The 144,179-nt window shown below is 35.8% G+C and overlaps 1 protein-coding gene and 1 long non-coding RNA gene across 3 annotated transcripts; both read left to right on the forward strand.

The window, feature by feature from the left end:
• Positions 1–23,147: 23,147 nt before the first annotated feature.
• Positions 23,148–120,721, forward strand: LOC138711932 (cuticlin-1). Of its 2 annotated transcripts, none has more exons than XM_069843232.1 (5): positions 23,148–23,379; positions 53,631–53,884; positions 110,063–110,202; positions 111,701–111,852; positions 118,491–120,558. In XM_069843232.1, exons 1-5 carry the CDS (start codon positions 23,307–23,309, stop codon positions 118,649–118,651), a joined length of 780 nt encoding a protein of 259 aa, XP_069699333.1. In that variant the 5' UTR covers positions 23,148–23,306; the 3' UTR covers positions 118,652–120,558. The 2 variants fall into 2 exon arrangements, with proteins under 2 accessions (XP_069699333.1, XP_069699334.1); XM_069843233.1 differs by lacking the exon at positions 118,491–120,558 and adding an exon at positions 120,571–120,721 and having other exon boundaries at positions 23,172–23,379.
• On the forward strand, positions 88,042–92,234 carry LOC138711933 (uncharacterized). The gene is made up of 3 exons (XR_011335531.1): positions 88,042–88,588; positions 89,045–89,174; positions 90,312–92,234. It is a non-coding gene; the product is annotated as an uncharacterized lncRNA (long non-coding RNA).
• Positions 120,722–144,179: the final 23,458 nt, after the last annotated feature.

Genomic DNA, 144,179 nt, shown 5'->3' on the forward strand with positions numbered 1-144,179 from the left:
TGTACATACGAGCAGGCCTAGTCCCAGATTCCTGAAAGTTCCGAGCCCTGCACGCTATGCAGCTTTCCACACGCAATGGTGAGCCAGTCGACACAGTGGCACAATTAACGGACACTTAGAACGAAGTGTCAGATATGAGTGTTACGCACAAGGCACATTCGTTACTACCTCTCCCTCAATTCTAAATATCAGCAATAAATTTGTTGAAATAAGATTAAAATTGGAGGATAAAGGATTCAGTAATACACTATGGTCCGTCCCGGAATCTGTAGAGTAGGAAGACGAAATGAGATCTCCGCGGAAGTGGTATGTGGGAGGGCTAGGAACAATGACCGCTCTGGAAAGAGGTATTGGTTGAACGAAGCTACCAATCGCTTGCAGGAGGTGATCATTTCTATCTGAACTGTCTACCATGAGCATCTTACCCCTTAGCGTCCTCGAATTGATGCTGCCCGCATTACACTCCAACACAGATCGACTCCGCCCCCATATGCGCCAAGTCATTCTAAAGATGCCTGGGACGGACCATAGCTGCATACTCGTATATAAAATAGCTTAAAATTAGAATTGGATAATATCCCGAATCAAAAGTGAAGTCCATGACAAACATTACATAGCACACTACTGAAGAAGTTAATAAATTAAATACCAGAGTTTCACTTTATAATATATTGATATAAACTACGAGTGCGCGCGGCGGCGTCGCGGTTAATGCGTTATGGTGCAAGCCTGAAGGTCGCGAGTGCGATTCCCGATGGGGTCATGGATTTTCTCCAGTGATCTAATCTTTCCGCCAGTGCTATGACCCTAGGGTTTACTGAGCCTCTAATAAAAATGAGTAGGTGGTCTTTAAGGTGTACTACCCGTTGAAGCCATGTCTCTACACTGCACGCACTACTATGGATTCAACCACAGCTAGTAGCTCTGGCAATGTACGATCCGTCACAGCTCTGAGCTCTGCTCTGACTATCTCTCTTGGCCTCTCCTCTGAAATCGAAAGCGTGCTCCGACGTCATAACTCGGTCAGTTGGAAATGGCTGGTCTATATATTACGTTATACAATATTTGAAGACTTTTGGTTTTAATAATGATTAGAATTAAATATAATCTCCTTTAAAAAAGCATGACTTGGTGTTAACACGATTTCCTCTAACACTCTGAATAACCGACAACTACTCCAAACTGTAGAGTTTCGTCAGCCCTGTAACCTAAATACAAAACTATTTTAGAGACACTAAAATATGCTAGTTATAGAAGTGTCCTAGAGATTACAGGATAAAATGTGTACATAGTGGGTTATTTGTATTCTTCACTCTGATTAAAATTATACAAGCATGAAGTACCATAAATTTTTATTCAGGTTATTAACAAAACAAAACAATGTAAAGTTCATGTATACATTTCAGCTATTTCATGGAAAAATATCTTCCAAAAGGTAAATTTAAATACAAATATTTGGTAAGTCATGATGTTTCTATGACAACAGAAGAATTTTATCTACGATACTGCGTAAAGTTGCCTAAAGTGAGTCTTTAAAACACTAGTGACTAAAAAAAAAGTAAGTAATTACTTTAGACACTTATTTATCTTACGCACTGCCAAAGAAATTGCAATATTCAATGTACAAATTCTATTCAATACGAAATTAATGCATACCTTGATCTTTCGTGATGTAAATATTACACGCAACAAAAATACTTAACAAATTTAGCATTAATATTTACATTTTAGCCCGTAATATTCTGAGATTACATATGTAGTAGTCATTGCTTGCGATTCCAATCCATGGTTACTTCTTTATGGTTCTGACTTCAGAAATATAATTATGGAACGCGTTCAGAATGCTATGTTAAAGTCAGTAACTTATTAACAAACATTTCTGAAAAGAACTAGGCACTTTCACAATGGGAAAGTAAAAAAAAAAAAAAATAAAATAACGTGAGAAAGTAAACGTTACAGTAACGGCAAGCAGTTGAGTCACCATTTACAGTGGAAATTTGACGTTACCACAAGACCAGAGCGGGGTCTATTCTAAACGCTCTGACAAGACCATAAAATATATCCGTAAACAAATTACTGCAAAGACAGAAGAATCACATGATCGAATATTTTATGTTCGTATAAAAGAATTTCAATGTGAGATATAGTAGAACATACTGCTGACCACTACAAATTAGTATTTAGTCTAGATAGCCTATGGTCATGGATGGGCAACTCGTACTCACAAAGTGCTAAAAAACTTTGAAAGAGAGAAAGACAGACGGAGCCAGCCGCAGCAGTTACAAGTTGTTTGTAGTTTCGCTGCGAAAGCAGTTCACTACCGCGGTGCGCTCTGGCGGCTCATGCAGGTGGTCATGATATCTACTCCATGATTTGAATTCCAGAATGACACTGGTACAATAATTATAGGCCTAGTAATTTTAGACAGACTGTACCTAAACACACATAACAAAATTATATTATTTTCTAACTTTGTAAATTAGTTTAGTACTGGAAACAAACTTGAATACACCTTTTTAAGAGACAACAAACATAGCTGCAACACTTGTTTATTATTATACTTACTTACTTACAAATAGCTTTTAAGGAACCCGAAGGTTCATTGCCGCCCTCACATAAGCCCGCCAGCGGTCCCTATTCTGTGCAAGATTAATCCAGTCTCTATCATCATACCCCACCTCCCTCAAATCCATTTTAATATTATCCTCCCATCTACGTCTTGGCCTCGATAAAGGTCTTTTTCCCTCCGGTCTCCGAACTAACACTCTATATGCATTTCTGGATTCGCCCATACGTGCTACATGCCCTGCCCATCTCAAGCGTCTGGATTTTAAGTTCCTAATTATGTCAGGTGAAGAATACAATGCGTGCAGTTCTGTGTTGTGTAACTTTCTCCATTCTCCTGTAACTTCATCCCGCTTAGCCCCAAATATTTTCCTAAGCACCTTATTCTCAAACACCCTTAACCTATGTTCCTCTCTCAGAGTGAGAGTCCAAGTTTCACAACCATATAGAAGAACCGGTAATATAACTGTTTTATAAATTCTAACTTTCAGATTTTTGGACAGCAGACTGGATGATAAGAGCTTCTCAACCGAATAATAACACGCATTTCCCATATTTATTCTGCGTTTAATTTCCTTCCGAGTGTCATTTATATTTGTTACTGTTGCTACCAGGTATTTAATTTTTCCACCTGTTCAAAGGATAAATTTCCAATTTTTATATTTCAATTTCGTACAATATTCTCGTCACGAGACAATCGTATACTTAGTCCTTTCGTGATTTACTTCCAAACCGATCGCTTTACTTGCTTCAAGTAAAATTCCCATATTTTCCCTAATCGTTTGTGTATTTTCTCCTAACATATTCACGTCATCCGCATAGACAAGAAGCTGATGTAACCCATTCAATTCCAAACCCTGCCTGTTATCCTGAACTTTCCTAATGGCATATTCTAGCGCGAAGTTAAAAAGTAAAGGTGATAGTGCATCTCCCTGCTTTAGCCCGCAGTGAATTGGAAAAGCCTCAGATAGAAACTGACCTATACGGACTCTGCTGTATGTTTCACTGAGACACATTTTAATTAATCGAACTAGTTTCTTGGGAATACCAAATTCAATAAGAATATCATATAATACTTCCCTCTTAACCGAGTCATAAGCCTTTTTGAAATCTATGAATAACTGATGTACTGTACCCTTATACTCCCATTTTTTCTCCATTATCTGTCGAATACAAAAAATCTGATCAATAGTCGATCTATTACGCCCAAAACTGCACTGATGATCCTCAATAATTTCATCTACGTACGGAGCTAATCTTCTCAAAAGAATATTGGACAAAATTTTGTACGAAGTCAACAAAAGATATATTCCTCGAAAGTTACCACAGTTGGTTTTGTCCCCCTTTTTAAAAATAGGTACAATTATGGACTCCTTCCATTGTTCTGGTACAATTTCCTTTTCCCAGATAGCAAGTACAAGTTTATAAATTTCGCTATATAATGCACTTCCACCCTCTTGTATTAATTCTGCTGGAATTTGATCGATACCTGGAGACTTGTACTTTTTCAGATTTTCTATCGCAATTTCGACTTCTGAAAGCGTGGGTTCGACTATAAATGGCTCAGCAGTTTGTATTTCAATTTCGTCCCGATCATTTCTATTTGGCCTATGTACATTTAGTAGTTGCGCAAAATAGTTTTCCATCTGTTTAGGATTGATGGAGAGTCTGCAAGCAAGTCACTATTCTCATCCTTGATCACGTTTACCCTTGGCTGATATCCGTTCTTAAAGTCCTTTATACCCTTATATAAATCTCGAATGTTTTTATTCTTACTATTTGTTTCTACCTCATTCAGTTTTTCCTTTAAGTAATCTCTCTTTTTATTCCTAAGTGTACGACTTGCTTCCCGTCTTTCATTGAAATAATTATCTCTCTTCTCCTCAACTGGATCCTGTAAGAATTTCAATTTTGCCTGTTTCCTTCTTTCTACTACCATGCAACAATCTTCATCAAACCACGGTTTCTTTTTCTTAGTTTCATAATAACCTATGCTCTGCTCAGCTGCAATTTTGATACTATCTCTGATATTTTCCCACATGCTATTAACATCTAATTCTTTCTCAACTTCGTCGGAACTTTCTAAAGTGGCAAACCTATTCGAAATTTCGACCTGATAATTTTGCTTAGCTTCCTCGTCCTTTAATTTCAAAATATTGAATTTAGTAATATTAACTTGTTGCTCTACTCGCTTGGCTACTGATAATTTTTCTCTTAATTCTCCAATCACCAAATAATGGTCAGAATTACAGTCTGAACCCCTGAAAGTTCGAATATCTACTATACTAGTATGTATCCGTTTATCTATCAAGATGTGATCTATTTGGTTGTGTGTCAATCCATCTGGAGAAGTCCAAGTATATTTATGTATATCCTTATGGGGGAATGTTGTACTTTTGACAATTAAATTTTTCGATGTGGCAAAGTTGACTAATCTAACTCCATTGTCACTACTAATTGCGTGTAGGCTCTCTTTTCCAATAGTTGGTCTAAAAATATCCTCCCGTCCTACTTTAGCGTTGAAATCCCGCAATAAAATTTTCAATATTTATTATTATACTATTTGTTAATATTCATTATTGTTACATGTCTTATTTGAAACATAGAACGCGAGAATTTACAAGTTTTTATACATTAAAAAGTATTCCTCTGTTCTCAGAAATGTAATAGTCTATATTCGCAAACAAACACAAATTGAAGGACGTATTTTTCACATGTCAGGGCAGATGAAATAAACTTACTTCTAAGCTTTTTCTGTACATTGAGAGCTTTTACACTTCTTTCTTGTATTAAACTCTGACTCAAGTACGGAAGCAAAGAGTATATTTGGAAATTCTGACTTAGACATCATTACGAACAGTTAGATTCCTGATTTCGCTGGAATCTGAGTGGCGTGCTGTTCTGTAGATTTATCAATTCAAGCTATAAACTTTCAGGATCTTCTATCGACTGTAAGCCAAAAGAATTTAAAAAAAAATCTCTATTCCTTGTCAATTACCACTGTTTCTCCAAACTTACCAGTCAACTCTGCTGTAGGTCTTGAAGTAGGGTCTTATATTTGATAAGAAGATTTTCTTATCACTCATCAAGATAGTTTATAATGAAAGAAAGTGAAGTTGTCTATGTTACTACCACATTTCAAATGTATCCATAAATGCTCTAAGTTAGTCGATCATAATTATGTCGTGCTATTCTGTAACTCGCACGCACAACGCGCTAACGATATTTGATATCAGTCTCACATTGCTGATATTCCATTTTTACCTTTAGCTATTCTAAAGCAGATCTAGACAATATTTCTTTACTAAAACCTTCACTGTGTTTATTTGTAATATAAAATGTAATGAGTAAGAAAGTTATTAGAACATAATACAAACTTTACCTCCTTTCTTAATAAAAATATTTCTCTTTCGACTCATCACTAAAGGGAAATGATCTGGGGATTATATTGTTTTTCACTTAAAACGAGCCGCCACTTACTGCAGACGCGAGCAAACTTGTTTACAGACATTACAGTACAGAGTCCGTTCTACCTACAACGAGGTTGTGTTTACACTTCGAGAGCACGAGTTGCCACCCATGCCTATGGTTAATATTATAGGTTAGCTATAATGTTGTCAATATGATAAATTAAATGAACAAAATTTATAGCCTTGCTCTTCATGTTAATGGCGATTATCTTACTTACCTATTTTCTTTTATTGTATCATCTTTAAACCAATGATGTGTTTTGTCATACAGACAACGATATGACTGGAGAAGGATTAAACTTTCGTCGAACGATGCCATTTTGTTTTGTTTCTTCCAGAGTTCTCCGTGCTCAACAGCGCTCTTTTTTACGCGCAGTTCAATACTGTTTTTGTTTCATCGCTGATGTTGCCGAAAACAAAACGCCTGGAGTTTGCAAGCTTCTGTGTTCACATTGTCGTTCACTTCTAAAACGAAAATCATTGTGAATGCTTACATTAAATAACCTGACTGTAAAATGTGGCGTTCACGTTACTTTTTATTGTGAATGTCCCTTTTGTGGATTATGGCTGGTTTAGCCAGCGTATAGATAATTATACAGTATGGACACTTCGCGTCGGTACCTTTGATGTAGCAGAACTGATTTCAATGACCTTCAAACCAGTTTGAGCGTGAGTTTCAGCTTTCTCCCAGGAGTTGGCACTGACATCACACCATCTAGCAGTCGACACAGCGGAAACATAACACATACAGTTAAAACAGCTAGGTACATTATGTACTCAAATAAAATAAATTTGACCGATGAAATAATAAATTCATCATCAACTATAATGTCTAGACTCTAGAGTTCCTTTATAATAAGAGTTGAAACGTTGACCCCAACAACAATTAAAATATGTAATAATTTGATAGCGCTGAAAATGGAAAAAAACAAAACTCCTATGAGAAGTAAAACCATATACCTATATTATATTGTGTATACTGTATATGAAGTGATATATATATATATATATATATATATATATATATATATATATATATATATATATATATATATATATATATATATTCCTTACATGATATGACAAAGTACACTGACTGACAAAAAAAATCACGCACCAAGAAGGAGTTGTCGTTTTGCTGTAAACCTCGGCATACAGTTACATCTCAGGGAGATTGTCAAATGATTAGCATAGTAACGTAATTTGTTGAATGGTGTTGCCACCAGAGGTCGTGAACCTGCTGTCATTCGTGGCCTATAAAAGGGCTTGCACAGGCTACTCGAACGTATTGGACTGTTGTTTCCGGTTGCATAAAAGTCGTCGATCATTCGACATGCCTCTACGATGCAATCGAAGAGACTTTACCCAGTTAACGGAGTTTGAGAGGGAGCGCATTATTGGAATGCGCGAGGCTGGATGGTCGTATCGGCGAATCGCCAGCCACCTACGCCGTTCTGACCACACTGTTAGGACGTGTTGGGATCAGTGGATGCTTGAGGGCACGCACACACGGCGACTGGGCTCAGGACGCCCTCGACTGACCGCCAGGAGAGAAGATAGTCGAATCCTCCGGCAAGCCCGAACAAATCCAACTGTTTCATCGCCCACCATCCTGAGACAGGTAACACCATTATTACAGGCCCCTGTGTCTGGCCGAACCATTTCCAGGCACTATGCTGAAGGAAATTTGGTCTCACGGCGCCCATTACGTGTCCTGCCATTGACACCCATCCACCGTCGCCTCTGTTTGCAGTGGTGTCGTGAGCGACAAATCTGGACTGCTGAAGACTGGAACCGGATTGTCTTTAGTGACGAATCCAGGTTCTCTTTGAGCTCTGACGACGGTCGTGTTCGTGTTTGGAGACCTCGTGGTGCACGCCTCAATCCTACATTTTCTGTGGCGCGACACACCGCAGCCACTGCTAGCGTGCTGGTCTGGGGAGTCATCACGTATGACAGTCGGTCACCCCTAGTAATGATACGAGGGTCAATAACAGCGCAGCGATATGTGCAGGACATCCTTCAGCCACGTGTGTTGCCACTCATGGCAGGATTTCCAAGAGGTCTTTTCCAGCAGGATAATGCTCGGCCGCACACAGCAAGGATGTCACGGGAATGCCTCCGCAACGTTGTCACACTTCCATGGCCTGCACGATCGCCAGAGTTGCCACCAATCGAACATATCTGGGATCACCTGGGACGCCAACTTCAGCGACCTAGGTGTTCACAAGATATAGAGAACCAGTTGTGGCAAATATGGACAGATATGCCACAGGATACCATACGAAATCTGTATGCCTCCATACTCGCCCGTATTACAGCTTGCATCCAAACTAGAGGTGGACAAACAGGGTAGGTACTAGAGCCTCAATTCAGGTGGTCAGTTTTCAGCAATACAATTATTATTTTGCTCTAATATTGTAATCATTTACATACATCAATGTTACGATAATCCACATCAGGTTTCATGCAATTCCCACAACTCCTTCTTGGTGCGTGATTTTTTTTGTCAGTCAGTGTATATCAAGAACAGGGAAATAAATAAAAAAGTACGAAAGGGGCAGATAAGGCATTTTTTCAGCTCTACATACGTGCTTTTTAAGGTGAACGTTTTAATTTAATTTAAGTCATATAAATTTTAATAAATTTGACTGAAATATTATAAGTATACTGAGATAAACTGTAAGAAATGAGAACTTATTTGACGTTTATTCCTAGATACACAAAAAGTAAACATGCTTGTTCATATTCGAGTTCAGTAGAAATCAATAAGCTTAACATATACATCTACACTTGTAAAGTTCCAAATGAGATATTAGTCACTGTTAATCCTACTAATGATACGAAATTATTACAAAAAAAATGGAATCACCTAGAAAACTTACTTTTGGACTCTAGCGTGAATCAGACGTTTCATCTTTGGATACAACAACAAGGCTTGCTTCTTTTGCTTCTTCCAGTACATCTTTGTACCAACTTCTTGCATCTTCATTCAAGAAGGGAAATATATCTCTAATAATATTTCTTTCTTTAGCTGGATTAAGGAAAACACGTTTCATCAAAAGAGGGGTTAGATTTCTCACTTCATTCTTTCTTCCAAAATGTAAACTCACTGAACACATTAGAATAATTTTTATAAGTTGTTACTTTTCCTGAAGGCTCACAAAACATTTGACGGTATTTCTGGATTTGAAACACAGGTTGCTTACTTTTTTATTTTTTTTTTCAAAAAATAAATACTCAGTACTTCAGACCAGTTTTTCAAAACGAAGCTGTTCCATAAATGATTGTGGCATGACTGGGCGATATAACTTCAAGATACTTTTTAGCAGTTTCAACATCTCACATTTTCTTAATCTTCACGCTATATAGTTCAAAATTTCTGTCACATTGTGAGTAGCTATGTCCTCTTACTGGAAATATGTACAAAATTTTCACGTTATATACTTTGGAAAATCATGAGATAGCTAAATGAAAGAAATTTAAAATTTGTATTTTGTTCCCATTCACCATCAGAGACTATCACAATATTATTGAAGGGATGAGATTTCATTAAATTTCCTAGGTGCACAAATGAAATAACAGAATCAGTGCTCTTTTTTCCTTCTGTTTCCAAAAATGTATATATGTAGCTGTTAGAATCTCTAGTATACAGATGTACATTAAAGACATAAAAGCATATAAGTCTTGCTGCTTTCCATGGCTTTATACTTGCACGATCACAACAACTCAATAAAGCCTTGGTTTTTCTGAACCGAGCATGCGACTGTGCGAGGTGCGAGGCACGAGCTATAGTGAGTGGTTTCTGTAACTGCGAGATACGAGGTCTGCGCACCTCGCAGCCATATAAATCACTATCTCTCATGTAGTCCGGATTTGTGTGAGGCGGGCCTCGCACCTCGTACGTCGCATGCGTCGGTTCAGAAAAACCAAGGCTTAAGCCAAGCAATATACAAATACAACCTGCGCCAACTGGTCACCTGAGAGGGCGTGGAGCGTCACATTGTTCTGTTGTCTAGTTAACTAGGATTGTAACAATTTTTCGTCAACTTGTAAAAGAACATCTGCAGATGAAGAAAATGTAAACGCCCTAAAAAGGCGTATGGCGCTGTACGCCATTGTTAGGGTGACGTCCTCAATTATTATAGCACATATCGTAGATTGCTTAAGAGCCCGGATACTTAATAGAATCCACTTCATTCTGCACATCGACCATAACCCTTTCCCATGGAGCTACATCTCAGCAAACATTTCCGCAATGTCTAAACTTGCAGACAATATCAGACGTTGTTTCTGGGAGCTGAATTTCTTTGAGTTTGTATGAGAAATTAGCGTGCATATAACCAACGCCATTTTTCACATTCTAGTTGTGCACAACAGGTTTAACAGCTTCTATGCAAACACCACTCTCCGAGTCCAAGTCGTTGAGCACATTCTTGATGATTTCAGTGTTTCTTTTTTCATAATATTAAAGTGCTTCTAACTATATCCACATTTACTGACAGGGGGCACATCGGGATATCTGCCCCGCGAATTCAGGAAAGCCACTTTCGGAAAAGAAATCAACTAGTCTACCTTATAATAGGATAGCTAACTCTCGCTATTTCAGCGGTACGATGCAATGCAGGAGTGATACATGAACCGTTTTCCCTACCTTGATCATATACGAAGCTGCATTGTTAACAAACAGAAATCCATTATTATGGTTCACAACATTTGGCCACAAAACATCAATCACTTCATTAAAAAGTTATGTTACGTAAAGATTAATTTTTGGTCCTACAGAATATATCTGTTATGGTAACGATTATTATTAGAGGAGAAAAACTTTCTCCGGCGCCGAAGATTGAACCCATAATCATTGTTACCATAACATATTTTGTAGAACCAAAAATTAATCTTTACGTAGATTCTTCGTAGATTACAGTGGAATCCCGGCCATCAAGTCACTCAGTTGAGTGCGCTCCTTTTATACTGACAGTTGACTTAATATAATGTCAACATATATGTCGAACTTTGAGTCAGGCCACAAAGGGAAAAAACACTAGAGGAGAGGGATTCCATCCTGTGCTGTGGACTGAACTTCGGCGTAACTCAGTGGTTAGAGTACTTGGTACGTAGAACCAAGGACCCCGGTTCGATCCCCGGCGCCGGAGAAAATTTTTCTCCTATTATGGCTTTATGATTGCACTTTCCAGAACTTCGTGGTCAATAAACTGTAGTTAGACACATCTCCACTTAATGACGATCAAAGCTCTCAATTTTACCTGATCTCTCGTCTACTGAACTCCAAACTGGACTGTCGCATTTGATATTATCTCCTTTTCCCCACATTTCTTCCTCATAGATAGTAGTAGCAGTATTAGCAGTAGCAGTAGCAGCAATGGTTTATTTAACGACACTTTCAACTGTGGATATTATTTGACCAACGAAATTCAAGTTGGGCAAAAATGGGAAACAAATTTTATGTGGCAATCTACTTGTATAAAAGATAGTGTTCTTTGGCGTGCAGTATACATACGAAACAAACTATTTCCTTCCGGAGGAATCCATACTAATCATTTTGTCTTCCTTCAAAACGTATTGCCTATGGCATACTGATATCTAAAGATAATGTAAAATATATCAAATCCCCTCAGAAATATGGTACCTCAAATAAGCAGAATTCATTCATTTATAGTTTTTTGCCCAAGGGCAGGTCTTTTATTGCAAATCTAACATTCTTCAATCTTTCCTATTTTCTGCCTTCCTATTAGTCTCCGCATACGATCCATATATCTTAATGTCATCTATCATCTGAAATCTTCTGCCCTGAACTTTTCTCCCGTTCACCATTCCTTACAGTGCATCCTTCAATAGGCAGGTCCTTCTCAATCAGCGACCCAGCCAATTCCTTTTCTCTTCCTTATCAGTTTCAGCATTATTCTTACTTCACCAGTCACTCTTTCTAGCACAGCTTCATTTCTTATTCTGTCTGTCCATTTCACACGCTCCATTTTTCTCCATATTCACATTTCAAATGCTTCTAGTCGTTTCCCTTCACTTAGTCGTAATGTCCACGCTTCTATCCCATACAATGCCACACTCCACACAAAGCACTTCACTAATCTCTTCCGTAGTTCTTTTTTCAGAAATAAGTATATGCTATATAAATGTCACATATTTTGATTCTAAACCTTGTTTTACAATTATACTAAGAAATCTTTGGCGAATACAAGGATTTCACTTACTTCATATAGACCAATACCGCTCAAAAATGTTTCATATAAACCAATCACAAATGATTTATTTTAAGTAAAGAAACTTACTTATCGCTGTATAATTATTGCCCTGATATTATCATCTCTTAGAGATGAAGATACGTAAGAATCTGAATTTTGAATATTCTTTATTTAAGTGAAGTTCAATTTATAGATGATGTTTTAGTTAGAGTGTCTGTTTATTCTACTCTTAATATAAAAGATCATACAAAAGTCGTTTCTAAGTTTAAAGCGTTATAAATATTATTATATTTGAGGTAGACAAAACAGCGCTATATTGAGCAAAGAATGGAGTTTAGCTTCTACAAAGCATTGGGAATGTGTCCGTCGTTCTCTCCTTCAACAAACACCATTCCCTCTGAGACGCCATGCACATAGAATATTCATAATTTCTTGCAAAATAGAACCACTTAGTTCCTATTCGACTGTTGGATGTACCCCAAAAACTCATTATTTACAACCAAAGTCGACCGGACTGAGGTCTGGAGATCGTGGAGGCCATATTATTGCAAAGTATGTGCCGATGTCACAATCGGGTCCGCAGTCATCGCATTTTAGTGCTTTGACAAATGAGCTACCAAGGCGGAAGACATCATTAGACAGAAGATTCCTCAATACGTTTTTGTCCTTCCCTCAGTCATTAACACCGACTTTCGGCAGATGCATCTTCTGCAGTGGAGCAAACGTGCTAATATGTTTGGAATTCAGGAGATTACAAATAATATTTCGTGGAAAATCGGAGTTCGCAGGATTCCGCGATGGGACCCGTTAGCAGGAATTGAGCATCATAATCTTATGAATGTCCAGGATCCTGACACGAAAAGGCGACTGGAGGCCCGGGGCACGCCATTTGCATATACAGAGATTACGTATGTGAATTCCAAGTGACAGCAACTAAGTCTTACATGAGTAAGTAAACAAAATTTCAAATGACCAATTATTGGAATGTTCTCATTTACATCTATCTAGAAAATGTACTACATTTCCTTCTACACGGTACTTCGAGTTGAATTTTATATGCAGTGATCAACGTTTCTCGCCATCACTGAAAGAGTATTTTATTCCTCTCCCTCTTGCGTGGAACAGAGAGCTTCTGTAAACTTTCGCCATCGGTCTCTGCAGTTTCCGCTCATTCCTGTAATTTCTCACAAAGGTTCATACAATAGGTCTATTATTATCCTTCAGGTCTTTCTTGATCTCTTCAACCTCGATCCTTGTGAATTTCATTTTGGAGCTATTTTCTTTCTTGTCCCATCTGCTTATGTCCAATGTAGTGTCACCATTTTTCCTAAATCTGCTCTGTGCTGTTTCATTCTTTGAGTCGTTATAGTTTCTCATTTCATGTGTGTTCTCACGCTTCATAATCGAGATCTGTCAAAGGCGACGGTTTACAAATAATTACCTGTAATCGTGGGCTATTAAAAATGGCTGGTTACCCTGCATGTCTCATAGATGAAGAGAAGAAGAGATTGTTGTGGTATAACCGAAATTTTGCTGATTTCTACAACAAATATGTTAATTATATTCAAAGTCAAACAGCAGAAAATAATGACTATATTTAGTATATTAATTCTTGAGTGCATTTATTTTCAAGACAGACGGATATCATACGACCATTGACACAAAATAATGTTTCTATCTGCAGTGTTAAATATCATATAAATTTTAATTTTCACAATGGGTTCGATGACCTAAAAATGTCTATAAAAATATCTACAAAATGACCTTAATAATCAATAAAACGATTTTAAAAATTGCATAAAAATTTTTGTCTTCAATTTAGGGTAGGCCTATGGCAGTACAGCACAGTTCTTATTTCTGTAACGTTAGAACCGAAATTAAAAACTAGTATTAATTTAAACTCGCGAATATGTATGTTCTAGGAAAGTGTATTTATAAAAAATATTACCTTATTCAGAATTATTGCAGTAGGTAACCACCAGCATGCGCAGGTTCTCGAAAGTTAGGGGGAGTCTGTTGTCGGAAAGCACATTTTTGTACTGTAAGGAACTCCTTTCCACATCCGCTGATACAACTGGAGCATACTTGAAATGCGCTAAATCACTGGTAGTGAGATTTCTTCAATCCAGGAAGTATCAAATGCTTCACAAAAGTCTCTGTAAAAATCTGACGATTTCTTCTCCTTCATGGACACACTTTGTTGCAGTAAAAGTTGCGTGAATTTTTTCTTGCTTGCGAGTTGCACTGCCCATATGTGCTTCTCGCAACCCACATGTTGTTGAACAATAAATTTTCTTTCGGCTGATACCTTTGTTTCGCACACCGTCCATAGAGAAAACAACTCCAAATTCAGATACAATCTGTCTTAAATGACAAGATTTAGATGGCTTTATTTTAAGCATGGCTGAATGAAACTGTGAAAACTGAACACCAAACAATCCTCTCTGAAAATCTGTAACTAACTAAATCTGTGACAGTGAAAATAACGAATAAAACGCTTGCCGCGACAGGAAGTAGCTAAAATAACTACTTTCAACATTTTATACAATATATATATATATATATATATATATATATATATATATATATATATATTACAGGCGGATTGGAAATAGGATAGTTGCAGCGACAACAGTATAGCTAAGACACAGACTCTCAACATGTACATTGTCGAGTCACTGATCAAAGTTTCATTTATTTCATTAGATTAAAAAATGAAGAGTTCACTGCAAGAATGATGGATGTCATTTGGAATACATTTTGCAGGAGAAGCAATTGAAAGTTTGAAATGTTTAGCGCTCAAAGCTTAACTGAGATTTTCCGATCATTACTGGACAATGACTATCAGTGTCAATGCCATATAACTCTCTATGTACATTCTATATGCCTTAAGCTATGCATTGACAGTCTTGGTTCATTTTCGACAAGAAAGTGACGTCCATTATTCTTGCAGTGGACTCTTCAAATGATAAATAATTTAATAATTTAAATTAATTTAGTACAGCTATGGGGACTATAAGCAAAATAGGGAGGGAACGTTCCTACCCACCCCACAGTCGTTTGATTGACAGGCGAGGGGTAAAGCAGCTGTTTTGCTAAGGCAAGTGCAGTGGTGGATTCGACACACCTTGCGCATCAGTAATATATCCGCTCTTATTTCTTGTTTCAAAATCTTTACAGTATTTTGTTTATAGGAAGTACACGTATCATACAATAATAAATTATAACGGCTACCTACTGTCATTAGGCAAATTATATATTTTTCAATTGTATAATTACTCCTTTATCATGTGCACAAAAAATTCTTGAACTGCCTTGTGATCGACACAATAAAGTATTTCTTTTTTAAAAACAATAAAGAAAAAAGCAAAGCTCCATTGTCATTTAACTGCACAATATATTAAAAGATACAATTCTCAATATAATAAATTGTTTCTTTTTAAAACTAATAAAGTAACTAAGCTCCATTGTCATTTAACTGAAAAATATATTAAACGTAATATAATGATCAACAAAATCAATTGTTTCTTTTTATAAATACTAAAGAAAGTAAAACATATTAAACAAAATACATGAGATATGAATGAAACGAAATACTACTGTAGGCCTATACTGCTGGTTTTCATTTTTTGTTGTTGATTGCCCTCGAAATTTCTTGTTATTAACTAAAAAGGATATATTTGGCTCTAAAATAGGATAACTCAATCGTAATACTGAAATTAAATGCATGTCTGTGATCCTAGACCTGGAGATACTTTTGGTCATATTCATTTTGAAAAGAAAAACAGCTCACAACAGTAAGTTGAGCCAAACATAGATACCATACGCATTGCAAATGTGCGCAGATTAGGGAATTGCTCATCTGGTAGGTAATCCATTTTTTCCTAAACACTTTAGTGGCGTGTTCTTTTGCATCTCTATAGTGGTTCTGATGCTTGGATAACATCAAATACAAATGGATTATTGAACAGACATATCTCCATGTCCATTGCAGTTCTTCTGAAAATCTTTCTTGGAAAGAGAACGCATCAAGTAGGCCTAATATGCACTCAAAGTTTTAAATAACTTCAGTTCCAGATACTACTTAATAAAATAACAAGTATCTAAATCCTGAAAATACCATAAACATATCTTGTTTTGTATCTTTTCACAAATATTACGAAAATAGCTTTTAAAATTGTAAATAAATACTTGTAAGTTCACCGAAGTCAGCTTTAGCCTACGCTTCCGATTAAAGTGGCGTTTAATATTGAAGCGTTTTATATGCGCAATTTTAAACCTACATATTAAGCAACAGACTTTCTTCTTTTGTAAGTAACAGAAAATTCTTTCTGCCGCTCTTCTTGAAACTGACGTCCCGAGATCGAAGCCATACCCACCACTGAATGAAGCGTGTCTAGAGAAGCACCAGGCGGAGGAGAGAGTCGGTGGAGTGGGGTAAGGCGGCTTTGAGTGCAGTGGCCCTTCGGAGCCATTTTTCCCCATGGTTGATTTAGTATTTTGAAAAAAAAAATAAAGAAAGAAAAAGAAAGAGAAGAACAGAAAAAGAAGTAAAATGTGAAAATAATGACCAAAAGAACGACTTAAAACTTGAAAAAATGACCTAAAACTTCAAAAGTAGAAAATATGACGAAAAAATACACAATAGAAAAAATATTTTTATAACCAGAGGTTTGTGTTCAGGATTTTAATACTTGAGAGCATTACATATTGCATGAGGAAAAGAAAAGATGACATGTAATCAAAATCCGGGCTCTGTTATGATCAACTCACGCTTACATTCTTCGCTTCCAATTTGTTTACATTTCGGATGTGAATTTTTTTTCTCGCCCTCGAGATTTCATCAAAAAGGCTCAAAAAAAAGTTTCCATGTATTTCTTTAATTCTTGAGAAAAAGTAAAACTGGCTTTCTTCAATTAACTACGTTAAAATGGTAAACTTCAGAAAAAAGTTATTTATGAGTCAAGTTCGTAAAGATTTTCTTTTTTTTGGCATGAGTGTGAAGTTTGTGAAACGAGGCGAAGCCAAGTTTCACAAACACATGAAGGCAAAAAAGATAATTTACGATTGTGTATCATAGAATGTTTCTTTCTACGATAATACAAATTTATATTAATTACTATTTCAAGTTGGAGAGATTATAAGATTATGACGTTATGGCAGTTCAAATTCAGAACCATTAACAAATAAGTATCCACGGACTAACAGCCTGTTTTATTCATGATCACGATTTCATGGCTGTCTAAACCGGACATACTCAAAAAAGCAGTGAAGGCGATTCGTAACCTCTCCGGTTGAAATTCAACAATTAACAAAACTGACAATAACTCTGATACTCCTAAAGCTCTGTCATTAAAGGCCCTGTCAAACAGAACGCGGACTGTCCGCGCGGACTTGGCGGACCGTCCGCCGCGAACTCTGTATTACGTTAGAATGCATCATCCTAGTCAAACAGCGCGCGGCCCAACGCCGCGGTCTAGTCTGGTTCGCTGCGGACTGATAGGGAGTTGTGTTTTTCCACAGAGTTCGCGGCGGACATCTCGTAGAAAATGGCTGATGAAACGGAAAAATTAATTGAATTTGTGCGGGAATATGCTCATTTATATGATACGCGGTATCCAGACTCCACCTCCGTCGTCTCATTTTTTTCAACCAATTCATCGTGGTCAGATAATCCTAATTATATAGCCTACATAATCCTTCCAATGAAATTAATTATACTGACCTGGAGGTAGCTACCACACCTCCGATGTCATTAGGTTTTTTTGCCACTATTGTTTCTTCTGCAAAAGATTTGTACGAAAACGTACTGCAGCTCGTAAATAAACCGCAAGAGGGAAATAACAGTACTTCTCAATAGTAATTTTGTCTACGAAATAATACTGTTTTCTGAGTCGTGTTCTCTTTTCTATATCAATACTTATTATTCAGTTGATTAGTATTAAATACAGTTTAAAATACAAACGAAAATCTTTTATTTACCTCAAGCAGATCGCTAGTCTTTCCTTCGTTTCAATCGGTCTCCTACAGTTTGTTGTCATTTTCAATATTTTTGGTTCTATAAGGCTATGTAATTCCTCAAACTGTTGTTTAAACATTCGAAAATAGTCGTAAAAACGGTCTTCAAATGAATTCAGTTCATTACACAGTCTGTGAAATTCGCCTAGTTCCCTCTTTTTTTCATTTATTTCATGCACCCACTTCCGCCTAGTTCCCTCTTTTTTTCATTTATTTCATGCACCCACTTCCTTTTCCTTTTCCGCTTTGATGAAACGGCTCAAAGCGAACTCTTCTTCATCTGAGGAGCTGCTGGACATGTTAATTAATATAGGAGAAAAACGAATGTAAAAGTACAATTTCAAAGAAATTTAGAAACAAATCGAGAAAATACGATGAGTACTGCACTTGGCAACAATTGTTTCCACACTGGTTCGTCCTGCACTCTCCGCGTTCTGTTTGACTTCCTCAGTCCGTGGCGGACTGCGATCCTCCCATCCGCGCGGACAGTCCGCGTTCTGTTTGACCAGCCCTTAAACGTATGCAATTAGCTCATGCAGAAATATTTCATTTGAAGCTTATCAATCTTATCAATTACCGTACGTTTAATCACAAATTGTAGACCTATAACGCATGTTTCCCATTTAAATCCGCAAAACTTTTATTTCACTCATTATTACTGCAAACTCGATATTTCACTTAGGCGTTTTCCTCTTCACCTTGCATTTTCATTCTTGTTGTAATTATTCCATGTCACCGGCTTCTATTTCAAGAGTAACCACAACACAGAAAAGAAGCACTCAATAGTCGTTGTAGTTTAGTGTTACGATGTTCACCAATGGCTCTGAGAGTGATTGATTTCGAACCCTTCCAAGGGCGATGGAGTTTTATAGTCAATGGAAATCCTTAAAACATGACTTCATCGGAAGGGAAGAGAAGCAGCGAAGCCCATGTCTTCGATTTTACACTACGTAAAAGAACTCGTTCCTGAATGAGAGGACGTTGACAAAATTTACCAAATATTCATCGCCCAACCTAAAATTTAACCCTGAGAAAGAACAATAGATCCAAAAATGAGTCTCTAAGTGAAGGTGGAATTTATCTTGTTCTCCAGCTGAAGTCTTTCCGTCGAAGAACAACAGAACTATAAGCATGATTAATAAGGCTGTAAAATGAGCGTATCACAAATTCTCTCCTAGTAAACATAAACTGAATCCTTCTTGAATTATTCAAGACGACAAAGTAAATTATAAATGACTTACAGACGAATATTGCATTGCCCAAGCTTCGAATCTAACGGTTTTCGTGCTTCTAGGTATGTTGTCATGGATATATTATCTTAATTGTTCCACATTACACGTTTCTGCAGTGGAAGCATGACGGCGCCAATCTCGAAACATTCAATTAACAAGAACAAATGCGCAGCGGATAAAAATAAACCTGTCCAGAAATACTGGACCATCGGTTCACTGACCGCACCACCACGGCAATAACCGCCCAAGTCGAGGTTCCGACTTCGATACCCGTCGCCCTAAAAGACATCTCTCTGCTGATTTAACTTCCTTGGAACTACATGCAAGATTAAGTTTCAAATGCCAAGAAAATAAGCGAATTTTGTTATTGTATTGCCAATTCGAACTATAATAAAATTCTGTTTTTAATATCCCATTTAAATCTTTAGAGGGCATTCATGATTAATAAAGAAGTTTAACAACGATGGAATAACAATAACAAGATAAACTGAAATATTCTAAGTTCTCCACACTCTCTCTTTTAACCACAAATTTCTCAGGACCTGCCAGAGTTCGAATACCAGTCTACTTGTAAGAAGACGCCAGCAAAACCTTCTATTGTTTGTCAACTCCCCGACAAATGGCCATTAAAAAACTTCCCGGATTTTCCTTGGCTGACAATATAAATAATGACTTTTCTGAGGTTAGGGGTACCCTTAAGTAGGAATTTATCAGTCCTGTTAATATTAATAGTAATAATAATAATAATAATAATAATAATAATAATAATAATAATGAGTTATTTAACCTGGCACAGTTAAGGCCATACGGCCTTCCCTAACACTCAACCAGGAGTAAAATTGCGTTACAAAAAACACTACAAATTTACAAAGTACACTACAATTTTACACACAAAACTGAATAAGATAATAATAATAAAATGTAAATAACAAGTAAGTAGAAATCAGACATAATATATAACATACAGAAAAAGGAGAAAGCATAATAAAATGTGAACAGCAGGTCAAAATACATGAGACATACAAAGTATAAAAAATAAGACAATTATTGATAATAATAATAATAATAATAATAATAATAATAATAATAATAATGATAAAAAATAAGAATAGTAATAATAATACTAATAGTAGTAATAAAATAGTGCAGTACAAAGTATACAATGAATACAATATTTTTAAGTACACACAGTAAGGAAAATTATGATTACATATATAGCTCAACTTATCACATTATAGATATACCATTATCGGAAAATATGAAAACAAAAATATAAAATAAGTTAAATATCACTAGAACAGAAAAAAAAATGAATACGTGGTAACATGCAATACAACACTTATCATAATAGTAAGTTAGTTTGGCAACTCATCATAAGATAATTTTCTAACTTGGATTTGAAAGATTTCAATGTTCGGCAGCCCTTCACTTCAGGCGGCAGAGAGTTCCAGTGACGAGAGGTAGCAACAGTGAAAGATGAGGAATACAGAGATGATGTATGAAGTGATATTTCTAGCGTGTTATCGCGTTGTGATCGAGTATTAATATTATGATAGCGAGAGAGAGTATGAAAACGAGCGAATAAATAATAGGGGGATGAAGTGTGCATAATTCGATATAAGAGAGAAAGTGAGTGCAGATTTCTCCTCTCATGTAACCTAAGCCATGATAACTTTTCGAAAGAAGGTGAGATATGATCATAGTATCGAACATTACAAATGAAGCGGACGCACGCGTTATGAACACGCTGTAGTTTCTGAGCGGAATCAATCCTGAGATCACTGAACAAAACGTCGCAATAATCGAAGTGAGGTAAGATGGTAATACAGAGTAATAGCCAGCAGTGATTAATTTTGAGCTGGTGTTCAAATGGTTTCTTTTCCATCTAGTGGTATCGGTCAGAGAATTGGTTTAAATCTACAATACGGGCTCTCAGCTTTATCTTTCTTGCTAAAGACGAAAGTAAACATGGGACAAGATATACCTCTGCTGACCTAACTCCTTTCATAAAATTAATTTTCATATGGTAAGAAAATCAGGCTAAATTAAGTTTTTCTTTCCTCTGTTGTTCCTTTAAATTCTTTATAGTTGTTATACTATTCTTATAGAAGTTGGTATTCCCAAGAAACTAGTTCGATTAATTAAAACGTGTCTCTCAGTGAAACGTACAGAATAGTCCGTATAGGCCAGTTTCTGTCGGATGCTTTTCCAATTCACTGCGGGCTAAAGCAAGGAGAGGCACTATCACCTTTACTTTTTAACTTCGCTCTAGAATATGTCATTAGGAAAATTCAGGATAACAGAGAGGATTTGGAATTGAATGGATTACATCAGCTTTTTCTTTATGTGGATGGCGTGAATATGTTAGGAGAAAATCCACAAACGATTAGGGAAAACACGGAAATTTTACTTGAAGTAAAGAGATAGGATTGGAAGTAAATCCCGAAAATACAAAGTATATGATTATGTCTCGTGACCAGAATATTGTACGAAATAGAAATATAAAAATTGGAAATTTATCGTTTGAAAAGATGGAAAAATTCAAATATCTAGGAGCAACTCTAAGATATATAAATGATACTCGGAAGGAAATTAAACGTAGAATAAATATGGAAAATTCTTGTTATTATTCGGATGAGAAGCTTTTATCATCAAGTTTTGCTCTCAAACAAGCTGAAAGTTAGAATTTATAAAACAATGATATTACCGGTTGTTCTGCATGGTTGTGAAACTTGCACTCCCACTTTGAGAGAGGAACAGAGATTAAGAGTGTTTGAGAATAAGGTTCTTAGGAAAATATTTGGGACTAAGATGGATGAAGTTACAGGAGAATGGAGAAAGTTACATAACGCAGAACTGCACGCATTTTATTCTTCACCTGACATGATTGGGAACATTAAATCCAGACATTGAGATGGGTAGGGCATGTAGCAAAATTTCCTGAAGTTGTGAACACTGAATATAAATTGTAAACTGCACTACAAATTTTTTTCCTTAACCTAATAATGTTTCTTCTGGTTTTAAAAGATAATTTGATGAGTACAGGAGAAAAACCATGATGTTACGTTTTACTGTTTTTACAGGAGAGAAAGTTAAAAGTTTCAAGACCCAATATATCCTATTATTTTTGGGGTTATTATTCTACAAATTTCTTTGGACTAATGAATTTGTTATTCTATACCGTTAAACTGCACAAATCTACACTACCTGAGCTATTACATGACATCTAAAACAGGAAGTCGATAATTTTGGATTTATCATGTTTTTCCCCTATGCTCTTCATTTGTATGCATACATTTAAAAAATAGACATGAAAGTATTATTCTTTGGAAATCACTTTCAACATATTCCTTTTGTTTCATAACCCACAGTGAATATCCCTCTTCATGTGGATTGTAATTTCTCTTGCCTTTTCTCGGAACACATTTGTTAAATTAAATAGTGTATTAAACGATGACTAGCAAAGTTCGTAAAATTAATTATTTATGTACCTGAGGTTCAAAGAAGGTTGACTAGTTATTCACACCGCAAACAGATCACCGAACGTAAGCTCCCGCGTTCCCATGTTTACGACACTGGAATGTCATTTCTTGGCAAAGTTTATAGTGGAGTTGGTCGGTTGATGCACACAAAACCACCTGAAGATGCTGCAGTGTTTTGGTTGTTGTTACACATGTTGACCACGAGAGGCGCCAACGTCGATAACAACATTATTAGCTCACGCGCGCAGGTGAAAGTTTTTTATTTGGAATATTTGTACTGGAGCTGGAAAAGAAGTAGGAGCTCTTCAGTGCTGGAAGATGAGTCGTGGAGTTCGCATTCCGATCGTCAGCTGTTGCGTGCTGTTCGTCCTCCTAACGATCTCTTCCGCAGGTAGGTGACATTTGCTAGCTCTTTCTTATTCAGGGTCACTCGCATGTATGTTGCCACGAAGCGCAGTGTCAATGCAAGAACAGCCAACAAACACAACCGTTCTTTAACATCTCTTGTTTCTAATTTCACCACGTGACAATGTGTAAAACAGGCGTTAATTCTCGAAGCTACGATGTTATATCAATTTTTAACACTGAAAATCAATTTCAAACTATAGTTTCTTCCCACACTCAAAATATCAATAAAGAAAGAAGTTTAAAAACACCAACTTAAATACATTAACTATAACTTGAATCGTTTGATAGGTTAAATTTCAGTCAAACAATTAAATATTACATCTCAATTATTTTTTTTATTTCGAATATGTGACTATTAAATTTAATATTAGTCTACGGCTATACTTCAAATTAAATTTTATGAATAATTATTATGTCAGTTAATAAAAACTTTATATTGTAGATCCTGTACTGTAATTGACAAAGTATTAATTCCAACAGAACACAGTTTTATTCTCAGGAAAATGCAGAGATTAATTTCTCTTCCGTAGCAAATTGCTGTGCGTTCCTTGGTTTGAATCTGTTCTGTGTTTCATAGGATGTCGTTTTATCACACCACCAGAGTCCTCCCACTACAATTAATCATTACAAGTTTTTTGGCATACAGCATACGAGGAAACTGCATAGATGTCTTGGAGATAACCCCTTCCATTTCATTAAGAAATTTTCAAAGTTTAGGCAGATTGTGCTTAGTTTCTTTTTTTCAATATTGTTAACTATTAATAAAAATTTGATGATTTTCTCTGTTACTCATGCCTGTATGTATGTTCTGATGACTTATAAAAATGTAAAGAGGTAAGATTTCTCGTTGATATCAATTTCTTCTTCTTTTAAGCATTTATGTCAATTATAACATATTCGGTTTTAAAGTATATTGTTATAAAGTTATCGCATGCATGTATATTATTATTATTATTATTATTATTATTATTATTATTATTATTATTATTATTGGTAATGTCTCTTAATTACTGTGGCTTTTGACATGGTATTTTGAATTTCTGACACCATGACAACTTTTCCTATCCTACATTGTGATTTAATATTCGTAAGTACTACATAATTATCCTCTGATTGAGGTTCCGGCTGATATGTACACTGACGTTCAAAAGACATCTGACCTACGATTTTATGATTGTATAAGCGAACTTTCTAACCACGGGATAAGTCAGAACCAAAGATATAACAAATTGACAAACTTTGAAATAGTTCCCCTAGACCTCAATATGTTGCCTCATTATTGGGACTGTTAAAAACGTGTCGGGGGGAAATGATCATTTAGATTAAACCTAAATTATTCTCATAATTGGCAATATCAGTAGCGTCGCCCTCGGTAGCGTAGTTGGTATAGCGCTGACCTTCTATGCTTGAGGTTGCAAGTTCGATCCCAGCCGAGGTCGATGCCATTTAAGTGTGTTTAAATGCGACAGGCTCATGTCAGTAGATTTACTGGCATGTAGAGGCACTCCTGCGGGACAACGTTCCGGCACACCGGCGACGCTGATATAACCTCTGCAGTTGCAAGCGTCGTTAATAAACAATAATTTGAATTTGACAGTATCAGCGATTTCAAGCTAAATCCAATGTTGTTTTACAATTAGCAGAGGTGGATAAAATATTGAATTCTATAGTGCGGATATGTTTATGTATGATTGGCAACACTGACAATTATCTTCGCCATCTATTCACAGAAGTAATAACTAAAGAAGTCACACTTGCACCAACAAATTATCGATTAGCAAGGTCAGGTATCTTTGAACGTCAGTGTGCATATACTGTACAGTATTATCAGGCAGTATATCTCACTTGACGATATGTGTTAGAGGAAGAACAATATTGTTTGTATGTATCTGAAGTCTGACTAGTGTAATATGTAGCTAGTCGGCGATATATGCAATTAAGGGGGAAAGGAACTGGCAATCCTACTCCATTATCTGCTACATAATTCACAAATCAATTACAAAATCGTATTACGAAAACAACAATAGCAACAAACGTTTATGAAAACAAGCCTGTAGTATTTCTGACATAGTTCTAAAAAAAGAGTCTAAAATATTTTAATATGATATTTTTATATTAAAGGGTAAACTTTTTTAAAAATGTTAAAATGTAGGTGATATTTACAAACGACATTCAAAATAAGCTCATTATAGCAAATTCACTCTAGAGAAAAAATGTTTTCACTGCCGTACAGAAAATAATTTTTCGGAAAGGCAATTTCAGAAAAAATATTGGTTTTCATGCCTATGTGGTACTAATAATAATACAACATACATTCAGGGTGGGGGTGAATTTTCTTTCCCTGTTTGGGAAAAAACATAGGAATGCAGAAGTTGAGGAAAAAATCCAGAAAGGAAAGTTCTCCGGCTTCTCCCTTCCCCCTTCAATTCGAACACTGCGTATGACTTTGCCTATTGCAGTTGACTGCTGTTTAATGACAATAAAATATTCATTAATTCATAGTTTTCTCTCCTATGGCAGATTTAATGACAATAAAATATTCATTAATTAATAGTTTTTTTGCCCTAGAGCAAGTCCACTGCTGCAAACCCAACATTGTTCTAACTTACCGCTTTTCCGCCTTCTTCTTAGTCTCCGAACATGATGTATATTATATCTTAATATTACCTCTCATTTTATATTTTCTTTGCCTCTAACTTTTTTCCCGTTCGCCATTTCTTCCAGTGCATCTTTCAGTAGACAGATTCTTCTTCTCCTGATCAGTTTCAGTATTATTCTTTCTTCACCCACTCTTTCGAGCACGACTTCATTTTTTATTCTGTCTGTTCATTTCACACACTTCATTCTTCTCTATATCCACATTTCAAATGCTTCCACTAGCTTCTCTTCACTTCGTTCCAATGTCCATGTTTCTGCTCCATACAATGCCACACGCCAAATTAGTCTCTTCATATATATATATATATATATATATATATATATATATAATTGATATCATCATCATCATCATTGGCATTACGGTCCTTGTAGTTTAGCCTTAGCCTCCCTCAGAACATCCGACCAATCACTCCTGTCTAATGCTCGTGTTCTCCATCTTCTAATTCCAACTTTTGTTAGGTCAGCCTGAACATCATCCAGCCATCTCAATTTAGGTCGTCCGACTTTCCTTCTTCCTAATATAATTGATATATACACATTAAATAATAGGCTAACAAGAGTTTTCAGCATCAAACAATCTCAAACTATTCCTAGCCTAGCTAGGTATAAGACCGGAGACTAAAAAACAATCATTGTTCTCGATTCTAAAATTATTTCTTGTAATTTCTCTGTGATAATTTAATTCAGATTATATTACATCCTTTCGGTCCGAAGAATGCGATTTACTTTTGTAATTACGAGCAATCCCAAACATAAAATGTATTTAAATTCCTAATTTTTTGTCCTGATCATGCTGACATATTCTACTATTCTTTATGGTATGTAACCTAGATTTATTATTATTATTATTATTATTATTATTATTATTATTATTATTATTATCTTCACAGCTATCATCATTATCATTATCATTAAAACAAACTTTAAAACAGTTGTGTACAATACATCGATGTTTAATAATCTGAAAGTGTAAGCCTATAGTTATTTACGCAGCGAAGTCCTCGTCGCTAAGAATAGGACGTGGAAGATGTTCACATACTGTGACTTCACGGCACGCCCCATAAACTTCAAAGCACAACGCACGAACAAGTAGGAGAAGAAGTAAACATGAGTTTGGTTAGCGTAACGGTCTAACTCTTACATGGCTCCAAATAGAAACATAGTTACCTTCGCAATTTTATTATACATACTGTACGTGCATACGGTACCTATCAAGTATTATTGTAACGTTTCCTTTTATGCTGTTTTCTTGGCCCATGGATAGAGAAGTAAATAAGGCTACCTCTATAAATAATTTATATTTATGATCTACATTGGTAAATTCTACGATTAAATATGATAATTCGAAACATCCTAAGCATTTTTTTAATTGAAATGCCTGTTCAACATTCTGTTTCAATTTCTTTTTTATTAGACCTGTACTGTAAATTTTGACAATAATAGAAATACTAATATGGTGTAAGTCCGACACTTTCATTATTTATTGTAGTACGAAAGCTATACACCTCTGCCTTGGCTCCGTGGATAGCAAATGCTCTCCCCATCCAAGCGATCCGTTGTTCGATTCCCGGCGTAGGCAATGGAAGAGATTTATCTTCCAACAATTGGACTGAATGTTTGTTTATTATCCTGTTTTGTCTTATCGGTGGCCACTTGCCGTGCTGACCACACTAACATAGAGGCCCGCAATGTGTGACTGTCAAGTGATGGTCCAAAGATATTACCCGTTTCTACAATGCATTGGACTTTAAGTCGGTATAGAAGGAGTAGATTAAACATGACAAAGAAATAAATAATTGAAGAAGGAATAGCACATTTCATTTTAGGATTTTATTAAGCAATGGAGAGTTCACACTGTACTTAAAAAATTAACGACATTATTTCAAACAACAGATACTAAGAGAAAATGAGTTTCCAGGCGCAAATACAAACCGCAACGCAAATATTAGCTGTGATCCAGTTTGCTTCCTTATGAGAAACAAAGCAAATGGAAACTGCATAATTAAAAATTACAATGCGTCGTTGCAAAACACTGCACCAAAACTTTTTAAACAGATTATTTAACAACGCTGCATCAACAGTAAGGTTATCTAGCTTCGATGTAATTGGTGATAAAGAAATTATATTTTGGCGAGTTTAACTCGAGAATTCGCCACGGATTACCTTATATTCGCCTTACACATGGGGAAATTCTCGAAAAAAACACAGCCAGCTGCTAACCTAACCGTGATTCCAACCCACTTCAACTCATTAACCTGAACTCGCCGGTGGCGTTCAAGACGTTTGAGAAGATACTCGAATAAGTCATGTAGCTACTTTCTGTTATGTCAGATGTCATTAAGAATAAAACGGTTCGGACGTCACTGTCAGCGTTGTATTTTACAACAGGCAGTAAGTAAAAGGCATCAAGATGCCTTGATTCGAGTTAACTACTTAACATAAAAAGCATGCACATTTAATAAATAATAATATAGAATTTTTCTCTGTCATTCGTAGCGGTCATCGGAGACTCGATTGTATTTTCGATTAGTCTAGTGCCATCGTTTTATATAATTTCAATTTACTTTTCTTTCATATTTCAGAGTTGTGTAATTATATTGGCGTCTTTAATTTCATACTCTACATTAATTTCTTGCTTCTGTAATAATTGACATAATTTAAAATAAGGCAGGTAACTGATTTTTTCAATCAAAATGATATTAGTTTCCATCGTATGAACAGCAAACTCCCATTACTTCATTTTTGTAAATAGGCCTATTTTAAAACTGCATGCTTGAATTATAATATTTTTGCATTGTGTACTCGTTGTTTTACATAATAATATGACTAACTACTTGTTCATTATTTATTTATAATAATAATAATAATAATAATAATAATAATAATAATAATAATAATATCATCATCATCATCAATGGCGTTCCAGCCCTTTAAGCGTCAAGACCGACAAGCCATCTGCTGGCATCACGTCCACATGCCGAAGCAGAGGTAGACGATCATGCAACTAGAATGGAGGTATCGTGTGGTTAGCACGATGATCCCGCAGCCATTTTAACTGGCTTTTTTAACCAGATTTCGCTACCTATCAAAGCTCCCCAAATGCATCGTGATGCTGTGTGTCCACCGTTCCCATACACTGGCCGAAATTTCGTGAGAAAATGTCTTCCCCCATGTGGACCCGAACCAGCGAACATTCCGTACCACGAGTACTAGGCAGGATGCCTTAGACCACGACGCCACGGCGCAGGACTTTGTTCATTATTAACCCATTGAATTATTGGACCATTTCTTATCTCAGAAACCTGAAGGAAGTTAAGTTCAAAACCTCCATTTTTGAGATATGGTGTGATGAATATATTTTGAAACTAAAAATGTGTTGCTATTTCCATAGTTGCTTCGTACAGGATTTTTTTTTTCCAATTTTTAACCACAAAATTACATTTTTCTTACGCACTTATCACGACAATTGTTACAAATCATGCCACTCTTGTAAATTCTTTAAGACTGTATATTAGGATGCAAAATGAACTGTAAAGAATGTAGTTGCTAGAAGTCATGAGATTTGCAACAATTGTTGCAATAAGTGCGTAAGAATAATGTAACTTTTCAGTTAAAAATAAAAATTTCTTTACGAATCAACTAAGAAACTGACAACACATTTTTAGCTTCAATAGTGGAATACTAGCCAATTAAAGAAATGATACTTCTGAATAGTTCAATCTGTATTTGTAATATTCTTTTACCCTTAAAAATAAAAAAATAAATAAAAAAAGGTATTTTACAAACAACTTCAAATTAGTGTAACTCTGAAAATATTGAGAACAGGACCCATGTTTATATGATATTTTTTTTCCTCGGAATATCTTCAGAAATAAGCTCTGTAAATGGCGGTAAATCCTCGTGAATCAACCATAATCTGAAAATCCATGTTTTGATGCTTACTTTTTTTTTGCTTTCTAACGCAAAATTTGTTTCAATAACTTATACGTCGCTTAATTTAATTACTTACATATTGCTTTATTTACTTCTTATTTAGTTACAACCAATATCTCAACGTGATCCAGTCTTCAATATTTCTATAGAAAATTCAGTTTCATTATCTTACAAATACCTAAAGTTTCTAAACTGTAACTCCTTCTACGTTACACAAAACTATTTGTTATCGTCGATCTGATTTACACTACCATGAGCGTCTCTGCTTGATTTACATGGATTTCCGACCAGTAGTTTTGTCTATAAGATGCTTCGTAACTTTCTATAGCGCTTGTAAATTAAATCAAGGAAAGGTACATACACGATGACAAATGCCACGGCCACTTTCTTACTTTCATTCTGCAATACAGCGCAACATTTAATGCCACGTAGAGAACCCCTCACGTAACACCGTCCATTCATAGTCTGTAAGATGATAAAGTGGCAATAGAGGCAAAGAAGAAATTAATATAGAAGAAGATATCGAGGAACTGTGAGAAAGCTTGTCCACCACAAATCCAAAATGATCCTCTAAGAATCGAAATACAATCGCCATGACAAGAAGTTGGCAACTGCGGCCTTAAACTGTAATAACAGGTTTCTTAAAACTTTGTTAACGATGATAGCTACTGTTAAGAATTAATTATTGTAATAATTACCAAATTAAATATTTCATAGTACTTAAAGATTCCGTCCGTATATTAATGCAGCACATTCTAATGCATTAGTATTATACTACCACGAGGTTACAAATAAAAAAGGAGACGCTTAAGTATGTTTTTTATCTCCTCGTTATGTCAAGAATAAAAAAATACTGTAGCCTAATAATGCAAAAGTTTCTTTCTAGATTTTTACGAAAATATGTGTTTTGCGCATCATCCTCACACTGAAATAGTGGGTTTTGTTTCTCTCGCGACTGTCTATGTACAGTACTAGAAAAATGTAATGGCCCGACTTTTGGAGGTCGTTCTATAGAGCGAATCACATGATAACGTTCGTGAGGAGAACGATATGTCGGTCGGAAGCGAGGCCTTTCGTCTCATATCACTATCTCAGATGGCTGGACTATCTGACCGTCATGTGGAAGGGAGTGGGTTCGAGCCTCCTGTTGTGAGTTTTTTTATTCTCTGAATAATATTAAAATGGAGTGTTAAATAGTTTTGGAACCGATGTTTCAGTTTGTTTGAAAAAAGTAGAATAATAATAATAATAATAATAATAATAATAATAATAATAATAATAATAATAATAATAATTACTGCCCAACTCCTATGGTTTATTATTAGGCTTGACCTGGCCTAAAAGCAAAAAATAAAATATTGTCTTCCTCAAGCAAAATAAAGATAAATATAATTAGCCTACGCAAAAAAGACACAAATATTTGAACCTAATACTTTGTGCACAAGCCATCGGCTTCTATCGTAGCCATGATTCTTCTGGGCATCGAGTTAGTTAGTGGAGTTTAAAAAGGGCTCGTCAGCTACTGTGGCTATTTGCGCCCTTTGCGCCCTTTCGGGGCATCGAATCTACGAGCTGTTGGAATAGTCCTGATCCTGGGAAAAGTCCTCCCAGGCGTCAAGTACTTGACTCCAGAGCTCGTTTATAGCTAGAGTTTAAATAATTCGCGCCCACTTTTTTCAATTCCTGCCATATATTTTCTATAACATTCAAACTGGTGACCTGGGAGGCAAACGCATCACTTCAAACTCGGGCCTTCTCCAAAACAGTGTTTAAAGGTTTTGCGAAGCGTGAACCGGAGAGTTATCCTGCTGAATCTCAATGGTCTTTGGTATAGGCCTGACGTTCTCGGGCGGAAGGGAGCAATACGTTTTTGATAAACTGCGGCGAACGCGGCCATAGACAAGTTCTGAAGACACCTGCCCCATCACGAGAGATCCAGCCCCAGCATGACATGCTAATGCGCCTCGACCTTCGACGTTGCATAGTGGTCCATAACCCAAATCTAGCTGGACAAAGTAACTTCTCTCCTATCGAACAGATTTTTATAACAGATAACATTATCTTTATATTGATAAACTCTCATTACATTTCGATAAGATAAATTACGCCTTCCTAGAGGATGGATTTGGACAAAATTAACTAGCATAGAAGTACTTTCTGGACCACTGTGCGTCGGTCCATACGTCGAGCGTCAAAGCCGTAGACCGCCTAGCTTTGTGACCAGACTAGATGATTTCGATTGAAGTAATTTATCTCAGGACTCTATAAAATTTCATTTTTACATCATTCATAGAATAAAAAAAAACTCGTAGACATAAGGCTCGAACCAACTATCTTCCGCATGACACGCAGATATCTCAGCCGTCTGACCTAGTGACACGAGACGGAAGACTTCCTTCTGCGCGGCATGTCAATATCCTCACGCAGGTCCGAATTTCGATTTCACTCCACGATTCATAAATCTACCCATCATTTACAGCAAATCCATTATCCTCGCTTTTTTTCAAGTACATTTCAGAACAGGTTAATACAACACTCGAAATAGAATGAATTTCAATAACTCTGTTAGTGTTCGCTTCTGTAGGTATCTGTGCTACCAGCCTCTGACCATGCGCAGTGTCTTCTATCTAGGACTTCGAATATTCAAGCGGTCATTACTTTTTTCTGGTACTGTACAGCACAAAGGACATAACATGAAGACTGGACATAAAAAACGCTTTAAGTGCCGAAGAGAGAAATCGTAGAAAACAGAGCTTTCTTGTGCAACTAATAATGTAATATACATTTTGCATATATGGGTGAAGCTACGGTAGGCTCTAAATAAAATTACAATGGGACATATCATTTTTCTCAGTGAATGGAGCCAGGGTCAGAGACTCTCTTTTTTTAAACTAATTTTCAAAGATATCGGCACTTACAGCCTTGTTTATGTCCAGTCTTCATATGAAATCTTGAGAATCAAACTCCTGTAGTATGTTTATTGAAAAATCATTAAAACTATTCAGTTACGATATGATACTGTAGAGTTTAATATTATAACCGGCAAGTTTTGCTTTTCAGAACTTCCGCACAAAAAGTGTGGCATTAAACTGGTCTAATATATGTTCACAGTTGCCTCGAGTCTGTCTGAAAAGCCACTATTAAGTTCTTTTTTTTTTTTTTTTTTTTCACTTTCTATCCTACATATTATTACATGACGTAAAGGAATAAGTTACTAAATTATTTTTTATACTTAAGATGAATTAAAATTTGTTTAATCTTACAGTATTTTTATGTTGTAATATAATGTTCCAAAATATTCCTCTCTGTCCATCTGAAAGAAACTTTTCAAAAATAATAACTATCAAGCATCGAAAAACACTGTTACAATTTGCAATAAAATATTTCCAACTGCATACAGTGTTCTCAGCATAAATTTACAACACATTTTATATCCATAAAACATCACTTGTAAGTTGGATACAATTCCTTGAACTCAGAATCACCATGATACTTTTTAAATCTTTCCAATTCTTCGAAAAAAACTGAGTGGTTGTGATATTCAGTGGTCAGTCAGTGGTCGTCAGCACTCGCTGAAATGAGTAAAGGTTATTCGGTGCAACATCATATGCCCCGTCGTGCAGCAGGCAGAGAGGGAGAGAGCATATCCACCAGCAGCTACGGATGCACCATAGTGCAGTCTCTTATCCGTGGGTAAGAGACTCTAGCCGGAGGGTGCTCTGTGCTGATGACCTCTGTGTTAAACCATCTACTTCGTCTCATAAAAACTCAAGTGAAATCTTCATTATTCCTCCAACTTTGCGAGATATTTTATAATCGTCAATTTTGCTTGCCAGCTAAGATCCATCAATGTCTCCATCCTTCTCATAACTCTCAATTGTGGCGTTCTCTGGAATAACAACTTAACGTACGTCCCGTTGCTTTTTCATTTACAGCATAATTATATTGAAACTTTAACATATCTCCCTCCAGAGTCGGCCTGGGTGGCACAGTCGGTAGAGCGCTGGCCTTCTGTACTCGAGGTTGCGGGTTCGATCCCGGCTCAGGTCGCTGGCATTAAGGGTCCTTAAATGCGAGACTCATGTCAGTAGATTTACTGGCATATAAAAGAACTTCTGCGGGACAAAATTCCGTAACATCGACGAAACTATTACAACATCGACAATTGCGAACGTCGTTAAATAAAACATAATTTGCAATTTTATTTTTTTCTCCATCCAGAAAAAATAATATTATTTCTGTCCAACAAACACAGCCTTCTCTAGAAATATTTAATGTCGTTCTGCGCAATGTTGTTAAACGACATCTAAAATAGTTTCTGCTCTGTATTTAAAATTAAAGATTTTGCAATTAAATTCTTGTTCAATTCTAGACATGCTAGAAGTTTACGAGTCATCAATTATAATTTTCGAAAAGTAAAGTATTCAATAACCATACAAATATTTAACATATTTTCATTTTTGTTCACCGCAGTGGCTCTGAGGTAACATACGCGTTGCCTATCCAAGCGGTATGTGATTCTATTCCAGGTGTAGGCAACAGAAGAAACTTATTTTCCATCTACGCGACTGCACGGTTGTCAGTTGTCTTGATTGCCTTGTGATGTCTCTGCGGTGGCCTGCGTTGTGCCAATCCCACATCCATGGAAGTGTTGATTCAGACACCCTCCCTCAGTGCTGTGAAATGAAGTTTAATAAAATCACCAAACAGTAATTCAAAAGTTGCTAGATTCATTGTTATCGAGAGATAAAGTTTTATTTTTAACGCTGGAGAGTGCTAAGGAAAAGTCGCTATATCCCTATTTAACACCAAAGAACTACAGCAGGAAAACTGTTACAAGTCTTCAGATTTAGCGACTTCGTCGCTAAATTGGCAACACTGTCCTCTCCTATACCGCAGTGGTGTATACTCCTGTGCTGCAGGGAATAAAACGGATAAAGAAATAAGATATTTTTATTCATGAAGTAAAATCAAAATCTGTAAAGTCTTCTTGCCAACTATTTTTCCCCCACCAATTCTTCAACAAAAATCGCTTGATTTGGAGAGAAAAGCTAAAACACTAAGGGCCGTATTCATAGACATTTTTAGCGAGGGTTTCCGGTGGATGATCAGCGTTTTTCGTATTCATAAACCAGTGTTAGCGATAGGATATGATTTGAATTCTGTGCAAGTAACCAGAGGATAGCCGGGGCTAGCTTAGTACGCCCGTAGCGCGTGCTGCGAAATGTCTATGAATAGCACCCTAAATCAATAATTCCGTCATTCTTCCTTCTGAAGCAACTAAACTGGCCTAAAAATAAATGAACTACATTCAGACATATATTTATTCTTGTTATATAACTTAAACTCTTCGATACATTCAGACATGATTATTATGCCTTCAGACACAGCATCCTGACATTGAACCCTTGAAGAAAAAATCGAACTCGGAACCATATAGACCTACACTACAGACATAAATAAATTGTATTCAGACTGCATAAATTAATTCCTTAATAAGACGAATTCAAACATCGAACCCGAAAAGCAAATCTTCAGCCAAATTTCATTTTGGTATCGAACCCGGATAGCAAGCCTCGTTGAGTGCACACAGTAGGACAACGCCGCCGTGACCCACATCTCCTGGTGAAAGTGCTGGCAGCAGCTACACGTATTGTACATTCACGGTAGACCAACACAAGCAGCCGGAAGACAACGCATCTCCAGGAACACGATAGCCACATTTCACAACTGTTTTTCGTTGTCTGTTGGAGAGTCATAAATTTATTTAAATGGCCTAATAATTAAAACTAAACAGATCTTGATCTATGAAGTGAACTCCAAATTTGTATCATTTATATATAAAATATTACATCCAGAACAATCAATTTTCAAATTCTACCAAATACTGCAGAACTATCTCCCCTCCACATAACATTCTTCGGCTCTAAACACGCACAATGAAAGGTTGATGATTTATATTCAGGACCGCAGGATAAAGTTAATTAAATTAGTACTCCAAAAATTACAAAGTTGCGCCTATGAACATCTATTATCTGATACGAGAGCATATGACAGCGTATTCCAAAATAAGGCATGAATATGTTATACTTTACATCTTCACTTATCTATTCTAAACATCGGGGTCCACCACTATGGAGTAACGCTTAGCATGCCTGATCATAAACTAGCGGGCCCGGGTTTCAATCCTGGTTGAGACAGGTTACCTGGTTGAGGTTTTTTCCGGAGTTTTCTCGCAACCCATTAAGACCAAATGCTGGTTGACTTTCGGCGCTGGATCCCGGACTCATTTCGCTGGCAGTATCACCTTCATCTGATTCAGATGCTAGTTAACCATAACAATAGATACAGAGTCGTAAATAATCAATTAAAAAACATCGTTAATGAAAGTCGACCTGATTGGCGAGTTGGTATAGAACTGGCCTTTTATGCCCATGGTTGCGGGTTCGATCCCGGGCCAGGTCGATGGCATTTAAGTGTGCTTAAATGCGACAGGCTCATGTCAGTATATTTACTGGCATGTAAAAGAACTCCTGCGGGACAAAATTCCGGCACATCCGGCGACGCTGATATAATCTCTGCAGTTGCGAGCGTCGTTAAATAAAACATAGCATTTAACAACATTCGTTAATGAATCCTTGTACACTACTATACGCGTATACTACTGGCTAATGGAGGAGATGCCTAACGCATTGTGCACGGTGCCTGATCAGAATTTCAGTAACGTGCAAGTGCAGAATATGTTCTTGCCTCATTTTACATCTCTTTGTCCCTCTAACCGTATCGTATCGACAAAGTGCTGAAAGTGGACTAAGTCTATATATGTAGGCCTATACAATATATATGAAGTACTGGTATCCATTTATATATACGTACATAACTACATAGATTTTTTTTTAAATCGTACTAAACAGTCTAAACAGTATTGTCCAGTTCCCTAGCTCTACATCCCAGAATCAAAGAAGACATCATGTAGTATATAGAAGATATAAAAGTAATGGCGGTGACAGAGTCCATCTACTCGCGACTTTTATATATTAGGATATTAGGTATTCATGAAATAATAATAAATCACTTTACTTTTAATTCATCAAAAATATCAGAACCAAAATTCTTTCAGTGACCCTATGCTTTTACTATGCTAGGAAGAGTCAGTCCGTACTATGGCTGCGTGGTCTAGACCATCAGTCTGTCCTACAGACGGTCCGTTTGAAAATCCATAGTGACGTTTGTGGCCGACAAGTTCGCAGTTCGATTTTTCTCGTGATCTCCCGTTTCCTCAAGTAATCCATCAACATCATTCCGTCCAATATCCATTCCATCACTATTTCGTAACATTCCCTGATCGTCATTTGACTACGTGCGTAGTGGAATGATACAGAGACGAGAGGAGTTGCCTGTTTCAGAACCTGGGTACTCGGCGGACCTTAGCGTATTCAGCTGGTGAGAATGTACTTCCTGGAACTAAGGACGTTATGTTTCGTCCCGAAATATATCCTTTCTTGGGTAGGTAAAAATACCTTTTAAATCTGTATATTTCAAATTGTAAACTTTCCCAGAAGAATTTTTTTTTTTTCCTTTTAGAGAAGTAAAAATGAATAAAACCCCTAAATATGTAAATTTATGTAATACCAAGCCATAATATGTAATGTGGGGTAAATATGTAAAAATTTGTAGTATCAAATTTTAATATATTAATGGTAATTACAAGATTCGCAAAGATTTATTTATATACGGTTAGGTTGAAAGGAATATAAAATGTAATTACATAAAAATCCTGTTCCTAATGATGATCCAGTATAATAATAAGCCTGGAACATTCCCGCCGATTTTCCAGTACTACTGTGATGCACTGTTCATTCATTTACACACAGAACGAAACTTTTTGTTATTTCTTTGTAATGAACAAAAAATGGTCGGCAGTTAAACATTGTGTAAGTTGGCCATTCAATGACTTGTCCCACAGCATCTTAAATAAGCCATTATTATTCCTTCTTCCCAGCATAAACAGGCCTTTCTACCGATATGCCTATATCACCCTGTGTAACAATATTGTTCCGCAATTCAACGAACGCACTATATCGTGTGATGAAGCGCTTTTTCACTTTCTCCTTGTTGAGTCACAATAGCTCAACGTCATCACGTGACTCATTTCCGAGTTCCAACTACAATGAACGAATGTCAATCTCCATATCGTGAGTTCATGGACAGGAAGCCCAGACTAAAGAATTGAGCTGCTCAAACCAGCTTGCTTTGCATGTCTAATATCTTGATATCCCACTCTGAAAAGCTATTTCCTTAGAAGAGTACAAAGAATTGTATCCATTCTACGGACTCTGGACGTGCATAGTTCTTGTCAGCTTTCAGAAATATTACTTACTGATCCAGTGTTTACTATTGTAGTCGTTATCTGAAAGGAAAGATGAGTCGCAAGCGAAGAGTTTGCAATCGCAGTTCGTATCTGTACCTCACAAAGCTGTGTTGCCACATCTTGCTTATTTTATCTTGCAAATTTAATTAAGCATAAGAGCAATGAAACGTTCACAAATAGTTATTTTGTTTGTCCTCTCTGCAGTTTTAACCTAGCAAACAGTCTACAGCTTGAACCTTTTTTTGTAACGTGGCAACAACTACTCGTATATTCTTGTCTCGCGTTTAGTGTTTTATAGGGTAACCATATTCCCTATTAAAAAAACCGGGCACTTCCCGTAAAAATTTGCTACAATGCAAAGTGCGCCAAGCAATACACTATAAAGAATGTTTTGTGTTAATAAATGTAGGCTACTTTATATTCTTTTAACTTTTTAAAGCTTTAATTCCCGAATAAGAAGAATGAGAAGGGAGATGGGAACGAAAGTATCTGAAAAGGTACAGATACGGAAATAAAATTCGGAGCTCTCTTATTGTATAATTTTCTCTTACAAATACTGTGCATATGTAGTAAACAAGAGACCCTGTACATATGCTACTTGTGGACAACCTTGCGAAATTGTTGCGTACATACAGGTGAACACCCATCAAGACACGCCCCAAATTTTAATTACGTATCTGTATATGCGTACTTCACTCAACTGTCCGAAGATAGGTCTGAATCCCACAAGTGACAACAACAAGACATTACTCATGAGGCAACAAGGCCAGGAGATAATGGGATAGGATGGCTAGTTCCTTTCCCCCTCCATTGCATACATCACTGACTAGTTACATATTACACTAATCTTACATCAGATGTATACAAACAATTTTTCTTCCTCTGACACATATCGTCAGTTGAGATGTACTGCCTAATAATAGATACGAAATTAAAATTTGGAGCGAGTCTTGATGGAAGTCAATCTGTATGCAACAATTTCGCAGAACTGCCCACATGTAGCATATATACAGGGGCTCGTTTACTGCATATGCGCAGTGTGTTTTAAGCGAAACATATAATAAGGGAGCTCCAAATTTTATTTCCGTATCTGCACGTACCTATCAGCCAGAACCTCAATCAGAAGTGGATTTAGATCTGTAGGAAAGAAATTATGTGAGCTTCAAGCAATGTGTCTCTCTATCCAAACTTAGGCTGTGTTTCTTAGAGGACGTTGATAAGCTCATTAAAAGTGCTGTAAAAGAAATAATTGACTTAACATGAGATAGTCCAGACAGCATGCATTACTGCTCAAGAAGAGTTCGTGGATTGGAAATAATGAGAGTTTCGTGGGAAGATTTCCTTCAACATATTAACATTTGTAATCGATTAGACTCCATTGGTGACCCATTGTTGAAGCGAACAAGAAACTTCAAACAGGAAATCAATGGCAGTTTGAGAAGTCTTAGCTTCACTCCTGATGACCAACCTAACGTACGAATTCTTCGGAAAAAGTTGTGGAACCTGCAGTTTGAGATATGGAAAAACTTGCCACGACGTGGTAGAGGGGTGCCACAATTTTCCGAATGGTCAAAATCGAACTCCAGAATTTTTACCTAAAAAAGCCTTTCATCTTCCCAATGAACGAATGTCATAAAATGAATTGCAATTTTATCCTAGTCAGCAGCGTCCCAGGTACGGGCCAAGATCCCCTTTGCCGTCAACGAGAATGAAACTCTCCCTCATGTTCTTGGTTTCTGTCCCAAAGGAGGACTATTAATAAATAACAGACACCACATGGTGAGAAGTAACATTGCCAAATGGCTTAGAAAATTTTAAAATTTTGAAATTTATAAAGAATTGCCGTGTATCTTAGATGAAGGTACCAAAAAACGCGCCGACATCATTACAATCGACAGGAAGATGAACATTGACTTTGTTTTAGACACAACAGTACGTTTTGAAAAAAGTGAAGCACAAAGCAAAGAAGTAGATCGTGAAAAGAAGAGCCATTAGGAACCCTACTTCAAATACATACAGGTAGGGCCGTAAGTCATGTTTTCCCTGTAATATTTTAATATTTCAACATTTTTAATATTTTACAATGAATCAATTGCAATTTTGCTGTGGCAGAAGCATTCAAGAATATAACAGAAGATTTTCTTTGCTAAACCTCTCGACGAACATGGCGTCGTATTCAGTTATGTCATGATAACGACGGTGCACACACATGTATTCTGGATAAATAAGGTATGTGTATGTATACGAGTCGTTAGTTGTTAGTTAGTTGTGAAATAAAAAAATTGGGGGGGGAGGGTAACGTGACTTACGGTCCATTCTGTACACGAAAAGTAAGGCATACCTGAAAAACGCTGGGAGATGATTAGGTTATTATTTGGACCAAGTGAAACTATTTCCAATTTTAGTACACATTTCTTCCATAGATTTCGCATTCACACATCATATCTCCAGAATATATCTACACAAATTTTAAATTCCTCTTTGTTGATTGTAAATCACCATTTGTACAGTTTGAATGATGAATAAATACATAATTTGGTTATAGAGATGGCTCCTAAACCAAGGGAAAAAGAAAAGAAAAACTTAACTAGGCCTATGTAGATTTTTTTTTTATATATATACAACGAAATTAATTACGAGGCTGTATAGGGCAGCTATCCCTTTCCAGATTCTACTCTCTGCGACGATCGTAATACAGAGTAGTTTTCCGGATTTATGAATATTAATTTACCAAATTTCCTATATTAGATATTAGATCTACTGGAAAATACAAATTACTTATTTAAAAATAATACAAGAGCATTAAAATGGAAGTATTAGAGAAATTTTGATGCACTTTTTACTTACGATAAACGAAATAGCGAAAACAGAGGCTACTACATAACTTAAAATACTCGTAAGCAATCTAAGACTAACAAAGATCTATAACACAGACATTCGCCAAAAAAAAATGGAAGAGGCGCCATAATTTCACCTTCTTATGATGATAAAGATAACGACAGTTTAATGAGTCTAGTGATGCTGATGATAATGGTAATAGTAATGGTGATTCTTAGCAATACTGAGTGTTGGTGATATACGAAATGTGATAATGGTGATGGCAAAAGCGATGGAAATAAATATGAAAATTGTAATAATACCTCTGATTAAGGTTCTAGCTGATATGTACATCTATTATCAGGCAGTACATCTCACAACGATATGTGTCAGAGTCAGAGGAAGAACAATAAGTTTGTATGTATCTGAAGTCTGATTAGTGTAATATGTAACTAGGCAGCTATGTATGCAATGAAGAGGGAAAGGAACTAGACATCCTACCCCATTTACCTTGCATTCACATTACAGTTGGGGAAAACCTCGGAAAAAAACCAACCAGGTTATCAGCCCAAACGGGGATCGAACCCACGCCCGAACGCAACTTCAGACTGGCAGGCTTAGTTGCCTCATTAATGATGCCTTAATGCCTCACTTATGGGGTTCAAACCTGTCTTCGGACAGTCGACTAAACAACAACAGTAACAATGGTACCATGCTAGCGGTGATGAATATGATAGCGTTATGCAATGGTGGTAATGTTGTTTGTTACAATGATGAACTTTATGTTTTTGACAGTGGCGTTGATAACAACCGTGACCATGATGTTAGGCCTATTCTTGATGGTGAAGGAACTGTAATTCACGGTTATGGTAATGATGATGATAATGATAATGATGATGATGACGGCCGGCGTGATATTGGTTATTATTATTATTATTATTATTATTATTATTATCGTCATAATCATCATCAACATAATTATTATTACGACTCTGTGAACAGTAGGACCGTTTTTTTCAAAAGAGGATCGAGATCCAGTAATATTTGACAACTTGAAGGTGCTACAAAAATGAAATGAAACAGTAAAACCAGTATACGCTGCCAATAGTTCGCTACCCTGCAGAGGAGGAGCTGCGTGTGACCGGGCCGTGAATCGGAGTGGCCACCTTTTGGAGCCCTCGCGGACCGCATTCCTGCACTACTGGAAGATGACCCGCTAGTGTCTTGAGGACATGTCCGGGATTCGATTCCCAGCCCAATATCTTCGCTCAGCCACCGCTAACTTTTTTTTTTTCTCCGAAGGTTCAGACTTCGATAATCGACAGCATCAGTTTTGACATTTTCTTTGCTGTTCCCTAGTTTTCAGAAATATTTGAGAACTGTGCATCCTGTTGTCCCGTTTGCAAGATTCCTAATTTGTGTTCAATCTGTCTCTCTGATTGTCCACATCACTGTACAGCATGTTGCATGTTATGTTCCGGAACGATACAGACGTGAAATGTTGAAAAACTATGTCTTCGTTCAGCGCGCTTGGCATAACTGAATCCAAATTTTGTATTTTTATATAATATATTAGCTATTTAAATGAAGCATATAGCGTTGTTGAAGTATTTGAAAACGGTGGTGTATATAGACCTGTCTTGCAGTGAAATTTGTTCCTGTGGCCAGGAACGCTCGTGCCGAGTCTGGCTTCTGCATTTCGTATGTTTTCGCGGGTTTTGAGGTTGCACTTGAAACGCTGTAACTGAGGTACAATTCCTCTGGCCTCGTAGCCTGGTCAGCTTTCACTCCTCCCATCTATGGACCGGTCTCAAGGATGGGATGGGGTGAGAATAGCAGTGGTGACTCACCTTCCTAGACCATAAATAACCTAAAAATTCCCGCTAATTAGCAGGTGGAGGCCCACACTCTTCTCTCCCTTCAAGTCTTCGTTTATGATATGCGAGGGTGCTGTACAGACCCAGAAACAAAATTTGGGCCGCCTGAATTTTGTTTGTAGGTCTGTGCAATTGTACTTTCTAGTACAGTAGTAAGTGTAGCCCAGTGCTGTTACGGTATGTGTTTCGGAAAAACAGACACAGATGCCAGCAATAATGATATAATTAATTAATTAATTGACAGAATATCCTTTTCGGGAAGAAATGTTATTGAAGAAAGAAAGTTTTTAATAATTGATACCGAGATACCTACGCCATCACTGTCAATTTTTCAGACAGATAATCTTAAAACGCGAGTTTCCAATGCATCCCGGTATGGGCAGCATAAGTAGTTAAGTGGTAATGTGGTTCAAAATACACTTTTCTGTTGGCCGTGCTTGTTGCTGTCTAAAAAAACAGTGTCTCTACTGAGACTTCAGCGATCTGAAAAATATTTGTAGGAGAATTTCAACCCATACTTCTTCAGCTGAGCGTTAATGTGCATTGCTTTACCACATTGAAACAATCACTGAAACAAACTCAGCATAGCAACTTATTTAGTTAGTGACATCATTATTTTCATTACTAATGATAATTATTATATTGATAATAATATAATAATAATAATAATAATAATAATAATAATAATAATAATAATAATAATAATAGCCTAATAATCAGGGCCGGGGGTATTTACTGACATCGCGAAAATCATGACATAATAGATATGCAATAGATTTTTATTAATCTCTATGAATTAAGTGATTATGATTAATAATATGCGGATGAAACAATCACGAAAAATCGCGAAATAGAGTTCTAATAGCGAAATATAAACATATTCGCAAATTATTACTACTGCGTCGTTTTATAGCGAATTTCATATTCTGAATTTTTTTTTTTCACTTGAATTTTTTATATATCCAAATAGGCTACATTACATGGTATTCCAGGTGTTCTGATTACATTAGTGAACTCAAAAGACGGAGAATTCAACATTTTTAATTTAGTTGGTTATTTAACGACGCTGTATCAAGTGCTAGGTTATTTAGCGTCGATGAGATTGGTGTTAGCGAGATGATATTTGGCGAGATGAGGCCGAGGATTCGCCATAAATTACCTTGCATTCACATTACGGTTGGGAAAAACCTCGGAAAAAAACCAACCAGGTTATCAGCCCAAACGGGGATCGAACCCACGCCCGAACGCAACTTCAGACCGGCAGGCATGCGCCTTGACCGACTGAGCCACGCCGGTGGCTAGAATACATTAAGACGACTTACTTAGAGATGGCTTTTTAAGGAATCCGGAGGTTCATTGTCGTTCCCACATAAGCCCGTCATCCTGAGCAAGATTAATCCAGTCCTTAGAATCTTATTCCTTTGCTGTGGTCGCGCCAAAGGATCAGTCCCATTCCGAGGCCTATGTTGGGATTTCGTAACAAGCAATTTTTTTTACAGTGATGATTGTTAGGCCTTCGCCCAACCCCCAAGCTGGAGGACAAACCATTACCGACTACTTATTCAATATATTCACAGCTACCCTCCATATCTGGAAGCCGTTCCCACACAAAAATGACACCCATCTTAGTATATCGTACTTTCATATTTTATTGTGCACAGTTTGTTAATTCAGACTGTTTCATTGTAAGAAATGCAGCAAGTCCCAGCGAACGATCCCGGTGTTTCGGCCGTGCAGCGGCAGATCCTCCGACTTACCGACACTGTTTGTTGCATCCACAAACTTAAGGCGCTTCGCCAGATTAAAACTTATCGACATACTAAGTTATATTAATAGCATTCGGTACTCACAGCTGCTGGAAATGTTTCCCATCTTATGTGATGCGTAATTCACATTATTCACAGAATCTTTTTCACTAAACCTATTCACTTTTAGAATTTTTTTTCTGCACGGAACTAGGCAACCAGGAAATTTAGGTTTAAAATTTTTCCTTTTGTTCCCACACTATTTCTCTTTCCACGGGGTAACTTAGGGTCTTTTGGACAGTGGCCCCACTGTCCAAAAGACCCTAAGTTACCCTATGTACTTTTCAAAATTGGACATCCCTGGTTTATGAGTATAACTTACCAGTAAAAATACCGATTAGACTATTCTCACGAATTCGTCTCCTCTTAGTCGCATGGCCGGTGAATCCCCGAATGCTTAGAGTATTTCATCACTTTTACTGGTATTCATTATCCTTCAGGCATAAGCTCTTTTTGTGTATACATGCCAAGAGAGCGGAAATGAAGGAAAGAGAGATACAAGGCTGCATGGTTGGTGAATCCCCGTCCCCAAAAATTAGCTGTGTCAGCCTGTATACTGTTCGGTAATAAACGCACACAGTGATTTAGCTAAGGACATGTGCAGTTTATTACGTTGTGTTGTGTTATGTATGTTTTCATTCAGTGAATGAACGTATGCAATTTTAAAACGTACATACGGGAAAAGAAATCATATGGCAGAACAAAGGAAAACTTCAGATGTAAACTCTCTGGCCACTGAGTTTCGTGTAAAAAAAATAATATTAAATTTAGTGAATAAATTTAATGAAACAGGTTCTGTGAATTATGTACCACACAAGATGGGCAACACTTCCAGCAGTTACTGTGAGGAGTGTTATTAATATAACACAGTACTTAAGTTTTAATGCGGCGAAGCGTCTTGAGTTCGAGGATGCAAGCAGCGGTGGTAGCAGAAGAGGGAGGGGGGGAACCTGTCGTCAGAAACACTGGAATAGTTCGCTGAAACTCACAGTGTAAGAAAAAACAACTGTGAAACTAGAAAAATTCATTCCGTGATTTTTATAAAATATATGTTTTCCCATCCTTGAAAATTAAAATAAATGGGTATTCCGTATGGGTATGTATTATACTGGAATTTCTCTTGGAATACTGGGCGGATTTTATTCATATTCTCTAACTATCAATGGGAATTATGCACATGACAGTTAATGATTGTAATAAAAGAATGTCTTCATTTTTAGTCCACAACAACAATAACGATTCATTTCAAGTTTCGTCAAACGACTTTCTTCAAGATTTTTGAATGAAATAAAATTATAAAGAAGCAGGTTAAGTCATGCCTATTACTGACAGAAAAGCGTTTTGCCATTATACACAGAATTACTTTTACTTTCTGTTGAAATATTCGTCTTAAGTATTCCCTTCTCTGGCCAAAACAGGTAGCAGATATCTTCAGCAGAGAATGTCTTATTCTCAAAAGATTACCAGTTCCTAACTTTTATAACACCTGTTAATGCGCTAATGAACCACGGCAGAGTAGCAGCGCCACAGTGCAAGGAGCAAGGGGGTTTAACTCTATTGATGGAAGATTATATTCTCATAGAATTTCCTTGCCGCATTGGGTCGGAGTGTGGTAGATGTAAACGTTGTCAATCTGATATTTTTAAACAGTTACGAATAGGTTTATTCACAGTATTTGTCAGTTTTATAACTTACAAAATGGCTTTTAAGGAACCCAGGGGTTCATTGCCGCCCTCACATAAGCCCGTCATCCATCGCTATCCTCAGCAAGATTAATCCAGTCCCTACCATCATATCTCACTTCCCTCAAATCTATTTTAATGTTATCTTTCGATCTATGTCTCGGCCTCTCCAAAGATATTTCCCCCCCCCCAGATCTTCCAACTAACACTCTATATGCATTTCATGATTCACCCATACGTGCTACATGCCCTGTCCATCTCAAACGTCTGAATTTAATATTCCTAATTATGTTAGATGAAGAATACAGTGCGTGCAGTTCTAGCTACGCTATAAAAATTGTTCAAGTCATTTATTATTATATGCACGATATTAGAGAACGTTTTGAACAGTATGAATCCAGAGCAAAGGAAAAGAATCACAAAGTCATAGATGATTTCCTGGTGCTTCGAGATGTAAAAATGGATATGTGATAAAATACTGACGAGGTTGCAGGAAATAGGAAAGTAAAAACGTATATAAATATAATAGGATATGAATTGATAGAATACCGGATTGAGGATTGTGAAGAAATATTAGAAAAATTTAGGCTTCTCAAAAAAATAAAATAGCTTTAAAATAACTATCCCATTCTAAATTTTGCTAATAATTATTTTTTTCGTTCAAACTATAGACTACTTCGAAACTTGTTTAGAATTATTCAAAGAGATCATTAAGACATAACTGTCGTTGAAGAGGAACTCAATAGCATTGAAAAATAGTTTTAATGTAAAGAGAGCATCTGTTTAACATTTCCTGCTGTTGACAAAATCATTTTCCTTTCGATTACGGTTCGAAGTGCTCTCTTTTCAAACTAAAATTCACAAAATGTTGATTCGGGAGCAGCTTAATATAATACTTTATACGAATCTACTGACACAAAGAGTTCATCTCAGATTAAAACATGCCTTTCCCCTCCAAACCCATTGGTGATATAACCACGGCACACGAAAAGGCACAGGACAGGTCTTTCCTCCTTTACTGTAACTTCAGTATGCTGGGGCCCATTAACTGCTAGAATGGTCCCGATATCTTACTCTTTCCTTAGTCCGAATTTTTTCGAATAATGTCAGCGAAGTGAAATGCCCCTTTCCAGGGATGTATTTTAGGCCTGGCGGCGCCAAGGTACTATTTTTCGAGATTTTTTTATTGTCGTCAAATATTTGCAGTTATAAAAAGTCATATTTCGTTTATATTTAAATAATTTCATAGTGAAGTCACAGTTTAGTATATACAGTTGCGAAGTTCAATACTTACTAAATATGCAAACATAGACAGTTGAAATATGCATCCATAGATAGTTGCTAGCCACCAGGATCGCTACTATCGCCTCATCACAGACTCTTTCCCTAGCAGACGATAAAATGTATTATACTTTTGATATCGTGTTTTTGAAAAATTAACACCTTCCTTCCACTATTGAAATACAAAATGCATAAGATTTATATATTATTTTCATAAAGTATATATTATATTTTATAAACTCACCTTCCTGGATCTTTCGGAAGGATAACTCTGACCTCTTTTTCTTAGAATTTATAGTGCAACAAACGTCTCCTTGTCCCATATTATTACTCAAATTATTGTATTTTAGCCATTTACAGTTATTACAACCGATAACGAAACATTTCACAGTTTACACAAATTTTCACAACAATGCGAAATACGGCACAGTCAATGCCTTTTCGATCTAGACCAGGCCGTAATATATGTTCGGGTTTTCTATTTCAGTGTATGGAGCTCAGTGAATTATTATATTATAACTTTATTGCGTATCATAACTATGTTTTATTTAGTGTAATGTGTCAATAAGTTCCCTTTACTTCTTGTTGCATAATATGTTGTAGAAATAATTACAAAACTGTGTTATTTTAATGTGAAGAGAATTTTACATGTTAACATAATTTTTTCGCATCAACATTTTAAGTTTAGAATGGAAGTTATTTTGAGGTTTAATAAAAATGAATTTATATTGTGATTTTAATATAGCACATCCACCTTCCTTGATAAAGACAGAAAAATTATCATACCACTCTTATGAAATTAGTGTATGTAAGATTGTTACTTCGTCTCTTAGGTAGTAGATAAATACAATAATTCAATACTCAATTGTAGTATTAAAATACAGACAAATTGAATGTGCGGAGTATCATACATGACATTATGCTTAATTATAATGTATAACTGCGAATTTAGGAATATAAGATATAGTAAACATAACCTATATTTCCATATGAATGGCAGGGCATTGGAGACCACTAAAATAGACAGAAGGGGGCAACTGAGACAGTAACATAACCTATAATTTCAGCATATCTAAATATTCGTGCGGTGCAACTGAAAATTATTGAATCGTGCATAAATAAATGTACAATAATTTCGCAATATTTAATCGAAATAAAGGCAGGTAGGTCTATTACACATACGAACAACGTAATTTTCACACCAAAAATAATATTACACCTTAACTCGCAAGGAATTAAGTCTGAAGTGTCTCCTAATCATTGTTTTAAATTTTATTAATGCAATTACACTACATTTTAGAGAAATATATGTTACTTTTTATGCATTCCAATTAATTTATATGGTTGAAACGCCGCCCTTCGTGATCGGGTTAAGCGAGTCACATGGTCTGCATTACGGCCTGTATTAGATCACGATGGCAGTGACACAGTCTATTGTTCCTAGTACACACAGCGCTCCAAGCGGCTAGCAACTATCGCGAGAAATGCAAAAAATCACCCCGAGCTTTGCGACTGTATATACTAGACTGTGGTGAAGTCTACTCTAGGCTACATATCTAACAACCTCTTTGTTTTGCTACCAGGAAGTCGCTCCAGTTTTCTTTTCTATATGTAACCAACCGGTTCTGTTCAAATAGAACGGCCTTGTGCTTCGAATTTTCAGAGCCAGGGTAGGCCTACTTTTCTTTTTAGAAATACACCATTGTCTCTTTCCTGTCTGGTATTTACACTACTTCTTACATTTTACTATTACCTAAATAAACCACAACTGCCTCGAGAACGTGGCACACGTCCCAGGTGTCCTTGAAAAAAATTTACTCAAGACAAAACTGACCTTGCAATTGCTCCCCCCTACCTTCCTGCCCCCCTGATCTTGTTCGCAATGAGGCCAGGGCCCGCACTCCGCCCAGTGGCGCCACGAGTCGCGGAAGCGCCGGCCCGCGTAACGGAATGTGGCGCCAGCGCTGGAATGCGGACGGCTCACGAACCCGGCCCACTGAAACGGAAGGACTGGTGTTATTAATACATCGTGGGATGAAACCATACCAACAATATAAACCAGTATTCCCTTTGCTAGTGTGCTATCGTAAATTACGACTGTAAAAAGTGGTTCAGATGATGTATAATATAATAATTTAACGAAAAACGAAAATAAAAGCTATGAAATTCTCTCCAGAACTAAAATAATAGATTATTAATCGCCACGAACACCACCACCACTGCCACTATCACCATCATCACCACCACCACCACCACCACCAAACGTCTTCCGGCCTCACTCTGCAACCCAAGTTTATTTAGGCATCGTTGTCCTGGCGGCTTAGCCGATTTCAGCACGAACTTAATTTTTTGCGTCTATGTCCAAATTCTGTTTCTACAGAGAACGCCTTGTGCTTTTCTATATTGCAGAAAGTTTAACAACTTGTAAGTTCTACAATTTGTATGAGTAATGAAATATGTTAAATAAATTAAGTAAGCCTACTTAGGTTATTTTAGTACCCTCATCAAGTCGTATCTAAACAACAAAATGCAAAGCCACCGGCGTGGCTCAGTCGGTTAAGGTGCTTGCCTGCCGGTCTGAAGTTGCGTTCGGGCGCGGGTTCGATCCCCACTTGGGCTGATTACCTGGTTGGGTTTTTTCCGAGGTTTTCCACAACCGTAATGTGAATGCAAGGTAATCTATGGCGAATCCTCAGCCTCATCTCGCTATCACCAATCTCATCGACGCTATATAATCTAGTAGTTGATACAGCGTCGGTAAATAATCAACTAAAATAAAAAAAAAAACAAAATGCATAGGCCTTATTCCATGCAAATTAATTTCACATAATTATGCAAATGTTTTTTTTATTACCATGACAATAGCAAACACTTTACACATATTTGTCAGTTCACGACTGCATATTATAAGATTTATTTACATTCCACGTATATTTTCCTATTTCAATATAAAATATGCATATTCCGGACATATTCCGGCGTATATTTTCCTTTTGTAAAACTAAAAAGTGACACATTCAGCAACTCCGAAGCTTAACGAATAAGGAATAAAATTATCTGAAACAATAACAAAAATGGAAGCACTGCAAGAGTCCTAGTCCTTAATTCACACATGAAATTGGAAGAAAAAAAAAGTTACGTCGTGAAGCAACAGAATTAGTAGTTGACACAACAAGAAATAATAGGACTATGGAGTTTATTCCATACACCTTTGTCTTCTTGTGATGTGGAAAGGTCTTCCTCAATGTACAAAAATCTGTTTTCTGATAGGCGTAGGAGGTTCACTATGGAAAATCGTGAAGATGACATTCGTTTCTGCAACTGTCAGCTTTAATGTGGGTGAAAGATTAAAATTGTATACCTAAGTAATATTGGTCAAAATCAAGTTAGTTGTTTAAGTGTGTTTTACATAACATTCAACAAAAATTGTACATGCATTATGGTTTTAATAACTGTTAGGCCTATATTTCTACTCCATTTAAAACTAAAAACATTTAGGACTGAAATCTTTCGAAGTTTACATATTTTAAGAGTTTACAGAGCATATTTGTATGCATTTTTCAAGCTTCATAAATGCATATAAATTCGGGCTTTAGTTATCAGTAACCCAATGGAACAATCTAGCGTCACAACCGCATGTATTGCATACAGTATACTGCGCTAAACTGCGGTTATTCAATACGAAACACATTCTACAGTACAGTACAACACATCATTGTAGAAAAATTTCGAAATCATGGAACTTGGAATAACATGGCAAAAAACAAGCAAAAATGGCTAAATGCACGTGACGAAAGATTCATAGTTAATCAACTTGTCAAAAATCCAAGAATAAGTGTTCCACACAGTCGAATCATGATTGACAAGTCTTCAAACACGAAAATCAGTAATCAAACTATCCGGCGTGTATTGCGGAAAAATGGTTACCAAGGTAGAATACACGAAAGAGGCCGTACATTAGTGAGACAAATCAAGCTCGAAGATTAGACTTCGATAAAGGACATGTTGGTAAGGATGAGAAATTTTGGAACAGGGTGATTTGGTCAGATGAGACGGAGATAAATCTTTATGGTCCCGATGGCATTCATAGGATATGGAGAAACCCAAACACAGATAACGACAGAAACAACATATTATCTACAGTGAAACATGGGGCATACGCATACTATTGTGGGCATGTAATGTCTGTAAATGGTGTGGGGAATATTGAGTTCAAAGATGGGATTATGGATGAGTATGTGTACAATAACATTTTAAGGTCAAATGTTAGGTTTCATTTCATTTCATTGTGAAACAAAAGTTAATAATGTATATTTAAACTTTTTTTTTTTTTTCAAATTTAATTTTGTTTTCGACATCGCAATGACTTCACATTGCTCAAAATGTCCCAGATTCAGTGGATAGAAGACGAAAAAGTAAACAAACCCTAGCTTGTTCCCCAATACTCCGCTATCAGTCAATCTGTATCGCTCCGAATGGGACCTCAACTTCGAAGTCTAGTAATGATGTTACGAACGGATATGTATTATTTGTTACTCACGAGAAGAATGCAGAATTAAAAGGCTGGGGGGGGGGGGAGTACGTTAGTGTTAATTGATGCTTACGTTATGTGACCCAATATCAATATTATTCGTTAACAAAATATGTGGACCAGCGGTTCTCGATCTATGGTACGCGTACCATTGGTGGTACGTGAGCCACTGCTGTGTGGTACTTAAAGTGTGAAATAAAAATATAAATTATCATGAAATATAAAAATATGTAGCTATTTTCTGTATATTTTATGGAACACTCCATTAAATAAATTCAAAGAGTAACAGTTTCTCAATTGAACACGCCTAAATAAAGCAATCAGTTATTGGTATTCGAGCATAGAAACGTTAATTATGACCCTAGGATCAACACATAGCATTTTCGCATAATAAATTCGGTTATTGGTACAGTTAATAACCTAAATTAAAAACAGTGGTACGTCATTGAAAGAGGTTGAGAACCGCTAATGTATTCATGAATTGCTAGTTGAAAAGTTACTAATTATAATTCTTAAGTACTACATTATTATTAATAGTTACCTTATTCAAATAATTAGTAATCTTTAATTTCCATATGCATATTGTAACTATTTACTATGTTTTCATGGAGTATTCAGATCTTACGGTATTGAACTCTTCATAAAACGGGGATTCAATTCGATCTGAGTCTCAAGGACGATACACCTAAAAAGTGGGATCAGATCGTATTCAGTTTGAATTGAGTTCCATGAAAACGGGTATCGTATTCAATTCGATCTCAATACGCTAAGCGCGTGATCGATCGTCATTTGTTTGATATGTCAGCTGTTTTACCGACAGTGAGGGAAACATGTATGTTGAAAAAGAGTGTTGTAAAACATAATATTTCGTGTTTTCCTAAAAGTCAATATTGTCATTATTCATTAACAGCCAGAATATTAAGTTTTCAAGCGCCACATTTGGAAAACGCAACATTGTTTATAGCTAATGCCTACAGAGTGACCAACACGCTAATATGTCGATGACATGTTAACCAACATAATTACTTTCGAAACTTCAGCTTCCGTACTCAGATCGTTTTCAATACGTATCGAAAATTGCATGAAAACGGGGATCGTATTCAGATCGAATTGAATACTCCGTGGCGTAGTAAATATTTGCAGCACCTTGCTACATAAATGCTTATCTGAGTGATGCTTATCATAATCAACACACAGTCTTGAAGATCACATTCCTCTCGTCTCCTCCTGAGTAACCAGCAGAAGTTACGTATTAATAATGTGCTGTTTGATAACGCAGGAGGTGGCGAGGTATGGAGGCAGGAGGTGGGGTCGCAGATGGAGATCGGGGTGTCGCAGGCCGGGTACCGACGTGTACAGCTACGCTGTGGCGCGGACTACATGCAGGTGGACGTCGAGACGGATGATGACTTCGATGGCGTGATCTACACGCGCGGCAGTTATCACAACCGCGAGGCGCCTTGCTTCCTGGACCCACGCGGAGGCCGCAGCTTCTCTCTCAAGTTCCCGCTCTCCCAGTGCCACACCAAGCTGGTAAGATATACAACTGTAGGCCTATTAGAGTTCAAGTCCTTACCAGTGCCGGATTTAGGCCTAGGCGGCAATTTCCAGTAGAGATGGGAAAAGTTGTTATTTTCTCGTAACAGTTCCAACTGTCCCAGTTCCATGAAAATACTAGGTTCTAAATAACAGTTCCAAAATAACAGTACCACCATATATTATATAGCCTACGCCGAAGTTCGCTCCACAGCACCGGATCGAATCCCTCCTCCAGTGTTTTTCCCTTTGTGGCCTGACTCCATGTTGTTACCATAACATATAAATTCTGTTGGATCAGAAATTAATTTTTACATTATATATATATATATATATATATATATATATATATATATATATATTAATGTGGAAACTGTACCAAAATAAAACACACCAGGAATGAACGAAACTCCTCCAGAGTCAAGTCCCTAAATTCAGTTCTGTCATTCTGTGAAGCGTGTGACACAATTTATTTTTGTTAAAACCCTTTAGTCAAAGTAGTTTATGCAAACATTTGGGTAAAAAGGGCAAAAGTATAAGTCGAGGGCCATGAGAAAGTCCAGAAGTCATACTGACAGTATTGACACCACGAAACCAGTTACGTTATATTTATGCTCGACGCCATACTATTATAACGTCTTTGCTCGACGCCAGTTCAGGATTAAAAGTTGGTATTGATTTTGTCCCTGAAAATTGTTAAAAGTAGCCAGATCTAGTGACAAAGTCGCTAAATTGATAACACCGCAGCAACGGTTGTCATAATGTAGTTCCATACACGGCCGACTTGATGCTAGCTTCGCTTCACCTTTGAAAGCGAAGGGAGCATCAAGTGGCCGTGTTCCATAACATCGAGTATATTGTAACATGTAACAGCAAGTATTTTGTATAACAGGTACAGTACTACTAGTATGTAATGTAACAGTAATGGTTTGGAACAGGCCGTTACGTTATTTTATAGTCATGACTCATAATGTAGTTCCATAACATCGAGTATTTTTTGTAACAGAAAGTTATTTTTTGTAAGAGCAAGTATTTTTTGTAACATGAGTATTTAATGTAACAGTGGAAGAGCCACGTACTACTAGTACGTAATGTAACAGTGGTATTTAGGAACAGGTACGGACGCTAAATGATCACATACCTCCCTGTATGCCATGTGATGCAGTACGACGTCATAATGAGTCGAGATGTGAATTCCTGGAAATGAAATCTTTTCTAATGCTAAATTGAATTCGTAGATCAGGTTTGTTCGAAGCAGGAAATGTAATGTAATTTTAAATTATTTGTAAATTGGTCACGAAATCGAAATGGATCCCAGTGGTAAATAAAACCTAACCTATTCTTCCTCTTCTACTTAGCTGGTCACAGTAGTGTTCAATTTCTCCAAAAATGCGTAAATAAAAGCTATAATAATTTCGGCCGTGCTAAAATTCATATTAATAATATACCGTCATGAAGAAAGGAATCTCATTGTAATGAAATATGAAAATTTACCGTTGTACTTTTTTTTAAAACAAAAGAACTTCAATAATACAGTCATGTTTCAACAGAATTTAGTTTAATTTCAAGAATTGGTAATGAAACTAAAACTGTAAAATATTTGGAATTAAAACATAACCTATATATTTTCATCTCCCTTGATAAAATTCACAATGTAGTTACTATAATACGGCATTATGTTATTTGATAGAATCCTATACTTAATTAACATCAGTTCCAAGATAATGTGTACATTTTTTAAAGACTATCTTCGTATCTCTACTATTTATCCTTTACTTTAGTTTCCAACATTTTTTTCAGTACGACGAAAGGATTCCCAATTCTGCTTTCAAACAGTGACACCAACTTATATGGGCTCGTGGAATCCGAGCCCACCCAATAATTTATCGTGTTGTGAGATTTATTTAACTTACGGCTCGTCAAATGTTTGAGCCCACCCACTGTTTTCCAAAAGTTGGCGTCACTGCTTTCAATAGTACCAAACATGTTCCGTTCTGTGGAACAGGCGTTGTCATAGTGTAGTTCCAAAGTGAAACGAGTATTTGTAACCGTAAGTATTTCGTACTAGCTCAGAGCAACACTGTTATTTTGGAACATAGTGTTCCAAAGTGCTGTTACTTTTTGGAACAGTTCCAAACAAGGAACGGTTCCAAAATAACTTACGTTATTTTTTCCCCATCTCTAATTTCCAGGGAGGTGGCATTTCTCTCTCTCTCTCTCCCTTTTTTATTTCCTTTTTTTCCATTTTCATTTTACGGTGAAATTTGTTTTTAAAACACTTGTTGGTAAATCTTTTCTGTTGAAAATCGAAAGTCGCATTGTCGCGGTCGCGGCGAGAGTGAAAGGAAAGTGTGCAGCTGCATAATTATATTGTAATACCGGTATCACGTTATTATACTATGAAACTGCTTAAATTTAACTGCTTGTATAAACAAGAATGCATTGTTGAAAATCATATTGGATGTGTGTTTGTTGTTTATCGCTTTGAATAGTAACCATAACTGTTACATTTCCAATATACTGGATGGCGCAGATAAAAGTAGCCCGCCTCCCGTTTGAATGCGAATGCGATATTTTGAATGTTTGAAATTCCATTATCGTAGTCTATCACATCGTATCATAATGAAATGAGTAAACAGCTAGAATAATTGATAATTTTATGCATAATCGATTGTTGGCATTCTTCCTGTCAGTATTTCATTAGTCATCAGTCAAATTACACGTGTCTGTTGCATTCTGCAAAATGACTTACACGATACAAGAAAAAGTGGAAATTGTGGAAACGTATGTGAGAACAGGTTCGATTAAGGAAACCCGCGAAATTTTCAGGAAAAGTTTCCGGAAAGAGGACAACCGACAAAGAAAGCAATACAGAGATTGGTTAAAAAAGTGGCACGCTACGGGATTTGTGCAAGTGTATGTGAACATGATTAGATGTGCACAGCTGTATTTGATAGGGAGTCACTTTCAACATCTTCTATGAAAGGTGAGTCCTTTTCAGCACTTTGCTTCTGTATTTACTCTATACTTACACGGGCTACTTTTATCTCCGCCACCCTGTATATCGTCAACAATACTATTTAATCACTTTCTAGCATTTGCACTATATAATTTAGATAATGAAAGGTTTGTTCCTCAAAGAGTTGGAGATTATTTTTCAATTTACTTTATACTTCCTATCGAAGTAAGAAATACTCGTAATAATTTTACCACCAACAAAACCGATGCTTAAAAATAAACCACAGCCTGGCTTTCACAAATCAATTTTGTTTCAACAATTAATAAGTTTGAATACGCTTCTTTTCATCGAATCTGATGCGCTTCGTCAGATCGACTTTGATGACATCAACATTACTTCCTCTGTGAAGGAAGTGCGAAGGAAATCTTTACAATTCACAAGTAAGATCTATGAATTTTGATTCCAGTAATTTATTGTTTTCTGAATTGTAACATTTCATTTAAAACTAATATAAACTAAACATGACCTGTATAATAGCTGCTCATAAATTGTTTGTGGGAGTTGGGGTGGCGGCAAATTTTAGCACTGCCTAGGGGCGGTACTATACCTAAATCCGGCCCTGGTCCTTACTATAATATTTACATTCTTTCCAGTTATGACAGTGAAATTTCGATTTTAAAGAAAAGAAATCGACATAAACTTAAAAGCGCCTGTTGACATGGTGTTAATTAATAATATACCGCGAAAAAATATTATCGGCTGTCTTATCGTTGTTAAACACTCCTGGGGTTATATGCGTTATTTTTACTAAAATCGATTCATTTTGAATTGTACTCATGTACTGTAGATTACTCTTTAACACTAACCTACGAAAAATGACTTCGTCATAATACACTGGACAGCTGATTTAAAGACGATTCAAGGGCTTTGAAACATATTCTTGAAGCAGATGAGAAGGTGAAACAATTTTAATTTATTATTTTACATCTATGCCCTCTCGCCTATCTCATCCTAATTGAGTCACCATAGAGCCAACTGGCTGGTCTCTATATTGAGACGATTCGACAGACTCAAGTCATTATTCAATTGACCCCTTACCTAAGAGCCAATTGGCTAGTCTTTTATATTGAGACAACTCATCCTGCCTTAGGTATTTCCGTGGTTTTCCTAAGGCGCTAAGACAATTGTCGGGATGAGCCCTAAAGAGAAATGGGCCACGCACCTATATGCCCTTCCCTATAAAGTTCCCCAATTTCTGATAAAACGACATAAATACCCAGGTTCAGCATCTATAAAATATCTATAAAAATATCCGTTACATGGGCGAGGTTACTCGAATAGTCGCATTGCGAAAGGACAGAGAACCTTTCAATTTGCAGATTAGAATTAGCGGCGTCTCTTCCGACTGCCTTCACTTGCCTTGTCATCGAACAGCAAACGAACGAGTCTTCTCGACTCCACCTGCACTGTGAAATGATAAAGTTCCTTTTAATGTGCAGACTTACATCTTCCGCCATTTCTTCTTCGTCCTGTCCTGTGATCAGTTTGATCACATTCTCTTCCCCTGGCGTATGTGGTACCTAAGAGGTTAGGTCCATTTTCGGCTTTCCCCCTCCAGAATTTTCTAGAGCTCCTTCAGTGGAGTAGAGTCGGGTCGATTCGTGAACGAATCATTCATTCGAAGGACTAATAATAAAGAATCGTAAGAATCGATTCGTGGTATCAACGAATCGTGTTCAAAAGAATCGTAACGAATCGTCGTTCAAAAGAATAGTAAGAATCGGCATGATATCGTAACCCACGATTCTATTTACTTGCTTGATGAATGATGTAACCTGTCAGCGGACATTTCCGAACCGTGTCGATTGCTCCCGAGAGAGAATGAAATCAAAATACAGTACTGCATTTGTTACGTGTGAAAAATAATGAATACGGATCTGAAATTTGCATGGGTAAATAGAGATGTAATGATAATAAGGTTCAGTTGATAAATTATAATTAAGAAACACTATCTTTGATAATTTTGTAGACTAATGGAGGTCATGATGAATGGTTCCGGCCAATGAGCAAGAGACAATCCAATTTCTCGCCTCTTATGCCATCTATGCCAGAGATGTAGAAGGTTTTTGTCCCACCCTTGATTTGCAAAGGAAAGTGTCCTGCGACTGTGAGTCGTTCGTTGATAATTCAAAAGAATAGTTGGAATCGCAGACTGAGTAGAGTTATATACCAGATCTCGGCTCCGCCCGGAGTGCCCGGTTTTATGAATCCATCTCCGGCCGACAAGAAACCTTTGTCCGGGGAAATTGCGTTTGAAATGTTAATAATTAGCAATGCTGTAGTAAAAATTCACTGTCCATCAAATAACTTTAAAAGTGAGCATCTATGTCACACTTATAATGACGCAAGCATATAACTTTAGAAGTGAGCGTCTGTGGTAATGTTGAAGTTTCAGCGTGCTTCTCTTTTCGCTAGACACTAGTCTCTCACACTACTCCAACAATCACCAACAATGAAAGATGACGTAAATATAAAATTAAGTTAAAACAAATAATTTTGATATGATGATAATATATTTCAAAAATATGACTTCAATCAACCATTTTCAATTACCTTTTGTCATTAATAAAATTTTGTAGCAGTATTGTAACGAAACCTGAATGCGTAACAATGGAACAATTTCAAATTTAAAACTCAATATTCACTTCCTTGATCCTTCACAAGTCTGTTCTTACGGCTTTATAGTGCAGTGCAGTCTGTTATGCGAAGTGCGGAATTTTGTGCGAGGAATTTGCTCAACAGGACTATTTTCAAATTTTTCGTCATATTCCAGTTCGATGGTTGTCCCTTCAATTAGCTATTGAACGCCTTGTTAAAATGTGGTACGCTTGAAAATGTATTATTTGGCAAAAGGTGATTGGAAATTTGTATGTTCCCAAGAAGATAAAGTAAATGAACATTATTGTACACTTCCAATTTTCTTTAAGGCGATTAAAATATTAGAATATGAAAATACTCTTTCAACCGAAGTGCATAAAATCATGTCCGGAGTAAATACTCAAATAGAAAGTCGTAAAAAGGACTCATTTTTCGGTTTTGAAGTGAATATATCGCTTGAAAATCTCACAGAGTCAGAAAAGCAAACTGTAATGAAAGAGTTAACCACTGTGTATGACAGATTGTTACAGAATCTAGCCAAGTGGTACGATTTTAGTGATAACATATGTTCTTGATCAATCTGTTCTCATTTAATGACTTAGTTCGCGTAGCAAAGAAATTTCAAATTGCTTTCGAGTTCGATGGAAATAACCTCTACAATGAATGGTCAATTTTAAAGGTAGTGATAACAACATTGATGCAAGACAAAGATAAAAATCAATATTGCAAACTTTGGATATCTTTTTTTAGAAAATCTACGGCCCCTAATATGTTAATAATAATGCAACATGTTCTAGCAATTCCATTAAATAACGCGCATGTGGAAAGAGTGTTTAGTGTCATGAATAGTTTGTGGACAGACGACAGGAACAGAATGTTAACAGAACTAGTGAAAGTGGAAATTTGTGTTTAAATTAAATTGAGTTTAAGCTGTCAGAAATTCTACAAAATTACCTCGGGAAACAAGACTTCTGGAATCTGCAAGGAGCTCCAAGAAATGCAAATTTTAAGATAGGCCTACGTCTACCTTAATAGAGCAAAGATTTAATTATTGCTGAATTTTTAACAGTTTTACAACTCTTTTATGTGAGGCTCTGAAAAAATGAACTAATATGCATTTAAGAAAGTATATTTTTTTGTGCCATGCCTAAAAATTTCACCATGATTGGATTGTATTTGACGGAGAAATAAATTTCCAAAGTCTGCAAATTTGGCATTAAAATTAAGGAACTTGTTAAAAACGTTTTTTTTTTTTCGGGATTTCAAATATTAATTTATCCGTCCAACCAAATCCGACATTGTTGAATTTTTAACCGATTCTTTAACTTGCAATACGAAATTAAATAGGCTATCATAAATTGTAAAAGGAATAATAATAATAATAATAATAATAATAATAATAATAATAATAATAACAATGCGCCCAATAATAGTAATAGTAACAATTAATTTTATAGACTTCGTAAATCTCCGGGTTTGGCGATAGTTCAACCTGACAACCCTAAGACTGGGAAGAATCGTGAACGAATCGATTTGTAATGTATGATTGAATCGTTGGAATCGACTTCTGAAAAAGAATCGTGTTACCCAACTCTACAATGGAGCAGCGTAATCCGGAGTGAGACAAGTGGCCAACAGGCTTGGTACTCATATAGTTATTATTATTATTATTATTATATTATTATTATTATTATTATTATGTACCGAAGTACATATGATATTTCCGTGCAGAAATCCCGGTGCCGGAGAGAATTTTTCTCTGTTCCACTCATCTTTCATCATTGGTACTCACTTATTCAGTTTCAGCCCCGAATCCTTTGCGAGGACGCGTTTTACGTACCTTTTAAATTTATCCTCCCACTTTTCATTTCTCCTCTTTCAATTCAATGAAACAGTTGGAACACTGATCTGAGTGAACGTTTCGAAACAGTGTGTCGACACACTGAGATGTTCTGTGATTCGAAACACTTGGACTTGAATGCTTCGATACAGTAACTGTTTCAGTTTCACCAAGGTTTGACTCTGTATACCGACTGTACTCTGCTGTGTCGAGCATCGAGTGTATATAAGAGAAGAGAACCAATGAAACAGTTAATGTTTCGAAACATTGGTTTGGTTGAAAGCGAAAGCGCTTCAGAGCTGCATTCTATCCCATGCGTCCTGTCTCAAACTGCTTCGCGAAGGGAAGTTTGCAGACATACTTTCAAATCAAGCCGAGTAGTTATATCCGAAGAAATAATAATAATAATAATAATGATAATAATAATTTACCTATAAAATTAATAATAATAATAATAACAATAATTGTTGTATGTATTGAAATAACTTTTACAATCTGAATACTATTTATTGCATGATTTTTTAAGGTTTTTCTATATCAACAATGTTATTTAATTTTATGTTATTTGTTCATGTTGAATATAAAAGAAATAACGAACATTTGACTGTAGAAGATGCAATTTTAACATTATACGTGCATGTTTGATAGTATTTATTTTTATTGTTTTTTTATATATATACAATTTAACGTCCATTTGTCCTATGTTAATGTAGCCTATGTTTTTCTCGTGGTTCTGAAGGCTTAGGCCTAATGTAAATATCGGTCATCGCGTGTGGATTTGTATAGGCTACTTATGAGCAAATACATATCGTACATACATTAATTATAAACTTATTTAGCGGTTAATAATCATCACATTTATTCTGTACTAGCAAATTAAACTCATGACTACATTTGGAATCTGATAGCTACTTCGAAATGACGTGACATAGGTATATTTTTAAAGTAGACGTGATTACTAATAAAAAAATAAATGTTGCTACTTCAGTTCAAAACATCAAGTACTGTACCGCAAGGTTGTCATGTGTCGTATCTAGTGTAATTTCTAGTGATGGGTCGTTCGCGAACGAACTGACTCTTTTGAACGACTCTCTTCTTCGAGCTAGTAACGAGCTAGCTCGCTCGTTGAGAGCTGGTCGTTCGCGAGGCACTTCCGGCTCCTTCAGCTCGCGGCCCTCAGACAGAGAAGGTGAGATCGCGCCATACGCCAGTAGCGGACGGATGTGGAACTAATATTACGCGGCTTTATGTCAGCTGGTGTGTGTGTGTGTGTGTGTGTGTTTTTTTTACAGTATATATTTCAACATGCCCCATTACATAGGTAATATTACATGTTTTGACATTTCTAGATAATTACATTTTTAAGATTGCAAATTTGCCAGTTGCGTAATCAATAAATATGTGTGATAAGATATGCGATGAGAATAAATTATAGTTAAGTACCATTCCAAATTCTGAATTCTTGCACCTTCCTACTTACAAACTTTCAAATTACATTAGCATTATTAATTGAAGATTATAAGACCCTGTGTTTCCCTAGTTACAATTTTAAATTACATCAGCAGCAAGAATTTAAGTATATATCACTCCTACATTTTTCTAGTTACAGATTTCAATTCAATAAGCAATAAACACACAAAAGGATAAAGATAATATACCAGTAAGTTACATAGATAGATCAAGAGACATTAAGGACATGGACATAGTTCCACAGTAACAGTTTTACAAATTACACATACAATTAGAATATGTCTTAAAATATATTTACAAATTACCAAACCCCACATAAGAATAGAAACACTCTAAATTATATTTAAAAATTATCAAGACTTCACTTTCACTATCCTAGATTTCAATTCAATAAGCAATAAACCCACAAAAGGATAAAGATAATATACCAGTAAGTTACACAGATAGATCAAAAGACTTTAAAGACATGGACATAGTTCCACAGTATTCATTTTAGATTTCAATTCAATAAGCAATAAACCCACAAAAGGATAAAGATAATATACCAGTAAGTTACACAGATAGATCAAAAGACATTAAAGACATGGGCATAGTTCCACAGGATCAGTTTTATAAGTTACACATACAATTAGAGTATAATCATCTTAAAATATATTTACAAATTACCAAACCCCACATAAGAATAGAAACACACTAAATTATATTTAAAAATTATCAAGACTTCACTTTCACTATCCTAGATTTCAATTCAATAAGCAATAAACACACAAAAGGATAAAGATAATATACCAGTAAGTTACGCAGATAGATCAAAAGACATTAAGGACATGGACATAGTTCCACAGTATCAGTTTTACAAATTACACATTACACATGCAATTAGAATATAATCATCTTAAAATATATTTACAAATTACCAAACCCCACATAAGAATAGAAACACACTAAATTAAAATTAAATATTATCAAGACTTCGCTTTCACTATCCTATTTACAAGTTTTGCAGTTTCACTGTCAAGTTTGATGTTTCACAGAATTGTGAAGTCTATATCGCGGACGAAGGTCGAAAATATTTGGAGGTAGTTGGAGGCCAGTGCTTCGCACGTTGTTGGCCACTTGCCTCCTGCTTCTTGGATTTTTCTTAACATATCGTTCCTTTGTCTGGTCACTATGTTACAATCAAATATTACGTGATTTACTGTTTGTTCCTGCTGTCCACATGGGCATATGGGAGACTCTATTATTCTAAATCTGTGGAGATATGCCCTCAGCTTTCCGTGTCCTGTTGTCATTGCTGTGAATTCTGGGGAAATGGGCACCTTTCGGCTCAACCTCCTCTTGACTGAGGGAAAAAAGGCTTTGCTTATCCTTCCTTTCGTCGAATTGGACCATTGTTGCTGCCACATGTCGAGCCCCCTCTCCTTCTCTCGTGTCAGAATAACTTCTCTTGGTGTTTTGTTGTAGACGACTTCCCTATCCTCTAACGCCGCTGCTTTCGCCAATCTGTCTGCTAGTTCGTTGCCCAATATACCGGAATGTCCTTTGACCCAACCGAAGTGTATTATCCACTTGGATTGTGTTAATTCTATAATTTTTGTTTTTATTCTCTCAATTATTCTGTTCCGTTTGGATTTGTTACTCAGTAGGTCTAATGTTATCTTGCTATCAGAGTATATGGCGACAAGCTTCTCTTCGTCTGATCGGTCTTGGATTCCTTGGAGCGTTTCTAGTACCTTTAAGACTGCAATTTGTTCAGCTTGGTTGTTTGTACAGTTTTTGTGTAATTTGTATTTTAGTTGTTGTGTTGGGTTCCCGTTCTCGAATATAATTCCGGCTGCTCCTACATTTTCTCCGGTCTTGCTACCATCGGTATACACTTCGGTTGGATATAGGGCTCTGTGTGTGTGTGTGTGTGCGCGCGCGCGCGCGTGCGTGCGTGCGTGTGTATGTAGAAAAATATACGTATAACATTTTATAACGTTCATGTTGCAGACTTTGTTTTTTTCATTTATTTTGTTTAACATAATACGATTGTCCCTGTCATTCTTCTGATTCCTAATGTCATTAGATTAGACTATTATTGACAGTTTCGATATGTTACGCAACCAGCTCTTGAACGAAGTCGTTCGCGAGCTATCTAGCCGCTCGTGAACGAACGCGTTGGCAACCAGCTCGCGAATGAAGGAGCTGTCAACCAGCTCGTGAACGAACTGACTCTTTTGAACGTCTCTCTCTTAGGAGCGCGACTGACGAGCTAGCTCGCGCCTAAGAGCCGGTTGGACCCATCACTAGTAGAGATGGAAGGAAAAATCACTAGTAGCGATTTTTCACCGGTGATTAAAATATCACTTTCACTCCAGTGAGTGAACTGTTCATTAACCAGTGAAATAGTGATCAAGCGGTGATTTACTCACTGCACCATAAGCAACTGTAACATATCACTATTTCCTATATAGTGATTTCAACATACAGCTCAATGTCTTACTTGCAGTCTTCTGCCACTTGTTAAGTAATTTTTGAACTGCTTGATATTACATGGATTTTTTTTTCTTTTTTTAAGATTGTAATGATTTCCATAACTTTGTATGGCACATTTTTAAGAACTAAGTTATTAATTTTATCCGGCCCAGGAGACTTTGAAGATTTTAAAGTTTTCATAATTTTTTTAACTTCTGTAGGGGTTATAAAAATTGTGTAAGAGTGGCTTTTATGAAGAATTACCAATTTATGACTCCTGTGAGATTAATATATTCATAAACAGCGGTTTTACTTTGCAGCCGCAAACACTTTCAACACAAAAATCGTTCGATAGTTAGCTAAAGTGTAGCCTAGATCATATATAAAACAGATCAGCCAAGCTTATATTAAATTTAGACGCAACTGGAAAATAACGGACGCTATGCGTCGCTAGTGTCGAGAAATGAGCTTGCAATAACCAACACTAGATGGCAGAGTACCTGAAAAGTTGTTGTTGTTTTCTAATGCCAGGCGTTTGACAATAAAGTCATTTGACCTCTTGCACTCCAATATTTTTCAAAGATATTATCATGACCAGCCAATGAAGCACAGATTTTGAGGTGTTCCGAATCCATTTCTTCGTTTGAGTTGCACAATGTGCAGTTAGGGGACTGATATATTCCAATTCTATGCAGGTGTTTGGCCAACCAATCATGGCCTGTTGCCAATCTAAATGCAGCTACAGACGATTTTCGTGGTAAATCGGGAATTAACTGTGGATTTTGATGCAGAGAGTTCCATTTTTTCCCTTGGGATTGTGTTATCAAATTTTGTTTGTTGAAGTCTAAGTATGTAGATTTAATAAATCTCTTCATAGAGTAATACGTAGATTTAGTAACAGGTCTGTAAGTAGCAGTGCTGCCCTTCTTTGCTAAAGCATCCGCATTCTCGTTTCCCAGGATTCCACAATGGGATGGTATCCATTGGAATACAATTCTTTTATTGAGTGATATTAATTGAGAGAGCATTTTAGTTATTTCTGCTGTTTGAGATGAAGGTGTGTGTTTAGAGACGATTGATAGAATAGCTGCTTTGGAATCTGACAATACAACTGCATTCCTAAATTTATTGATGTGGCATAGAAGATTCCTGAGACATTCACTTATTGCAATGATTTCACCATCAAAACTTGTTGTTCCATATCCAAGAGATCTATAAAGGGAGAAGAGACAGCACGTAACACCTGCACCGGCACCTTGTTCTCTGGAGATCAAGGATCCGTCGGTGTATAAATGAAGCCAGTTTTGTGGAGGGTACCTAATATTAATTGTCTCTAAAGATAATTGTTTCAGTATTTCAGTGTTTATTTCTGATTTCAGTATTTCTTCTGTTAAATTTAGATTATATTCTATATTTAATAGAGTTAAAGGGTTTAGTTTAATTTGTAAGTTTTCTTTTAAATTCGGGATATTGATTTTCTGTTTTAATTCTTGAACAATGGATATGAAACTTCTTTGAATTTTCAATCTACAGGGAGGACTGTATGAATGCCAATTGTTTCCTGGTAATCTGATAAGTTTTTCATATTGAATCAGTGCTTTTTCTTTTATTGTCATTTTGATACTGTTAATATTAGTGAGGAATCTCATAGAATCTATTGGAGTTGTTTTGATTCCACCAGTAATGAGTCTGAGAGCTTGGTTTTGAACATATTCTATGTCGTTTATGAAAGGTGAAGTATTTAATATTTCTCCACAGTATGTCAGCACTGGCTGTATAAACATTTTGTATGTAGTGTTCAGAGTAATCCTAGAGCATCCCCATTTCTTTCCTGCTAGTCTTTTTAGAAGGGAGAATCTTTTACGAGCTTTTTCAGAAATGTATTTCAAATGATTGCTCCATGTTAACTTACTATCGAAAATAACTCCAAGATATTTGGATTCATAAGTCCTAGGAAGGTGTTGGCCAATGTAATGTATATTGAATTCTCTTTCTTTTTTACCGAGTGAAAATGTTTGGTAGTTACTTTTGCTTAAATTGAGTGTCATCTAATTTGATGTATTCCATTCATGTAGTTGATTTAGAGCTTTAAGAGCAGAATTTTTAATTTTTTCTCTATGTCTGTAAGATCCGGAAGTCCACAAAACTATATCATCTGCAAATAGTGCTGTTTTCATGTTTGGTTCCTCTAATAGGGAGGGTAAGTCATTTATATAAATATTGAATAAAATAGTGCTGAGGACAGCACCTTGAGGTAGACCTCGATATGTTTGTAACTAGAAAGTGAATTATTGAATTTAGTGGCAATGAATCTTTGACTAAGGAATTCTGATATCCATCTGAACATATTGCTGGAGATACCTAATTTCTGGAGTTTTAGTAATAACTTATTTCTCCAAACAGAGTCATATGCTAACTGAAAGTCAATAAATATTGCCAAGGTATCTTCTTTCTTGTTAAAACTGTCTTTTATTTCTTGGTCGAGGCGTATGACTTGTTCATTCGTAGAGTGTAGTTGTCGAAAGCCGGCTTGTCTTGGTGATAAAAGATTTTGGGATTCTAAATACCAAGTTAATCTGTTGGAGATCATGGACCTGAAAAGTACATAGAGTAATACGACTGTGGGATGACTTTTTTACGTCATGCCACCTCCAAATTTCTTTTTCATTGTAATGTGAGGTTATGTTATTTTGATGTGTCGCTAAATTGTAGCATACAGAAGCTTGTTTTACCCAAATTCATCAACACGCATAGATGACATTTTGGTACATGGCTGATATAATGTTGTTTGCGTTCAATATATAATCTGTCATCATTTGATGTACGATATCTAATTGTTTTTAATTTTCAGTATACAATACCTCACTAGTAACAATTATCACAAAATACTAAAAAGAGCAGATTTGTCTGCGTTTGTTGAATGCACATCATGATGCTCACGAAAAGGCACTAATTTATTTCTGTGCACAAGATTACAATTTTTGAATATGAAGGAAAAGCAGGTATCCCTTTTCTGAAATTTATCCGAAAGGGGAAGAATTACAACTCCCTCCCCCCAGACATGTTTCCTCTTTGCTAGGCCTACATGTTTTCATTTTACAGGTGTATTATATGATGCGATATGGAAGCAGATAAATAATAACTCTACGTTTCTCGTCCACATTAAATTCAACGTAGGCCTGATATATTGCGTCATGTAGGCTACACAGCTGGCAGTGTTCTTTTTACGAATAAGCGGTCGTACTAATCATTTTCTTTTCATCTGAACTATTGCTAGAACATGCGTTTGTGTTTTTATTTGCTCTGTATGTTGTTAAATAACTACTGAACATCGTCTTTGGTTAACAAATTGTTCTAGTATTCGTTTCATATCAGTCTTACGGTATTGAATTATGTCCATAACGTGGGCGAGATATTATCAGGCTGGAAAATTCGGTCTGAATGCATTTTTTTTTACACAATTTTCTAATTTTCAGCAGATTTACGATACCCTGTGCGGTTTCTCTGCCAATGCAGACTTAATTGCAATATACGGTAATTCTGTTATTTTTCCTGACACTTTCATATCCGTTCTCATAAACGTACTGATTTAGAATCTTTACCCTACTGTAGGTATTTTGCTCTCTACAAATCATCGTTAGTCAAATGAAATAGTCTATAATAGTTGTTTGTAACGAATTAGTAGACAACCTCAATCCCTCCTGACCGACTCCCTTACGAATTTCTTTCTCACTTTAATCAAATTTCATTTATACTGGTCCTTAAATTACTTAAACTAGTGCTGAGGTAGTTACGGTGATTTCTGAAGTGAAAATCGTTCAATTTATAAGGATGAAATCAAAAATAATTTTTGTAGCCTTTCCTTGTTCTTAATTGGAAATTTGAGTAACTTCATATTATGACAATATTTCTTCCTTCTTCTCCAGTTAACATAATCGCAGATGGACATTTGTAAATGAAGTTTGTTACACAGAAACCTTTGAGACAAAATTGACACTTGAAGTTCTTTATATAGTTGGTCTATAAGAGTTAAACTAGCGCTGAGGTAGTTTCCTTCATACTCAGCTTCTTCACCTTGCATACATGAGCCAGTAACAGGTTAGATTTGGTCAGTGCTGTCATGGTAATTTTTTTCTTGGCCATGCACCCCACCCCTTGTTTTCTCCCTTGAAATATATTTTACTCTCCTCTCTCTATCATATTAGAAGAAGTAAAATTGTTTTGCATTACAATTTAATTGTACAAGTTTGATTTAAAGAATACACCATGTAGCACCACCATTGATGCACACTTGTCTCGATGAATCTTCGAGTGTATATTTGCAGCACTTCTTGTTTTTCAACCATTATTTTATATAATTCTGGATTCCAGTGCTCAAGAGGTGGATAATTTTTGTTTATGAACATCAAACAAAATACCGGTAGGTACAGTAGGAACAGCAAGAGATGATCTAAATCTGTATAGATCTCCACGTATAAAACTTAGGCACCCATATGCCGTATGGCTCCTTACAGACAAAATTTTCATTTCCCAATACGATTAATTAAAAAAAATTGTAGGTTCCATACGATATATGGCCCCGTGTAGCCTCCATGACAGCATTGGGGTCAGTTAGCTTAGGCACTTATACACCTTGCATCCTAGATCATATATACTATATGATCTAGGCTTGCATATACAATCAACTGCATCTCCACAAAAAAATTCCTTATAAATTGAACGGTTTTCACTTCAGAAATCACAAGAACCACTTCAGTGCTACCTTCACCCAGGTAAGTAGTTAGCAGTTAATCATTTCAAAGCTCTTGTTATATTATGAAATAACATCACACAATGCTGCCAAAATAAATGTTCCCAGTGTTAAAATTACAGAGTGTAAATTTCGCTCAGGACAGTTTTGCTCTGGAAAATTAAAGGAAACAAACAGTATATCAAACCAGCAGCTGAGATACAAAGCACCTGAAATTCGAAAGTGGTTAAAAATTTTTATATTTAGTTCTTTCTTATTTACCAGCAACAGAAGTACCGGTATCAGATTTTTTGCAGAGCTAATATCAAAGGCCCCTCCTATTAGAGAATGTTTTGAATATTATTGTATTCTGGAAAACTACATTGGCACATCAACCTCCCCTCCCCCCGCCTGAATTCTGGGCTGAAGCACGAAAATTTCGAAATGAACAAACTACAGATGTGGCAGAATGTTACCACAATGGTCTTCAAAAGAATTTTGTAAGAATTATCCAAATATCTTCATGGTCATTATATGTATTGAAGTAAAACATATACTACATGTGAAGTACCTACTAAAATGAGAGAAATAGAAATGGGAAGCACAATAAAAAAAAGTGGAATGGACAAACACTAAGAAACTATTCATCTTGAATCAGTATGAACAATAGGACACTTTTTTTTTTTGGTGCCAGTGGTATAGAATATGAAATTAAGTTGCATCAATAAGTTTTTCGAGTTTAGCATTACTTTAAGTATTTATTGTCCCCCTGTTGGAAAGATGGAATTACTTTGTTTGAAGCTTGATGAAATTTTATTGCACCTTAACTCAAATTTGTAAGGTACAATAAAATTCAAAATAATAACTGCAGGCCATTTCAAAATAAATCTGTTGGATGTACCTAAATTATTTTTTAATTTATTAGGACCATAAAGGTATTGTTACAAGCGATAGATTGAATCATTTTTATCTTAATAATTTAATGTAGGATGATTATTTCGGGAATTGTTATGCTCTAAATTGTGAGGATATTTTAATACTTTTTTAAAATATAAATTTGGAATATGTTTCCAGTTAGTAAAGAGTAATTCAGAGAGACAGAAGTCTCAAGCATATTTATTGACACATGCCAGAATTATTAAATATGAAAAAAAGAATTCTTGCACTAACATACTGTTTATAAAGTAACCATATCTTAAGAAATACAATATATGTACTGGATTGTATATAAAGGCATAGGAGTGAATATAAATCTGTTTTAAGGAATTCCTATTTAACATTCCTGCTATAGGAACATTACAAAATAAATACAACGCAGCATGGAAGCTAATTCAACTCTTTATCGAGTATTGTTGATGAGATGTGTTATGAAGATAGACCGAATCATTCAATATAAATGTATAAATAGGACGAATAATAGATTAATTTCAATGTATGTAGTATCTAAACTGAAAGCGGTAACTAGTCTATGAATGATGTCTTAACAAGTATAAATAAAATGGACTCTTGACAAGAGACACACATTTGGCTTCAGTAATAACTAGGACTTCAAGGAATTTATGGTAGCTCACCTGTCAGGCAAAACTCTGAATAGTCAGCATTGTCGAACTATAGAAGCGCGATTAAAAAGTATTTTTTTCCCACCCATTACATATGATTGCTTTTTTCAAGTCCCGGTAATAACATTATTAAATTAATTATCCTACTTATTTGGGTGGTGCCTTTCTTTGTTTCTGACATAATTTATGAGAATTTCTCTTTTACACTTCAATAGAGAAATACAACTTTCAGTGGGCAATGAACGTGTAACTCTAATGGAACTCTAACAACCACAGCATTAATGTTTTCTTCTTTTCTTTCATGCCCTTTAGTTTTTGTTGCAGATAACATCATACTATTGGATAATTATACTTGCACCTTTCTAATAAAATTGGCATATATTTCACTGGTCTCAGAAGTAAAATTAAATGTATAATAGCTTCTCGGTGCAAAATATTTACTGAAAATTATTGCAGGATTTGAATAGAAATGCCACTTCACAGGCAAGGTTATTCGTGGATGGCTGTATAATATATAGAAAAAAATATGTGAGAAATCTCATATCACCACCTTGCAAAACTAGCTTGACGTTATTGAAAACTGGACTACAACAAATAAAATTAAAATCGATGTGAGCAAAAGTAAATCAATATGTATCCTTCTGTAAAACACAAAATTAAATTCGTCTCATATACCAATTAAATGGATCACCAGTGCCACAAGTAAACACTTTGGTACTGTATATATTTTAGTAACAAACTGGTTGAAATAAGTCACTAATATTACAAGGATAGCCTGGAAAGCACTAACTTACATTTCTTTATGCGTATTCTTAAGAAAGCTAACCGAAAGTCAAAATAATTAATGTACATAACCCATGTTCGGTCCACTGCTGTGGAGTAATGGTAGGCACATCTGACCGTGAAATGAGTGGGCCGGGGTTCAAATCCTGATTGGGGCAAGTTACCTGGTTGAGGTTTTTTCCAAGGTTTTCCCCAATTGTAAGGCGAATGTCATGTAATCTATGGCAAATCCTCAACCTCATCTCGCCAAATATCATTTCACTATCACCAATCCCATCGAGGCTAAATAACCTAGTAGTTGATACAACATCGTTAAATAATCAATTTAAAAAAAAGACGTCAGATAAGCAGAGGAAGTTACAAAAGCTTGTGGTGGCGAATTTAAAGTTTCCGTGATGTTCAAGAAAGGAAAGTACTACAAATGGGAGGAAAAGTGGTGTATTCATCACATGATATTACACAGGAGATATCACCACATATGATTGTAAATAACCAAGGACATTTTAAATCTGAATGTGTATTTTAGTGTAATCAGTGTTGCTTTGTATAATAAGAACTGTAGGCACTGTGTATAAATCTCGATATGCATCTGAAAAAAAATAGTAATCCACTTGGCAGAAATGTTCGTGTGTCACAATATAATTCGTAATATTTTATTTGTTAATGGCACTGTTATTTTCATTAAAGTATGTCAGCAGTTACATGTACTACACAAGTGTCTTAATTCTTTGGAAAACAACTATTTATGTCATTTGGCACAATAATATGAACATTTTCATTTTGGTAATAAATTAAGTGGCAAGAAAATGTTCGTCACACCCGAGCCCCTACAGCCCAGGCTGCGCAGAAGTTTAGAGTCGGGACAAATTGAAGCTTGCGCCCGCCGTCATGTTTGGGGAGAGCGCCGGCTAGCAGACATCCGCATATGCAATGTTTATGGTTTAAAATAATATGTTTTTTATATTTTATAAACCAATCGGAGTAACTAAATGAAACAAAATCCTGTTGAGATTTAAAGCGACTACGTTGTGGACATAATTCAAGTTACCGTTAGTATGACGTGAAACGAAAGATGACGGAAACAATTTGATAATTATCAAAGACGTTGTAGTTACTTGACATCATTTTAGAGCGAATAAAAAATTCAAATGCATATTGTAAGCCAGTTCAGGTGAAAATAAAGTTATGTATTAGTAGTCTATTACCTGTTATTCGTAAAACACTGCCAGCTATGTATTGTACATTACATAAAACAATATATATCCTACTATGTACATATGTTTCCTTTGATGTAGAGGAGAAACGAACAATTTGATCTTTCATATTTTATAGTATAATACATCTGTAAAATAAAAACATGTACACTAATGTTCTAGTTTTAAGATATAAATACCATTCATTAGCTTATTATCATAGTAATATAAAATAAACTTTACATGCAGGAATTACTCCGCCAAATATAAGTACTTGAACACTTATAGGCTATATGAATTTTAGGCCTAGTGTACGGAATAAGAGCTTACCTATTGATTCTTAATTAATAAGATGGACTTCCTTAAATTTCTTAGAAATTTATGTAAATTCATGTTAGAACTTTTAGGTATATGGTGACATCTGATCTTTATGTATATATGGTCATTAACACGTCTAAAAATATTAATATCTCTGCTTCCATACCTGTAAAAAAAATATGTAAACCTATTGTTTTATTTTGAAAATATTGGCGTAAGTACCATTCATTAGCAGTAGTAGGACTATAAAATATACTTTACAGGCATTAATTACTCTGTCAAACAAATTGTGAATTAGTAATTAGTAGCACTAAGTTATAAGTTTAAACAAGTTTATTAGCGATATTTTGAAAACCTAATATTCAGAACAACGCTTTTTTGTGTTAGATATTCGTCTTCGTCTGTAGCTATTATCTCGGTACATGTCCAACTAGGCTAAGCAAGCAAGAAATAAATTGTACGGTAATTATATTACTGTACTTGTGCAGAGAAATTCTAAATCTTTTCTTGTACGTGTATGTACAATTAAACGCTGCACACGAATTCACCATAGTGAACGGCACACTCAAATTTACTACTTAGGCGTAGAACTTATTAAACAATAACAAACCTACACGTTAGCAACGTGTATCTCTAACTTGTAGGAACACATTCACACTTCGAAGATATTACGCATTTTTAAAATACACTAATTGTTAGAAACGACTATTAATGTACTCCATCACTGACTAAAAAACTGAACTTCCTATTAACTTTAACTTTAATGCACTATAAAAAAATAACACAAATTAACACACTATTAAAAGTAAACACAAATGAACACGTGAATCTCCATATGTTGATAAAGTGCTTCCAGATCCTTCCTTGTACGTATACGTACAATTAAACGTTGTACATGAATTCACCATAAAGAATGGCACTAGTCACCCAATTAAATTCAATTAATAACATCTACACATTAGGAACGTGCATCTCTAAGTTGTAGGAACACATTCACACTTCAAAGATATTACGCATTTTTAAAGTACACTAATTTTATTATTAGAAATGACTATTAATGCACTCCATCACTGGCTAAAAACTAAACTTGCTGTTAACTTTAACTTTAATGCACTATTAAAAGTAGACAACACAAATCAACACTATTGAAAGTAAACAACACAAATGAACACGTGAATCTCCATGTGTTGATGCTTGATTAAGTGCTTCTACTCCCAACCTGCGCGAGAGGTTTCAGATTTGTACACGACATCAGCGCCAATTGTGTGTCTAGATATATAACTACAACGTCTTTGGTCACACCATATAATATTTCATATTTTTTACATGATTAATTATTCCTTTTCATTAAGATTTTCTGTTTATATTTTGGAATGCTTACGTTAAAAGACAGTTATGCCTCTTTCATAAACTCTTAAGTACCTATTTAATTAAATATCCTGTGAAGATCATAGTTACTTCGAAAATGTTATGTGTGTCACTATGGAATGACACATCAGTATTGTTAGTATTGTTACAAATTACAAAACCTGAAACTGTTAGATTGGGATCAGGAGTAGTGACAAAAAAAAATGTAATGTTGTAGGTCTACATCAACATGACTATTTTAATCCAGTGTCTAATAAGGTGTGAAGGCCTTTTGAGGTAAACAGTATTGAAAATGTGAGGGAAGGGGTATTTCTTGATAATGGATTAGGCCTGTATATTTTATAATATTATTAACTATGTATTGTTAAATAAAGTACCTAGTAAATATCGTAATATGTATATTATATAATACTGTAAACGAGACATCACAGGCTGCAAACTAGATTATTCTTGTTTTTGTATAATTATGCGAACATGTATGAAATAAACAAAACTACTATTGCTTAGGTTAGGATAGTATTACTTATATATTGTAATCAGGCTATATGCACAAATTTTCCAATATACTACTACCATAACTAAATAGGTAATGTTAACATTAATTTTCATACGTTTTTGTGGTGCAAGTTAAAATAATTCAAAGTAAAGTATAACGAAACTCCGACAACATTATTTTTTATTTTATTTATTTTTCAGTGTTTGGTCCCTTATTTCCCATTGTTCTTTGGATTTATCATTAGTAAAATATCAATTAACGGATAAATTATGTTATACACTCAGTTGATAATATAAATAATATTCACGACAAATATATAAAAACAGAAGAGATAACGAATCATAATTTAGCCGACCGATAACTTTATAACATGGTCTACATATTCTATATTCTATATAGGTACATTGGCTTTGCGCCGAGAGACTGTATTGTAGAGGTGGGTAAAAAATAACACAACAGTTATTTTGGAACTGTTCCGGTCTCGGAACTGTTGCAAAAATGAACAGTAGGTTGGAACCTCCTGTTCCGAAATAACACTGTTCCGACTCCAAGCTGCTCACTTGTCCAGCTGTTGCGGGCCCGCAGTACTGCGTTGCGCAAGGCATGTTCCGACTCCGAGACAACAGAGAACAGTCGGAAGCTCCTGTTCCGAAATAACACTGTTCCGACTCCAAGCTGCTCACTTGCCCAGCTGTTGCGGGCCAGCAGTACTGCGTTGCGCAAGGCATGTTCCGACTCCGAGACAACAGAGAACAGTCAGAACCACTACCGTCTGTATCTTTAAACTGCCTGCTCTATGCTAACCTTTCCTCGTAGCCAGTCACATCATAGATGGCAGCACCGAACACCGCAAGTCAACTATGAATATCTATACGTTCCACATAAGTATTATGTGTTTTAGCCCCTAATTAGATCATATTGAAGTATATAAACTTTACGTAGATGTAAAATCTTACCTGGTAAATATAATAAAGATTCCTGAAGACCAAGAACCCCAGTTTATAACTTCAGAATCTTTCTGGACGAAGGTTTTGAATGGCAAACGGAACGGGACACTTTTTGCGTTCTTCTGTTTCCTATGTTAGTTAGCAAAGGTCTAACAAATTTCTTTACCAGTAACTCACTGATTATCTGTTGGTGATTTTGCTCCCCACACATCAGCAATGTGCACTGCGTTAATGGAAAAGTGACGTAAGTAGAAATAGTTTGCACTAAGCAGCTGGACTTTTTACAATAAGGCAAAGCAGTTCAACAAATTCCTGCAGGTGTTTGATTAAACCTACAAAGCACGGTTTAGGATACTTAAGTCCTCCTCTGTCCTGGTGACGAATTATGTCCATTAATGGTGTCGATACCTTAGGCATGGAAATATTGCTGATGCACATGTCGCAATTCACTCTTTCTTCTATCACGTGCACTAAATATCCACATAACAGAGCTTGTGAAACTGTTTGTAAATTGATATCTATCCTACAATCAGGAAGTCGAAGTTTGTCCAGGATACACAATACATGATCAGGAAGAACTTGGTCGGAACAATGATTTACGTCCCCATTGACAGAACTGTTGCCTTCTGAGTTGATGGCTGTCCCACAATAATCATATATATTGTTCGCGACATTTGCAGATTTCGAAGGTGTCATGAGCCCAGATTTGACAATTCTCTTGATTGCGAATGCTGCCGTACGTGCGTCAGTCATGTCATTGCTTCCACCATCCATTCTGACAGCACTAAATAAAGCTTCCACAGGATCGCTAGAGAATCTTCTGGTGAGGACATAAAAAAACCATTGTCAAGAAGGTGGACTACACATTGAACCGTGGAATTAGCCGTAAACAAAAGAGCTTCAGCCGTTTCCTTTGTTAGTCCTTGCAGACTGGCTCGTTTAGATTCAATCTGAATTTTCTCTATATAGTGACAAAAATCTTCTTTCAACCATTGTAGTCTTTCTTCATTTGCTGCATAGAAATGCATAGAATCAGGATTGTTTTGCCGTAGATGTTGAGTTTTATCACTTACATCATGCACTGTAAAAAATTTATACATGCATTTCATGAAATTTATTGTTGAAGTGGCGTCTGCAAAATTCAAATTAGTGACAAATCGAGTGTGATTGTCCTTCAAGAACTCTATTGTGGCGGTCACCGCAGGGGAGAAAATCTGAATGGCAGAAAGAACATTCATCTTCTCGAAAGAGGTCGGTTCTATATGTTTTCTTGTCAAATATCGAACAGGCTTAACAGTCAAATCTTTCTGTAGACGATAAATTTCCTTCAAGTATTTTGAACTTATTATCCCTTTGCCATCAGCCATTTCCCTATCCAGAAATTGCGACCTCACATTTTTTATGATGTGACAATAATCGAAACTTAGAAAAAGTTGTCTCTGCGGATGGCAGGGATGTGGAACACAAGTTCGGAGTTCACCATTACCAAAATGTTTAAACATAGAATGGTTGGTTCTATGGTTATCTGTGACTAATCTTAAGACATGAAAGCCACAGTCTTCTACAGCTCTGATTACTTTTTCAGTCAATAGAAAAAGATCAGGGCCCTGTAAACTCCTCACAAGAAAATAAGCTGCTGGGATGCTGTACTTGGTTGAGAGTCCAGTCACGACAAAACAGAGTAATTTGTTTGCTAAAGTAGGATTAAGGCCAATACATTCATCATAAACCCCCTCAGCATTGACAACTCCGAAAAACTTATCACTCGCTCTATCATATAGCAACCTTTCTTTGATTGCCATTTCATCGGCTATTATAGATACTATCTTTTCCATTGGCTGGAGACTTTCACATTCAGCCCTAAGTCTGCATTTAATCAGTGGTGAAATTCCAGCATCGCAATCAGCATTTCCTATATACCTGTCTAAAGTGGAGCGCGAAGGAGCTGACAATAATTTGGAATTTCGGGCATGTTGATAACCCTTTGGGGATATTGATCTCCATGCTATACAATAGCGAATGCTCAACTCTGACCATTCCGGTTTTTTTCGTCCAAAATTATTTAATTGGTCCATTAGATATACGGCTTTGATATCCTTTTTGCCCGCAGCATCTTTCAGAGCCATGACCTTATTAATTTCAGTGTGACTATCTGACTGTTTTTTTTTTTTTTTTTTTTTTTCGTTTTGAACATCATTTTCCAATTCCATAATTTTCTTTTGTAGCCTCAGAATTTTGGAACGAAGCCTATTAATTTCTTTCGTTTGATACAGACTTGCACTATTTCTTGTATCAATAATGTCTACTTGAATGGCTACGTCATATTTAGTGTTTGTAACTTCATCTTGGATATCGATTCTTGTGTCGCGATTTCTTCTCTCTTAGTTGTAAGTAACACGGGTAATTTGGAAATTTGCTTGGTATGACACCAGGTTTTAAAATTTTCCTTGCACAATTTTCTCTATAGTCTTCTGTGCGAAAGTGGAGACTACAAACACGAGAATGGTCGGCGGGAATCCAACTACTACCCTTATACGCGCCTTGTCTAGAAATTGCCGAAAGCCACTTTTCTCGAAGTTCCTTAGCCGATGGTATCTCATGATATCGTATACCTTTAGACTGAGAACTTCGTTGATTCGATTTACATAATGGCACACAACAATTTACCATTTTCAAAAACCGAAAATAACACTAAAATAATGCATTCACAACCACGTGCAAGACATGTGCTATTAGTACTGATGCGGTGTTCACTAGTGTACTCTGACGGCAGATTGTAGAAATACTTCTGCACGCAACTTTCCATACAAAACTTAAGCATAGACCTAGATCATATATACTAACAGATAACTCCTATATAGACTTTCGAGTTAGCAGTTGGAGGCCGGCTTGATGTAGTTCAATAATCGTTAACAGATGGCACAATGACCAACACCATCACGAGACACGAACTCATAACCGGTCTGGTCGATCTAAATCGATTATTTCTTGCTTACGAGATTATCTCGTATGTACTGTCGACAACTGATGACCATGGACAAATATTATTGGCCTATATGACCTTGGAAAGTTCGGAACGATGCAGCTAAATATAGTTGTCACGTGGGCGAAGCGAAGAGATAAGATAAAGTACGCCTTTGCATTGAATAGAATACAATACAGTCTCTCGGCGCAAAGCCAATCTACCTATATAGAATATAGAATATGTAGACCATGTTATAAAGTTATCCGTCGGCTAAATTATGATTCGTTATCTCTTCTGTTTTTATATATTTGTCGTGAATATTATTTATATTATCAACTGAGTGTATAACATAATTTATCCGTTAATTGATATTTTACTAATGATAAATCCAAAGAACAATGGGAAATAAGGGACCAAACACTGAAAAATAAATAAAATAAGAGAATTTGACGTTCATAATTATAATGTTGTCGGAGTTTCGTTATACTTTACTTTGAATTATTTTAACTTGAACCACAAAAACGTATGAAAATTAATGTTAACATTACCTATTTAGTTATGATAGTAGTATATTAGAAAATTTGTGCATATAGCCTGATTACAATATATAAGTAATACTATCCTAACCTAAGCAATAGTAGTCTTGTTTATTTCATACATGTTCGTATAATTATACAAAAACAAGAATAATCTAGTTTGCAGCCTGTGATGTCTCATTTACAGTATTATATAATATACATATTAAGATATTACGATATTTACGATATATACTTTAACAATATATAGTTAATAATGTTATAAAATATACAGGCTTAATCCATTACCAAGAAATACCCCTTCCCTCACATTTTCAATACTGTTTACCTCAAAAGGCCTTCACACCGTATTAGACACTGGATTAAAATAGTCATGTTGATGTAGGCCTACAACATTACATTTTTTTTGTCACTACTCCTGATCCCATTCTAACAGTTTCAGGTTTTGTCACAGTATAAAGAAGATATCTTCTTTATACTGTGGTTTTGTAATTTGTAACAATATTAACAATACTGATGGTCATTCCATAGTGACACACATAACATTTTCGAAGTAACTATGATCTTCACAGGATATTTAATTAAATACTTAAGAGTTTATGAAAGAGACATCACTGTCTTTTAACATAAGCATTCCAAAATATAAACAGAAAATCTTAATGAAAAGGAATAATTAATCATGTAAAAAATATGAAATATTATATGGTGTGACGAACATTTTCTTGCCACTTAATTTATTATCAAAATGGAAAATGTTCATATTATTGTGCCAAATGACATAAATACTTGTTTTCCAAAGAATTAAGACACTTGTGTAGTACATATCACTGCTGACATATTTTAATGAAAAAAAAACAGTGCCATTAACAAATAAAATATTACGAATTATATTGTGACACACGAACATTTCTGCCAGGTTGATTACTATTTTTTTCAGATGCATATCGAGATTTATACACAGTGCCTACAGTTCTTATTATACAAAGCAACACTTGATTACACTAAAATACACATTCAGATTTAAAATGTCCTTGGTTATTTACAACCATATGTGGTGATATCTCCTGTGTAATATCATGTGATGAATACACCACTTTTCCTCCCATTTGTAGTACTTTCCTTTCTTGAACATCACGGAAGCTTTAAATTCGCCACCACAAGCTTTTGTAACTTCCTCTGCTTATCTGAGGTCTTTTTTTTAAATTGATTATTTAACGATGTTGTATCAACTACTAGGTTATTTAGCCTCGATGGGATTGGTGATAGTGAAATGATATTTGGCGAGATGAGGTTGAGGATTTGCCATAGATTAAATGACATTCGCCTTACAATTGGGGAAAACCTCGGAAAAAACCTCAACCGGGTAACTTGCCCCAATCAGGATTTGAACCCGGGCCCACTCATTTCACGGTCAGATGTGCCTACCATTACTCCACAGCAGTGGACCGAACATGGGTTATGTACATTAATTATTTTGACTTTCGGTTAGCTTTCTTAAGAATACGCATAAAGAAATGTAAGTTAGTGCTTTCCAGGCTATCCTTGTAATATTAGTGACTTATTTCAACCAGTTTGTTACTAAAATATATACAGTACCTAAGTGTTTACTTGTGACACTGGTGATCCATTTAATTGGTATATGAGACGAATTTAATTTTGTGTTTTACAGAAGGATACATATTGATTTACTTTTGCTCACATCGATTTTAATTTTATTTGTTGTAGTCCAGTTTTCAATAACGTCAAGCTAGTTTTGCAAGGCGGTGATATGAGATTTATCACTAATTTTTTTTATATATTATACAGCCATCCACGAATAACCTTGCCTGAGAAGTGGCATTTCTATTCAAATCCTGCAATAATTTTCAGTAAATATTTTGCACCGAGAAACTATTTTACATTTAATTTTACTTCTGAGACCAGTGAAATATATGCCAATTTTATTAGAAAGGTGCATGTATAATTATCCAATAGTATGATGTTATCTGCAACAAAAACTAAAGGGCATGAAAGAAAAGAAGAAAACATTAATGCTGTGGTTCTTAGAGTTCCATTAGAGTTACACGTTCATTGTCCACTGAAAGTTGTATTTCTCTATTGAAGTGTAAAAGAGAAACTCTCATAAATTATGTCAGAAAAAAAAAAGGCACCACCCAAATATGTAGGATAATTAATTTAATAATGTTATTACCGGGACTTGAAAAAAGCAATCATATGTAATGGGTGGGGAAAAATACTTTTTAATCGCGCTTCTATAGTTCGACAATGCTGACTATTCAGAGTTTTGCCTGACAGGTGAGCTACCATAAATTCCTTGAAGTCCTAGTTATTACTGAAGCCAAAAGTGTGTCTATTGTCAAGAGTCCATTTTATTTATACTTGTTAAGACATCATTCATAGACTAGTTACCGCTTTCAGTTTAGATACTACATACATTGAAATTAATCTATTATTCGTCCTATTTATACATTTATATTGAATGATTCGGTCTGTCTTCATAACACATCTCATCAACAATACTCGATAAAAAGAGTTGAATTAGCTTCCATGCTGCGTTGTATTTATTTTGTAATGTTCCTATAGCAGAAATATTAAATAGGAATTCCTTAAAACAGATTTATATTCACTCCTATGCCTTTATATACAATACCAGTACATATATTGTATTTCTTAAGATATGATTACTTTATAAACAGTATGTTAGTGCAAGAATTCTTTTTTTCATATTTAATAATTCTGGCATGTGTCAATAAATATGCTTGAGACTTCTGTCTCTCTGAATTACTCTTTACTAACTGGAAACATATTCCAAATTTATATTTTAAAAAAGTATTAAAATATCCTCACAATTTAGAGCATAACAATTCCCGAAATAATCATCCTACATTAAATTATTAAGATAAAAATGATTCAATCTATCGCTTGTAACAATACCTTTATGGTCCTAATAAATTAAGAAATAATTCGGGTACATCCATAGATTTATTTTAAAATGGCCTGCAGTTATTATTTTGATTTTTATTGTACCTTACAAATTTGAATTAAGGTACAATAAAATTTAATCAAGCTTCAAACAAAGTAATTCCATCTTTCCAACAGGAGGACAATAAATACTTAAAGTAATGCTAAACTCGAAAAACTTATTGATGCAACTTAATTTCATATTCTATACCACTGGCACCAAAAAAAAAAAAAAAAAAAAAGTGTCCTATTGTTCATACTGATTCAAGATGAATAGTTTCTTAGTGTTTGTCCATTCCACTTTTTTTTATTGTGCTTCCCATTTCTATTTCTCTCATTTTAGTAGGTACTTCACATGTAGTATATGTTTTACTTCAATACATATAATGACCATGAAGATATTTGGATATGTCTTACAAAATTCTTGCTGAAGACCATTGTGGTAACATTCTGCCGCATCTGTAGTTTGTACATTTCGAAATTTTCGTGCTTCAGCCCAGAATTCAGGCGGGGGGAGGGGAGGTTGATGTGCCAATGTAGTTTCCCAGAATATAATAATATTCAAAACATTCTCTAATAGGAGGGGCCTCTGATATTAGCTCTGCAAAAAATCTGATACCGGTACTTCTGTTGCTGGCAAATAAGAAAGAACTAAATATAAAAATTTTTTAACCACTTTCGAACTTCAGGTGCTTTGTATCTCAGCTGCTGGTTTGATATACTGTTTGTTTCCTTTAATTTTCCAGAGCAAACTGTCCTAAGCGAAATTTACACTCTGTAATTTTAACACTGGGAACATTTATTTTGGCAGCATTGTGCGATGCAATTTCATAATATAACAAGAGCTTTGAAATGATTAACTGCTAACTACTTACCTGGGTGAAAGTAGCACTGAAGTGGTTCCTGTGATTTCTGAAGTGAAAACCGTTCAATTTATAAGGAATTTTTCGTGGAGATCCAGTTGATTGTATATGCAAGCCTAGATCATATATTGTAAAAGTGCCTAAACTAACTGACCCCAGTGCTGTCATGGAGGCCACACGAGGCCATATATCGTATGGAACCTACAATTTTTTTTAATTAATCGTATGGGGAAATGAAAATTTTGTCTGTAAGGAGCTATCCGGCATATGGGTGCCTAAGTTTTGTATGTGGAGATCTATACAGATCTTAGATCATCTCTTGCTGTTCCTACTGTACCTACCGGTATTTTGTTTGATGTTCATAAACAAAAATTATCCACCTCTTCAGCACTGGAATCCAGAATTATATAAAATAATGGTTGAAAAACAAGAAGTGCTGCAAATATACACTCCAAGATTCATTGAGACAAGTGTGCATCAATGGTGGTGCTACATGGTGTATTCTTTAAATCAAACTTGTACAATTAAATTGTAAAGCAAAGCAATTTTACTTCTTCTTTAATATTAAAAAAAGAATAATTAAATGACAATTGGAGAGATAGAAAGAGGAGAGTGAAATATATTTCAAGGGAGAAAACAAGGGGTGGGGTGCATGGCCAAGAAAAAAATTACCATGACAGCACTGACCAAATCTAACCTGTTACTGGCTCATGTATGCAAGGTGAAGAAGCTGAGTATGAAGGAAACTACCTCAGCGCTAGTTTAACTCTTATAGATGAACTATATATATATATATATATATATATATATATATATATAAAGAATTTCAAGTGTCAATATTGTCTCAAAGGTTTCTGTGTAACAAACATCATTTAGAAATGTCCATCTGCGATTATGTTAACTGCAGAAGAAGGAAGAAATATTGTCGTAATATGAAGTTACTCAAATTTCCAATTAAGGACAAGGAAAGGCTACAAAAATTATTTTTGATTTCATCCTTATAAATTGAACGATTTTCACTTCAGAAATCACCGTAACTACCTCAGCACTAGTTTAAGTAATTTAAGGACCAGTATAAATGAAATTTGATTAAAGTGAGAAAGAAATTCGTAAGGCAGGCGGTCAGAAGGGATTGAGGTTGTCTAGTAATTCGTTACAAACAACTATTATAGACTATTTCATTTGACTAACGATGATTTGTGGAGAGCAAAATACCTACAGTAGGGTAAAGATTCTAAATCAGTACTTTTATGAGAACGGATAATAAAGTGTCAGGAAAATAACAGAATTACCGTATATTGCAATTAACTTTGCATTGGCAGAGAAACCGCACAGGGTATCGTAAATCTGCTGAAAATTAGAAAATTGTGTAAAAAAATGCAGCCTGATAATATCTCGCCCACGTTATGGACATAATTCAATACCGTAAGACTGATATGAAACGAATACTAGAACAATTTGTTAACCAAAGACGATGTTCAGTAGTTATTTAACAACATACAGAGCAAATAAAAACACAAACGCATATTCTAGCAATAGTTCAGATGAAAAGAAAATTATTAGTACGACCGCTTATTCGTAAAAAGAACATTGCCAGCTGTGTAGCCTACATGAAGCAATATATCAGGCCTACGTTAAGAACACGTTGAATTTAATGTGGACGAGAAACGTACAGTTATTATTTATCTGCTTCCATATCGCATCATATAATACACCTGTAAAATGAAAACATGTAGGCCTAGCAAAGAGGAAACATGTCTGGGGGGAGGGAGTTGTAATTCTTCCCCTTTCGGATAAATTTCAGAAAAGGGATACCTGCTTTTCCTTCATATTCAAAAATTGTAATCTTGTGCACAGAAATAAATTAGTGCCTTTTCGTGAGCATCATGATGTGCATTCAACAAACGCAGACAAATCTGCTCTTTTTAGTATTTTGTGATAATTGTTACTAGTGAGGTATTGTATACTGAAAATTAAAAACAATTAGATATCGTACATCAAATGACGACAGATTATATATTGAACGCATACAACATTATATCAGCCATGTACCAAAATATCATCTGTGTGTTTATGAATTTGGGTAAAACAAGCTTCTGTATGCTACAATTTAGCAACACATCAAAGTAACATAACCTCACATTACAATGAGAAAGAAATTTGGAGGTGGCATGACGTAAAAAAGTCATCCCACAGTCGTATTACTCTATGTACTTTTCAGGTACTCTGCCATCTAGTGTTGGTTATTGCAAGCTCATTTCTCGACACTAGCGACGCATAGCGTCCGTTATTTTCCAGTTGCGTCTAAATTTAGTATAAGCTTGGTCAATCTCTTTTATATATGATCTAGGGCATAGAGCAGGCAGTTTAAAGATACAGACGGTAGTGGTCAGAACCCGTTCCGTTGAACCAATGACAGCTCCGGCTACACTGTTCTCGGTTCTCGTTGTTCTTTATGTTGTACTTGGAACAAGTTAGAACTTGGAACTCTCACGTGGATGGATGAGGAAGCATGGAAATTGAAATCCTTGTAGTGTGATCATAAGTAATGACGGAGAGCGAGGTGTGATGCGAAGTTTAAATTATTACACTTTGGTACAGATGCGTTTCTAACATTTTGCTAAATGTGGGAATTTTAGGTTTCACTACTGCTAATGTATAAATATATACAGTAGTTATATATTTTATTATGTATCAAATTATAATATAATTATTATTATCATCATAACTAAGCATTAAGAAACGTAAAAATAAAAATAAATAATTTTAGTTCTTTTTTTTTTACTACGGAACATGCAGAACAAAAATTACATACTACACGTTTTAAATGAGATGTTAAATTTTTTAGTTGGTTACCGTGTCTTCATGACTTCATATACCAATTAGTGTTGCAATCTGACCTTGTATTCAACAGCTGTTTATCTAATAAACACGAAGCTTCTGTCCGCATACACAACAAGTTTCCAAACAGATTCGAATGTGCATTGGAATGGTATCTATTGAGAAACGTGTGCTATGTCGTCATGCCGATAACGTATTGTGCGCAGTATTGCCAACACATAAATTATATCCCCGTCAGTTTAACACCTGGAAATCCGTCAGAATCCGTCAAAATAAGAAAAAAAGTAAATAAAACCCACTCAGTATATAAATACAAAGAAAATTTTAACACAACTTTCTTACCAGTCTCGATTAAAATAATAATTCTTCAACCTCTGACTTGATTACGAGGAAATCTGAAACAAGGGTTTCCTTAACATGGTACGGCACGGGCAGGGCTGTTCAAAGAAAAAGTAAAATCCCTAAAAAAATTTAATTTAAAACGACAGCAGCTAAAACAGTAAAAAGACTATGTAAATCGTAATTTCCGCCACAAAATCCGTCACCCGTCGAAGCCCTTCTTTTCCCGTCCGCTACGTTGAAATTCCGTAACTTTTGACGGAATTTCCGTCCAGTTGGTGACACTGATTGTGCGAGCTGCTTGGGGAAGACTCCTCAAATCGAGCGAGAGTCAGATAGCTCGCATCAGTGAACGATTCAGACCAGGGGGGTGTAACTCAAATGACAGATGTTGGATGCTCATAGATGTTCCTTAGTTTGCCGCATGTGGTCAGGACAGCGCTGGCTGTATTTCGATCACAGAGTTTGTAAAATTAGCAGTACAAAACTCTTTGGTTTCGAAAGTTCTTTGGTTATAAGTTTTGCCAATATGACAGTTTTAAACAGATATTATTAATATCCATTATTTACAGAATGTGTCAGTTTTATAACATTCGGATTATTATTACTATTACTATATAGCTAATTTGCATTTTCATTCGAGGACAAAGTAGCCATACTAATGTACTGTGTATGACCTATTAACCTCATTTGTTCAGTTGATCAATTGTTGGATGTTGGCATTCCTATTCTGTTTAAATCTTGTATAAATTATGGAATGGACGAACATGGCTGCTTAAGGAAGAAATTTGAACAGATCGAGTTAATTTACAAGTTACTGGTGCTTTCCTGCAACAAGAAATAATTCGCAACGTTAAAGGTAAGAAAGAAATACGTTTGAGATTACATCTACACGGTTCAACTTTTCTCTCAACTTCACACATTCAAACAATGCCTGCAAAATTGGTATTTAATAATAACGGAAGTGCACACAATGTGCAGGATAATATATTATTTTAGCTTTCGCTGCTGCAGAACTTGGTCAATGAAACTAATCGGTTTTTACTCTCCATCACATGGTATCTTGGTATTTTAATATTAATATGGCGTACCTTGTAGATAGAAAATCTTAATGGATCTTAATTCAACATGCGCTTTAAACTTGATTCTTTCAATATTCTTCCCAGACTGCGTGCGTACGAGCATGAAAAACTGAACCGTGTAGATGCAGCTTAACTGCACCGTCATGTTTTCTAATTTAAACTGAATTCTTCCATCATATCTTAAACGTTTATTAAACTGAGATCTGTAATTGTTTTCAGGGATAAACTTCAGAACGCGATTACCTTCCTTCTACCACTACCACATGATGAACTTACGTCTGTGTTGAATTACAAGAGTGTATTAGGCCTAACTGCAATTACGCCAAGAGCTTTAAAGGTAAGCTAACAGAGTTAATATACACTTTGGGTATGAACGAACATCTCATTTTTGTATATAGCTAAGTTAAGTTGGTCAGACATCTTAAAATTCGTGGGACGGAATCTGATATGACTAAATATGTTGTTCCCGGTTTAATTCTTTACAGTTGCGTTACCAAAGGATGGCGGCGTACCCTAGCTTGGTAACGCAATAGTAAAGAAGTGTCGTTCCCGAAAAAAGATATTTTAGAAAATTTGACTTTACAGTTAACAGTAGTACCTTTACTGGAATAATTTTGATAAAATAAAAAGAGTTAAATTGCCGGATATATTTATTATTTTTATAGACTCGTGGATAGAATTCTTCCAGGAATATTTCACAAACGTTGATTATACTGCAATCCTTCAATTGTTCTATGAAATGTAGTGTTATTAATGCATTATATGATACTAGGCTACTGCTCGTTTGTTTCAGTTAATAGAAAGACAAATGGCGGAGTTTTACACTGTGAATGTGCTGCAGTGTACTGTCAGAAATCGGATAGTAATGAGAAGACCTGGTTATTCCTGTTTCCTGTGCCAAGTAATGCAGCACAGCTTAAAAGGTAAGCAATGGCATTGGCATAAGCTCAATGCAAAGATATCCTTATGTATCTTCAGTAAATAGTCAGGGTTGATAAACTGTAGTGATTTTTAAATTTAAGTGAGAATTATTTGTCGAATTCAGATTTGTTTATTAAAATGAGTTTTTGCCTTCTTTTGTAATTCATTTAAACTTAATTTGTGCATTCGTTCCTACATAATTGTGTATTTTTTAATGTGTTATTTTAAGTAATTAACAATATCGCTTCAAAAATAATTTACTATGTTTACACATAGGCCTCATTGTTAATACATGAAGAGTTACAGCACTAATAACCTGCACTTAATGATAATAATAATTAGCTTAGACTTAGGCAAGATATTATGCTCAGTTTGTTATTCATTAGAAAAGAATTCAAATATTTAGGGAGATTAATATTTACAAATAAATTTATCAGAAGAGCTTAGCATTGTGTGTTTTCAAAATAAATACATAGTCCATTTGGCATTGTGCAACTTTTACTTTGAATATTGTTATGAGCTACAACTGTTCATTTCAATCCTCAGCATCATACTGTGCTTTAATTAGGTGGTGATTCCGAAAGTAGGCTCTACTTGACTACCTGTACCATGTGTTCTGTTGCTCCTTAATTAGGAGTTGGGAAAAGACATATGAGAAGCAAACTTTCAAAACCTGTCCATTTCTTCAGAAAATGCTAGAATTATATGTCTGTAATAAACAAAGATTTTTCTGTGGTGAAATTTTATATGAATTCATAGGAAGAAAAATATATTTCACCATAGAAAATATTTTGTTCATTGCAGAGATGCAAGTTTTTGGCATCTGAAGTGTATTTTGTAAAAATGGACATGTCAAGTTTTGCAAGTTTGCTACTCATATATTGCTAATAGTTTTAAGAAGCAGCAGAACAATCATATGTAAAAACGTTTATATTTTTTTTCTTCAGGAAGTTAATTTCTCATCTTAATCATGTTAGGTGCATATAATTTTAATCTGTGATTTAAGTAGTAACAATTATCTGATGTAAATAAAATGAAAATTATTTTATTTACATCATGATTAAATCATTAATTTAAATTAATACCAACCCTGGTTTGTGTATTTTTTGAAGATAATAATAGAATTTTGATTGTAACAGGTACCACATGTGGGCAGCTGTGGCAGAAAATCCTCATCCTTACAGAAGGGCCTATATATGTGCAAGCCATTTTCGCAGTAATCAGTATAACGGTGACTTCAGGCACAACTTACTAAGAGGGGCCATTCCGTCAAGAGATGCTTGGTATCCCACTCAAGAACTACGACCCACTTCATCACCAGCCTACTTACATTAACCTTTTTCACCACCTAACATAATTGCTTCATTCATTGCACTTCACTGTGGCATCAATTTGAACCTGTATTCTCTTTCAGTGAGTGATTCATTCATTGTATTTATCATTTAACAAAATTGTGTCTAACGATCTTTAAGACCCTAAGTTAACATTACATAGTAATATAAATATAAATAATAATTACTAGTACAATGAGCATTTCAGTTGTGACAGCTATAGGGCATAGGAGGGAGTCCAGTGGCAGCGATACGAATCTGCAGCTTCTGCAACTGGTGACATTTGGGTGCATTATATAGAATTTTTAGAGAGTAAATATGGTGATGTTTTCTAATGCCAGGCATTTGACAAAGTCATTTGACCTCTTGTACTCCAGTATTTTTCAAAATTATTGTCATGGTCAGCCACTGAAGCACAGATTTTGAGGTGTTCCAAATCCATTTCTTGGTTTGAGTAGCACAATGGACAGTTAGGTAGGAGACTGATATATTCCAATTCTATGCAGCAAAATAGTCCCCCAATCGGATTTCCAGGCGGGACTACTTTAATGGTACAGAAGCAACTAAATTTCTTATAATGGAATGCTTGTCGTATAACATCAGCTAAGAAGAGAGTAAGTATGGTACAATATTTTGTCTCTTCTCACTTTATAGATCTCTTGGATATGGAACAAGTTTTGATGGTGAAATCATTGTAATAAGTGAAAGTCTCAGGAATCTTCTATGCCACATCAATAAATTTAAGAATGCAGTTATATTGTCAGACCCCAAAGCAGCTATTCTATCAATAGTCTCTAAACACACACCTTCATCTCAAAGAGCAGAAATAACTAAAATGCTCTCTCAATTAATATCACTCAATAAAAGAATTGTATTCCAATGGATACCATCCCATTGTGGAATCCTGGGAAACGAGAATGCGGATGCTATAGCAAAGAAGGGCAGCACTGCTACTTACAGACCTGTTACTAAATCTACGTATTACTCTGTGAAAAGATTTATTAAATCTACATACTTAGACTTCAACAAACAACATTTGATAACACAATCTCTCTGGAACTCTCTGCATCATAATCCACACTTAATTCCCGATTTACCACGAAAATCGTCTGTAGCTGCATTTAGATTGGCAACAGGCCATGACTGTCTGGCCAAACAAACACCTGCATAGAATTGGAATATATCAGTCCCCTAACTACTCACTGTGCAACTCAAACCAAGAAATAGATTCGGAACACCTCAAAATCTGTGCTTCAATGGCTGGCCATGATAATATCTTCGAAAAATATTGGAGTACAAGAGGTCAAATGACTTTATTGCCAAACCCCTGGCATTAGAATACAACAACAACATATTTTGAGCAATGGGGCCACAACCAAATAAAACACTCAGTATCAAAGCTCAAAATTAGGAAATGTTGCGAAGTATAGACTTATCTCTAATAAATTGTATTGCACTTTTTCTAATATGTTCAGTGTTTTGAATCAACTATACATCAGAGAATGAAAAATAATTTTTTATTTGTATTTCTTAATGGTGTTTTTATTAAAAGTCTAAGTTAATTTTATGTCTGTTGTACACAAATAGTTTTATTTGTATTCTTTATCAGTGGTGATTATTGATTACTTAGATTTTTAATATCCATATATTTAACTAATGGCAGTTACTTTTAAAAATAGATGTTCAGCTCTGACGGTGTAAAACAAATAAAGTGGTGTTTTATAAATGTTTATGAACGTGCGTTGTACTATGTCACAGCAAAACATCTTATGACTATTTTCAAGCTAATGTTTGACATAAAAAATTAAAGAGCGAATTATAATTATATAACTGACCAATAATAACTTCGAAGCCAATATTCCAAAGTCAATCTTTGTTTTTATCTTCCAATACATGATGCATAACATTATTTAAAAATAGTGCTTAAGGTGTTTTGGAGAGAAGTATCCTATCCTATTCGCATCCTGTATCTCAATTACATATTTGATCTAGAAGATGCAAAAAACTTTTATTAGTCAAATTTGATAAATTAATTTAATAAAAGGGTTAAAGGACGGTGTTAAAAGAGGGAGTGTGTTAATGGTTTTCAGTTTCATGTTCAACCATTATATTTATATTCACATGTTAAAACAAAAATGTGATATAAATATTGTGGTTAAACATGTTATTTAAACTGATAAACCATTACACACTCCTTTGGCGATATGAAAAATACTAGTATGTGTTGGTATAATAGTTATCTGCAGTACCGATCGGGCTCTAATGTTGGCATAGCGGATACCTGTAATACCGATCGGGCCGTGTAACAAGGGATGTAGTTCCGCATTCTGGCGCTATGTGTAACGAGATGTAGTTCCGATGTTTTGCCGCCAAGTGTCTCGACGTCGCGTCAATAGCGTGTCGAAGGTAATGCATTGAGTTGGGGGTCTTTCTATTTATTTGTCTATGATTCAGACACATCTCTACTTGTAACTGTTATTTGGAACATAGTATTTTTCCAGAACCGGAACAGCCGGAACTGTTCCGGGAAAAGAACAACTTCGCCCATCACTACTGTATTGTATTCTATTCAATACAAAGGCGTACTTTATCTTATCTCTTCGCTTCGCCCACGTGACAACTATATTTAGCTGAGTTCCGAACTTGCCAAGGTCATATAGGCCAATAATATTTATCCATGGTCATCAGTTGTCGACAGTACATACCGTTACTTACGAGATTATCTCGTAAGCAAGAAATAATCGATTTAGACCGACCAGACCGGTTCAGAGTTCGTGTCTCGTGATGGTGTTGGTCATTGTGCTATCTGTTGACGATTATTGAACTACATCAAGCCGGCCTCCAACTGCAAACTCGAAAGTCTATCTATATAAAGGAGTTATCTGTTAGTATATATGATCTAGGAGTGTAGGTACATTCTAATGCACTGTTGTAGCCATTCGTATTTCAAATATAACACTCTAGAGGTCCATGAAAGCAATACTAAGGAAACCACCAAACCCTTTGTCCTGAACCTCTCGCATGTTATGTTGGTAATTAGCAGATTAGCGGGGGCTTTAAAAATGTTATGGCAGATCACCAGTGAGGCAAAAATTTCACTAGTCAGGATGGTGGAATTCCAGAAGCGCAATTAAAAAGTCGGAATTTTGTTCATTCAAGTAAAAATTACTTAGGCCTAGTAACAAGAAGGGGGCCACCGGCGTAGCTCAGGCGGTAGCATGTTTGCCTTCTGTTCCGGAGTTGCGTTCAGACGTGGGTTCGATTCCCGCTAGGCTGATTACCTAGTTCAGGTTTTTCCCAGGTTTTTTTCAACCGTAAGGCGAATGTTAGGTAGCTTATGGCGAATCCTCGACCTCATCTCGGCAAATACCATGTCGTCACCAATTCCATCGACACTAAATAACCAAGTAGTTGATACAGCGTCGTTAAATAACCAGAAGAAAGGGGGCTACGATAGCGCATTAGAATATACTGACAAGCATCAAAAGATTTTTATTTTGAAAGTATTTGTACCTGCAAACTAAAGCCACGTATTTATCATTATATACATATCACAAAAGCCAGATAAACTAAAGAAAATTTTGCGTTCTTAGATGTAGCTTTCCTGGGGAATTAGCACTAATATTTACCTATATTATAGTCTTTTAACCATACCAAATAACTGTGGAACGTGTGAATAAAATGGAAGGTGAGACTAGAATTATTATCGTTAATGTAACAATGCAGGCCTACAAATACCACATTTATTATGGGTATATGTGCTGCCAAACGAAAATTACATAATACCGGTAATATTTAAGTTAAATATTTTTATTTTTAAATTCCGCAAATAATCTCAACTAATGTGTCTGATTTCATCATAATATGTTTTTTCTCAGTTCTGTTTTTCTCTGCACTGTCAATGGACCCATTAGATCACATTCTCAACATTAATTCAAAACAGTTGATTGCTCGCATTTCGTAGTGAGAAATCACTCCCAATCGCCCCCACTCCCCAGCTCACTGCTCTACTAGTAATCAGCTGATTCAAGGCCGCTCTATAGCGCAGGTCTCTCCAGCGAATAGGGATTATAAAGAATGGACACTTCGCGTCGGTACCTTTGATGTAACCGGACTGATTTCAATGACCTTCAAGCCAGCTAAAGCGTGAGATTCTGCTTTCTCCCTAGAGTTGGCGCTGACATCACACCAGCTAGCAGTCGACACAGCGGAAATATAACATATATAATTAATACATCTAGGTACATTATGTACTCAAAATAAATTGGATCCATAAAATAATAAATCCGTCATTAATTGTAATGTCTATACTCTAGAGTTCCTTTATAATGACAGTTGAGACTTTGACCCCAACAACAATTAAAATATGTAATGATTTGATAGCGCTGAAAATGGAAAAACAAAACTCTTACGAGAAGTAAAACCATATACCTATATTATATACAAATATTAAACGAATTCGATATGTAATTTTATAATATATTATATTATTTTATAATATAATTTATTATATCTGAAATATAAAATATTATTATTACAACTAGTTTGTCACTGAGAAATAAGGAAAAGCTGTTAACTTGAATTTATTTGAAGCAAAGCGTTACTGGATTATGCAATAAGGTAGGCGATGTTTGGATCCTGTGTCTCAACTCTGTTCTCAATTATTATCTTAGCGTATGCTCGATTACACCAACCTCTAGCGCTTGAAAGTGGAACTAAACGCTGGCGCACAGAGAAACAAAACACAGGAAAATTCGCTCAGTGTCCATTCTTTATAATCCCTATTCGCTGGTCTCTCCGGTAAGTAACTATAATGTCATTGGCTGCAACATAGTGCCAGTCGGCACTTTGCGATATATAACTACTTAACTACGTCTTTGCACTTTGCCTCCCAGTCCCAAAAGATGTGTCGTTATGTCGTGATTCGACAGTGTTTCGAAACATTTAACTGAATCGTTCCGAATGTGTCGCTTTTCCCATGTCTATACTGACGTAAACATTTTCTTATGAAACTTATTCTAGAACAACTTCATTCATAAAGCAGTTACAGTCAATGAATCAAAAGTTTATCAGTTTATCCCACCTTCAACACTTTCTGTATTAAATCAATGTTACAAACTAAACTCACATTTACATTACGATACAAAAAAACGTATACCCACTTCATTTACACAACGTGGAGGGACCGCTGTACAACAGTCCCCCCTCTAAAAATTAGATGATGATATATTTATCAATCGAATTATCGCATTTTGGATGTGATGATGGAAGAGGAATAGGTTTCAATTGTACTTAAACGAAAAATAAAATGTTTCATGCGCGGGTACTTACTTACTGTAAGTGTCATTTAGCTGTATTACCCTGCAATGTGAATCATGTACATTACTTAATGTTAATGTATTATCATTGCAACTAAGACCGTACTATTATAGTTGTATTCTTTTATGTTCTTGTGGAACAAAGGTCCGTACAAATTAAACATTTTCAATTTGTAAGCTAAATGCGCCCTATCGGGCGTAGTTGGAGTTACGCAGCACCGGTGACGAAGCTGCCTGAAGACAAGGTGCTCGCTCTGCAGTGAATTCAAAGCAACAGGATGGTTCGTGTGTTTTAATCGTTATAGCCAGTGTTGCCAATTCAGCGGGTTTCCCGCTAAATCTAGCTATTTTTGGATAACCGTATCGCGGGTAAAATTACATTATCCCGCTTAACGGGAATACTACCTGTTTTTAATCTTTAAATTTTCTGAAATGATATTCATATTAACGTCATTGGCGACTTTCATAATTACATTTAAGTCGTTCAGTTTCTGTTTTGTGAAATAATGGATGTGTTAATGGACTGATAATTCCATATATACAGTGCAATAAGAATTGAAAAAATGTATTGTGGCTGTGATAAACGTGTTCAAAATTGCTTTATACCGCCACATTGGCAATGATAAATGTGCAATATTCGATACATTGCCAATTGGAATTCAAAGAGTCTTTGCTCAACACATGGTATTTCAAATGAAAAGAATTGTGTCTTGTGTAAACCGCGCCACAGATTTTGTTAGGCCTACCTGTGGGGAGAGTAGGCCCTACTGTAATCTTCCTTTTGTTTAGGTTTATTGTCGAAAAATTGTGAATAGATTTCGGAGTCAATGTTCACCAGGTGTAACAAAGTACCTAGTGATAACGAGGTTTCTACCTGAGATAGAGGAAATGTTTTCTTAGCTTGAAGTATACTACGTTGCAATACTAACTTTTAGGTCTTCAACTTCCGAGCCCTGCTAATAACATATCTGATGACGGGAATCAAGATACGAACCATCCAGAGGAGGCTTTTCAGGTGAAGCAAGTGAAGCACAACTTCACCATAGAATTTTTAAAAATTGAAAAATTCACTTTACTTTTACTATACATCACAGTGTGACTGATTTTATGATATTTATATTTATGCACGTTCAAAAATCGCGCCGCGCTGAACAACTGACAAACATAGCGTCGGTGAACCCACTTCTTGCATTGCGACTTTCTATTTCGCTTGCTATGGTTACCGTAGCAACAAAACTCCAATACATTAAAATCTGGACCGGTGAAGTGAGCTCGATTTTCATCCTGTTAGTGTTTCACTCAGCTATGGTTACCGTGGCAAGAAGGCTACACCCCGCAACAACAGTTAGTATCATGGCTTTGGTCGGACGTGAAAGAAGAGACGAATTCACAACGTTCCGCCAATCAACGACAAAGGTAACCAACTCTAACAATGAAAATTACAGAAATTTAAAAGCGTAAAATTAATTTCGCCCATAGAAAAGTTATAGGCCTACTAAATGAATATATATTTGTAATTTTTTAACTGTTTTGCTAAAGAAGCAAGCACGAGTCTTGAGAAAAGTGGAAATATAATGTAAGAGGAATTGAGAAAACATGGCTACGGTGTTAGCCTATATACAAAGTTAAATTGGCCACGATTTCGTGAGCGAGTGTGCATAAAGATTGCATTGTGTGCATTGTAAATTGTTTTCTCTACTGTTCTTATTACATTAATTATTAGGACTATTTTAAATAATTACGAGTAATATTTGTTTATAAAAAATCAACGTGCTTTAGGAATTTGGGCTGTTTATTAACAAATTTGTCCGCGGAAAGAGGTTTTTCTTATATGAATCGCACTAAAAACTATTTGCGTAGTTGAACGTCACAACAAAGACGCTCGTCAATCGCAAAATATTTCTATGCAAATGCAAATTATGCACAAAATTATGAAAAAAAATCAGAATTTCCACAACGATGTTACTGATAAATTCGTTGCCATGAACAGAAGGATTCAACTTGTCTTTAAAAAATGGTATGATTATTTATTACCATTAATTTATGATTTTACTATTATTATTATTATTATTATTATTATTATTATTATTAGGCCTACTATTACTATTATCGTCATCATCATCAATGTCACGTATTTTAAATATACCGGTATTTAATACACATTTTTTGTTATAAAATTAGAAGTCGACCTAACACTGCTTCACACACCTTTTACGTCACGAGCCGCCACTGGAACCATCTGATGGGATAGGATGGAATCACTAAATGGATCACAGCAGCGCCACCTAGAAATAGAAGAGCGAGTTCATGTAATATTATACGAACACATCTTCCATGTGTCGGAAAGGAATCGAAAAACTGTAGCAGCCCTATACACGGTTTCCTAGTATTTTTTACTGATGATATGTTACATATTTTGATTGAAAACACTAGCAAACATATTGATAATGTTTCTCTAAACTATAGCGATTATGAAAAATATAAAGACAAAAAAGAACATTATCAGAAATAAAAGCTTGTATTGGTACTCTGTATGGCTAGTGTAATGAAATCAAACAGGCTAAATCTAGATTAATTATGGGCGAATGACGGAACTGGAATTGAGATATTTAGGTTTTATAGTTCTGCTTCTGTGTTCGGTTGTGACAAATCAACAAGAGCAGCAAGATCAGAGCTAGATCAATCGGCATCAATTAGACAGTTCTTCGATCTTTTTGTTACTCAATGTAAATCACATTATTCAGTGGGTGAAATGGTAACTATTGATAAAAACTTGAGAAATTTAGAGAAAATTGTGCCTTACGGCAGTATATAGCAAGGAAACCAGGGGAGCGTGGCATAAGAATGTTTTCTCTTGTCGATTCCAGAACTTTCTACACACAAAACCTGGAAATATACGCAGGGAAACAACCTGAAGGGACGTATCAACTCACCAATACACCTGCTGCAGTCATACGAAGAATGGTTTCACCGACAGGAAGAAATGTGACTATTGATAATTGATTCGCTAGCGTACCTCTGGCTATGAAGCTTTTGGGAGATCATAAGCTAACACTTCTAGGTACAATAAGGAAGAACAAAAGAGAAATTTCACCTCAACTTATTCAGACGAAGAACAGATCTGTAAATACGAGCATGTCCTGCTTTCAAAAGGAGATAACAATGGTTTCCTACGTGCCTAAAAAGAGAAGGGCTGTATTGTTACTTTCGACAATGCATAACGATGACATTGATGAAACAACAGGACAGCTAAGAAAACTAGAGATGATCACCACATACAACTTGCCTAAAGGTGGCGTAGATACAGTGGACCAATTTTGTGCTACCTACGATGTGTCACGGAACTCAAGATGATGGCCTGTAACGGTCTTCTATGCCCTTCTAAAGGTTGCCGGGATTAATACTCAAGTTATATCTGTAAACAACGCAGGGACCAAGGTGAAAAGGTGCCAGTTTTTTTAATTGTTAATGGATCTCATAAAAGAACACAGACAGGAGCGTGCCGAAGCAAGAAGTTATCTCACCTGTTAACTTCGGACAACACTAATACGAAATATCACTCTGGTAACACAAGCAGAAGTGAGACGTCCAAAATATCAAGGTCGTTGCGCCATGTGCCCTCGGTCAATTGTTTTAATTGGTTATTTTACGACACTTTATCAACTTATATGATCTGAATGAGATTAAGGAGATAATGCCAGCGAAATGAGTTCAGGGTCCAGCGCCGAAAGTTATCCAGCATTTGCTCTTAATGGGTTGAGGGAAAACCCCGGAAAAAACTTCAGTCAAGTAACTTGTCCCAACTAGGATTTGAATGCGGGAAAATTGTCCTCATTATTACTTTCGTAACTGTACTGAACGATTAATTCACTTTTTTTTTTTTTTTTTTTTTTTTTTTTTCAAAAATAATATTAAAATGGATTGGAGCGAGGTGGAATATGACGATAGGACTGAATTAATTTTGCACAGGATAGGGACCGATGGCGAGCTTATGTGAGGGCGGGAATGAAACTCTGGGTTCCTTAAAGCCATAAGTAAGTTAGTAAATGCCTGGGATGTCACAAACCCCACCAGACTAGTAGCGAGATTTTCTTTCACCAGACTGGCGCAGGATTAAAGGTACCAAAGGGAAATACTGAATGACAAGAATGACATATAAAAGGACTGGGGGCATGGCTTGTATGTTCATAAACTATACCGACTAACAATATGAACTTTTAGCACCTACATAGGCCTATACATCCGGTTCGAGGCTCTGCCCAGATATTTAAAACTCACTTATACGTATTCTCCTAACGCACAGTGGTCTAAAATCCATATTTAGGAGGACAAATGCAGAAAAATGACATGTAAAAAAATGAAATTAAACCCTTAAATTATTTTTCCTATATAACTGAGTAACACTGAATTGATAATCTTAATCAGCGGAGGTGGCTGCATAGCGAGATAAAAAACCGGTAACATGCCACATTTCGCCACCCAGCATTCTTACTCAGCAAGCGCCGCGAGTCTGCCGTTTTCTTTGTGCTGTAACTCTGTTGTAAGTGGTCGATTCCATTCATATTTAGTACCAACATGTCAAGTAGTTCTTTGGGTATGTAACACTGTTTGTTTTTGTTACATTTAATGTTATTATAGTATGTAAAATTAGCATGAATGCACACGGGACAAAATATAAATATAACCATTGAGTGCAGACTTTGCTAAGGTAGAGAAAAAAAAACCCTTTGGTTCGTTCAAAAATGATTTTTTTTCACTTCCTCCACTATTTACCTCTATTTTAAATCTAGTCTTAAGGTGCGCAGATTTGCGGAAGTAATAATTTATGAGCACTATTCTTTCGAGGTGCAGTAGTGCAATTTTTCTCGGTTGCAATTATTTCAATATCTGTGAACCGAATCTGCTTCCGCAGTATAATTCAGGGAATTAAAGATGACAGCTTGTTAATTATGTACCAAATAAGCTTCCCGAGTGTCCAAAAGGTGCAATAGTACCTAAAATGTTACATTTTCCCACCCATAAGATTTTGTCTAAATGCATCCCCCTGTAAGGGGCACTTCTGCTTATACCAACGTAAACAGAGTTTGTACACAAAACAAATGTACTAAGTGTAACTACTGTATACAATTTCATAAAAATCTGTTAGATAGGACAAAAGTTACTAATTTTGTCTAATTGCGCCCCCCTATAAGGGGTAGTTACATAGACCAACGTAATGAGAGCTTGTATACAAAACATACATGCTATCTGTAATTACTGTGTAAAATTTCATAAAGATCTGTTAAATAGGAGAAAAGTTACTAATTTTGTCTAATTGTGCCCCCTATAAGAGGTAGTTCTCCTTATACCAACGTAATCAGAGCTTGTATACAAAACATATATGTTCCTTGTAACTGTTTTGTAAAATTTCATACAAATCTATCAAATAGGAGAAAAGTTACTAATTTTGTTTAATTGCGGCCACCTATAAGGGGTAGTTCCCTTTATACCAACGTAAAGAGAGCTTGTATACAAAACATACATGCTACCTGTAACTACTTTGTAAAATTTCATAAAAATCTGTTAAACAGGAGAAAAGTTACTAATTTTGTCTAATTGCGCCCCCTATAAGGGGTATTTCCCCTTATACCAACGTAATCAGAACTTGTATACAAAACATATATGCTACTTGTAACTGCTTTGTAAAATTTCATAAAAATCTGTTAAATAGGAGAAAAGTTACGAATTTTGTCTAATTGCGCCCCCCCCCCCCTATAAGGGGTGGTTCCCCTTACACCAACGTAACGAGAGGTTGTATACAAAACATATATGCTACCTGTAACTGCTGTGTAAAATTTAATAAAAATCTGTTAAATTGGAGAAAAGTTACTAATTTTGTCTAATTGCGCCCCCTATAAGGGGTAGTTCCCCTTATACCAACGTAATCAGAGCTTGTATACAAAACATATATGCTACTTGTAACTGTTTTGTAAAATTTCATAAAAATCTGTCTGATAGGAGAAAAGTTTCTAATTTTGTCTAAATGCGCCCCCCTATAAGGGGTAGTTCCCCTTATACCAACGTAACAAGAGCTTGCATACAAAACATATATGCTACCTGTAACTACTGTGTAAAATTTCATAAATATCTGTTAGGTAGCTGAAAAGTTATTAATATGTCCCGCTAAATTTGCATTCTAGACCACTGTGTAACGGTACAGTACAGTACATGTTCTGCTGACACTTTACAGATGGCACACGTTTCAAATTCGAGTTTTCAGTTCACTTTTAGCAGTTATGGAAAGTGTAAGTTCTGGATAGCACTAATTGAATTAGGGAATTAGTATGTAGTGTTTAATATAGTAGTAATATTAGTACTCAGTGTTTAAAATTATTGACACAGAATATTATAAATACTGTAGTTTAGATATTCTTTGAAATCTCCTTCTCTTCAAGTTCAGTAGAAAAATTATAAGTAAACAGCCTTCGCGCGCACCAGTCTAGAGATTTTAAGCTTCACCAGAATTTAAAAAATAACAACAGAACATGTGCATTGTCTTAATTTGACAAGCAGAAATGGCTGACTGTAACTAAGAAAAGCAGTCCTCTTTTGTTCTGTGTATTTATTGTTTGGTGGGTATCTATTGGACTGTGACAGGCCACAACTACTGATCTTAGACATCGATCAGAAAGTGTTATGAAACATGAAACACCAGAAAACAGAAACAAATATTGAAAACGACGTAAAAGGTTATAATTTTAGTACTATGAACATTCTGACTCAAATGAAGCCTGCCGTGTTTCTCTGCAGAGTTATTATAATGGACTTGTAGATAAGAACAGTTACATTTTTAGCAGGATAATTAACTGTGTTAAGTTTTGCAGAACACATGAACTACACCATCGAGGTCATAACGAAAGCGACAATGTATACAATCGCAGAATATTTTTGGATCTGTTGTCGGAGCTATGTAGTGGCATTAGATAGCATTCAGAGCGAACATCTTCTCAATGCTAACATGTCAAAAAATACGTCGAAAATAACTCGGAAGTCCACACCTGTGGAGTAACGGTTAGCGCGTCTGGCCGCGAAACCAGGTGGCCCGGGTTCGATTCCCCGTCGGAGCAAGTTACCTGGTTGAGGTTTTTTCCGGTGTGTTCCCTCAGCCCAATATGAGCAAATGCTGGGTAACTTTCGGTGCTGGAACCTGGACTCATTTCACAGGCATTATCACCTTCATCTCATTCAGACGCTAAATAATCTAAAATGTTGGTAAAGCGTCGTAAAATAACCTATTTAAAAATAAAAAAAAATTACTCGGAATGAATTACTAGATTGCTGCGATCTATAGAGAGATGATAATACCGGAAATTAAAACAGCTAAAGTCATACAGACATATGGAATTTCCTATTCTACATGCATGTCACAGTTAGTTATATTGTTTTACTAAGCTTTCATCGCACATAAAGATGAATCTTTATTTAACTTCACTTACATGAATTAATACTCCTTAGCCAAATGCCTGCCAGGTTTAACTAAATTTAAACCAGTTGTATATCAGGCACCGAAAAGAAACATTTCATCATGTGCCTGACGTTAAACTGCTGTTTTAAATTTATATATTTATTCGTTTTTATTTATTTATGTATTTGTTTTTATTTATTTATTCTGGTGTAGTTAAGGCCATTAGGCCTTCTCTTCCACACCTCCAGAAATACAAATAAAGTAATAGAAAAATCAAACTACAAACAAAGTAAAACCCAACGAAAATATAATTCCTTCTCCTCTTTCTGATCAGTTTCAGCATCGAATCAATATATGCATATATAATTTAATTTATATTGGAAGATTTTTTACCTCTTGACCGCTGTACACCCACCTATCATACCCAGTTTTTTAATATAACTTGAAACTATATCTAATAAATTCAGAACATATTATATTAATTCTAATTTTATACACAGAATACAGATACAATATAAACTCGCAATAAGTCATTTTTAACATAAAGACTAAGGGCCATATTCATAGACATTCTTAGCGCGGGCTTCCGGTGGATGATCAGCGAACTAAAATTTTTCGTATTCATAAACCAGTGTTAGCGATATGATATGATATGATATGATATGATATGATATGATATGATATGATATGATATGATATGATATATATGATATGATATGATATGATATGATATGATATGATATGATATGATATGATATAAATCCCGTACAAGTAACCAGTCGATAGCCGGGGTTAGTTTAGCACGCTCGTAGCGCAGGCTAGCGAAATATCTATGAATAGCACCTTAATATTCTGAGAAACGTATAGGCCTAGAGGTATTTTAGAAATTAAGAGATTTTTATTTCGATAACGCTTAACATACTACATTTTCAACGTGATTATACAGATATAATTTCGCAGCAACACATTTTCGGACGTGAACAACAATACTTTGAGAATTAATACAATGTTATTTTCAGTGGGCTTATGTACATTCACATACTACATTAACAACATGACAAAAGTAGCATTGAATTGCTTATTGATATGTGTAAAATCTTTTTTTTTTTTTTTTCACTTCTTTGTATAAAATATAGTTGAGGATGTGAAAAACACGCAGTTTTCAAGTTAATGTCTGCAACTTTGAGCGACTGTCCTTGAGGTTCATTTTAATATGGCCATTACAAATGCTAGTGGCATTGAAATTGCAGTTGCTTAAAATTGAATGAGTATCCTAGCAATACGTGGAATAAAAACACCTCCTTTAATTTTTGCAGTTAATATTGCCAATTCTTTTACGTTTCGTATGAGTTTTTCACACCAATTCTTATTCGTGCATAATTTTGGTGGGTCAATATTTCGCAATAGTACTATTGGTTATTCAATATTAAGTAAATTATATGGTATCAATCCTTGTAGTTTCAAAGAATTCTAGAATTCAGTTGTATAAAAGTCTGCTTACTATCTACAAAATTGTATCGAGGAATTCATAATACGGTCCTGGACTGCGTAAAGATATTTATTGCATGAATTATCTAGTTTTAGCCTTCATGATGTGTAACAACAATGTAATTTAATTTCGTATTAAAATTTCCAAGGCCTCGTGAAAGTCGATGTTGAATACAACAGACAATAATAAAGAACAATTGACTGCAGAAGATTTTGCATTTTAATAATTATACATGAATATTTGATCTATTTAGTTTTATTTTTTACATTTTTAATTAGTTTAACTTCCATTTGCACAATTTTAATGTAGCCTATGTTCTTCTCCTGGTTATGAAGGTTAAAAATGTGCAAACTTTGGCATATATCGGTCAAAGCGTGTAGATTTGTATAGAGAACATACACACACATACATACATACATACATACATACATACATACATACATACATACATACATACATACATACATACATACATACCCACATTCAATTTTATATATTAAGATATCGTAGTGGCCCTGCCTTGTTGAGAGATTCTTCGTATTCAAGATTGAACTGTAGAGATTTAACGTTAGTTCTGAAATAAGAATTACAACCGTAGTTAGAAGCTAGAACGCAATTTAATTTCATTTTGGCAAACAAACAAACATACAAGGAAAGTGATAAAGAAACAAATGTTAGGAAGGTGATAAAATTGTAGAATAAGCAGCCATGATTGGTTGAAACACGTCGTTCCGTACCGTTTTATTGGTCAAACGTAGTACGACGTAGTAAAAGAGTAATAGTCTATGTAATTAACAAAATAAAATTTATTATTATTATTACACATATTCTACTTTACTTCTAGGCTTATATCAATATAATATTAAATGTTTCAGAGAGATATTACAAGACAGACACTGCCTCCCTGTCTACCCTTACGCCTCGCTACTGTCATGATTCATGAAGGTAGCAAAATTGTATATTTTACGAAATTGAACGTTCGAAGCGAAACCTGCCAATGAAAAAATTACGACTGAAAGCCCTCTTGCTTCCTTTCACACTTTTCTCCGAGCCGCCTGGATGAGGACTAGCGCTCTAGCTACTGACGCGGCATGTAGGCCTACTCCTCTAGTCATCGCCCACCGCATTACCATATGAAGACATGGGGGGGAATAATGATGAATGTTACATTTTCATTATTCTGAGATATTAAAATTTTAAGGTTTGAAACGCTTTACTGCTCATGTCTTATAATAATGGATACTATGCTTGCAATTAAATTACACATACATGTTATAACAATGGATTCACAAAGTTTCGTGAAGTTTTGTTTACCAACAATGGAGAAGGAGCAACAATAACGTTGTAATGAACAAATGCAAGCGGAAATAAAGGTGAATGTCCTAAACCTTAATTGTAAAAAAAAAAAGGTAAAGGTATCCCCGTAACATGCCATGAAGGCAGTTGGGGGGCATGGAGGTAGAGCCCCATGCTTTCCATGACCTCGGCACTGGAATGAGGTGGTGTGGTCGGCACCACGCTCTGACCGCCTTTTACCCCCGGGAAGGACCCGGTACTCAATTTTATAGGAGGCTGAGTGAACCTCGGGGCCGTTCTGAAAGTTTGGCAACGAGAAAAAATTGTAGAACACTATTAATATCCCACTTTACTTGATTTAACGCAAACTTGGACGTCTGTAAAACACGATAAATGCGATTAGCACTATAGGCCTAAATTATATAAAATAATGGAGCAAGAGAATGTATTTGCATATCTTCTGCATTCAATCATAGTGTGGTATATTGTCATAGAACAGTTTTGATTCTTCTTTCGTGAGAAGCTTTGACAATTCCTGGAAGTAAAAAATTAAATAAGTAAAATATTGTATAGAGTAAACATTGGTAATTTCGTGATAATTTCATGAAATATAATTTAAAATGCAAATGTGTAAATATATCCTTATTCCGAATTTTTCATCTAAAAGACGATAACTTGCTATACAAATCTGGAGACATAAAAGATTGAATACGTTCTTGAATATGTGCCAAAAACCACTTTTACAACTTAAGCTGAAAGGTTGGTTATTTCGTGATAACCTTGGTAATTTCGTGATATTGCATTGATAATTTCGTGAGAGGTAGAAGAATTGTGGAAAAATTCATTAAAGTCAAATGAAATTCTCATTTATTGTTATAAGACTTCAAACATAGTAATTCCGTCTAATATTCATAGCAAGGAAGCATAGAAATACATATCAACACATAATAAGAATGAAATCAAAGTAAAAATTGAAATTGAAAAGGGATCTTCTTTGCCCTGAAAGGGTGAACACTTTTATTACGGACTTTACTATAGCCTATATTACTAGGGTAACTCCAAAAGTAATGCATAACATTTGTTTAAAAATTATATTTTTATCCTACAGCTTTGCTATTTTCACATAATGTAGATGCATCCTTAAGGAACAAAACGTCACTTTTCCACATAATCCCTGTCCCTTTCAACTGCCTTACGTAACCTAGGAACGAGGGCCTGTAGACCAGCACGGTAAAAGTCTGGACCAACACGTCTGAGCCACTCTTGAGCAGCGTGCACAAGGGAGTCATCTTCTAACCTCGTTCCGCGAAGGGATCCTTCAGTTTACCAAAGAGATGGTAATCGCACGGTGCCAGTTCAGGACTGTAAGGCGGATGTTTCAGTGTTGTCTATCCGAATTTTCTGATCTGGTCTGTGGTCTTGTGACTCACATATGGCTGTGCGTTGTCGTGCAATAGCAGAACATCCTGCTTCTCCCGATGTCGTCGAACACGACTCAGTCGAACTTGAAGTTTCTTGAGAGTTGCAACATACCCGTCAGAATTAATGGTGGTTCCGTGTGGCATGATGTCCACAAGCAAGAGTCCTTCTGAATCGAAAAACACAGTAGCCATAACGTTTCCTGCCGAAGGTGTACTTTTGAATTTCTATTTCTTTGGTAAATTTGCATGATGCCACTCCATTGTCTGCCTCTGTCTCCGGTGCAAAATGGTGGAGCCATGTTCCATCTTCTGTCACAATTCTTGCAAGTCATCTAGCACTTATCATTGACATTTAGCATGATAACAAATCAAACAGAAGCTACACTGAACCCATTGCGTCTCCGTTTCCTTTTTTGTTATCACATCTTGTCTTCAGATTTCTAAAATTCCTATTGTAATACATTTTATACTATTTTAAAAATTGTAACACTTAATACTCAACAAAATTTCGCCTCAAACAGCTAAGATTTCTATCAGTAAAGCTAAGCCTATATAGCGACTACAGTTGTATCTAAAATTCCAAAAACATTTCCTAAAATTTCATGAAGATACAATAAATCTTTGTACCAAATATCATATGCTTACCTTTAGTAATAAGCCTGTAATATAATTACAAACATCCACAAAATTTGTATGCCTGAGAAGTCGACGCAAACTTACTCTCTCCAAACATAAAAGCTCACTGAAGCAACTACAATAGTCACACAAAGCTTAGCTATGTTTCTGGAAACTGGACAACATATGTAATCCCTTGGCGGAAATTTGGATCTAGTAACACCATTGGTTAGTTCACAAAAGAGCAAAGAAAAAGTGTCACGAAATAACCACTGCCACGAAATTACCAATGTTTACCCTAGTACTACAGATTTAAACTAGTGACTAAATATTAATTATAAAAATTGTCTTCAAATCTTTCCACTTTAACAAAGGTGTTGGTAGGATCTCCGTGTAAGCAGGACCTGGTAGAGTAAATTTCCCATCTTGCAGCCTTGAAGATTTTCTCTTCCTTTATCTGTGATAAAAACTGTATCCCATGATGTGTTATAGCTCCCAGATCTTTTTAGTAGGTTATTTTACGACGCTTTATCAACATCTTAGGTTATTTAGCGTCTGAATGAGATGGTGATAATGCCGGTGAAATGAGCCAGGGTCCAGCACCGAAAGTTACCCAGCATTTACTCTTATTGGGTTGAGGGAAAACCCCAGAAAAAAACTTCAACCAGTTAACTTGTCCCGACCGGGAATCGAACCCCGGCCACCTGGTTTCGCGGCCAGACGCGCTAGCCGTCCCAGATCTTAATTACATAATACGCGACTGTTCAATTTCCACTTTTACTTGTTTCAGAGGTCTTGTAGGCACAGAGAACTTATTTTTGTATTCTCCATTAGAGGAGAATAACATTGTCCATCCTTTAAAAAAATGTCTGATTGCACTCAACAACTTGGAATGGGCTTGGCTTAAGTATGCTGTGCCGTATAACTTCATACCAGTCTTTAAGTACTTCTGTTACTGCAGTTGGTGATATTGATATTGAATATGGTCATGAATTGCATTCTTAGTTTCATCAGTTATAGCATGTGGTCGATTTTTATGCTTCCAACGTACAACCTTACCACATTCTTTCAACAGCTCCTGAATGGTCTGTAATGTTCTTGCACATATCCCATGGAGAGCCAAGAAACTGTTGTAACAAACAGGTACGTCCATCACTACACCATCTTTCTTTGTTCTAACTTTGTACGAATACGTGTGATAATGAAGAAGGGCTTCATATTGACCTTTTCTAGGGCGCCTCCTTTTTACGAGTCTCTGAGCATCACGATTCGGCAGACTATTAACATGTTTGATGATATCACTCCTATTTGGTTCACTAAAGTTTTGAAAACACTTCAATCTAGTGCACTTACAATCCTCTCCTGTTTCATGTGCTTGAGTTTTAATTTTCTTTGTAGCATCTGATACACGGCCAAGCTTTCGTTCCTTCTTCGTACTTCGACTCAATTCTGGGTTTGTATGTAGATCCATCACAACAGCAATCTTTTATCACATTTAACTCAATACTAACTGATATTTAGCTTCAACAACAACAACAACAACACAAACTTTGACTTGAATTCCAACAATGGAACACCAATCAGATAAATAATAATAAGAATTGCCAACTAAAAACACTAAAGCATTAAATTTTAAAGAACGATTGGAATGGACATTGATCGTTTTTTCATCAAATACTAGGTCTCTCGTCAGTCTTCCATTTTCCAACTTAACTTATATTAAATCAAGAATATCACGGGACCCTTAGCGTTTTTGACACAAATGAATATACATAATGAAACTACATGAGTTTCTCTAACAACTGACACCATAATCTAAAAATGGGGGGGGGGGGGAAATGGACCTTCATAATTATTCTCCCCATGCCTTCACATTTCTTTGTTTATGTTCTCAATCCGTCTTTATAATAATTTTCACTGACAGATTTTCGATTTAGCTGTTGCATTTAATGATTGCTCTTTCCTGTATGTTGCAGGACAGTGAGATATACTCTAACGTGGTGGTGGTACAGCATGACGACGAGCTCATCATGCCTGGTGACGCCGCGTTTACTGTGGAATGTGACTTCAGCCGTCCTCGCGACATCACCGTCAGCGCAGACTTGGAGGCTGGCCGGTCAGTACACCCATCGTCTTAATGAAAATATCCCGACGTAGACTACAAGACATTCGTTATCTCGTGAAACTAATTTGCGCGTGAGGGGAAGAAGAAAGTAGACTAGGAAGCTTCCCTCCCTCGCTACGCTTCCACTTGAATCTAGATAGCAAACTAAGCCCCACCATAAGGTTCTTACTATAAGCTACGGCGCATGCATTTGGTTTCACAAGATAACGAATGACATATACTAATTCTTTTCCGACGGAGGATGTCTAGCTTATCTGTCCTGTAATGCTGGACAACATTGGCGGTAAAAACAACGATAGCTGATACAACATCAATAATTTATTCTTTCAGCTTAAATGCTTTGATAAAAGTCACATACCGGTATTTCGTGTAGCTAAATAACACTGCTTTTGGTTCACTGTTCGGTGTATTCACTGGAAACATATTTTATATATTTATATAAATTACCACTGTATTATATTTTTATTATACTGAATTCAATTAGGGATTTTGGAAACACAAGCCAAGTCCTTGCTCCGTTCGCGTTCAATTGCTTAGCAAATGATTGAAGCTATATGTTAGCCGAACAGCTAGAGCGTAGGCTTTTCACGCTGATAACCCGGGTTCGAATCCCAGTGGGTCACGGTGTTTGGTGATAGGTTTTCGGGCATTCTGTCATTGCTCCATAAATCATTCACCCTACGATGTTACGTATTTCGCTTCCTATAGTACACCAAGGACAACGCAATGCCTTCATGGCGGCTAAAAGGACTACAAAAGAGTTTATAACCAGGGAGCTCTATACTAACAGGAGGCACCACCGCATTGAGTGCCGGGTTTTTCCGGGGGTCGCTGTTTTTTTAACGAATTTGCACTGTAGGACGACTAAGAACATTCTCTACAAAATTTTTGTGCATTTGTCGGCCAGAGTTTGTGAGTAGCTACATGAGAAACACAAGATTGTGAATCTGTGTTTGTACTTTTATTTCCTTTTCGTATTTACTTCCCCAGATCATATAATATATATCAGATTATGGGCTTTGAAGGCAACAACTTTGATTAATTTCACTATACGATTGCAGAAGTTCTTCCTCCTATTGACTGTCAGACCCGGTAGGAAACGTATCAAATTACCTCCCATAGGGACTGTATAAATTCACTAGACTTGTTATCTTATTGTTACCCTAGATACTCATCTTAACTAGCGTACACAACGAATCCTTAACAATGTTGCAGGAGTAAGTGCCTCTCAGCGCCAAGGAAATAAATTTGGCGTACTGTATTTTTTATTTTGTGAGAGTCCAAGCAAAAAGAAAAATGACTCCACAAAATATAAATAAATAAATAAATACGATTGCATTTTGACCTGAGATATTCGATGTATTCACCGTTAATTAAAAAAAAAAACACTATAACATTAGTCTGTTTTATTTATTCTTTCACTGATATTTCTTCCTAACTGAAACACTGACACGCAAAAGTAATGTTTGCATATTTCCTATGTTGACAGGCCTGCTGTAAGCTCCCGGATCAGCATAGCTGACGCTGATCCTGCGGGCAAGGAGCTACCTCGTCATCGGAGATCCACAGTCAGCAGCGAATCAGGAAGTGTGTCCTTCACGCCCGAAGATGTTAGACCAAGAAGGAAGCGAGCGGATTCTAGTAAGGACGAACTGTAGCGTCCATCCTTCCCTTGCGTGAAACGTTCCCGCGATAGATGTCTCATTGCCACGAAAACAACTCTTGTTTTGCTGCGCTATTTAAATAAATCCTACTGTTTATAATTGATACAATATACCTAACAACCAACACTCTTGAAATTCACAGGAGAAATAAATTATTCGATCATTGAAAAGGGGGGAAAAAACAATTAAAATTATTACTAAAGACTATTTCCTCATGAAATTTACTATGCTATGATTAATTGGAATAAGACCTCACTTCACACGATTCAAGTAAAAATGACAACTACTAACTGCATATTACAGGTGCCTGAAAATCAACTGTAGGGGCTAATATTGATATCGATCAGAAAATATCGTATCTAAAAACTAAATTGCATATTATGGTTATGATCTCAAGTAAATAGAGGCTACTTTTAATGGACGTTGACCATGCTCGCAAAATAGGAAAATCCTGCCATTTGCGAATGTCTCGTGTTGGTTCATTAAGTATTTATTACGGGTAAATATCCCATATTTTATTCTCAAAAAAATTCGAACAATTCTGCCACATAATACATTCTTCTATGAGTCTTATGGCAATTTTTAGTACATCTATTTTGGGATTTTGACGGAATTTTTTATGGCTACGCGTTCATCGGTTTCACTTTTCGTATATTTCATTTCTTATGTCTTCTAGAGATTTTCGTTTATCATACTCAACAGTAACTCTATAGAGACAGACTATTGTTAGAGGTCTGTGAAATATACTCGAAAAAGTCACGCCGTGATCTGTATTGATAATGCCATCTATATTTCTTTGTTCTTTCAATGCAGTATCTTTAGCCTTGACCCTTGGACATTCCCTACCAGTGTTGCCACGACCTACTCACGAAAATCAGAAGAAAATCATCGAAAAAAAACAGGAGATTACAGTAGTTTACTTAAACATGAATTTCCTCTTTGTATTATCATATTAATTACAGTGTAGGCCTACTGTAAGAAAGATAATACTGTTGTATTACTAAATAACACATCCTTAACCAATGAAATGAACAATTTTGCTAAATGTAACTACTGTCATCTTTACTCAGCGTATGTAACTAAACAGACGACTATACGCCCAATGCAATTTTGTTTTTCCACAGTAATGTCTTATTGACAATGTTCCGCATTAAAATGTATTAATCAGGAATTTTTTGTATACACTGTTCACAAACGATTTTCGATAGAACGAGATTTATTTTAAAGATTATATCAAAGACAGTACTGCATTAGTTGCGATTTATAACAGACTTCTGTCCAAAAAAGACAGTATGACAATAAGATAGTGACAAGTGACAGTCACTTTGAATAACATGTGATTGTGTGCTTTACTGCAACATTAGGATCTATAAGTTACAACAATAAACTTACTCACCCTGCATCGTATCTTCAGAAACTATCAACACATCCATTATTTCTTCAGTTTTCTTCATTTTCGCTCATGTTGTCCGTCACTCTCTGCGTTAGTGAAGTGTTTATTGGAAATGAGTAACACTGAGATCCTGATAAAAGTCTTCTTGTGTGCAGTAAACCACAGATTGTTTTAGTTCCAAGTCTGTTTCTTGTTTTGGTCTTCATCAAGTTAACTGACGAGAACACTCGTTCCACGGCCGCACTTGAATGGGGAAGACTCAACATGGACCACACAAATTTTGATAGTAATGGAAACACAGGACTGTTGTCGGCGTATTTTCTTTTTCTCACATTCATCCAGAAGTCTTGAACGGTACCGTCACTGTCCGTAGCAATGCCTGTGTTGTCCATTCAGTATCGAGTTCCTGAATTTTCGTCTCCTCAATAATTTTAGGGAATGAAGCTGCAAGTGGTGCTACAGATTGAATGGCGGAGTCTTTTAATACTGAGGGATCCAGAATTTGTAAATCCTTCATTACTGGATCTGAGAATGGAAATCGATCAATATTTGACGAAGTGACTCTATGTAGAATTCTATACACCCTAGTTTGAATAATTTTATGCCTTGCTCTTGGAGATTTCTGGTACTCAAGGAAATGGCAACTTTCGCACCAAAATACATATTTTCAATGGGCAAAAAATTAATGGGATCCTTATAATCAATATTTTCTATTCCTTTGATTCCAATATATTCCGGTTTTATGTAGCATCCTGAAATGGTTTTGATAGAAGTACATACATTAATTCGCAACTGATGGATTTGAGGATATTCGCTTTGCATTTGTCTATTCAATCTATTGAAAATTGGTAGCACAAATTCAAGGAATTCCAAATAAATTTTATTGAATGGATTGTTTAGTTTTTCTAAAATAGATTCTGAAGCTAACAATCTATCCTCTGCAGCTGAATGAGTGAAAAAGAGTTTCAGTGCATCATATTGCTCTAGAAGTCGGGAAACTACACTTTGTAGGGACAACCAACGTGTTTTGCTGGGATGCAACAGTTTATGTGGTTTGACCTGCACGAAACTTTGAAACTTTTTCAATAGTTCAATACGTTTTGCACTCGCATGAAAAAAATTATACACATCACGTGCCAAATCTTCAGGAGCGCGTGGAAGTTTGGTGCAAGCGTACGAGGAGCAAAGATTAAAAGAATGACAAATACAATTCATAATAAATAAGTTGGGTACATCTGCTTTCAGCATAGTCCAAAGAGAATGTCTTTTCCCCATAACATTTGCATTATCTGGAGCAAAGCCAATTAAGTTGTCTTTATATGGGATGTCATTAGACACAAACGAGGTTTTTACATGTTCATATAAATGCCCCGCTGTTCCCTCACTTATTGTAATAAGATCGAAAAAAGCGTCAGTAATACCTTCCCCATTATCAACGCGTGCAACAATACACAAATGTTTCGTAGAACTTTTGTCCGTAGATTCATCGACAATGATAGAAAATTGTTTTTCCCTCAGAATTTTGTACACTCTTTCTTTGCTTTCCACTCCCGTTACATTTTGGACGATTGCTGTAGTTTTTGTACGCCCACAAGTTATCTTTTTGGCAATTCCAGAATCTGGACAAATAATTTAATTAGTGCTGGAAAATGTTCCATAATATTGAAATACAGATTATGTTCTGCTACAAAACCTGATAGTCTCACTTCTGCTTCTCTCACCTGAGTGTCTATTTTTGTAGTCGCATGTCCCAAAAGTGTTTTCGAATTCTTCAAATGTTTTTGTATTTCTACATGTCTTTCCAAACCTGTTTTCCCGCTTGCTTCTATAGATATATGAAAATCACAGACTTTACAGTACGCAAAATTATCCCCTTTCCTGCTTTTGCATAACCACCCTTTAAACTGTTCATCATTTTCCCACTCAGATTTATAATTCTGGAAGTATTTACTTTTCTTTCTTGCTGGGACACTTTCACTCATTTTAAAAGATCACTGTGCAAGAATATGTAAAACAAAAATACTAGTACCTACACTGCACTCTCTCACTGTTTCACGTGCACACAATGAGAAACAAACTTCACTACTGAATAACCAGAATAAGTTTTCTTCGTCTGTTCCCCAGGTCCCCAAAACAATATTGAAATAACTTATCACATACTTACGTTGCATGAAGATTATATTACTGAGTGTGGGGAGAGGAGGGTGTGCATCCTTTCGTGGTAAGGTTTCAAACATTCGTTCTCTATAAACAACTATCATTCTGTAAAATTATGTTTCGACTATCGAGTAGATTGGAGCACTGCCATCGTGATCTAATACAGGCCTTAAGGCAGACCACGTGACTCGCTTAACAGCTGATCGCGAAGGGCGGTCTTTCAACCATATCAATTAGTTGCAGTACATGAAAAATAACATATATTTCTCTGAAATGCAGTGTAATTGCGTCAGTAAAATTTTAAACAGTGTTTGTGAGACACTTGAGACACAATTCACTTGCAACGTAAGGTATAATATTATTTTTGATGTAAAAATTACGTTGTTGCAGGCAAAGTTCGTATGTGTAATACCTGCCTTTATTTCGATTAAATATTGTGCCCTTTATGTGGTTAAGTGAATTTTTGGTGTTATAAACAATAAATATGTGTAATAAATAATATACACGTGAAAGTGAAACATTGACTGGCATGTAAAGAGTAAGTTGTGATTAGGCCTAAGTGCAGCGTTACTGATGTTACTCTTGTCTAATCCATTATTGTTAGTTTACCGTACGGTATTTGTTTTATTAAATTTAAATTATTGTGCCCTTTTTATTTGTGTATAACCTACATTATAAATAATACATCGTTTGATAATATATACAGTTTGAACTAAAAACGAGATACATATAGTATATTACGAAAAATTATACCTTATAGTTTTCATTACTGTTACAGTATCTAGATTGTAATTAATTGAAATAAAGCACGCACGCTTCATTACGAAATTTTTGCACATTCATTTAAGCACGTTTCAACAATTTTCAGTTGCATCGTACGCATATTTTGATGTGTTGAAAATATAGGTTATATTTACTCTATCAGTACTTGCCTTATTTCTATATTCGCAATTATGCATCATAATTAAGCATAACGCTACGTATAACTTGTAAATGCAATTTGTCTACACTTCAATTGTATTTATTCGTTTCATATGGTACTCCAGTCTGATTTAGTTTAATATGTTACCAGGCCTAAACTAGCGCTGAGGTAGTTCCCTTCGTATTCATACACCTTGCATATACTAATTAGTTCGGTTAGTTCAGGCTTTTATTATGCCTTGCTTAGAGCATTAAATGCATCTCCACAAAAAATAAATTCAACTGTTTTCAGTTCAGAAATTGCCGGAACTATACCTCAGCGGTAGTAAGTAATATAACCGTATGTACATTTCATAGGAGGGAGTGTGGTGAATTTTCTACCTTTAAGTAAGGAAGATAACCGTGTTCTGAAGTTTATCCTAAATATATCCTTCTTTATTAAATCTCAAAATAGCTTTCGTTCTCAACTTAAAATGTTGACGCAAATAGGTTATGTTAACATGCTGAATTCTCTTCACATATAAATAACACAGTTTTATAATCCTGCCACATTATACAACAAATAAATGGAACTTATGCACACATTATATTGAATAACAATTTAATTATTTTATTTATTTGTTCCCAACTATACTGGGTCGTATTTAATTCTATTTATCTAACCTACCAGATGAAGTAACACACAACCGTACGTACCTACACTAATTTCATAGGAGGGACTGTGGTAAATTTTCTACCTACAAGTAAGGAAGATAGATGTGCTAAATTAAAATCACAATATAAATAATTCTTCTTTATTAAATCTCAAAACAGCTTCCATTCCAAACTTAAAATGTTAATGCAAACAGGTTATGTTAACATGTAAAACTCCGTTCACATTAAAATAACACAGTTTTGTAATTATTTCTGCAACATATTATGCAATAAGAAGTTATCTTATACACACATTACACTAAATAAAATTGAGCACCGACACGCATTAAAGTAATATATTTCACTCAGCTCCATAGACTCAAATAGAAAAGCCCGACTCATCGAGTGACGTCACACATCCTGCATTACGGCCTGGTCTAGATCGCGATGGCAGTGATTGGAGAGACACATAACTCTGAGTCACGTGTATAAAACAGTATGGCCTTTATCTGCACAGTGTGCTGCTGATATATGCCGTCGCCAGAATAGTGTTTAGTCTAGAGGGCGGAAGCTGTCGCCTGGACTCCAGGCAAGAGGCGACACCTTGCTCCTTGTAAGCATTATTGTGGCGACGCGTTATGAGCAGGGTGACAAATAAAAACATTGTTTGACTTGTGGATAAGATGCAGAAATAAGACATGGTGACATAATATATGTATACTAAAGTAATAAATTGAAAATCCGGGCATAGAACCATTGATGACTGCAGCATGCAAAAAAGCAGGAGAAATTCCGACTTTTGACAAAAAAATCAGTAGGGCAGTAGATTCAATGGAAAAACAGGAAATCTCCTGCTAAATCAGTAGGTATGGCAACACTGTCCCTAACCGCTCTGTGACAAGTGGATAATAAAGGCACGTCGTAACAAGCTTTGCTGAAGCTGTTAGTACGATATATTCAAATATTTTCTGTTCACTGATTTTTGCAGTATTCCTGAACTTTATTCATGCAGTATATATAAAACAAGATGATATTTTTTGTTTTAATTTCAATGAAAATAGTTTCTATATTTTATTTAGATCAATATGCGTTCGAATACTTTTTACACTCATTACACATAACCCTACTCGTATGAATTCTTATAAATCTTGTCAGGATCCCATCGGAATTCATCAAATACAGTATAAATATATTACGGTAGACAATTATTAAAATAACTTAAAAACTTCGTTTAGAAAGAGTGATACTTAAAATAAAACTAATTTTAATGAGAACGCTGACAGCATGGATAAAATTGAATGAAACTGAATGTCCAATAAGGTTTTTAAGACTCAATCCAGTATTAGCTTTACGTATCAGTTTAACCTATACTTGTCTTAATATGTAAACAAAGCATTTTCAAGTTATCTACTGGTAACATGCCATTTTCAAACAATAATACGAATTTTAGCACATGAGCCTAGTTATATCGTAAAATAACAATCCAAATAACAAGGATTTTCATACTCTAGCCCAGCCGTGGCGAAAGGGCCATGGTGCGCCGAGCCACTGTGTAAGCTGCAACGTGCATAGCACCTATGGAGGAGGCGGACAACCGAAGGGGAAGTTGTTTAGGACGTGTAACGAAGAAAGAAATGAACAAGAAAACATAGGACACATTATCACAACCTAAAATTAACTGTCTTCAGAATGTCTCTGCGACAAAGTTTCAAAATCAGGAATTATGTCACTTACTGCCAATCGTAGTTGATCACGAAGGTATTTGTCTGTCAGTCGTGATCTAAATTTGATTTTTACTATTTTCATTATTGAAAATAATTTTTCCCAAACGTAAGTTACAGCGAACACGGTTTCAACAGAGCAAGCGAAAGAACGAAGCTTCAAATATTAATTTTTTTCCAAAGATTTGAAAAGTTCAATATCTGTCAAGTCCTTACATCTAGCTTTCATTTAACGTCACATTGTAAATCTGTGAGTTTAAATTGAAAATCTAACCGCATTATTCGTACATCTGCTATAAAAGAATCGACGTACAGAGATGATAATGATAATAATAATAATAATAATAATAATAATAATAATAATAATAATAATAACACTTAACCTTTTAATGTTTCATCAGTAACATGTAGTAACTTATAATGCCGTTTTATGTTATACAACCGTTTTCCTAGTAATATTTGTGAACAAATCATACATTTAATATTTTCATCATATTGTAAGCAAAAGAATGCATCCTCCCATCCTACTTGAAACTTTCGTTTTTTATAGAGGTACATGGTTTCGAGAGAGACATTGCGACGATACGCCACTCGCAGGTCCGAGACAAATACATAGAACGGAGTTTGACTCCAGTGAGTAAGAGGGTGGGGGCTGTAGGTAGGAAGCGAGAGAAAAGCACTGCGAGCCACAATGTGCTCGTGAGTCGCATTTTCGCCGCAGCTGCTCTAGCCTAATGAGGTTACTATAAGCCCATATTTGAACTTTTTTCAGCCTCAGACTAGACAGACAGTTGAATATAAAGTCAGTTTGATATCGACTGTCTACTTAACACAGGATATCAAACACCTTCCACTTAGCATTAAAAGTCATGTTTAGCCACTGTTGATAGTATTTACAATAGGTAAATTTCATCTGAGCCATCATGTTGCATGAAGAAGAAAACATTATATTACAATTAAAATCACAAAATTTCTAAAAGATACTGGAATTGTGACCGTTAAATCACGTTTAGAAAGCATATTATGCCATGAGACTGAGAATCTACAATAAATTAAGATTTTTTTAAACTAAAATTAGGAAGCGAAAACGGGAATACAATGAAAGAACACAAAAACAGAGATGAAATTCACCCGAAAAACGGTTGTAAAATAAATCATGCATCCATGAAAGAGCTGTAAAACAAATTATGATTTCATGAAAGAGATTCGGTTTACGAATTTTGAAGTAAATTCTGAAGATTTAAATTCGTAAAGAATATTGATTAGTTTCCCTTAACTTTTTGAATGATATGATGATTCTTGATTTTCGAACTTCCCTCCCATGTGGCAATTCCATTGGATTGTCACAAGGCCCCAGTCAAGTCGGATAGTTGCAATCATATTCCGCATTTTCATCATTTTGCTTCTGAAGAACAGTACAGCAATGTAGCTGGATGCTTTAATCTAAGACTAAATAGTTACCAAACGTAAAGAAACGCGTTTAATAAGTTACCAGGAACGACTGCGATAAATATTTTCTTCACATTGCGCTTCAGACGCAAACAGGGCATAAAGTTATAGTTCCTCGAATTTTTAACAGGGCATTGCATGAAGTTAAATGACCAACATGACACACCCTAAAATTTATGTAAGAACTGAATTTATAACATACTTTCATTATTGTATCTACTGTTCATGAAACGTAACATTGTGGGGTATAATATGTCAGTATCTCCACAGAAACAAATGAGAACTTCTAGAGTAATTCTGTACTATGATTTATTCAAATGATATTTAAACTGAAATGTGTTATGTTGTGTATGAAATATAGCTTGAATAAAAATAAAGACAACCGTCCCTCATCACCCACTACTGATGATTTTTTTTACAGATCGCGCCAAGAGATGAGTCACGGCTCCATTGATCAGCATGGCATAGCAAGCGCGACATCTGTGATATCACATCGAAACTATATTATCTCTAATTTATGTACAGACATATCATTTATATGCAATAAATACGCGGCCTAATATGTAAAATGAGCATTGTGTTTAGAATATTTCAAATTTCCATGTTATGTATCTCTGTTGGCAAAGGAGAGGATGAACTCAAAATCCTGTTTGCAATAAGCCACACTTAACATGACTCGGGATGCTGATTTGTTTTAATATGAACTTCAACAGCATTAACAAAATATTATGAGATAAAATGGATTTATTACGCAGACATGTTCTTTTTACGATCAGCAAATGTTACAGTACAGTGGATCTGTTAAGGAATATTCTAAAAGAAGTACGTGTATTAGTGTCGTGATCGATAAAATAAAATATACAGTCGAATGCTGGGACACTCCAAACCGAAAGGAATAAGGCAAGTTTTTTTCAATTTAAGGTTTGTAAAGATAGACGCTACATACCGGAACGGATTCGTTCGGAGCATTCCGATTTACTGTATACTCTTTGCACTAAGTATTTTAAATTGAGCATCGCCGTATCGCCTCTGCCCGCATGACCGGATTCCGTTCAGATTTCTGGTCAGAGAAATATAGCCGGACTTTAGTACAAGCAAAGATCGAAATTAAGAAAATCAGGACAATATATCGATTGCTAGGTCTCCAATCGCGGTAACATTGAAGGCATAAAAGAAATATATGACGCAAAGCTTATTTTGTTATATTCTCTTCCAAAGCTAATGCTTTCTCTGAGACATTCTCCTCAGAGTTCTCATTTTATTTCCAGGTTTAATCCAGAACACTACAAAGAAGTAATGTCATCGCTCGCTCTATCGGTAAATAGCAACACTATTAGATGATCAATTCGGAAATATAGACAAATGAGCAACACTATGATATGTAGTACCGGATGTCCCACTCGAAGGTAGCTCCGATAACATTAATTTCTTGTTATAAATATTTCAAAGATTTCTACCTTCAGAAACATGTGACGTCGTGTTCAGTTATGTATTAACACTCAGGGAAGACATTTTCAGCACCTACTGTGACAATCTCATGGTACTTTCGTACTTTTTTGTACTTGTACTTTCTTTAAACTAACAGAGATATCTTCTAGTGGGACACATTATAAATCCGGTAAGTGAGCGCCTACTTTAAGAAGTCATGTTCTCCAGAATAGGTTTGTAGCTTGACGCTATACGAGGGTATGAGTCTCACACCTTGTAGCCTACTATTTCAGATAGGCTTTGAAATGCGATTTTCTGCACTTGAAGATTCGTGAATGCGAGTCGGATAATGAGGGAGGAAGAAGTAAAGAAAAAAAGGAAGAAGTGATGCGATAAATAACATGGAGTAAGTTATGATTCATATTTTGTATATTAATGACTTAAAATACCTCCGATTGAAGTTCTGGCTGATATGTATAATATTATCAGGCAGTGCATCTCACTTGATATGTCAGAGGAAGAACAACTGTTTGTATGCAGCTGAAGTCTGATTAGCGGAATATGTAGCTAATCGGCGATGTATGCATTGGAGGGAGAAAGGAACTGCCACCCTATCCCATTATCTCTTGGTCTAATTGCCTCATGAGTGATGCCTTATCGGTGTTACTTATGAGGTTCAAACTTGTCTTCGGACAGTTGACTAAACAACAACAATGACTTAAATACCCAATTGAAAATTGCCCATAGTAGCAACACGCATCGTTTCAAATCGGAGAACTCGTGCAATATAGGATTTCTATACGTCGTTTATAAGACAAACGATTATATTCTTCAGATCCAACTACAAATTACGAAGAATGCGTAAGTCGTGTATCAGAAGATTATATATAATAATAATAATAATATTGGGGTGATCCTTATATGACCTGAAAAAAAGTTAGGAAATTCCCACCTCCTTATTCTTATCTAGTAGTACGCCATTAAAAACGGACATGTGCCAAAAATTGGAGCGATCAGAGCGTATTTAGGGTATGCTCAACGATGTTTAATTTCATGCAGGATGTTCCATACTGACATAATGGGTAATTGGGTTCAAGTAGTACAACCAAACTCAACTAACAGAAGTTCTACATCTAGCATGCAGACATTACATCCATGAGCTCCTTTTGGAGGAAGCATTAAGTGTCTGCATCACAAAGGGACTATCAACTGGACCGGAGATCCTACTGTTTAAGCGGTTTAAGAAGTTCTGACCCAACATCATGCACAGTTTGTTCACTGGTTACAATCCTGGTGTACCATATATTGCAGCCGAACTGAAGGATATTTCCACAAATGTGAAAGATTTTGTGGTTAGTCAACTTGAAGTAACCCATCCAAGTCATGATTACAGAGAAGTATTGGAATTGACCTTCTTGTTCTTGGAAGAAGTTCCTCCGCCAGGTGTAGGCCTTTCAGGTGCGATCCATCGAGCGCGGTTCATGGCAAGATTGATCTATACAGAGTGTCCAATTTATCTTGTGCATCTATTATAACTTTTTTTTGGAATTTTTGTTTTTGAGCGTTATGTTAGAACGAGGGGCTAACATGAGTGTGGAGATTTGGTGCATGTAACTACATTATGGTACAAGATACACGTGAAGTCATCGATTTTTCAAATAGCACTACATACTTTAATCATGTTACATTGATTACATACATTAAGACGATTTCAAAAATGTATCACAATGTCACCTCCCTAATCAATAACAAAACGAAACAAAAACGTATTTCCAATTTGATAATGTTATGCTTTCCGAGTCACAGAATATGTTTCAAATGGTGACCATTCACATTAATGCACATTCGAGGCGTTCCCAGAAAGACCGTATGACTGCCCGACATGTTGCTGACTGAATGGACACACAAGCCTGTCGAATGCATTGCTGCATGTCGTCTGGTGTTGTCAGAATGTTCTGGTACACACTGTCCTTAACAGTTCCCCACAGGCAGAAGTCGAGTGGCGACAGGTCCGGAGAACGTGCAGGCCAGTACGTGGATTGTGGCATCGACAGTTGTGGTTTGTTTGCATGTTAAGACAGCAAACACACAACACACGACGTGTAAGGACATCAGTTGTCTTTCGTTTTGTGTAAGTTAATGCACAAGACGAATGGGGCACCACAACAAACGGCACATTCTGGTGGCATTCATTTCGCATTTTATTATTGTTTTTGATTGGGAAGGTAACATTGTGATACATTTTGAACTCTTCTTAAAGTGTGCAATCAATGTAACATGGTTAAAGTATGTAGTGCTATTTGAAAAATTGATGACGTCACGTGTATCTTGTACTATAATGTAATTACATGCACCAAATCTCTACACTCATGTTAGCCCCTCGTTCTAACATAACTCTCAAAAACAAAAATTCAATACCTGTACAAACAAAAAAAGTTATAATAGGTGCACAAAATAAATGGGATATTCTGTATACTGAAAATATTCTTGTTTAGAGATACGGGTTTCAAACTAACAAACCCAGAGAAACGAGGTCTTGGGGATTTCTGTGTCTTTGGCGTTGAACTGAACGTCAAAACCTGGTTCCTCTCCCGGCTGTCAAATGCAGCTCTCGCCAGTGATTTGGATTTGTTGAAACTCCTATGGCACAAACATCACCAGTAGCCAAGGGTGTCATGAAGAAGCTGTGTGGAGATCTGTGGTATCTAAGCGAAGAGCTGTTAGCACTAGCATTCTTTGACAGAGACGTTGACTCATTAGAGAAGAGGGCGATTGTGAAAAGACTGTCAACGACACCGTGGAATGAGGGGTGGCCCTCTTGCAGAAATACAATGCTTTGCTGACGAAAGACGAGGAATAGACTCATTTCAGCTTGCAAGTCGTCCAGCATACCGCAAGTGCTATCCCGAAGTCTACACTCCTCCAGTGTCTTTCTTCACCCTATGTTATCGAATAGACGCCAGATGTATTGTGCTGAAATGTGGACTAAGTAGTTTCCCTTACAACATAACATTATAGTTTCTTATATTATTAATGAACAGCCTGGGCGACTCGTAGTGTTCTTTGAGACGGTTCCTCGTAAATCTAAGAAAGTTTTCACGGGATCAGTGTTTTTCTTTTATTATTTTTATATGGATAGGTATAGTCGTTGTAGGAATCGTAAGTGTGTAGTAATGAATAGTATACCGTATTGATCATGCACTTGTTCAGATTAGATTTTGTAGGAAAGTTCTGGAACGATGAGAGTGTAGCAGCTGGGCAGTGATACCGAAGCCACGCCACTAGGACAAAGGGACAAGTGTTCAAGCGTGAAATCGGACGTTGGGGCTGCATGAACCTTGCTCGCGGGAGGTAGGCTAGTAGCCGCCAAGCTAGGTCCGACAAAGGAGAAGGTTTGGATATTTTTCAGAGTTGTTATAAGACGCCGGAAGTGTGGGAGTTCCTGGTCAACGGACAGTCTTTCAAACAGAGCGTCTTGGATGACGTAAATGTGACTTTCGCCAATCAGATTTCATAGTGGATAGAGGGACGCTAGAGACAAAAATCGGAAGGAAAGGACGCGTAGTCACTCGGCAGTAATTTAGTAATAATACCTGTACAATATATTTTGTGTTCTTTGTGCTTCTTCCACATTCTTTTATGTTACTTTACAAATAAATATTTCTGGAACACTATTGTGTCTATTGTATTCATTTGTAACTACGCTTGCTCTGCTCGATACATATTGTGCTGTAGAGGAGGAGGCGGTTGTGTGTAATATGAGGATAGTATGGATGTGTGGAGGGAGATGAGTGAAATTTTGGTTAGGTTTCGAGAAAAATGCAACTTGCAGAATTAAAATTATCCATGACTTTTCATTTTTATGTGGGGCAAGTTTATAACCATCATCTTTCTCAAAATTCATGGTTTAGTTTAGTTTCACAATTACAAACAGATTTTTGTGATGGTAGTCATTCTCGCATTTTACTTTTATTCCATTTCCTGATTCAAATAATATAAGCTTCAACAGATTTCATGCTAAAAAGTTGACATTTTTACAGCATATTCTGACAAGTATGGTTAACAAAACTGCTGAGACTTTTTTGGGTAAAGTAAATATTTTCAAAATTAATATGTGAAATATTTAGTCAGACACAAAAATTGAATTAAAGATTTTTAACTCTCTGCATTCGAAATTCAAATTATGGATCTGCTGTTAAATTATATGCATCATAGACATATGCATCTCCATTTTTTGTCAGACCAGTAACATATTTTGTGGGAATAGATATGTTTTAAAATAGGTGAAAATAAAATAATAATAAACTCTAAAGTTTTCACCTGGTACTGCTGGAACTTACGGACATTAATACTAATAACAAGAGGTTCCTGAATACAGAAATTAAGTCGCTAGCTTAAAAAATGTAGAAGGAAATTTAAATCCCTAAAAGTTCCCTTTCCATTCCTTCCCAAACTGAAATACCAAGCTGAGAACTATTGATTGTTGTTACAGGCAGGTGGGCTGGGAAAGGAGGATAAAATTATAATCAAAATGCAATATAAATAGTTCTGTACATTGTAGTGATTTTTTTTTCAAATAGACCTCCGCCTTTTACAAGATATATATGCAATATTGTATATTATACAATTAAAAAAAATAAAATTTGCATTCAAACATTTCCACCAAAAGTGAAATGTTTTAAAAGAAATAATTCATTCTGTACTATTAAATAGAATGGCTTGGTATAGTAGTGAACGTAGTTACCGACATAGCAGTAGAGGTGGGTGGTAAAAATGCTGTTACCGTTTTGTTTACAAAAGACTACAGATGGCTCTACGGTCGTCCTGGCAGCCTATGTTGGCATTGTTTTAGCATTGAGCTGCACATCTATCTGTTATTTGTCTATGCTCGGCAGATAGGACGTGTGCGGTAAAGCACGCACTCTGCGTGCTCTTGGCGGAGAGAACCCGGATAGAGTGGACGTGTAGAATCACCGGGAGATCAATTTTTCGGACTTATAAATTTGTAGGGGACATAAATAAATTTCGTATGTATTGTGATAATATTGTAAGACCCATATAGCCACCATATAGTCTTGGATGTTCGGAAGTTATATTTTTATAGTACAGAATTCTTTCTTCGGTAACTTGTTTAATAACTTTGAAGCAGTGAGGGTAGCAAGATACATGTTTGGACGCACGTTTTGGCTTATACAACAATTATTTTGCGGAGCAATAAACTCTGTCAACGAGATTCACTTCTAACAATTAAGGTGTTTGCGCACATCATTTCGATCAACGAGTACGTCTCCCAAACCCCGTGTCCCAACCGTTTACAGCTGACCTGGGAACCTCATCTCTACCAGAGTAATCTCGAGGTGGCCGGCGCCCAAATTAGTTTACATCGTTAATTATTTTCAACAAGGTGCCACCTCGAGACACTCTCCGGACTCATCGGGACGGGCAGCCGAGGCAGAGAGAGAGACGACGGACGACCCACCGCCTCATCTTGTATACTTTCAATATCGACCTACAGTTTTCTATGTGAAAATGTCGCTGTTTCAATTGTTCCATGTTATTACCTACAATAATAACATAATGATACTTCGATTGATTGATGGATTAATTGATTTAGTAATTAAAACATGGTTCTAACAGATCTCCGAAATACGCAGAATAACCGCTCAGTAAGGGGAAATTTCACTTGGATTGATCATACCTTAGATATGTATGAACCTATTGAACCAGAATTTCATCCACATTAGTTTTAAGCCAGGTAGAATCGATTGGAGGGGTGGCACGGTGGTATTTTAAAACTTGAAAATTAAGGACCACCCTTATATACAGGGTGTTTTCGAGGTGGTGCTACAAACTTTCAGGGATGATGGGGAAGGGCACATGTATCAATTTGAGATAAGGAACCATGGTCCGGAAATGACTGAAACGAAAGTTATAAGCAAAAATAGTTGTGTGGAAATGGAACTGTAATTTGGCACCACGTGCCCTCCTTCCCTTAACTTTTGGAACAGTCGTGGAAAAATGATATGGGCCGGATGTCTCCTACTTGTGTACTTGGACCGATACAATCTGTGAGCTTGTCTACAGTACTGTTCCCATTGGCTCATCCGTATTCGAAAATCAGGTCTGCTTATTCCGCTCTCGTGTACTCCTCCATTTCACTAGGACTGATCGAATGGACACTGCAACTTGTACACGTACACTGCTGTCTACAGACGTGCATATCAGGGCCGACCATGTCCGTTACACATTACGCTATCTGCATTGCTTTAGTGTAGTTTCCTGTCCCCATCCCTCAGACAGCGCACTGAATGAAATACTGTAAGTAGACAACGTAAACAACGTCAGATGAATACAGTATGTGTAAGATGTACAGATAAAAACACATAAATAAGATGTACAGAGAAATAAAATTATTTAATTTCCACACAACTATTTTTGCTTGTAACTTTCGACTCGGTCATTTCCGGACCGAGGTTCCTTATCTCAAATCGATACATGTGCCCTTCGCCATCATCCCTGAAAGTTTGTAACACCACCTCGGAAACACTCTGTAAACAGAAAGGAAGGAAAAATATTTTCTCAATTTGTAGCTTGTAAATAGTTTTGTTCCCTCAAGACAGGTCTAGAAGTTAACGTATCTGAGAATATTCCGGTGGTGATTCTGACATCTTGCACTCTTTCGGACAGGCTTTTGCAATGTTAATTTTCTTCGCTTCCGATGTATAAAAAGTAGCGCAAAAATTCTTGACACTAGACTGTTTTAAATGTGATCTTGAGGCTATTTGGCGAGGCCCTCCTTGTTGTCACTCTGGAATAGGTCAAATTTATTACTGTCGCTAGGAAGTTTAAGCACCAACAGAAGCACGGGTTTTCGGAAGGAGTTTGTCAGTGGATCACCGAATCCCTTATATACAAGATGAACCAGTCAGAGCTAGACTCCTAACCGCACTCACGCCGGATGATTCATACGTAACGACGCTACCACATGCGGAGGATTCGTTCCGTTCTTGTTAAATTTAACATAGTACAGGTTATAATCATAAATCGTGAGAAAAAAGAACTTATTCTAACGTAATTTAATAACAAGTGAAGTGAGGAAGATTCGTGATTTTTTAAACAGCCTTACCCCAAAATAGTGTCTCTCATTCTTAGGCTCACATTTAAACGTTTGTGAAAATTCCAATCCCTAAGAAATAGGCCTAATGCGCTATTTATAATGAAAGTGAGTCAGAGAATGAGAGAAAAGGAGGACTGCTCTTTTTATTAGATATGTAGGCCTACTTATATTTTATTACCAACTACGTAGTTTAAATTGTTACATACGTAAGCCTACTGTTCCAATCGCGAAACTCTTACAATGATACTGAACTCAAGCATTATAAGATTTCTGTACGTCGTTTGTATGAAAATAAGCAATGACATTCATTAGTACATACTACAAACAAAAGATTAAGAAATTGCGTAGAAATAATAACAATAATAATAATAATAATAATAATAATAATAATAATAATAATGTTTATTTATTTATGAGTTATGACCATCAGGTCTCCTATTCCACGCCACCAGAAATTTGTAGGCCCACAAATACAAAATTTTAGGACAGTAACGAAGAAACTAATTACGTTAAATAACACAAAAACGTAGATGCAAAACAACATTTACAATTACAGTAACACGAAACAAAAATAATACAAAAACATTAAAAATGTTACATTTGAGTATTATTGAGCAAAGCTTAACATCTGTATTAATATTGCTAATCTAAATAACTGATCGAGAAAGGGCAACTCGTAATGTAAACAATAAATGCAATTATGATTAGACAAAGGCTGTAATCAACACATCTAGTAACTTACAAATAATAAATTTCATTAGACAAAAAATACGTTTCTAACTTAATCTGGATTTCAATAGCGTCCAGTAATCCCTGATAATCGTATTACAAGTTATAGTGCAGTTTAATTCTGCTATAATTAATAAAATTCGTATTAGTATGTATGCAAAAACAAATACTGGACTGTACTTGTAAATATGCACAAAATATTCACTATAAATATGTGATTAGTGATTAAAATTAATCTTATTATAAACGGATATTCAAATATATCATGCCATGATTTTATTGCAGGAACTTGGATATGCAAATAAAAAGATTGTTTGCATATTAATAAATTGAATTTCTCATAAGTGTTGCGGAATACAGGATATTCAATGAGACAAATTGAAGATACATCTGACAAATGAAAGAATTTACAACTTGGCGTAAATGATCACAACTAAGAGGAATGAATTTTTATAACCGTTTTAGAAATATTTACCACCTTGTTAGAAGTAATTGGAAGATATATCAAATACGAGATCAAATTGCAGTACCTACTACAAACAGCAAATTAAGAGTAGAAAGTTTTGCTCGCAAAGAATATCGACGCTTACGATTAGGTTAGATGATGATGATGATGATGATGATGATGATGATGATGACGATGGACAAACTACTTTAGTATGGAGTCGACCTGGTTGGCTCAATTGGTATAGCGCTGGCCTTCTATGCTCGAGGTTTCGGGTTCGATCCCGGGCCAGGTCGATGGCATTTAAGTGTGCTTCAATATAACAGGCTCATGTCAGTAGGTTTACTGGCATGTAAAAGCACTCCTGCGGAACAAAATTCCGACACACCGGCGACGCTGATATAACCTCGGCAGTTGCGAGCGTCGTTAAATAAAACATAACATTTAACATTTTAACTTTAGTATGGATATCACTTCAAGAAAAAAAGGTTTAAAAGGAATTGGCAGGAGGGTGTAGAACTGCGGATGTTTAGCTTAAGGCTCGTCTCCACTATTAAACATTTAATAAAAACATGTTAAATTATTTACTGTTAACATCCCAACATGGTGATTGAATATGTTAATTTTAATTTCATTTAACACTTTGTCCACACTGTTAAACATGTTAAACTTGACTTTCTTTGCGTAGACCACCATAAACAGTCTATGAGATTTTAATGTAGATATTGTCTTATTTTCAAACCTTCGACAATGGACTCAGATGATGATTTGACTTTTGTAATTGTCTCTATTGCTTGTTACAAGGCCTTTAAAAGGAAGAAAATGAGAATGTGAGCGGCAATATCTTAGTAAAAGACACTATGCAGAAGACATTCTAAACGAGCTTAAAGTTGAAGATCGATTTTGATTCAAAAACTTGCTGAGAATGTCAGAACATGATTTTAATATAGTGCTGCAAAAATATTTACTGTTACATCAAAGAAAGACACAATTTAAGAGCAGCCATTTCATCTCAATTAAGAAAAGTACAGCACGACTGATTGACTATCATAGGACCTACGACATGATAGATGTTAAAGGAGCGGGTAATATCATATAAGCTAATTATTCTTTCCGAAGTTTTACGAACGTTAACATACATCACTAAATACGACCATTACTGACGTCAACATAGGATTAACGTTTAGTGTACGACGAGAGTTCGAAAACTCTCTATTGTATGCTCGAGAACAGTTAAATAATAATTCCAGTTCTCTAAAACAGTCGGCCTTCTTTGTTTTGTCTCTGTATTCTTTTGCAGATACATTTCACAAACAAGGGCTTTCCATCAGTGCATTAATTTTATTCTAACGTATTTTCTTTCGTCCACTCCATTACTTCGAACAACTTACTGACCAATGATAGTATAAAAATGATCAAGAGACGCGCCACAAAATCGGAAGTTAATTGTTGCTATGGAAACTGTACGAACTTTGCCGAACTATACCGACGCTGCACGAGCAAGTGAATTGACTTGACATGTTTTCCATTGCTGTTGGAAAACACGCCAACCTGTTAAAAAGTGTTAACTTCAACATACTCAGTCAACATGTTAAGTCAATTGAGACTTGAAATATCCATATATATGTTAAATTCAACAATTTATATTTAACATGTTGTTGTTAAATGTTTAATAGTGGAGACGAGTCTTTACGGCAGTACGAGAAACGTTGACAAGATTCGTGGAGCGACAAAGGAAAATTAAAAACCAAAAACATCATTAAACATCTGATATTAAACTAATAATAATAATAATAATATTTGAACTACATGAACCACAAATCCGTTCTACTGAAATTTATGGCGAAGAGGAAGTGTCCCCCCACCGTCTTGGTCCGCTAATGGCTAGATTCAGCGGTCATCAGCACAGTGCACCCTCGGGCTAGCGTCTCTTATCCGCGGATATGACATTGCACTAGCGTGCAATCGTGGCTGCTGGTGGGTATGCTGTCTCCCTATCCCTTCTGCACGACCGAACATATTTCGTTGCACTCCTTGCACTTTACCCATTTCAGCGAGTGCTGACGACCACTGAGCTAGATCATGACGAAGAAGCCTTTCTTCTCCGTTAGGATACGAACTCTCTTCTACCTATTAATCTATAATTTGCTCCACAGATTTCAAAACATTGACCATATTTCGTAGCTTGATTAGATCTAATGGCAAAGAGGAAGAGTTTTCTCGTAGGTCCGGGTTCGAACTCTCTTCTTTCTCAGATCGTACATAGCTAGAGTATGGAGAAGAGGAAGCGTTCTTCTCCTTTCGGACTCGAACTTTCCCAGTTCGTAGCTACATTCTGTTGCATGTTCAGTATAAAACAATTTGGCATAAAATACAAAAATTGTGGGGAGAGACTCTGGTAATTTTCCTGCAAGAATTTAGCAATAATTATAGAACATCCTAAACATTTGTTAGCTTTCAATACAATCCACAATTAAATACGTGCGATGTGTAATGGATAGTAGACTCGTATAGGCTAAATATAAAACTAAAATTGTCCACACCTGTGGAGTAACGGTCAGCGCGTCTGCCCGCGAAACCAGGTGGCCCGGGTTCGATTCCCGGTCGGGGCAAGTTACCTGGTTGAGGTTTTTTCCGGGGTTTTTCCTCAACCCAATACGAGCAAATGCTGGGTAACTTTCGGTGCTGGACCCCGGACTCACTTCACCGGCATTATCACCTTCATCTCATTCAGACGCTAAATAACCTAAGCTGTTGAGAAAGCGTCGTAAAATAACCTACTAAAAAAAACTAAAATTGAATTGTTAATCTCATTCGTCAGAATAAGAATCCAGATCTTAAGCGTCTTTAGTGTTATGTCATCCAAAGATAATCTCAGATTGACCCTCATGACCGTATTGATTTGCATTTGATATGTCATGCGCTAACCGCCTGAAACCAGGAACATTTGGAACGCAAAGTTTATAGACCATCTACTGACATCAGTAACGCGATAGCATTCATTTTTAATACAGTATTGAAATGCAATGCACACAAAACACGTCTGAACTTCTCTAATCTTACGTAATAATTCAGAACTGTTTATTTCGCTTAGTAGAGTGGTCATTTGCACCAGAGGTTCCAACCTACTTAGAACCGCGATACACCTGAGCCAACGTTACTGATTTCACAACACACTGCTTAGTCTGAATTTCCAATTATTATACAATTTGTTTGCTTTATACATTGACTCAAACGGCAACTTTGTAAACGAGGTAACTCAGCTGACAGCAGTAACCACTGCCATCGTAATCTAATACAGGCCGTAAGGCAGACCACGTGACTCGCTTAACAGCTGATCGCGAAGGGCGGTCTTTCAACCATATCAATTAGTTGCAGTACATGAAAAATAACATATATTTCTCTGAAATGCAGTGTAATCGCGTCAGTAAAATTTTAAACAGTGATTGTGAGACACTTGAGAGACAATTCACTTGCAACGTAAGGTATAATATTATTTTTGGTGTAAAAATTACGTTGTTGCAGGCAAAGTTCGTATGTGTAATACCTGCCTTTATTTCCATTAAATATTGCGCCCTTATGTGGTTAAGTTAATTTTTGGTGTTATAAACAGTAAATATGTGTAATAATATACACGTGAAAGTGAAACATTGACTGGGATGTAAAGTAAATCATGATTAGGCCTATGTGCAGCGTTACTGATGTTACTCTTGTCTAATCCATTATTGTTAGTTTACCGTATTTGTTTTATTAAATTTAAATTATTGCGCCCTTCTTATGTGTGAATAATCTACATTATAAATAATACGACGTTTGATAATATACACAATTTTAACTAAAAGCGAGATACATATAGTATATTATGAAAAATTATACTTACCTTATAGTTTTCATTACTGTTACAGTATCTAGTATTGTAATTAATTGAAATAAAGCACGCACGCTTCATTACGAAATTCTTGCACATTCATTTAAGCACGTTTCAACAATTTTCAGTTGCATCGCACGCATATTTTTATGTGTTGACATTATAGGTTATGTTTACTCTACCAGTACTTGCCTTATTTCTATATTCGCAATTATGGATCATAATTAAGCATAACGCTACGTATAACTTGTAAATGCAATTTGTCTACACTTCAATTGTATTTATTCGTTTCATACGGTAATCCAGTCTGATTAGTTTAATATGTTACCAGGGCTAAACTAGCGCTGAGGTAGTTCTCTTCGTATTCATACACCTTGCATATACTAGTTAGTTCGGTTAGTTCAGGCTTTTATTATGCCTTGCTTAGAGGATAAAATGCATCTCCACAAAAAATAAATTCAACTGTTTTCAGTTCAGAAGTTACCGGAATTATACCTCAGCGCTCGTTTAACCCTAGTTAAGTAATATAACCGTATGTACATTTCATAGGAGGGACTGTGGTGAATTTTCTACCTATAAGTATGGAAGATAACCGTGTTCTGAAGTTTATCCTAAATATATTCTTCTTTATTAAATCTCAAAATAGCTTTCGTTCTCAACTTAAAATGTTGGCGCAAATAGGTTATGTTAACATAGTGAATTCTCTTCACATAAAAATAACACAGTTTTATAATTATTCCTGCCACATTATGCAACAAATAAATGGAACTAGCCGGAACTTACGCACACATTGCATTGAATAACAATTTAATTGTATTATTTATTTGTTCCCTACTATACTGGGTCGTATTGAATTCTATTTAACCTACCAGATGAAGTAACACAACCGTACGTATCTACTCTTATTTCATAGGAGGGACTGTGGTAAATTTTCTACCTACAAGTAAGGAAGATAGATGTGCTAAATTAAAATCACAATATAAGTAATTCTTCTTTATTAAATCTCAAAATAGCTTCCATTCCAAACTTAAAATGTTGATGCAAACAGGTTATGTTAACATGTAAAACTCCGTTCACATTAAAATAACACAGTTTTGTATTTATTTCTGCAACATATTATGCAGTAAGAAGTGAATGTATCTTATACACACATTACACTAAATAAAATTGAGCATCGACACGCATTAAAGTAATATATTTCACTCAGCTCCGTATAGGCACCGTGCATGGGTCTCAAAATCGTACTGGTGGCGCCGCGCAGTGTCTCAATTCCTAATTAAGTACAGGCTAGCAGTCATTCACTAGTCATGTGTGATATAGAAATTATATGCGGCTTTCTGTCGATAAAAAGTTGTAATATTAGTAAGAATGGGTTCATTGATTCATAGTGTTCTCCCCAAGGGCAGGTCTTTCACTGCAAACCCAGCAATATCCAATCTTTAATTATTTTATAGACTCAGTGGAAAGTTCAATACTGCTAGAGCAGTGTAAAAATGTAACTACAAAGTTCCTTAAATATCAGTGAAGTTGTTTGGCATTTAAATCAGATTTCAGACCATTGAATGAGGGTGAACAGTCATATTACGAAAACACTGATATACTTATGACCTGATATTTAGATAAATATTATCCTTATTTTTTAACTGAAACCAAAAAGAGATATATTACTGTTAATAATAAAATTGAATTAAATATTCCAGTTATTTGATGTCATGACGTGTGTAATATTTGTGTGTATAATGTCTCTATAAATTACGTATTTTAATGTGATTTAATTCTAAAAGTAGTCTTAATTACACTTCCTGAATAATGGGCGACTGCAAATTCTCTAAACAACACATAATGAACAATATCATCAACATACTACCTCTGATTGAGGTTCTGGCTGATATGTACATCTGTTATCAGGCTGTACATCTCACTTGACGATGTGTCAGAGGAAGAACAATATTGTTTGTATGCATATGAAGTCTGACTAGTGTAATTTGTAGCTAGTCGGCGATGCAATGCAAGGGAAAAGAAACTGGCCACCCTACCCCATGATATTCTGGCCTAGTTGCCTCATAAGTGGTGCCTTGTTGGTATCACTTGTGAGGTTCAGACTTCTCTTTGGACAGTTGAATAAACAACAAGATCAACATGCGGAAGCAGTTCAATTGATAGTTTGTATAAAATGTTATACTGTATATTTTAATTCGCTGAAGGCACCTTTCAACATAAATTCGAACACTGGCAACGCTGTAAGTAGTTTCGACTTTTTCAGCTGTTAATTTACCATCGTGCAGATACGGTGGAGTAACAACAATGATACCTTTATCGGAGAGGTTTGTTATTATTCCGGGGAAAGCTGACTTCATCACCACCTTCTAATAAAGTCAATAATCCGCAATCAGTTGTTATGAATGTGTCACTCGATCTGCCTCGGTAGCATTTAGATTTAAAGGCCACCATCTGATCCACATTGGGTGACTGTTCTACTTCTAAACAATTAATTGTCACTCTACATTTTTCAATGTTGCAGGCATTGTTTCCTGAATACTTTCTCTGCTAGGCCAAAACCCAAAATTACAATAACCATTGTGGATGTCAACAACATTAAAGTGGCGGTAAAATACATTATAATTATAATTGTACGATTAACTCCGAACATCACCCTCATAGCAGAATACGACAATCCAGTTTTAACTTTAATTGGAAAATATGAGTAGACGATTTTCTTTACTAATCTTACTCTTGGACAGAATTTTTCGAAAGCTTTCGATGTGAAATTCACTAATAAAATGGCAAAAATAATATGTATGGTCTACAGCTTGGGGCGTTTCGACTATCTATGGTAGCTATGTTTGGGTTATGATAGAATTGTAAATAATTCTTATGATTCTACGGGTAGATTGTGTTTCAATTGGCAGCAATTTTAACAATATAAGCTATTCGAAACCACAAATGTCACTCCCATTAAGTCTGGTAGTTCTGTCTCCTATTTTATTGTAGAATAATTTCGGAAACCTTGCATTTCATTAAACATATCATCTGTTCCTGAACGCTTGTCATAATATTTCTTATGTGACTTCAGTTCGGCATGTAATGGAATAGACACTTAAGTAGACAATTCACACAATTCAATTGTGAAAGAAAAAACAAAATCACTAAGAATGGTTTCATTTACTTCTGCCTGTATGGCTACTTCATTTTTCGAAATAACACTTGTTGAGTATTCGTCTTCCATAAAACTTAAATTTTCATCTTTTCTTCTTCTTTATGCGTCTCTTTCGTACCTTTCCGGAGCTAGTTGAGATGAGGCAGTCTTTTTCTTGTAATCTTTTATAAAAATACTGGGAACAGTATACTAGTTTTGGGGGTGTTCTGATCTCGATCCCAATAAAATGAATACCGCAAATTCTTGCTGCGGGTGTTGGTTTCCAAGGTGTACCATCAGCACTTGAAATCAAGAATTAAATATCGATATGAATACATTTAAAAATAGGTATATTATTATTTATTGTTGCTAATATTATACATAATATAATATATGTAAAGAACTTAGTAATTATGCACTTTTTGAAATTTAAATGATAAATTCCTGTTGTTGTTGTTGTTGTTAACTTAATGCTTATTTATAAACATAATACTCTATACATTCTATTTTTTATATCAGGCCTAGTATATAATAATACCACAGTGTAATATATACAGTCGCGCAACTTCAACACTTTTTTTGCCAACATTCGCGACACTAGCGCCCAAGCGGCAGGCAAGGCACTGGTCATAGGGGTGATACAGCCAGCACGTACTTTAAAGGGATGCGAGATGTTATAATAACGTTTTAATCATGCGTCGGAATAAAGGCAATGTGTGCAATGACGAAAATTGCAGTAACAACAAGTTTAAATCTCCGAATTTGTCGTTCTTCAGATTCCCTAAAGACCAAGAGAAAATCATAACTCAGTCATAGGTAACCAATAATCCACGTTGTAGGTACCCTACGTATTGTGTTCGTTAAAACATTTATTATTTATCAGTTACCTATTTGTATGTCAGGAAGGACAGTTTAAATAAAAACAAAGTAAATACCTGTTACAGTGTATTATTTTTTGCAGAGATCATATGTGTAAATGTGTAACCATTCCGATTTTGGATAATATATCTACAGTTTTTAATGCAAGTAATTCCATAATTTTTGTATTCGTGTTTTTTTCTTTATATTTTTCAAAAGTTGAATGTTATATAGCATTCAAGTAGGTATCATGGTGTTAATTTTGCAAGATTTCATGGAGTATAGTAATTCTTTTGCAAAATATTCACTTCTTGAATAAATCCAGACTGTGTCGTTAAATTTCTGATGTGTTGGTGTAGATTCATGTGGCAGACGTATTAGGTTCTCAAGAAATAAAAGAGCCTTTTTAAATTTAATATAAAAAGCAATCTTTTCTGTAATAATTTGCATGATTGTTATTGGTGTTGATTTTACATTCCCAGTGATTATTTGAGCCGTTCAGTGCAGAAATGGTGTAAGTCAAAATCAGGTAATGAGGTTTACAGTAAAAATACTGTAAAATACAGCTCAAAGTAGCAATTAATATATCCTTCGTGCTATTCACTGACTATTAATAGTTTAAATATATTCAATATTAACTGCCACTTTGCGCTGTATTTTAGAGAATGTTTACTTTAACCCCTCATTACCCATTTTTGACTTACACCACTTCTGTTCTGAAAATAAAATTAGGCCTACATTTTCTGAGTTAATTGAAGTTACAATTTTTTCAACAAAATTGTGTGTTCATTTACTTGTTCTCATCTACGTCATATTAACAGTAAGTGCATGTAAATTACGTATTATATATGTAGGATAAGTTAAAATTAGGCATTATGTGTGAAAACTGGAAATGTAATGTAAAATGCGGTAAACTTGGCATAAAAATTTAAACCATATATCAGCACTATTTGTGACTCAAAATAATAAAGGAAATACCGGTTCTTAAGAAATGGAAAAATAATGAACTTCATATTAATGTTCAAATCCTCCTCTTTTCTTTATTTTCAAGTTTATCTCAGCGGCCGAGTTTACCCCAATTTGCGGTATGCAAAATCGTTAATTTCTCAGGAAATGGGGAGAAGAGTTCACCACGCGATATGCCCTACAATTTTGAAGCTACTAATTTTTACTCTTCTCACAGGAAATACAAAGTTCCAATGATTCATAAATATATTTAGGAATGAATTGAATTAACCGACCACGCACGAACAATTATATTATTTCAAACCATGATATGTGATCAAGGCCGTGATTCAGTTGTAAGGAGCAGAAAGAATTACGTTTATTCCCAGCTTCTGAAACTTGTAGATTAACTGCGTATGAAATTCTTCCAGGATTCTAAAGTAGAATTAATAAGAAGCATATACACTTATTGTATAGCATAAAAATATAAAATAAATTACGCAAAACCCGTTTTCTGATGTGTTGTCATATGTCGTGTGCACACTTTTAACTTGCCTGCCGCTAGAGGGCTACTGTCGCGCCAGCTGTCAAATGTTGGCATATTTTATACGTATAAGTTGCGTGACTGTATCTATTAGACTGTGATAATACTATGCTTACAAGTAGTGTAGCCTTATTTACTTTTGTCTGCTAACTGCATGGATCCACAATTAGCGTCGTTGCACTTCAGTTTTCTGTTTTGGGAATGAATAAAAACAATATCGGTTGGTGTGTTCCTATAAGCATTACTACACTCAAGAACACAGCAATTTGCATTACCTTTCCGCTTTTTAGGATCATCCATATTTCTAATCATTTAACCTGTGATGTTAAGTATATTCATACGCTTCAAGCACAACTCTATCGCTGCTGTCCCGCAGTTAGTAACAACAGTCGCCACCAGAGGAGCTTGCACGGTGCCTATACTCAAATAGGCCCGCCCCATCGAGTAACGTCACACATCCTGCATTACGGCCTAGATCTAGGATTACGGCCTGGTCTAGATCACGATGGCAGTGGCAGTAACGCAACGCCACTCGCAAGACGATAGTTATCCGAGTTATATCGCAGTGTTGATTAGTCGATTCAGTACTCAATCGCTGCTTTTGCACTTAACGAACAGGGTATCCATATTTAAGTGCGTTCAGTGGCAAAAAGACAGCGTTTTTCGTATCGTATTTCACACAAATGATTGGCATATAGTTTAGTGACCTATTTTTAAACATGGATTCAGATGTAACAACGCTTCCGAAAAATAAAAGTTGCAAATAAGAAAATGATTATAGTGCTCACTGTACTGTGTACCCTTCGTAGTTCAGCGTAGCGAAAATGACATTGAAAAGCATGCGAACTCAGTTTTGCAGAAAGAGACTACAAATCATATTTGATTAATCTAGGTAATTCCTTAAGTTATCCCGATTTTGCTCGACAAAAAATAAACTGGCTTATCGGAAAATGTGATTAACTTTGTAACAACTTATGTATAGTAAGAATGGTAATAATGATATTATTATTATTATTATTATTATTATTATTATTATTATTATTATTATTATTATTATTATTATTACATCGTTACCAAGATTGAAATAATTTGATCAAAACTGAGCAATTTATGTACAATGTGTGCTTGACGATCTCTAGACAATATCATGCATGGTACTATACCTATACTTACGGATGAAAAGGATGGCGATCCTTCTTTTTTGCATTCACTACATTTACTAAAGAAAATGCTGATTCACACAAATATGAAGTTGGAAATGTAAATAAAGGTGTATAGCCCTTTGCAATTGCGGAATAGCCTAGTGAAAACGCACATAAATATAAAAGGAAAGTATAGAAGAATTATGGTGCATACATTTTCTCTTTTCACATTCGCAGGAAGTAGAGTGGAAGCGGCAGAGCACAGAGCAGCTGCCCACATGCAACCGTGGAAAGATAAAATGTATGTATGAACTTTGTACTGCATTATATATATATATATATATATATATATATATATATATATATATATATAAACTTTTGCTTTGAAGGTAGAACCTTGGCTTGGCTTTTCGAGGGCCGGACCCGAGATGGATCTCTGCACTTAGGTTTACTTTGGCCCATTCTGCACCGTATATGCGCAATGATTGTCCAAGTTCGACGGGCGACCTGGGTGGCATTCGTGAATCCGATGCTGACAGATGGGCTATCCTACCATAGTCCTGACAGAGTCAGGTTCCATCATCATACGATTACATCATATTGATAAGCCCCGGAGCTCCAAGCCTTTCCTACTATATCTGCATCGAAAGCGAGTACTACCCACAAAATTTCACCGCTGCCTATTTCAGCATAAATGATAGAGAAATATAATTTTTATAGTTCTCATTTTCTTCGTAATTCCTACTTTCATTCATACCCACCCAAAACCTCCTACGTTTCCCGTTAGTGTGTGTTGTTGCTTGGCCGATTATGCCCACATAATTTTTTTATTTAATCCATGGCACTACAGCCCTCTAAGGGACCAACCGGCTGCTGACTTCACGTCTACATGCCGAAGCAGAGGTGGACGATCATCCAACCAAAATGGAGGTACTGTGTGGTTAGCACGATATCCCTCCAATTCGTAACCGGATTTCGCGCTACCTATCGTAGCTCCCCAAGTGCATCACGATGCTGGATGGACACCGGCCAAATACAGTACACTATCCAAAATTTCATGAGAAAATCTCTTCCCCCCATGAGGGCTCGAATCAGCGCGCAATCCGTAGCGCGAAACCTAGGCAGGATGTCTTACTTAGACCACGACGCCACGGCGTGGGACATCTACATAATTACCAGGTAATTATTAACACAATAAGAAATAGGTAATATTTCTACCTGTAGTAGAGGTTCTGAGTTTTTGACAAAACAGAAACTGTTCAGTAATAATAATAATAATAATAATAATAATAATAATAATAATAATAGTTTATTTAACCTGGCACAGTTAAGGCCATACGACCTTTTCTAACACTCAACCACTTAAATAATATGATTTTATTATTCTCAAACCCAACAAAACTAAGAAAACTGATATTTTCCAATATATTATAATAGTATCTGTGACTTCGTCCAACTTTAGAGCAAACATTGCAACCACCAGCTTGGCTTTTCTTTCCGAGGGCTGGATCTAGAACAGGTCCTTGCACTCGTCCAACGAAGCACCAAAATCATACGACTAATATTGCCTGCGATTAATTAACGAATCATTGCGAAGGCAATGGTACTGCCTGTAATATAGAATGGATAGTGACAACATGCTGTTGATGATCTGCAGTGGATAAAAAAAAATGTAATTCAAAATGAAAAAATATGTACCTATATAAGACTGCAATTTCGTACCAAAATTACATTTAAAAATATCTTCCCCTCCCCCAAAATCTAAAGAGAATATGTGCTTTCGAAAGACGAAAATGCCACATTTTAATTTAGAAAGCACTGTCCTAGCCTTTCAACTGAAATAGTTGGCAACCTTGGCCGGAACAAAAAAAGTTCCGTAAGAACGAAATGCATCTATTCTGTCTACTCATGGGAACCGTGTCCAATGCATAGACCTTTGATCGAGCTGAACCCGGACTCCGTAAAGCACTTTCCTACATGTCCAAAACAAATATGGTTTCCGAAATAGCTAACGCTATCTCTAGTGCCCTAATAATGTGATTGAAGTACCAATTAATACAATCTTAATAGTGAACACTAGCGCAAATATCGCAATCTTCAATTGCCAGTCATTTGACGACTTTCTTTACAAGGGAACAGGGTTCGAGTCCGAGCACATTGTGCGACGAAGGCGGCTTTTCCTCCTACAACTTTGATTATTCTTGGTATTCTCATTGTTAATGTTCCATTATTGTCTTATGATTAATTCATTATCTCAAATGTTCTCAGTAGATAACAAAGGTTCATAGTGCTGAAATCAGAATTCAATGTAACTCAATGCATCAACATATTCAAAATACTACTTTTGAAGTGCTTTCTTATAAAAAAAATCAAATGAACTAATTATATTATTACCTATTAAAAATAACGATTAATGAACAGCGTGAATAATGCATCTTTTCCCATCGAGAGTAAAATTGTATTTTTGTAGGAGATTTTAACCACAACCACACTAACACAATAAAGCACAAGCCTAACCTAAATGTTTCATGGCTGTTATTAATGATTACATGATCTGTCTTAAAAGATATATTCGAGTATATTCAACACTTCACACACTCTGACGTACATGTTGATTATTTAAAATAAATTAAACATAATAAAGTGCATTTGAACTCACCAAACTCCATGACATGTAAAAAAACTACGCGCGAACTGCTCCGAACCGAAACTCATTTTCGTTGTTTATACCAATTGCACAATCATTACGCTACTAGTTAATTAATAGAACACAATTACGAGGAAACACAATGCACAACGTTTAAAAGTCGTACGTAATCTGTTATAAGAAAATCAAAAGTAAATTGAAAACATTTCACATAGCCAACTACTGCAAGAAACCATTCAAACCCGCAGTGCGTTATAAATCCGCATTGTGTTATAAAAGTCAATAATCGATTATCGATATTGATCGAATTAAAACTGCTAGTGATTAATACGAGTTTCCTAAGATTTTAAGTGTAATTGTGCTCCATGTCAGAGATTGTAACATTCTTACAATTTTAAAGGAATTATTCTTCTGAATTAAAAAGAATGATTGATTTTATTAAAAATAATATTTGTAAAACTCTGCAGGAAAAGAGGAGGTAGGACAAAAATAACAAAAATTAATGAAATAAAATAAAAGGTAGACTGTACTAAAACTACTGTTGACAAATGGCTGATATACTACCAGGCAAAGTGAACAGCAATGTGTGCAACAGCCCTGTGACGTCATCATATCATAACATAAACACGTCCTGACCTGCAAGGCCAAGTCGGAAGTTCACCTTGCCGGGTAACATATTTTGTATTTTTACATTTTCCACGAAGTAGACCTTCATAATGTTTCAGTTCTGAATGAACACTTCTGCAGTCATACAGTATAAACAGTTTTATTTAACTCTTTTTCTTGTTGTTTAGTCAACTGTCCGAAGAACCAATAAGACAATACTCATGAGGGAACTAAACCAGGAGATAATAGGGTAGGGTAGCCAGTTCCTTTCCCCCACCACTGCATACATAGCTAACTAGTAGCATATTACACTAATTACACTTCAGATGTACAGTATACAAACAATTATTGTTCTTCCTCTGCCACATATCAAGTGAGGTGTATTGTCTGATAATAGATGTTTAAATCAGCCAGAACCTCATAGATTTCTATTTTTATTACGACACAAAAATGAAGAAATTCGACAGAAGCTGTTTCGAGTAATTTACTATTTCGTATTTTTAATATACCCATTCTTTCATAAAGAAATACAGTTTATATGTTTCACTTCAGGATATACTTCATG

The sequence above is a fragment of the Periplaneta americana genome, chromosome 13 (genome assembly GCF_040183065.1).
Source record: "Periplaneta americana isolate PAMFEO1 chromosome 13, P.americana_PAMFEO1_priV1, whole genome shotgun sequence".
Taxonomy (NCBI): Eukaryota; Metazoa; Arthropoda; class Insecta; order Blattodea; family Blattidae; genus Periplaneta; species Periplaneta americana.

Excerpts from the sequence above, each read along its gene's own strand:
- LOC138711932 (XM_069843232.1), top strand. The coding sequence starts at position 23,307 with ATGAGTCGTGGAGTTCGCATTCCGATCGTCAGCTGTTGCGTGCTGTTC. Across the intron at positions 23,380-53,630 it reads CCTAACGATCTCTTCCGCAG|GAGGTGGCGAGGTATGGAGG; the intron begins GTAGGTGACATT and ends TTGATAACGCAG. Across the intron at positions 53,885-110,062 it reads CCCAGTGCCACACCAAGCTG|GACAGTGAGATATACTCTAA; the intron begins GTAAGATATACA and ends TGTATGTTGCAG.